The sequence below is a fragment of the Rhinolophus hipposideros genome (genome assembly GCF_964194185.1).
Source record: "Rhinolophus hipposideros genome assembly, contig: HAP1_SCAFFOLD_174, whole genome shotgun sequence".
NCBI lineage: Eukaryota > Metazoa > Chordata > Mammalia > Chiroptera > Rhinolophidae > Rhinolophus > Rhinolophus hipposideros.
The window spans coordinates 1-142,492 of NW_027669086.1; the positions used below are offsets into that span (position 1 = coordinate 1).

Here is a 142,492-nt window from a genome sequence, read left to right on the forward strand (position 1 = left end):
TAGCCCAAGCTCTAGTGGATGTTTGGGCAATATATGTATTTTAAATTATATTCCCAAATATTCTAATTGATTTTTGTCTTCATATTTTAGGGTCGTTTTTGTGGCTTTCCATGATGTCTCAAAGCATGGATGATGATAATCTCAGTAGCTTATATACTAATGGAGCAGAAATTGAACCAGAAAACATGAGAGAAAAACTCTTCAGAAACCTAGCAGTGTTACTGGAAAACAAAAGTAATAATACCAAGATATTTTCTAAAGCAAAGTACTGTCAATTAATAAGGGAAGTGAAAGAGGCTAAAGTTAAGGCAGAAAGGGAATCTGTTGATTACCGTCGCTTGGCTAGATTTGATGTGATGCTTGTAAAATGAAATGAGAAGCTGATTGAGGCTATAAATGGAGAAACACATAAATACGGTATTATTTACATAGTGAGGACTTATTTGACATTCTGCATGATACACATCTTAGCATTGGACATGGTGGACATACCCATATGGAAAAAGAGTTACAAGCAAAATACAAGAACATCACAAAAGAAGTAATAATGACTGACTCTGGGTGGTGAACACACAATGGGATTTATAGATGATGTAATACAGAATTGTACACCTGAAATCTATGTAAATTTACTAACAATTGTCACCCTAATAAATTTAATAAAAAAAAGAAGTAATAATGTTATACTTGACACTCTGCCAACAGAAAAATTCAAAACTCAAGAAAGTTCTAACATCAAAGCCAATTAAAGAAGTTAACTCAAGATGCCAAGTGGATCTTATAGACATGCAATTGAATCCTGATGGGGACTTTAAATTTATAATGCATTATCAAGACCTTTGTACAAAGTTGAATTTTTTGCGATCGTTAAAATCTGAAAGACCTAAGGAAACATGCTCTGTTAACATGCTCTGTTGAACATGCTCTTTTAGATATTTTCACAATTATTGGAGCACCCAGTGTCCTATAGTCTGACAATGGGAGGGAATTTTCAAAACAGATTGTCAGTGAACTTAGTAATATTTGGCCAGAATTGAAAATTGTCCATGGGAAGCCTCAGCCCTGTCAAAGTCAAAGTTCTGTAAATCAAACTAATGAGGATATCCAAAGTAGGATTATGTCCTGGATGCAAACTAACAATTCATCACACTGGGCTGAATTTTTGTGGTTCATTCAGATGACCCGAAATCAACCCTATCACAGAGGCATGCAACAGACTCCATTTGAAGCTACATTTAGCTCTGAAGCTAAACTGGGCCTGTGTCGTTCTCAGTTAACTGAAGAACTTGTTGCTGGCCTGAGCAAAGAAAATGAATTAGAACAGGCCAACAAAGAATTAGAAAACAGTCTACGAGCCCAGTATGAAGAACACACTGAGACCGGAACAGATAGCAGTGATATAGAAGAGAATCTTTCTACTACTCCTACAGTGGCCAAAAAAAACTCTCCTGGAAACAGACTAAAATTTTTATCCTCTGTAGTTTGTGAAAAAGAATGTGCAGGTGCCAGTAGTTGTATATCATGTGATAGAAATGTCCATGCAATCTGTGGAGTGTCCTTTCAACCTGACACTGAGGACTATCATCACAGAATAACATGTAGTCTTTGCTATGAGACCACTACAATGAAAAGGAAGCATGATGAGATTCAAAGTTTAACTGTTCAACCTTCCAAAATGCCAAAGCCATCACAGACACCATTTTCATCAGACAAAGGAGATTGGGTAAGTCTATCTGCTGTAGGTCAACTCAGGGGAAGAGACTTATTAAACTTTACTATGATCATGATGAAGGAGAATTTTGTGAAAAAATTATGCTAAATTTAAATGTTATGCTAAAACACAGTTATGACCAACCTGGTTATAGTTTCTCCAAAGAAAGACCAATTACTTTTAATATCCCTCCACTCCTTCTTTCAAGTTGGAAGTTATAACCTTGAATGCTGCCTTATTTATTGTTCTGGGGTGGTGAACAGTATCTCCTTTACTCTCATCTGATGTTGGGCATTTCTTGGGGAAATGAGAAAGCTAGGATTCAAGGGATAAATGGTGTGTATGATGGTATGTTTCTGCAGAGGGATAAATTTGTGAACAGATGAATTTAATGTTACTTTGTTTTAATTGTGTGTAAGTTTGGGCAGGGAGGTAAGCTAAGAAAGCATATTTCAGATCAAGTAAATATTTTGGAAGAACAGGATGATAAATTTGGTTGGGATATACGGATTTGTGTTGGAAAAGAGTTCAGTTTTCAGATTTAAATGGATAGTATTAGATAAGGTAAAGAGATTTTAAATCAGTAGGTTTTATAAAGTAGAGTTACTGTGTGTAACTGTTCAGGATAGAATTTTTTTTTTAATTTATTGGGAAGACAATTGTTAGCAAAATTACATAGACTTCAGGTGTACAACTCTGCATCACATCATTCATAAATCCCATTGTGTGTTCACCACCCAGAGTCAGTTCTCCTTCCATCACCATATATTTGATCCCCCTTACCCTCATCTCCCTCCCCCCACCACCCCTTACCCTCTGGTAACCACTAAACTATTGTCTGTGTCTATGAGTTTTTGTTTCTCATTTGTTTCTCTTGTTCTTTTGTTGTTTTTGGTTTATTTACCACATATCACTGAAATCATATGGTTCTCTGCTTTTTCTGTCTGACTTATTTCGCTTAGCATCATACTCTCAAGATCCATGCATGTTGTCACAAATGTTCCTATATCATATTTTCTTACCGCCAAATAGTGTTCCATTATGTATATATACCACAACTTCTTTATCCATTCATCTATTGAAGGACATTTTGGTTGTTTCCATGTCTTGGCCACCGGAACAAAACTGCAATGAACATTGGAGCACACATGTCTTTATGTATAAATATTTTCAGATTTTTTGGTTAGATACCCAGGGGAGGGATTGCTGGGTCATATAGTAATTCTTTTTTTTTTTTTTTATGACGATTGTTAGTAAATTTACATGGATTTCAGGTGTACAATTCTGTATTACATCATCTATAAATCCCATTGTGTGTTCACCACCCAGAGTCAGTTTTCCTTCCATCACCATATATTTGATACCCCTTACCCTCATCACCCACCACCCACCCCCTTACCCTCTGGTAACCACTACATTATTGTCTGTGTCTATGAGTTTTTGTTTCTCATTTGTTTGTCTTGTTCTTTTGTTGTTTTTGGTTTATATACCACATATCAGTGAAATCATAGGGTTCTCTGCTTTTTCTGTCTGACTTATTTCACTTAGCATTATACTCTCAAGATCCATCCATGTTGTCACAAATGCTCCTATATCATCTTTCCTTAACGCCAAATAGTATTCCATTGTGTATATATACCACAACTTTTTTATCCATTCATCTATCGAAGGACATTTTGGTTGTTTCCATGTCTTGGCCACCGTAAACAAAGCTGCAATGATCATTGGAGTACACGTGTCTTTATAGAGAAATGTTTTCAGATATTTTGGGTAGATACCCAGGAGAGTGATTGCTGGGTCATATGGTAATTCTATTCGTAATTTCTTGAGGAACCTCCACACTGCCTTCCATAGCAGCTGCACCAGTGTGCATTCCCACCAACAGTGTATGAGGGTTCCTTTTTCTCCACAGCCTCTCCAACACTTGTTATTATTTGTCTTGTTGATGTAAGCCATTCTTTTTTTATTTTTTTATTTTTTTTAGTTTTATTTTATTTTATTTTTACATCCCTCACACCGTGAACCCCCCTCCCCCCATCCACCACCACCCCGACCTCACAACGAGCCATCACATTATACACATAAAATTATAGTTGGCATTCATTAATGTCCAGCCTCTGGTGTACAATGCCAGGACCAGGCATCCACAGCATCCCTGAGGTGGTCTCCCGAACAGGACACATGTCCATCGGATACCCAACAAAATCCCCAAACACTATTGAATAAGTTCCCCAAAGTAATTCTCAGAAAACCCTGAGGCCATCCTGTGGTCACCAGCCGCCCCACAATCCCTTCACCCTTCCCCCCAGCCCCAACCCCCTCCCTCTTGCCCATCTAACAACTCTCGGTTTTTTGTGTCCCCAAAACTGTTTCTGATTAGTTCATGCACATATTCTTTTCTTTAGATTCCGCATATAACTGAGATCATATGGTACTTGTCTTTCTCTTTCTGACTTATTTCACTTAACATAATGTTCTCTAGATCCATCCATGTTGTCGCAAATGATAAGATTTCTTTCTTCTTTATGGCTGCGTAATACTCCATTGTATAAATGTACCACAGCTTCTTAATCCAGTCATCGACCGATGGGCATTTCGGTTGTTTCCATATCTTGGCTATTGTGTAAAGTGCTGCACTAAACATAGGAGTGCATACAGATTTTTGAATTGGAGTTTTGGATTTCTCCGGGTAGATGCCTAGGAGTGGAATTAATGGATCATAGGGTAGTTCTATCTTCAGATTCCTGAGATACCTCCATACTGTTTTCCATAGTGGCTGCACTAATCTGCAATCCCACCAACAGTGCACTAGCGTTCCCTTTTCTCCACATCCGCGCCAGCATTTGTTGTTTGTTGATTTATTGATGATAGCCATTTTGACTGGAGTGAGGTGGTATCTCATTGTGGTTTTTATTTGCATTTCTCTGATGGTTAGTGAGGTTGAGCATTTCTTCATATGTCTTCTTGCCTTCTGTATGTCCTTTTTAGAAAAATGTCTCCTCAAGTCCTCTGCCCATTTTTTAATTGGGTTGTTTGTTTTTTTGGAGTTGAGTTGAGTAAGTTTTTTATAGATTTGTGATATTAATCCCTTATCAGATATATCATTGGCAAATATCTTTTCCCATTCAGTAGGATCCCTTTTTGTTTTATTGATGGTTTCCTTTGCTGTGAAAAACTTTTTAGTTTGATGTAATCCCACATGTTTATTTTTTCTCTTACTTCCCTCGCGCGAGGGGATATATCAGTGAAAATCTTACTCCGGGTAATGTCCATGAAGTTTCTTCCTATATTTTCTTCAAGATATTTTATGGTTTCAGATCTTACATTTAAGTCTTTAAGCCATTTTGAATTTATTTTTGTATATGGTGTGAGGAGGTGGTCTAGCTTCATTTTCTTGCATGTGTCTCTCCAGGTTTCCCAACACCACTTATTGAACAGACTGTCTTTACCCCATCGTGCATTCTTGCTTCCATTGTCGTAGATTAGATGGGCATATAGGCATGGATTTACTTCTGGACTCTCTATTCTGTTCCATTGATCTATGTGTCTATTTTTATGCCAGTACCATGCTGTTTTGATTACTGTAGCCTTGTAGTATAGTTTGAAATCAGGTATCGTTATACCTCCCACTTTGTTCTTATTTCTCAAGATTGCTGAGGCTATCTGGGGTCTTTTATGGTCCCATATAAATTTCAGGATTATATGTTCTATTTCTGTGAAAAACGTCGTTGGTAGTTTGATAGGAATTGCATTGAATATGTATATTGCCTTAGGCAGTATGGACATTTTAACTATATTAATTCTTCCTATCCATGAACATGGAATGTGTTTCCATCTATTTATGTCTTCTTTCATTTCTTTCTTCAGTGTCGTATAATTTTCTGAGTACATATCTTTTACATCTTTGGTTAGATTTATTCCCAGATATTTTATAGTCTTTGGAGCAATTGTAAATGGAATTGTTTTTTAAATTTCTCCTTCTGATATTTTATCATTGGTATATACAAATGCAACTGATTTCCGAATATTAACTTTATATCCTGCTACTTTACTAAATTCATCTATCAGTTCTAATAATTTCTTGGTGGAGTCTTTAGGGTTCTCTATATATAGTATCATATCATCTGCATGTAGTGATAATTTTACTTCCTCCTTACCAATTTGGATGCCTTTTATTTCTTTCTCTTGTCTGATTGCTGTGGCTAGAACTTCCAGCACTATGTTGAATAGAGGTGGAGAAAGTGGGCAACCTTGTCTTGTTCCTGATCTTAGGGGGAATGGTTTTAGCTTTTCCCCATTGAGTATGATGTTAGAGGTGGGTTTGTCATATATGGCCATGATTATGTTAAGATATGATTCCTCTATTCCCACTTTCTTAAGGGTTTTTATCATAAAAGGTTGCTGTATTTTATCAAATGCTTTTTCTGCATCTATTGATATGATCATGTGATTTTTATTTTTCATTTTGTTAATGTGGTGTATCACATTAATTGATTTGCGGATGTTGAACCACCCCTGCATACCAAGGATGAATCCCACTTGATCATGGTGTATGATCTTTTTAATGTATTGCTGAGTTCTGTTCGCTAATATTTTGTTGAGAATTTTTGCATCTATGTTCATTAGAGATATCGGCCTGTAGTTTTCTTTTTTTGTGGTGTCTTTGTCTGCTTTTGGCATCAGGGTGATAGTGGGTTCGTAAAAAGTGTGTGGGAGTCTTCCTTCCTTCTGGATTTCTTGGAAGAGCTTGAGGAGAATAGGTGATAATTCTTTTTTGAACGTTTTGAAAAATTCACCTGTAAAGCCATCTGGTCCAGGGCTTTTGTTGGTTGGGAGATTATTGATTACTGATTCAATTTCCCTGGTGGTAATCAGACTGTTCAGGCTTTCTGTTTCTTCTTGAGTTAGCCTTGGAAGGTTGTGCGCCTCTAGAAAATTGTCCATTTCTTCCAGATTGTCAAATTTGTTGGCATATAGTTGCTCATAGTAATTTCTTAAATTTTTTTGTATTTCTGTGGTGTCTGTTGTCACTTCTCCTCTTTCATTTCTGATTTTATTAATTTGGGTCCTCTCTCTCCTTTTTTTAATGAGTCTGGCTAAAGGTTTGTCAATTTTGTTTATCTTCTCTAAGAACCAACTCTTCGATTCATTGATCTTTTGTATTGTTTTTCTGGTTTCTATTTCATTTATTTCTGCTCTGATCCTTATTATCTCCTTCCTTGTGCTCCCTTTGGGCTTATTTTGCTGTTCTTTTTCCAGATCCCTTAAGTGTGAAGATAAACTGTCAATTAGTGATGTTTGTTGTTTCTTTAGGTAGGCCTGCAGTGCTATGAACTTCCCTCTTAGGACTGCTTTCGCAGCATCCCATAGATTTTGGGTCGTCGTGTTCTCATTCTCATTTGTCTCGAGATATCTTTTGATTTCTTCCTTGATCTCCAGCTTGACCAATTCATTATTTAGTAACATGTTATTCAGCTTCCATGAATTGGTGTGTCTTCCTGGTTTTTTTTCCCTGTAGTTCATTTCTAATTTCATAGCACTGTGGTCAGAGAAGACAATTGGTATGATTTCAATTTTCTTAAATATATCCAGGCTTGTTTTGTGTCCTAACATATGATCTATCTTGGAAAATGTTCCATGCGCACTTGAGAAGAACGTGTATTCTGCAGCATTGGGGTGAAATGCTCTGAAAATATCAATTAAATCCAAGTGGTCCAAAGTATCATTTAAGGCTGTTGTTTCCATATTGATTTTCTGTCTGGAGGACCTGTCCCTTGTTGTCAGAGGTGTGTTGAAGTCCCCTACTATGATAGTGTTGCTGTTGATCTCTGTCTTTATGTCCATCAGTACCTGTTTTATATATTTAGGTGCGCCTATGTTAGGTGCATAGATGTTTACTAGGGTTATGTCCTCTTGTCGAATTGATCCCTTTATTATTATATAGTGCCCATCTTTGTCTTTTAATACGTTCTTCATTTTAAAGTCTATTTTGTCAGATATAAGTATTGCAACTCCAGCTTTTTTCTCACTTCCATTTGCATGAAATATCTTACTCCAACCTTTCACTTTCAGCCTGTGTGTGTCTTTTGATCTGAGATGAGTCTCTTGTATACAGCATATACAAGGGTCTTGCTTCCTTATCCACTCAGCCACCCTATGTCTCTTGATTGGAGCATTTAAACCGTTTACATTTAAAGTGATTATTGATAGGTACATAGTTATTGCCGTTTTTAAATATGTAGTAAATTGTTTTCATCTTTCTTCTATTTACAAAAGTCCTTTTAGTATTTCTTGCAATGCTGGCTTGGTTGTAATAAATTCTTTCAGTTTGTTCTTTTCTGGGAAGCTCTTTATCTCTCCATCAACTTTAAATGATAGCCTTGCTGGATAAAGCAATCTAGGTTGTAGGCCTTTGTGTTCCATCACTTTGAGTATCTCCTGCCACTCCCTCCTGGCCTTCAATGTTTCTGTAGAAAAGTCATTTGATCGCCTTATGGGAGTTCCCTTGTACATAACCTTCTGCCTTTCTCTTGCTGCTTTTAATATTCTCTCTTTGTCTTTAAGCTTTGCCATTTTAACTATAATGTGTCTTGGTCTGGGCCTGTTTGGGTTTATCCTGGTTGGAACTCTCTGCACTTTCTGGGCTTGTATGTTGGTTTCCTTCATCAGGTTAGGGAAGTTTTCAGACATTATTACCTCAAATATGTTCTCAATCCCTTGCTTCCTCTCTTCGCCTTCTGGTATTCCTATGATGCGCATGTTGTTGCGCTTGATGTTATCCCAGAGGTCTCTTAACCCATCTTCATTGTTTTTCATTCTTTTTTCTTTCTGTTGTTCAGTTTGAGTGATCTCTGCTAACTTGTCTTCTAAGTCGCTGATTCGATCCTCTGCTTCATCTAACCTGCTGGTAATTCCTTCAAGTGATTTCTTAATTTCGGTAATTGTGTTCTTTAGTTCTAGCTGGTTCTTCATTAAGATTTCTACATCCTTTTTTAGTTCTAACTGGTTGTTCTTTATGATTTCTATATCCTTCTTTATGTCTTCTCCAAGCTCCTTAAACATTCTTATCACCAGTGTTCTGAACTCTGTCTCTGACAGGTTGGTTACCTCTGCTTCATTTGGTTCCAGTTGTGGAGGTTTCTTCTTTTCTTTTATTTGGGAAATGTTTCTTTGTCTCCCCATTCTGACGGACTCTCTGTGTTTGCTTTGATGTATTAGGAAGATCCCCTAGAGCTCTTAGTTCTTGCTGGGTTATCTTATGTAGTATGTGTCCTTTATATTTGACTTGGACTACTTCGTTCTTCTCCTCTGCATGTGCTCCACAGGTGGTTCGTGTGTTTAGTATATTGTCCTGTTCAAGAAGAACTTTAATTGCTTTTTGGTTGTGAGTAGGTGGGTTTAACTCCTAGGCCGTCTAGTTGTGAAACTTGGCTCTGCCCACCGCAGGGTGTTCTACTGGGTGAGGGTTGGTCACTTAAATGAGGTTTGGCCTCTATGGGCTCTTGTGCCTTCAGAGGATTCCCTCTGGGTGTGTGACTTGTTGGTCAAACCCGGTAGTACTCTGGTTTGGTCCCGAGTTGGCTTCTGGATATGTTGAATCTTGTGCCTCTTAAGCTGGGCCCTGTTAGGGCAGTTTCAGCACAAATCAAGTTACCAAGTATGACAACAACAACAACAAAGAAAACAAATGAAGTACATTCACATGTAAAATACAACCGACAATCCCCACTCAACATAGGCAAAGATATCAAAGAAAAAAAGGCAGAACAAAGCAAATCACAACAAGCAGAAAAAAAAAAACCAAGCAGAGCAAAACAGAAAGCAGCACCAGTCTTGGCTTAAACCCACCAAGTAATCTCCAGGTTGTCCTCCGCTGTGCCAAAGAGTTCCCTGCCTATTGCACAGGCAGCGCTGGTCACCTGGTGCCCAGAGTGAATTTGGAAGTGTAGATTTAAATGCGAGGGGCTGAGGGGTCTGGATGACAGTTTTCAGAGAGTCCGTGCAGTTTCTGTTCTTTCCTGCACAAATGCACGCTGAGAGTAGCTCCACCAGCCTGTGCCCAGTACTCCTGAATCTTAGGGCCCTCCTTCCGTGAGTGTGTGGGAGGAGGCAGGCGGGAGATCTCTAAGCTGCTGAAAGCTGGGAGCTGCGTCTGACTCTTACTGCTGAACTCAGGGAGTGCTTCCGCGGTTGCCCTTGTCCCGCCCTAGGCCAGCCAGAGAGGGTGGGGGCTGTGGATGGAGAGGTCTTCTCTCTCCCAGGCCAGTCACGTCACACTCCTCCCGCAGGCCCGAAAAGGTCGTGGCTGGGGGTGTGAGAGTCTCCTCTCTCCTAGTCCAGCGAAAATCCCCTCCTCCCAGCCTCTTCCAAAGGTCAGAGCTGGCTGCCAATCTTCCCAGCGCCTAAGCACAGATGCCCCTCTGTAATCTGACACTACTCCTCAGTTCAGGGGTCAGTTTAAGTCTCTGGAAGGGCGGGGGGGGGGGGGAGGATTCGAAAAGCGTGGTGAGAGGCCCAGGTGTGGCGTCTGAGTTCTTTGTCTGCCCTAGGGCCCACGAGCTGCCCGCCCCGGCGGGAGCGATCAGCTGTGTGACGCAAGGAAAGAGCCCACCTCCTGGACCCTGCGCTCTCCGCTGCACCCTGGGCTCCCGTGGGACTCTAGAGCCCTGGGTGCTGCCTGACTCTGCTGCTGTGGGCACGCTACAGGGCCGCGGCTCTACCGTGCGAGTGGGGAGAGTGCGGCGCGTTTCCTCTTGCCCTCCTCGTTCCTCCCCTGTTTGCCCAACTAGCGCACCCCAAAGCAAACCTTCCACGAGTCTCCGCTCTGTACTGAGATTCGCGCAGAGGTCGCCGTCTGGCCTGGGCTCTTCCACGAGTCTGCGCTCCGTCCTGGGTGCCGTGGGCGGCGGTCGCCAGCCGGCGTGGGGGGGGGTGTGCTTCCACTTCGCTGTCCTGCCTCCTCCCCTGCTCGCAATCAGCGCTCACCTTCAGGTAATTCCTCCACGAGTCTCCCTGCTGTTCTGCGTGTTTTATATCTCCCTGTGTGTTTATAGCTGCGGTTAACCGCCGCTGCCGCAGCCGCCAACGGCCTGATTCCACCACGAGACCGCGCGTTGCCACTCCGCTCCTTTCCTTCTTCCTCTGCTCACCCAGTTTGCACACCTTCAAGTAATCCTTCCATGAGTCTCTTAGGAGTCTCTTAGCTGTTCTGTGTGATGAGCAGAGTTGTTTGATGGGTTATATGTCCCGTTTGTAATAAGATCCGGAGGAGAACTCAGAAAATGTGCCCCGTTGCCGGATGTAAGCCATTCTGACTGGGGTGAGGTGATATCTCATTGTGGTTTTCATTTGCATTTCTCTGATGATTAGCGATGCTGAGCATTTTTTCATATGTCTATTTGCCATTTGTATATCCTCTTTGGAGAAATATCTCTTCAGGTCCTCTGTCCATTTTTCAATTGGGTTGTTTGTTTTTTTGTTGTTGAGTTTCATGAGTTCCTTGTATATTTTGGATATTAGCCCCTTATCAGAGGCACTGTTTGCAAAAATCTTCTCCCATTCAGTTGGTTGCCTCATTATTTTGTCAATAGTTTCTTTTGCTGTGCAGAAGCTTTTCAGTTTCATATAATCCCATTTGTTTATTTTAGTTTTTACTTCCATTGCCTTTGGAGTCAAATTCATAAAATGCTCTTTGAACCCAAGGTCCATAAGTTTAGTACCTATGTTTTCTTCAATGCAGTTTATTGTGTCAGGTCTTATGCTTAAGTCTTTGATCCATTTTGAATTAATTTTGGTACATGGTGACAGATAGCAGTCCAGTTTCATTCTTTTGCACGTAGCTATCCAATTCTGCCAGCACCATTTATTGAAGAGGCTGTCTTTCCTCCATTGTATGTTTTTAGCTTCTTTGTCAAAAATTATCTGTCCATATTTATGTGGTTTTATTTCTGGGTTCTCAATTCTATTCCATTGGTCTATGTGTCTGTTTTTCCACCAATACCAAGCTGTTTAGATTATTGTAGCCCTGTTGTCCAAGCAAAAATCAGGGAGTGTGATACCTCCAGTATTGTTCTTTTCTTTTTTTTTTTAATATTGCTTTGGCTATTCGGGGTCTTTTGTGGTTCCAAACAAATCTGATGATTTTTTGTTCTATTTCTTTAAAAAATGCAATTGGGAATTTGATGGGGATTGCATTAAATCTGTATATGGCTTTGGGTAATATGGCCATTTTAACTATGTTGATTCTTCCAGTTAATGAACACGGAATGTCTTTTTGTTTCTTTGTGTTTTCTTCAATTTCTTTCAAAAATGTCTTACAGTTTTCAGCATATAAATCCTTCACATCCTTGGTTAAGTTTATTCCTAGGTATTTTATTCTTTTTGCCGCAATTGCAAAAGGAATTTCTTTTTCTATTTCTTTTTCTGCGATTTCATTGTTGGTATATAGGAAAGCAATTGACTTTTGTACGTTGACGTTGTAGCCAGCAACTTTACTGTATTCATTGATTGTTTCTAATAGCTTTTTTGGTGGAGTCTTTAGGGTTTTCAATATATAGCATCATGTCATCTGCAAAGAGTGACAATTTAACTTCTTCATTCCCAATTTGGATGCCTTTTATTTCTTTCTCTTGCCTGATTGGTCTGGCATGGACTTCCAACTCTATGTTGAAAAGCAGATGTGATAGGGGACAGCCCTGTCGTGTTCCTGAACATAGAGCAAAGGGCTTCAGTTTTTCACCATTAATTGTGAGATTAGCTGAGGGCTTGTCATATATGGCCTTTATTATGTTGAGGTATTTACGTTATATACTAATTTTATTAAGTGTTTTAATCATAAATGGATGTTGTATCTTGTTGAATGCTTTTTCTGCATAAATTGATATAATCGTTTGATTTTTTTCTCTTAGTTTGTTTATGTGATGTATTACATTAATGGATTTGCGTATGTTGAACCATCCTTGTGCCCCGGGGATAAACCCCACTTGGTCGTGATGAATAATCTTTTTAATGCATTGTTGTATTCGATTTGCTAGAATTTTGTTTAGGATTTTTGCTTCTGTATTCATCAGAGATATTGGTCTGTAGTTTTCTTTTTTTGTGTTGTCCTTACCAGGTTTTGGTATCAGGATAATGTTGGCCTCATAAAATGAGTTAGGGAGTACTGTCTCTTCTTCAGTTTTTTGGAAGAGTTTGAGCAGGATTGTTATTAGATCCTCTTTGAGGGTTTGGTAGAATTCACTGGTGAAGCCATCTGGTCCAGGACTTTTGCTTTTGGGAAGGTTTGGGATGACTGATTCAATTTCGTTACTGGTGATCGGTCTGTTTACATTTTCCAGTTCTTCATGGCTCAGCCTTGGAAGGCTATATGTTTCTAAGAACTTGTCCATTTCTTCTAGGTTATCGAGTTTGGTGGCATATAGTCCTTCATAGTATTCTTTGATGATCCTTTGTATTTCTGTGGTGTCCGTGATAACTTCCTTTTTTTCATTTCTGGTTTTGTTTATTAGTGTCTTCTCTCTTTTTATCTTAGTGAGTCTAGCCAACGGTTTGTCAATTTTGTTAATATTCTCAAAGTACTAGCTCTTTGTCACATTAGTTTTTTCTATTGTCTTTTTGTTCTCTATTTCATTTAGTTCTGCAGTGTTTTTTGTTATTTCCTTTCTTCTGCTGACCTTGGGTTTCACTGTTCTTCTTTTCCTTGTTCTTTAAGGTGTAACATGAGGTTATCTATTTGGGATTTTTCTTGTTTCTTGAAATAGGCCTGTAGTGATATAAATTTCCCTCTTAAAACTGCTTGGCTACATCCCCAAAATTTTGGTAGGATGTATTTTCATTGTCATTTGTTGCTATGTATCTTTTGATGTCTAATTTCTTCTTTGACCCAGTCGGTCTTTAGAAGTTTGTTGTTTAATCTCCATGTATTTGTGATTTTCCTGCTTTCTTTTTGCAGTTGATATCCAATTTCAAAGCCTTGTGATCAGCGAATATGTTTGGTGTGATTTCAATCTTCTTAAATTTGCTTAGGCTCAATTTATGTCCCAATATATGGTCTATACTTGAGAATGTTCCATCTACACTAGAAAAAAATGTATAGTCTGATGTTTTAGGATGAAGGGCTTTATACATGTCAATTATGTCCATTTCATCTAATGTGTCATTTCGGGCTGCCATTTCGTTATTTATTTTCTGTTTGGATGATCTATCCATAGCTGTCAGTGATGTATTTATTTAAGTCCCGTAGTATAATTGTGTTTTGGTCAATATCTTCCTTTAGTTCTGTTGGTAGTTGCTTGGTATATATCGGTGTTCCTTGATTGGGGGCATAAATATTGATGACTGTTATGTCTTCTTGTTGTATAGTCCCCTTTACTATTATGAAAATGTCCATCTTTGTCTCTTGTTATCTTTTTCACCCTGAAGTCTGTTTCATTTGATATCATTATGGCTACACCTTATTTTCTCTGGGTACCATTTGCTTGGAGTGTCAATTTCCACCCTTTCACTTTGAGTCTATGCTTGTCCTTGTAGCTGAGATGTGTCTCTTGGAGACAGCATATGGTTGGGTTTAGTTTTTGATCCAATCTGCTACTCTGTGCCTTTTTATTGAAGAGTTCAGTCCAGTTACATTTAGTTTGATTATTGATACGTTGTGATTTTCTGTCATTCTATATTTAGTTTTCTGGTAAGTCTGTGTGTCCATTGTTTCTTTGCCTTTTTATTGTTGTCTATTATTTCTGTGTGGTGGTATTCTATGATGTTTCCCTCTGTTTCTTCTTTTATTACAGTATATATTTCAGTTCTGAATTTTTTTTGAGTGGTTACCCTTAAGTTTATGTAAAAGAAAGTTTGATATCTAGAGTATTCTAGTTTCTTCAGCATGCTTACTTTCTCTATTCCCATATTCCAGTTCAGGCCTTTACTCTCCTCCTTTTTATGTTTTGGTTGCCAAAAGTTGTCCCTGTTTTTCGTGGTCTAATAGCCTCCTTTGTATTTCCAGTAGTGCAGGTCGTGTATTAGTTAATTCCCTCAGTTTCTGGATGTCTGGAAATGTCTTTATTCCTCCTTCATATCTAAAGGAGATCTTTGCTGGATATGTTATTCTTGGCTCATAATTTCTCTCTTTCAATAGTTTGAATATTTGGTTCCATTCCCTCCTAGCTTGTAGAGTTTCTTCGAAAAATCTGATGATAATCTAATGGGCTTTCCTTTGTAAGTCACTGTTCTTTTCCCTGGCTGCCTTGAGGATTCTTTCTTTGTCTTTGATTTTAGACAGCTTCAATACAATGTGCCTTGTTGAAGGCCTGTTGGGATTGAGGTAATTAGGTGTTCTATTTGCTTCTTGGATTCAAGGATCCAGTTCTTTCCACACGTTTGGGAAGTTCTCATCGACGATTCGTTTGAATATATTCTCTGTTCCCTTCTCTCTTTCTTCTCCTTCTGGCATGCCCATTATTCTTATATTGCTCTTTCTGATAGAGTCAGAAAGTTCTTGTAGAGTTCTTTCATTTCTTTTAAGTCTCAAGTATATTTCTTCTTCTATCTGTGTAATTTCTAGGTTTCTATCTTCAATGTCACTGATTCTTTCCTCCATCCGGTCAACTCTACTACCTAACCTGGTTATTTCATTCTTGATTTCTTCTATTGAGTTCTTGATATCTTCTACTGATTTCTTAATCTCCAGAAATTCCATTTGGTTCTTTTTTAAAATTTCAATCTCTTTTGTAAAATGCTCATGTTGTTCTTTGAAATCGTTTCTGAGTTCATTAAATTGCCTGTCTGTGTTTTTTTTCACCCTGTTGAGTTTTTTAAGAACTGCAGTCTTGAATTCTCTGTCATTACGTCACATATTTCCATATCTTTAAGTTCATTTTCTGGGAACTTTTCACTTTCTTTCTGAGCTGTCTTGTTTCCTTGGTCATTCATGGCTATTACTGACTTATTTTTTCTCTTCCTAGGCATCTACAGGAGTGGCTTCTGCAACAGGTTGATAGGAAGAGTTCTTTCTTTTGTTTTCCAGTACTTGTTGGTAGAATGTCTTATTTTCTCTCCCACTACAGGCTTTTTTTTCCTCTGACACAGTAGTGCTATGTTTTCTATGCACTATTCATGCTTGTCACACAATGGGGGGATTCCCTGGGAGATGGGCTTCTCCTGTGTTAACAGTTAGCCTGGGTCACAGGGCGCAGAGTCTGTGTGGGTATGAGGAGGGCTTTGAAGTTCCAAACTCTTTCTGCACCATATTCAGAGCCTGTATGTTTCAGCAGTTCTGTTTACTCCTGCAGGGATCCACTCAGATAGGTGTGGCCAGGGGCAGGGTGAGTTGTTAGAGGTGGCCCTGAGCAATGATGGCGACCACAACCACAGCTGGTCCTGCTTCCACAGCTCCCTCCCCTTTGACGGAACTAGTTGGACTGCGAATCTGTGTCTTCAGTCCACAATTCTTAGAACAGCAACTGTTCTGTTCTTGTGATCTGACACTGTTACTGTTCCGCTTCTAGCACTGAGCAGGTAGGGGCAGGGTGAGCTCTGGGAGGGTAGAGAGGGGGTGGCTAGCCTCAGTGCCTAAGGCTTCTGTTCTCCTTTCGGGGTGAGGGCTTCAACCACTATTTTCAGCCTTCTTCCCACAGTCTTTTCTCCGAGGCCTTCTTCCCACAGTCTTTTCTCTGAGGTACCTGCAGTAAGCGTTGGGTTCAGCGTGTTACATGCTGTCCCCTCAGCCCTGTGGGTCATAAACGGAGCCTTAGCAGTCCGAGTTTTTCCCTCTCCTGCAGCAGCAGTAGTTCCAGGATGTAACGAGTTTGGAGCACTGAGCTAGGTCGGCATCCTGCGCCCGTCGGTTTCCGTCTTTGCACTTCTCCCTTCCCTCCTCCCCTGCTCGCGCTATTCTTCCACCTTTAGGTGAATTCAGTAGTGGGCCCCTTCATCTTGCCTGTCTGCTGTGTAGGGAGTCCTTTGTGAAGTTATTGTTGTTCGACTAGTTATAAATTCCAGGGTAGTTTTACAGAGGCTCACCTCTTGCCACCATTTGATGACGTCTCCCAAGAGTCTGAATTTAGAGAAGCCATGGGATTCTGAATGGAAAATGAAAGTACAAATGACTGTGACACTCAGCCCCAGGACCGTCTCTGTGTTGTGGGGGAAAAGGCTCCAGGATGGCAAATACTGGGGATCCCTTTATTCCTGCTTTTAATCCCTTTTATGAAGCCCCATATCAGAAGGTGCATTTTGTTCATATTATTTAATACCTTTAATAGAAATATTTTTGAAGTCCTCATCTGTGAAAGAGATTGACTTACATCTCTCCAAGAATGAACCAGACTTATAACTGTGGTACAGTCAGTGTGTGGTATTTACATGATAGCACACTTGAGCACATTGAGGTTGTGGGTTTTGTCGCGTCCCGTGCAACAAGGGCAGTGAGGATGTGAGGAGGGGCAGTTTGGGTTAAGTTTTTAAGAAAGAAACAAGCAAAGACTTAATGCAGTTAAATCTCTCCGAAGGCCAGGGGTCTCTCAGTGTCAGAGGACTGGAGCCCAGAATAAAGCTTGCTGGAGGCTTTTATTGATAGGTATACAAATACGAGAAAGTAACATTGTTTCTTACATGGTCTATGAGGCTCAGACTTCATAACAGAAAAATGTTTATTCCAATCACCTTTGTCTATAAACAGCGGAAGCACAAGCTCCCAGGATGTTTTTACTTAAAGTATGTATCTTTTCAGAGTCAAGTCTTTCACATTGTAACAACTCCATTGAGAGAAGTGGAAACAAGTGCAAGGGAAAAGCAAGAGCCAGCAACAGACTTCCCATGCAGGGGGAAGGGGAGGCAAGGCCCTTTCCCATATTTGTCTAAGGCAGCTCATTGGGGGTCCCCACTCGGTTCCGCCTGGCTTAGGTTGTATCTCCCGTGAGATATCTTACCTGTCTTTGGCTGCAAACCATCTTTTGGGGACCAGACAGAGAGACATAAGGTGTCAACACAAGGATGGAACAGAGTCCCAGAAAGGCACAATCTCACAAACTCTTCTTTCCTTAAGGAAAGACATGAAGGGACAGTTGGCTAGGCTGTTGTGCGATTACAGGTTTGAGTCTCATTTAGAGCAACTTTACTCTTCAGACCAAAGGGAGTGAAACAGTGCACCCATCTTCAGTGCACATTTTTCCAAATTCATATCTGCTAAAAGTTTTAACATTTACACTGCACTTAGTGACAATGGGTGGCTATTTCTTGGATGCCATTCTCTCATTGCCAACTAGATGGTGGATAATTCAGCTTCAAAGATCTCATCTCAAATGACTTCATAAAAATGGCAGCGTGAGATGAGCATCTTGAAATCTCCTCTGGAATTTACAAGAAACTGAATAACTATAACTCCACAAAGGACTCCCTGCACAGCAGACAGGCAAGACAAAGAGTGCACTACTAAAATCATCTAAAGGTGGGCAAATTGCATGAGCAAGGGAAGAGGAAAGGGAGAAGTGCAGAGAAGGAGCCACGTGGGTGCAGGACCCAGACTGAAGTTGGTGCTCTGAGCTTGCTGCATTCCGGAACTACCACAGCTGCGGGAGAGAGAAGAACTCAGTCTGCTAGGGCTCTGCTTATGGCCCACAGGGCTGAGGGGACACATAAAACGGCTGAAACCCACACTCACGACAGAGACCTCGGAGCAAAGACTGAAAGAAGAAGGCTAAAAATGCTAGTTTAAGCCCTCATTGTGGAGCAGATAACGGAAGCCTTAAGCATTTACCTTGGCTGCCCCCTCCTTACCCTCACAAAGCTCACGCCACCCCCATCTGCCCTGTGCTCAAAGTGGAACAGTAGCAGTGTCAGAACAAAATAGCAGAATATTACCAGTTCTGAGAACTGTGGACCCCAGATTTGCAGCCCAACTAGTTCCAGCAAAGGGGAGGGAGCTGTGGAAGCAGGACCGGCTATGGTTCCGGTTGCCACCATTGCTCTGGGCCACCTCTCACAACCGCCATACCCCTGTCCCCACCTATTTGGGAAAATCCATGCAGGAGTAAACAGAAGTGCTGAAAAACACGGGCTCTGAATCTGGGGCAGGAAGAGCTTTGGAACTTGGAAGCTCTCCACGTCCCCCCTTGGAGGTGGCGCCCTATGACCCAGGCAGACGGTTCACAGAGGAGAAGCACACCTTCCAGGGAATCCCCCCATTGTGTGAGAAGCTGGAACAGTGCAGGTAAAATATAGCAATACAGTGTGAGAGTGAGAAAAAGGCTACAGTCAGAGAGAAAACAAAACATTCTACCAACAACTACTGGAAACCAAAAGAAAGACCTATTTCTATCAACCTGTTGCAGAACCCACTCGTGTAGGTATCTAGGAAGAGAAATAATAAATCATTTATTGCCATGAATAACCAAGGTAACAAGCTAGCTCAGGAAGAAAATGAAAAATCTCCAGAAAATTAACTTAAAGACATGGAAATATGTGACTTAAATGACAGAGAATTCAAGACTGCAGTTCTTAAAAAACTCAACGAGATGCAAGAAAACACATACAGGTAGTTTAATGAACTCAGAAACACAATCAAAGAACAAAATGAATATTTTACCAATGAGATTGAAATTTTTAAAAGTACCAAATAGAATTCTGGAGATTAAGACCTCAATAAAAGAAATGAAGAATGAAATAGCCAGCTTAGGTAGTAGAGTTGATCAGATGGAGGAAAGAATCAGTGACCTCGAAGATAGAAATCTGTAAATGACACGGATGTAAGAAGAAAGAGACTTGACACTTAAAAGACATGAAAGAACTCTATAAGAATATTCTGACTCCATCAAAAAGAGCAATATAAGAATAATGGGCACACTAGAAGGAGAAGGAAGGGAGAAGGGAACAGGGCGTATATTCAAAAAAACAGTCAATGAGAACTTCCCATACTTTGGAAAGACAGGATCCTTGAATCCAAGAAGCAAATAGAACACCTAATTACCTCAACCCCAACAGGCCTTCTCCAAGGCACATTGTATTGAAGCTGTCAAAAATCCACAACAAAGAAAGAATACTCAAGGCATCCAGGGAAAAGAAGCTACAAAGGAAAGCCGATTAGAATAACATCAGAATTTTCAGCAGAAACTCTATAAGCCAGAGGGAGTGGAACCAGATTCTCAACCTATTGAAAGAGAGAAATTATAAGCCAAGAATAATATATCCAGCAAAGACATCTTTTAGATATGAAGGAGGAACAAAGACCTTTCCAGACAATAGAAGCTGAAGGAATTTTCTAACACACAACCTGCACTACAAGAAATACTAAGTAAATGACCACCATCAATAGCGACAATCTGTGGCAACCAAACATAAAAGGGGAAGATTAAAAAAGCCTGAACAGGAATATAGGAATGGAGAAAGTAAGCATGATGAAGAAAATGGAATACTCTAAGTATCAAACTTTCTTTTACATAAACTTAATGGAAACGACTCAAAAAAAAATTCAGAACTGAAATATATAATGCTATAAAAGAAAAAACAGAGGTAAAAATCATAGAATACCACCACACAGAAATAATAGACAAGAACAAAAAGACAAAGAAACAGTGGAAACACAGTCTTACCAGAAAACTGAAGATAGAATGATAGGAAATCCTCACATATCAATAATCACCCTAAATGTAAATGGACTGAACTCACCAATAAAAAGCCATAGAGTAGCAGATTGGATCAAAAAATTAAACTCGATCATATGCTGCCTCCAAGAGACATATCTCAGCTATAAGGACAAACATAGATTCAAAGTGAAAGGGTGGAAATTGACACTCCAAGCAAATGATATCCAGAGAAAATCAGGTGTAGCTATATTGATATCCGATGAAACAGACTTCAGGATAAAAATGAAAAAGAAACAAAGATGGACATTTCGTAATGATAAAGGGGACTATACAACAAGAAGACATAACAGTCATCAATATTTATGCCCCCAATCAGGGAGCACCGAAATATACCAAGCAACTATCAACAGATCTAAAGGGAGAAATTGACCAAAACACAATTATACTTGGGGACCTAAATACATCATTGACAGCTACAGATATATCATCCAAACAGAAAATCAATAAAGAAATGGCAGCCCTAAATGAACATTAGATGAAATGGACATAATTGACATTTATAGAGCACTTCATCCTAGAACATTAGACTATACATTTTTTTCTAGTGTACATGGAACATTCTCAAGGATAGACCATATATTGGAACATAAAATCAGCCTCAGCAAATTTAAGAAGATTGAAATCATACCAAGCATATTCTCTGATCACAAGGCTTTGAAATTGGATATCAACTGCAAAAAGAAAGCAGGAAAAACCACAAATATGTGGAGATTAAACAACAGACTTTTAAAGAACGACCGGGTCAAAGAAGAAATAAGAGGAGAGATCAAAGGGTACTTAGAGAGAAATGAGAATGAAAATACATCCTACCAAAATTTTTGGGATATAGCGAAAGCAGATTTAAGAGGGAAATTTATATCATTACAGGCCTATCTCAAGAAACAAGAAAAATCCCAGATAAATAACCTTACATATGCCTTAAAGAAGTAGAAAAGGAAGAACAAGTGAAACCCAAAGTCAGCAGAAGGAAGGAAATAATAAAAATCAGAGCAGTACTAAATGAAATCAGAACAAAACACAATAGAAAAATTAATGTGACAAAGAGCTGGTTCTTTGAAAAGATTAGTAAAATTGACAAACCCTTGTCTAGACTCACTATGATAAAAAGACTTCTAATAAAATCTAATATAAAATAAAGATTTTATTTTATATAATATAAAATATAGTAAACAAAATCAGAAATGTTAGAGGGGAACTTATGATAGATGCCACAGAAATACAAAGGATCATCCAAGAATACTATGAGGGATTATATGCCACCAAAGTCAATAACCTAGAAGAAACGGACCAGTTCTTCGAAACATATAGCCTTCCTAGGCTGAATTACGAAGAATTGGAAAATCTGAATAGACTAATCACCAGTAAGGAAATTGAATCAGTCATTGGAAAACTTTCCAAAAGTGAAAGTCCGGGACCAGATGCAGTAGTGAATGCTACCAAACCTTCAAAGAGGATGTAATACATTTCCTATTCGAACTCTTCCAAAAAAAATTGAAGAAGAGACAGTATTCCCTAACTCATTTTATGAGGCCAACATTACCCTGATACCAAAACCTGGGAATGACAACACAGAAAAAGAAACCTACAGACCATTCATCTCTGATGAATACAGATGCAAATATCTTAAACAAAATTGTAGCAAATTGAATGTAACAATGTAGTAAAAAGATTACTCATCATGACCAAGTAGGGTTTATATCAGGGACACAATGATGATTCAACATATGCAAATCAATCAATGTGATACACCACATAAGGAAATAAAGGGCAAAAATCATATGATTATATCAATAGATGTAGAAAAAGTGTATGACAAGATACAACATCCATTTATGATTAAAACATTTAATAAAATAGGTATAGAAGGAAAATACCTTAACATAATAAAGGCCATATATAACAGACTCAGCTAACATCATAATTAACAATGAAAAACTTAAGCCCTTTGCTGTATGTTCAGGAACACGACACGGCTGTCGTCTCTCACCTCTGCTTTTCAACATAGTGTTGGAAATCCTCGCCAGGGCAGTCAGGCAATGGAAAGAAATAAAAGGCATCCAATATACAAATGGCAAATAGACATATGAAAAAATGCTCAACATCGCTAATCATCAGAGAAATGCAAATGAAAACCACAATGAGATATCACCTCACCCCAGTCAGAATGGCTTTCATCAACAAAACAAATAGTAACAAGTGTTGGAGAGGCTGTGGAGAAAAAGGAACTCTCATACACTGTTGGTGGGAATGCAGACTGGTGCAGCCGCTATGGAAGGCAGTGTGGAGGTTCCTCAAGAAATTACGAATAGAATTACCATATGACCCAGCAATCGCTCTCCTGGGTATCTACCCCAAAAATATAAAAGCATTTCTCTATAGAGACACGTGTACGCCAATGTTCATTGCAGCTTTGTTTATGGTGGCCAAGACATGGAAACAACCAAAATGTCCTTCGATAGATGAATGGATAAAGAAGTTGTGGTACATATACACAATGGAATACTATTCGGCGTTAAGGAAAGATGATATAGGAGCATTTGTGACAACATGGATGGATCTCGAGAGAATAATGCTAAGTGAAATAAGTCAGACAGAAAAAGCAGAGAACCCTATGATTTCACTGATATGTGGTATATAAACCAAAAAGAACAAGACAAACAAATGAGAAACAAAAACTCATAGACACAGACAATAATTTAGTGGTTACCAGAGGGTAAGGGGGTGGGGGGTGGGTGATGAGGGTAAAGGGGATCAAATATATGGTGATGGAAGGAGAACTGACTCTGGGTGGTGAACACACAATGGGATTTATAGACGATGTAATACAGAATTGTACACCTGAAATATTATGTAAATTTACTAACAATTGTCACCCCAATAAATTTAATAAAAAAAGAAAAAAAAAGAACAAGACAAACAAATGAAGGAACAAAAACTTATAAGAATAGAGACTAGTTTAGTGGTTACCAGAGGGTAAGGCAGGACGGGGGTGTTAGATGTGGGTAAACGGGGTGTAATATATGGTGCTGGAAAGGGAACTGACTCTGGGTGGTGAACACACAAAGTGAAATATAGATAATGTAATACAGAATTGTATGCCTGCAATCTATGTAGCTTTACTAACAATAGTCACCTCAATAATTTTTAATTAAAAAAAGTTTCATCTCAGATGATTGGATAAAGAAGATGTGGTATATATATACAATGGAATACTACTCGGCCATAAGAAAAGATGAAATACTGCCATTTGTGACAACATGGATGGATCTTGAGATTATCATGCTAAGTGAAACAAGTCAGACAGAAAAAAATCAAGAACAACATGACTGCACTCATATGTGGGATATATAATGAAAGCAACAAAGGAACGAGACAAGCAAAAACTCACAGACAGTAGTTTAGTGGTTACCAGAGTGAAAAGGGGGAAGGGGAGTGGTCAATGAGGATAAAGGATGTCACATATATGGTGATAGAAGGAGAACTGATTCTGGGTAGTGAGCACAGAATACAATATATAGAAGATGTACTGTAGGAATGTAGGCTTGAAACCTATGTAATTTTACTAACGTCACCCCAGTAAATTTAATTTAAAAAATTTCATCTTAGCATCTTCTTTCTCAGGTCACTTTTGATACCAACTGTTGTAGGTTGGGGTTCCCTGGAAATATGCTAAAATGGAGATTTACATTCATAAAATTGGGCAGCAATGCAAGTACAAAAAGGCATCAGCCTATCCTTTGGGTGTCTCTGCAGCTGGGATGGGCCCTTCAGAGTTGTCCTAAATTGAGAAGTCAGGTATTGACCTCTATACCTGTCATTGATCAGAAATTAAATACAGGCTGCTCCTGAAAAGGGGAAATGACCTTCACCTGAGGCAATTTCTAAAGTGGAATGACAATTAAGAGCCATCATGTGGCTCCAAGGATCTGGAAGGATAAATCTTTCTGTTCAAGGGGTTCAGGTCATTTGAGCAATACACCATCTGCGATAGAGTGAGAAAGAGGACAGAGGTGAGACACAGGATAGGAATTTAAAACCAACACAGCGATCCCAGGTGCGGGAGAAAACATTTTATTAGAGATAGTGGCATGCTGGTTCTGAAGCTGAGGAATCCAGGGTTAAGAGGGGAAAGCTCATCCTTCAAAGCATGCCCTGCCCAGGGGTCATAATTTGAATGCACTAAAATAAGACAATAAGGAATTTTTGTAGGGTCCATATTAGAGAGCGGCTCTCGGTCTCAATATTATGGAGATTCCCTTCTTTTCTTGTGAGATGATTTCCCCCTCTCACTCTGCCTTAAAGCTCCTACAGGAGGAGGACAGGCCAGTTGGGGAGGTGGGTATCATGAATGAAGACTGATCCAAAACGAGTTGGAAACTGACAATACATGTTTGTCCTATGGGAGGAAAAATGTTACGAAGAGGAACCTAGATCATATGGCTCTGATCCCCAGCTATTTCTGCACCTTTAGGTTGGAGAGAGGAAAGGGGAGTCAGGATGTCTAAGAACATTCTTCTTCAGGATATTGTGACAGACTGAACCTTTCTCATGGATGGATGATTTTCCTTTGATGGATATGAATTATTAAGTTTGTAACAAAGGCCTGAAGATTTAGGGTTTTTATTCTTTTGTTCTTCACCCACATACTCTTGCAAGGTGAAAGAACAGTAGCCTTCCGAATACAAATCTACTTAGTAGAGAGTGGGAATTTCACCAGTATAGAGGCGATTTAGTCAAGGGGAGACCATTTAGAGAGTACAGTGAAAAGATAGAGTTTTTTGAACAGGTCTTCAGGTGAGAAGCAGGATGGCTTTTGCTCCCAACTTGACATTCCTATTTAGTTTCAAACTGCTTCAGGTACACCAGGATGTCTGACTTGATTGTGCTGACTGGAGCCCAGTGGAGCCAGCGCATGACAGGAACTCCATCAGGTCCCACCAGCAACTTTTCAAAATTCCAGCGAATGTCATGAACCTTTATGGGCTCCCAGGAGATATGTTTAAAAGAGCCCAAAAGCTCAGAGGGGTGAGGACAGGAGTGCTGAAGCAAAGAGATGGAAAAGAGAAATGACAACATCATCATCTGCTCCTGGATGATCCAGGCTATTTTCACCCAGAGGTAACCCATTCCCCTTCTTATATCTAGATATTTTAATTTCATGTGATTCTTAATAAAGTCTGTGAATTACCACTATGCCAAGTACCAAGAATGTTGTAGATGTGATAGCAAGTGTGTTCCCTCTTTGTGTTTTTCCCCACGACCCCATCACAAAATCATACTGCTGGGTAAGACATATCACCTCTCTGGCTTTTGGGTTCCTTTTCTGCTAATAGCTTGGATTAGAATGTGGTTTCCCAGGTCTTGGGGCTCCATGGGCCAGTAGCATTTCAAAAATGTCTTTTGGGACCAACGTAGAGTCACCAGCATTTTCTTTTGTCAAATAAGACATTAAAAAATAATCATCACTTCATCATTTGATTTAATAAAACAAGATTATTTTAAGAATAAATTGCATATAGGCCATAACCTTAGAATAAAGGGCAGCCCTATATGTCATTTGAGTTTATAAAACTTTCCTTATACTGTTCTATTTTTTTCCATTTATTGAGGATTTATAAAAATCTCCTCCTGGCTAACTTTGGCCCACAGTCCAGCATTTAGGAACAATTAACTCTGGTGATCTTTGGGGTCCCTTTCAGCTCTCGCATTCTCTATATTTAAAAGTTGTTTCATAAAAGGCTCTCACTAAATTGTGTTATACCTATTGATTTTTATGCCTCCCTCTCTAGAATGAGATCATCAAGCGGTAGGGACTGTGTCTTATTAATCTTTATATCCTTAGTATTTAGCAAACTGACTTATAGATAACAAGCACTCAATAAATGTACCTTGAATGGATGAATGAATATCAAAGAGCACACAAAGCCAGAGCCCATAGCTGCTAACAAATTAATGCCAGTCTCTATGCTCATGTAGAGATTTCCTTCAAAGAGTGCAATCCCACCTCCAGGCATGAGCCCTTGGGTCCATTTCTACCACACCAACACTGTGCTAGAAGTATCAGGGAAGAAGAGGTTATGTCAGTAATTCACTCACCTTCAAAAAGGTGAAGACTTTCTGTTCTTCTTCACCATTCACATCTCCTTTCTCAAAAAGTTGGAAATTAGGCACATATCCTCCCCCTGGACGGACATACCTGTAATAAACCATAATGTTCCTAAGAAGCTCCAGAATATAAGAAAATTATGATGAGATACTAAAATTTGAGGTCATGGGAAAGAGAAGAAAGAGGTAGAGATACAGTAGCCAGGGCTGGGAAAGAAAAATAAGGCTTTTTTTTTTTTTTACTTTGGCTTCCCTGACTAAATTTTTCTTTATTCTACTACTAAAACTGTCTTGTCCTCCATACTGCTTCTGTACCAGCTGTTTTAGTGCTCCTTCTCCTCCATAGTCCATCTAGGGATGGGGAGAGTGTTTCTGGGTACAACCAGACTCACATCAGGGAAGGCCAAAGTTAAAAACAGTTCGCATATGCCACTGAGCCTGTGAATCCAGCACCCATGCAGTAAGTCCCTTAAATGGAAGGGCCTCTGGTGACTCAAGAAAGATAGACCGAGGTCTCCTATAGGGTTTTAAGCAGGCACTTACTTCAGCCCTGGAAGGATCTCTGAGTTTTCTCCTGGTTCTTGCTTTCCAAATTGGTTGCAGGGAAAGCCCAGTACAACTAAGCCAAAGGGCTTCAGCTCCTCCTGAAGTGTGTTCAGTTCTGTGGTAGAAAAGGGACAATATGGCAGCCTGGCTAGAGACTTTGCCTTTTGTAGAGAAAGATCCCATTTAGCAAAGGGGGAAACAGAGGCCCAGGGAAGAAAAAAAAACAATCTCTAGGTTTGCAAGACTGTTAGTGGCAAAACTAAAGTTAGATTCAAATTTCCAGACACACAGTCCAAGTCCTTTATCAAAGTACAGTATTTTCCATGTGTGCAACACATCAGAATCAGCTGCAGGCCATTCCTTAAAGATAGGGATGCCTAACCCCATTCCAGAGAATTCTCTGATTCCATTCCACTTCTGAGATGGTTCCCAGTCATCTTTATTATCCAAAAGCTCATCAAGTCACCGTTGGCGGCATTGTGAAACGGTGCAAGAAAGTTTAAAGATGGTCAAATACGTGGTGGCAGAAGGAGAACTGACTCTGGGTGGTGAACACAAACACAATATATAGATGATGTATTATCGAATTGTACACTTGAAACCTATATACTTTTATTAACCAATGTCATCTAAATAAAATTAATTTTAAAAAGTTTAAAATAGAACTACCACAGGTGTGGCCAGATGACTCAGTTGGTTAGAGCAAGGTTGCCGGTTCAATTTCTGCATGGGATGGTGGGCTGTGTCCCCTGCAACTAAAGATTGAAAATGGTGACTGGACTTGGAGCTGAGCTGTGCCCTCCACAACTGGATTAAAGGACGACTTGGAGCTGATGGACCCTGGAGAAACACACTGTTCCCCAATATTCCCCAATAAAATTTATAAAAAATAAAAAAACAAGATAGAACTACTACCACAGATTCAGCAATCCCACTTTTGGGTATATATGCAAATAATTGAAAGCAGGGTCTCAAAGAGATATTTGTATACCCATGTTCATAGCAGCACTATTTGTAACAGTTAAAAGGTGAAAACAACCTAAATGTTCATTGATGGATAAATGGATAAACAAAATGTGGTGTGTACATACAACGGAATATTATTCAGCTTTAGAAATGAAGGAAATTCTGTCACATGCTACAACATGGATGAACCTTGAAGATCTTTTGCTAAGTAAAATAAACTAGCCATAAAAAGACAAATATTGTATGATTTTACTTACATGAGGTATATAAACTAGTCAAATTTATAGAAACAGAATTAGAATGGTGGTTTCTAAGACCTGAGTGGAAGAGGGGAGGGACAAGGAGAGTTGTTTAATAGGTACAGAGTTTCAGTTTTGCAAGATGAAAGGTTCTGGAGATTTGTTTTACAACGTGAATGTTCTTAACACTACTGAACTGTATACTTAAAAATGGTTAACATGGCAAATTTTATAATGTCTTTCTTTATCATGATTAAAGAAACAAAAAGCTCACCAGGTAATTTTTAAACAAAGCCAGGTTTAAATATCACTGTTCATCAGTTTGCCTTCTCTGGTTGGTTAATTAATAGAATCTTTTTGAAAGGAAAATACATGGAAAATGAGAATGGGCTTCTCTCCTCTGTACAGGCTGGTCCACCCTGGGTGAAGTGTGGGTAAACCTGACAGGGGCAAAGAAAACCAGAGAAACTCCAAGTCGATCTTCCTAGTGTTCTGCAACAATCTTCAGGATTTTAAACATGCATTCTACCAAAAACCCTCATTGATGTGCCAAAACATATGCTTCCAACTGCCTTCCTCCGACTGCCAGGAATCTTGCCAGCTTGTCTGTTCAGACTTTCATAATCCTCTTCTTTGTTAACCCTTTCTGGACTAGGTGCATTCAGTCCCCTGACAAACACCAACCATACCCACTCAGATTCAGCTCAACCAGCTGGTATCTTCTTTTAGTGGTTTTGTTTTGTTTTGTTTTTCATAGAGACTGCTGTCTGTTTCCACGGGGTTCCTCAGTACCTCTCCCCCCATCCTTCCCTCTTGTCTTTAGTCACTATAGATAATCACTTCTTCTAGGAAACAGACGATAAATCAGGAAGCCTGTCTTCCAGTCGTTCAGCATATATTCCTGTTTCCTCATCTGTTACATACAGAGTGGGAATGGAATAAATTGATTTTTAAAGTTCCTTTAAACTGGTAAAATGAATTATGGTTCAACAGAATATTATTCAGTCTTAAAAAAGAATGAGTAGTTCTACTTTTAATTTTTTGAGGAACCTCCATACTGTTTTCCATAGTGGCTGCACCAATTATAGTCCCATCAACAGTGCACAGGGTTCCCTTTTCTCCTCCTCGCCAGAACTTGTTTGTTAATTTATTGATGATGGGCATTCTGACAGGTGTGAGGGAGTATCTCATTGTGGTTTTTATTTGCATTTTTCTGATTATTAGTGACGTTGAACATCTTTTCATATCTCTATTGGCCATCTGAATGTCCTCTTTGGAGAAATGTCTCTTCATGTCCTCTGCCCATTTTTTAATTGGATTGTTTTTTTCGGTCATAAAAAAGACTGAAATCTTACCATTTGCAACAACATGGATGGACCTGGAAGGTATTATGCTAAGTGAAATAAATCAAACAGAGAAAGACAAATACCATATGATCTCACTTATATGTGAAATCTAAAAACAGAATAAATGAGCAAACAAAACAGAAACAGACACATACATACAGAGAACAAACTGATGGTTGCTAGATGGGAGGGGGGTTGGGTGAAAAAGGTGACGGAATTAAGAAGTACATATTGGTATTTGCAAAATAGTCTTGGGGATATAAAGTACGGCATAGAGAATATAGTCAATAATGTTGTAACAACTATGTATAGTGCCAGGTGGGTACTAGGCTACTGGGGGGTGGAAATCACTGCTTAAATTATATAGATGTCTAACCATTATGGTGTACACCTGAAACTAATATAAAAAATACTTAATGTCAACTGTAACTGAAATAAATAAATAAACAAATAAATAAATAAATAAATAAATAAAATTTTAAAATGAGAAAAAGGCATGAACTCCAAAACACTTTATTAATTTTAAAAAGCAAAATGGCAAATAGTGTTTATAGTATGTTATCAACTGGGGAAAAAGCAGAAAAAGAATCTATCTGTATGTTCTTTAAACATGATATTATTCATCTGGAGGGAGAGGAAGGAGGTAGAAAAAATTTTTTTTTAATTAATTTTATTGGGGTGACAATTGTTAGTAAATTTACATAGATTTCAGGTGTATAATTCTGTATTACATCATCTATAAATCCCATTGTGTGTTCACCACCCAGAGTCAGTTCTCCTTCCATCACCATATATTTGATCCCCTTTACCCTCATCACCCACCACCCACCCCCTTACCTTCTGGTAACCACTAAATTATTGTCTGTGTCTATGAGTTTTTGTTTCTCATTTGTTTGTCTTGTTCTTTTTGGTTTATATACCACATATCAGTGAAATCATAGGGTTCTCTGCTTTTTCTGTCTGACTTATTTCACTTAGCATTATTCTCTCGAGATCCATCCATGTTGTCACAAATGCTCCTATATCATCTTTCCTTAACGCCGAATAGTATTCCATTGTGTATATGTACCACAACTTCTTTATCCATTCATCTATCGAAGGACATTTTGGTTGTTTCCATGTCTTGGCCACCGTAAACAAAGCTGCAATGAACATTGGCGTACACGTGTCTCTATAGAGAAATGCTTTTATATTTTTGGGGTAGATACCCAGGAGAGCGATTGCTGGGTCATATGGTAATTCTATTCGTAATTTCTTGAGGAACCTCCACACTGCCTTCCATAGCGGCTGCACCAGTCTGCATTCCCACCAACAGTGTATGAGAGTTCCTTTTTCTCCACAGCCTCTCCAACACTTGTTACTATTTGTTTTGTTGATGAAAGCCATTCTGACTGGGGTGAGGTGATATCTCATTGTGGTTTTCATTTGCATTTCTCTGATGATTAGCGATGTTGAGCATTTTTTCATATGTCTATTTGCCATTTGTATGTCCTCTTTGGAGAAATGTCTCTTCAGGTCCTCTGTCCATTTTTCAATTGGGTTGTTTGTTTTTTTGTTGTTGAGTTTCATGAGTTCCTTGTATATTTTGGATATTAGCCCCTTATCAGAGGAACTGTTTGCGAAAATCTTCTCCCATTCAGTTGGTTGCCTCATTATTTTGTCAATAGTTTCTTTTGCTGTGCAGAAGCTTTTCAGTTTCATATAATCCCATTTGTTTATTTTAGTTTTTACTTCCATTGCCTTTGGAGTCAAATTCATAAAATGCTCTTTGAACCCAAGGTCCATAAGTTTAGTACCTATGTTTTCTTCAATGCAGTTTATTGTGTCAGGTCTTATGCTTAAGTCTTTGATCCATTTTGAATTAATTTTGGTACATGGTGACAGATAGCAGTCCAGTTTCATTCTTTTGCACGTAGCTATCCAATTCTGCCAGCACCATTTATTGAAGAGGCTGTCTTTCCTCCATTGTATGTTTTTTTCTTCTTTGTCAAAAATTATCTGTCCATATTTATGTGGTTTTATTTCTGGGTTCTCAATTCTATTCCATTGGTCTATGTGTCTGTTTTTCCGCCAATACCAAGCTGTTTTGATTATTGTAGTACAAGGAAAAATCAGGGAGTGTGATACCTCCAGTATTGTTCTTTTTTTTTAATATTGCTTTGGCTATTCGGGGTCTTTTGTGGTTCCAAACAAATCTGATGATTTTTTGTTCTATTTCTTTAAAAAATGCCATTGGGATTTTAATGGGGATTGCATTAAATCTGTATATGGCTTTGGGTAATATGGCCATTTTAACTATGTTGATTCTTCCAATCCATGAGCACGGAATGTCTTTCCATTTCTTTGTGTCTTCTTCAATTTCTTTCAAAAATGTCTTATAGTTTTCAGCATATAAATCCTTCACATCCTTGGTTAAGTTTATTCCTAGGTATTTTATTCTTTTTGCTGCAATTGCAAAAGGAATTGTTTTTTCTATCTCTTTTTCTGAGATTTCATTGTTGGTATATAGGAAAGCAATGGACTTTTGTACGTTGATTTTGTAGCCAGCAACTTTACTATATTCATTGATTGTTTCTAATAGCTTTTTGGTGGAGTCTTTAGGGTTTTCTATATATAGCATCATGTCATCTGCAAAGAGTGACAATTTAACTTCTTCATTCCCAATTTGGATGCCTTTTATTTCTTTCTCTTGCCTGATAGCTCTGGCGAGGACTTCCAACACTATGTTGAAAAGCAGAGGTGATAGGGGACAACCTTGTCGTGTTCCTGAACGTAGAGCAAAGGGCTTCAGCTTTTTACTATTAATTATGAGGAAAAATTTTTTACTCTAAACTTTTTTATTCCTTTTGAACTGTGAATCTTTTGAATATATTGCTCATTTAAAACATAATTAAAAACAAAAAAATGAATTTCAAATATAAGAAATGCATCTATTTCTGGTATAGTCCATGAAATTTATTGTTTATTGGCTTTTAAACCACGTGGTCTAAAGTATGAGAAAGATACAGTTCTTTCCTGCATAATGCACACAGGGCCAGAGAGAAAACTGCATGTAAAGGAGGTGTTCTGGTTGGAGAGTGAGTATTTGCCTCTATAATTGTTTCCTCTACCAGCCTTCACTCCAGTCAAATGCAACTTCAGGTATAAAATACCTTTCTTCCTTTTCCTTGGTTTGTAAGCTACTTTTAATCCCTGAAAATGTTTCAAAAAACATCAGTCTTCTCTCTTGCATTTATCAAGAAGATTTTTGAATCTTTGGAGAGGCTTCCAGTCCTCACATGTATATTGATTCTCCTGGAAATCTCAGGAGTAAAGCAGAGGCAAGAAATAGGGAAGGAATCAACAAATTTCTCTGTGAAAGTCTGGTAGTAAATATTTCAGACTTTACAAGCCAGATGGTCTCCGTCACCAATACTCAAACAACCACTCAACTCTGCTTTACAGTGTAAGATCAACCTCAGACAACATTTAAATGAATGGGCATAGCTGTCTTCCAATAAATCTTTGTTTACAAAAGCAGGCTGGCAAGATTTGGCCTGTGGGCCATAGTTTGCTGACTCCTGACATTGGGGAATGAAGTCATTTGATCACGAGTATTTATTTTGACATAAAATTAAAACATAATTCTGATTATGATTTAGAATATAATGAGCTGGAAAATTTAATTCCAAGGGGATTTGGTTATAAATTCTTACCAGGGTATTGAACTGTTAGACCACAATAGGTGGCCACATTGACGAAAAGGATGTGCTTGCCCATGTACTGCTTGAACATAATGCGTTCCTTTCCATTAAGAGTGAAGGCGTCATATTCATAGATGGTCCCTTTCACATCTTTGTAGCAATCCATCTGAAATATTTTTTTAAAATGATAATATTAATAACAACACCTGTGCAATCGTTCAAAGCACTCAAAGTATACTACATGTATTAACTGAAACCAAGAAAACAAACAAGAGTTGTATAAGGTGTCAATGACAAGACTGAAAGATCTTGTGACTTGAAAGCCAAAGTGTGGTTTTTTTTTGAGCAATAAACATTCAAGTCTCTCTTCCTGTTATCATGGAAAAGGCTGGATACCAGGAGATGCTGTGATGAATGGAAAAAAGCAGTAATACATGAGCTGGGATGGGAGGAACTGGATGTATGTGGGGCCAAATAGAAAAGCACACTGACTTCCACGCTTCTATGGAAATAAGGTTACGCTTGGGCTCTGCATTGAAAATATCCTGCCTGGATTCTCTCAATGTAGAGAAGGTTTTAAATTGCCTAAGTATTTCACAATGGTCTAGTTAGTTACTTCTTTAACTTTCCGTAGGTCTTCTGACTTCTTGCTACATTCACTGGCATGGTGGAGTGCAAAGAGCTCTGGCTCTTTGATTTCTGGAATCAGAAGCCAGCTCTATTGTTAAATTCCTTTGTGAACCTGAGCAGTTCTCATCCTTGGCCCTCAGCTTCCCCACTGGCCAAATGAAAGCACTCATGTAGATTCCTATCAGATTTTCAAGGGACCTTTCAGGTTTAACATTCTAGAATCTAATATGATCTCTACCTTGAATAATTTTCTCTCTCATGTCACTCTCTGACTCATATTGTGACCTTACAATCCAGTGCTATGAAACTCCAACTTTTCGTATCTTCCTAGAAAGTCCAGCTGCAAGTACGTCACTAACGTCAGTCTGGCAGCATCCATCCTATCATATCCTCAGCTCCTTACTTCATTGTGCTCTAGGTATCTAACTCTTGCCTTCATCATCAGCTCCATCTATCCTATTTCTTCTCAAATCTCCTGCACATACCAGAGTTCTACATAACAGAAATAAGTGCCGCATAATAGAAATAAGTTCTACATGAAATTCTCATTACCTGTTCTTAGGCTAAACTCTGACAAGGCAGATCTCATTTTATTCCTCCTCTGTCTCTATCCATGCAAGGCCTATGCAGTACCCAAAATGTACTGACTCCGATATATTCTGCCCCCTTTCTCTATACTGGGAAAGTTGCTACAAATTGCTCATGGGATAAAGGGAGTATAAAATAGGAAGTATGAAAAGGAAGCTACCAAGCCACGTGGTGAAAAAAGGCAGAAGAGAAACTGATTAAAGAAAGGAGAGAAAGACATAATCTGATAAGGGAGGTCCAGACTTAAATTAGGATTAAATTAGACTCCCTGGAAATGCAACGGACTAGAAAGTGTTTTAGCTAACACCACTTTCCCCATCTAAAGAAGGAATGATGCAGCACCCACACACACACACACACACACACAAAACAAACAAAATACCTTTCCCAACCGCTGATTCCATCCCCAGCACACTAGGTTGTAATGACTCAGTTCCTACTCTTGGGGAAAAAGATGTTTTCTATATGCAAACCTTTGCACCTTTCCCTAAATGTATACATACATACATGCACCAGCAAAACTGAGACGTGTATGAAGAATATATGATATGAAAACATCGATTTCTAGTTCCATGACGCCTGGTTCCAAGCTAAACATTTTTAAGATTTGCCTGTTTTTTCTTTGCAACTGCAGTGAAAATTACTGAAAATCATGTTGTGTATGAGGATGTAGGGACATAGAGAGACTCTGGATTTGAAAACTCTTTTTAGTTCAGATATTCATTACTGTTCCAAATTTATGTAAGTCTTTATGATATTTCTTAAATACCCCCAGACTCAACTTTTATTAAGCAAATCCTACAGCCCAGTGTCTCCATACCCAATTAGGCAGCACTCGGTAACATAAAAATGTATCAATTCTCAAAAATAGGAAGTCAACTAGGAGGTTCTCCAGTCAATTTCAAAGAAAGAGAAAGATCTTCTAGAGATGCTATTTATAGGACACATATAAATAACAATTATTGCTCACCCACCCATGAGGTAGATACTATTACCCCCAAATTTAAAATGAGGAAGCAGAGGCTACCAGAGGTGAAGTGACATGTCCAAGGCGAAAAGTGGTAACCCACTAGGTGAATGAGAATTCAGTTACCCCTAACTTAATAATTCCTTCTTTCTCGAAGTCATCTAATTCATTGCTGTCCTTCCCTGAACCACCCCCACCAGCTCCATCCACACGTTTTATCAATTAGGCAACTGAGCCATGAATTGGGAATAGAACTGAGGTCAGAATCCACGACTCCTGATTCCAAATTCTGTTGTTTTAGGCCTCCTATTATTCTTTCCCTGTGTTTTATGTTTCTCTGATAACTCTCGGACTTTATCCATTCCTAAAAACTTCCACATTCGTTTTTTCCTCCTCTTTATGGGTTTCCTCATTAGTGTGTGCAAGATGCAGTTCAGCCTCTCCTCCAAACCATGGTCCCCGCACTCTAATGTCCACTGCTCTCCCGTGCCTCAGACCAGCTTTGATGCAAAGGGATATCCTTCTGCTGAGGCTAGAGGGGTATTCAGGTGACCTCTACCTGGAGGAAGAAGGGGGAAAGGACCACAGTAAGGAGACTCTTTTTACCTGCCCATTTATAGGACAGAAGATTCAGGAAGAGAAGCTTAGGGGAAACCACAAAGAGGAAGAAAGCAGAGGTTAAAGTCTTATGAGAAGGACTGGAGAGTGGGATCTCAGAGAGCAGAACAGAAGAAGAACTTCACATTTGAACCCTGCCCGGCTTTCTCTGGAAGTCACTCACCTTCACCTTCTCCAGCTTGGCATCTGTCTGCACAAAGCCAGCAAGGAGAAGGGAGAAAAGATAGGAGGTCGTTAACTGTGCAGTCATTACTGGTGTTTGTAGGTCACCAGGCTGAGAGTCTGAGGTCTTTATGCACCTCTGCAGCCTTTGACACCCTTGCAGGGACTAGCCTAAACTTGCACAGGCCAATAGCTGGGTGGCAAGGATTTCTGGGGTGTGCGTGGGACACAGGATGCAGAATTTAGACCACATCCTCACCTACACACACCCCCATGAGCACTCAGTGTTCAACAGCATGATGGGGATCTGGAACTCATACAAATTCTGGCAGAATTATGAAAAGGTGACGGCAAGCACTTCATGGTCCTTGCAGAGTATCGCCTGTTTTTACTGAATGGATTGGAGTGTCTAGGTGCAGACAGAGCCTTCCAGACATTGCAGTAAAGTCAATGCAAAAGGGATGATATTGACATTCCAAATACTATTCCTAATATTATTTGAGATTACAAAAATCAAAGGATGGAACACCCAGGATATCTCTAAGACATTTGGAAGGAAACTGGCCTTGAGTGAGAAAAAATATTTACAATATATGCGAAGGAAGCACAGTAATGCGTTCATTTTGCAAATGCTTTCAAGTGCTTATAAATACCAGTAAGAAAAAACAACCAGCCCAACAGAAAAATGGGTGCCAGACAGTAAACCAAATAGCATCTGCAGTAGGATACAATGTTGTCTCTCACCAATAATCAAAGAGGTATAAATAAGAAAAGATGCATTTTGCATTTATCAGATTGGCCAAAGTTAAAAGGAATGGTGGCACCATGCTGTGTGTCAGTCTGGTGTAGGAAGCTCTTACACTAGGCGTGGGAGGCGGGACTACTAAGGGCTGATAACTTTCTGGAGGATAATCTGCCATTCTGAATGCTGTACTTTTAAAATGTGTTCCTAATCTCTTGACCGAATAAAAAAATGCTTTGCCTCTCAACCAGCAACCATTCTTACAATCATCCATTCAGCAGCAGTTTCCAACAATTGCTCAATAATTTCAGCTAAAATTTTGGAATCTATGTGTTAATGATGCTGACCTGGAGCCCTAGGAATTGCTGGGTTTCTTTTTTTACAATTTTTCTTATTAATTTAATTTTAATTAAATTTATTGGGGTGACAATGGTTAGTAAAATTACATAGGTTTCAAGTGTACAATTCTGTAATACATAATCTACATATCACATTGTGTGTTCACTACCCAAAGTCAGTTCTTTTTACATCACCTTATATTTGATCCCCTGCTTACCCTTCCCTGCTTACCCTCTGGTAACCACTAAACTGTTGTCTGTGTCTATGAGTTTTTGTTTCTTTATTTGTTTGTCTTGGTCCTTTGTTGCTTTCACTTTTAATGAGTGAAGTCATATTCTTGATTTTGTCTGTCTGACTTATTTTGCTTAGCATAATAATCTCAAGATCCATACATCTTGTCACAAATGGCAGCATTTCATCTTTTCTTATGGCAGAGTAGTATTCCATTGTTTGTATATACCACAACTTCTTTACCCAACCATCTATCGAAAGACATTTTGGTTGTTTCCATGTCTTGGACACTATAAATAAAACTGCAATGAACATTGGAGCACATATGTATTTACAAATAAACGTTTTCAGACATTTTTGGGTAGATACCCAGGAGAGGGATTGCTGAGTCATATAGTAATTCTATTCTTAATTTTTTGAGGAACCTCCACACTGCCTTCCATAGCGGCTGCACCAGTCTGCATTCCCACCAACAGTGTATGAGGGTTCCTTTTTCTCCACAGCCTCTCCAACACTTGTTACTATTTGTCTTGTTGATGATAGCCATTCTAACTGGTGTGAGTTGGTATTTCATTGTGGTTTTGATTTGCATTTCTCTGTTGATTAGTGATGTTAAACATTTTTTCATATGTCTATTGGCCATTTGTATATCCTCTTTGGAGAAATGTCTCTTCAGGTCCTCTGCCCATTTTTAAATTGGATTGTTTGATTTTTTGTTGTTGAGTTGTATGAGTTCCTTACATATTTTGGATATTATCCCCTTATCAGTGGTGTTGTTTGCAAAAATCACCTTATGTCTTTTGATTGGAACGTTTAATCCTTTTAACATTTAAAGTAATTGTTGATAGATATATACTTATTGCCATTTTATTACTCATATTTTTTATCCTTTTTTTTCTTCTTCTTCTTCTTAAAGAAGTAACTTTAACTTTTCTTGTAATGCTGGTTTGGTGATGATGAATTCCTTTAACTTTTACTTGTCTGCAAAGCTCTTTATCCTTTGATTCTAAATGATTGCTTTTCTGGGTAAAGTAGTCTTGGTTATAAGTCCTTGCTTTTCATCACTTTGAATATTTTTTGCCTATCTCTTCTGGTCTGCAAAGTTTCTGTTGAAAAATCAACTAACAGTCTTATGTGAAGTCCCTTATGCATAACTAACTGGTTTTTTTTATTGCTATTTTTAAGATTCTATCTTTGTCTTTAACCTTTGGCATTTTAATTATGATCTGTCTTGTGTAGACCTCTTCGGGTTTATCTTGTTTGGGACTTTCTGCATTTCCTGGACTTGTATGTCTATTTGTTTCACCAAGTTAAGGGAACTTTCTGTCATTTCTTCAAATAGGTTTTCAGTTCCTTGCTTTCATCTTCAGCTACTAGTACTCCTATGAGGTGAATGTTGGTATGCTCAATGTTGTCCCAGAGGCCCCTTAAATTATCCTCATTTAAAAGAAATTTTTTTTTTTGCTGTTCTGATTAGGTGGTTTCTACTACCTTGTTTTCCAAATCACAGACTCAGTCCTCTGCTTCATCTAATCCTTTGTTGATTCTCTCTAATGCATTCTTCATTTCAGTTGTATTCTTTATTTCTGACTGATTATTTTTTATGTGTTATATCTCCATTTTTATGTTTCCTATCTCTTTGTTAAAGTTCTCACTGAGTTTGTATGCTTTTCCCCTAAGTTCACTGAGAATTCTTACAACAAGTGTTTTGAATTCTGCATTTGGTAGATTGATTGTCTCCATTTTGTCTAGTTCTTTTTCTGGAGTTTTGTTCTGTTCTTTCATTTGAGACATGTTTCTTTGTTTCCCCATTTTGGTTGCTGTGTTTGTTTCTATGTATTAGGTAGACCTGCTATGTCTCCTGGTCTTGGTAGAGTGGCCTTACTTAGTAGGTGTCCTGTAGGGCCCAGTGGCACAGTCTCCCTGGTCACCTGAGCTGAGTACTCCCTGTGTGGGTTGTGTGTGCCCTCTTATTGTAGTTGAGCCTTGATTGCTGTTAGCATGTCAATGGGAGGAATTGTTCCTCAGGTTGATTGGCTGTGAAATGGCCATGAATACAGCAGAAGAGCTGTTTTGTAGAGGCCGACCCCATGGTATAGGATTTGCTTTAGCTAGGGTCTGGTGCCTGCCTACTCTGACCTTTGGGTGTGTCACTTGTGGAGGTTGTTGGGTGGTGCTCTGATGTGGTCTGAAGTCAATCACTGGGTGTGTTAGTTCTGAGGCCTCTTGGGAGGGGCTCTCGTGTAGGCCAAGGTCGGCCACTGCCTGTCGCCTGCCAAGGGTTACCTGTTATGAGCTGAAAGTGATATGTAGATGGTTGCCACTATTGCCAGCCTTGGGACTGCCTAGCAAGTGGTACGGGATACACCGAGGCCAGTTATTGCTTGTTTGGCATTAGTGAATCTTTGAGAGGTTTTAGCAAAGTCTGCAGTAAGAGACAAGACTGGCCATTTATGTGGAAAATCTGGAAGCAGTTTTAGTGGGCGGGCAAGTTGAGTGGAGCAGTGTCTCAGGGAATCATCAGGGTGGGGCATTAGTCAGGATCATGGAGACTCAGACTTGGTACCCACCTGCATCTGCAGGCTATGTGGGGGGAAGGATCAACAAAGAAACAATGGCATCTCCCAGCACTTCTGTCTGGAAGAAAGCGGCCCTGCCAACCCTTGCCATGAAGCCAGATAATTCAGTTCCTCTCCATATGTCCCTAGTGCTTCGAAGCTGCTGTCCCAGCACTGGAACTCAGCATGAATGAGTCCATAAGTAAATCCATGCGTGAGGCCTTTAATAGGAATGCCTGGGACTCTAAGAGTCCTTCATCTCACTCAACCACAATTGCCGCTTGTTTCCAAAGCCAGAAGTTATGGGGACTACTCTTCCTGGCACTGGAACCCAGGGTTAGGGAACCCAGTGTAGGGTTGGGACCCCTAGCTCCTTAGGGAGGGCCCTCTGCAACTGGGATATCCCTTTCATTTCTTAATCACCACACATGAGTGGGGAACCAGGCCATTCTGTATCTCTGCCCCTTTCACCAGTCTTGACATAGCTCCTTCTATATATCTTTGGTTAGGACTTCTGTTCCTCTAGTTTTCAGGTGGTTCTCAATGATGGTTGTTCTGTAGTTTAGTTGTACTTCTGATGTGGTTGTGAGAGGTGGCTAGCACAGCATTTACCTACTTTGCCATCTTGACTGGAAGTATCTGTTAGTCTTTGATGTTTAAAAAGTACTCATTCTCCCCCTATTTGGATTTCAGACTCAAAGGTTTGAGTTAATCAAACTCTTAAATTTATGGCACTGTATCATCATTAGGCTATGTAATAGTTTTCTTATTGTATTAATTTTTAATTTTTTGTTCCCAATCCACTCTCGTTTTCCTACCCCTCAGAGAAGAAGAATGGCAAGGAAACAAGTTATTACAGAGTGGAAGTTGGCAGCTTTTGTTATGTTACATCAAAACATCTGGTAAAACTGTTGCCTGATGACTTAGAAGGCAAAATAACTAAAACAAGAATGAATGTTGGTAAGGGGCTAATATCCAAAATATACAAGGAACTCATGAAACTCAACAACAAAAAAACAAACAACCCAATTGAAAAATGGACAGAGGACCTGAAGAGACATTTCTCCAAAGAGGATATACAAATGGCAAATAGACATATGAAAAAATGTTCAACATCGCTAATCATCAGAGAAATGCAAATGAAAACCACAATGAGATATCACCTCACCCCAGTCAGAATGGCTTTCATCAACAAAACAAATAGTAACAAGTGTTGGAGAGGCTGTGGAGAAAAAGGAACTCTCATACACTTTTGGTGGGAATGCAGACTGGTGCAGCCGCTATGGAAGGCAGTGTGGAGGTTCCTCAAGAAATTACGAATAGAATTACCATATGACCCAACAATCGCTCTCCTGGGTATCTACCCCAAAAATATAAAAGCATTTCTCTATAGAGACACGTGTACGCCAATGTTCATTGCAGCTTTGTTTATGGTGGCCAAGACATGGAAACAACCAAAATGTCCTTCGATAGATGAATGGATAAAGAAGTTGTGGTACATATACACAATGGAATACTATTCGGCGTTAAGGAAAGATGATATAGGAGCATTTGTGACAACATGGATGGATCTCGAGAGAATAATGCTAAGTGAAATAAGTCAGACAGAAAAAGCAGAGAACCCTATGATTTCACTGATATGTGGTATATAAACCAAAAAGAACAAGACAAACAAATGAGAAACAAAAACTCATAGACACAGACAGTAATTTAGTGGTTACCAGAGGGTAAGGGGGTGGGTGGTGGGTGATGAGGGTAAAGGGGATCAAATATATGGTGATGGAAGGAGAACTGACTCTGGGTGGTGAACACACAATGGGATTTATAGACGATGTAATACAGAATTGTACACCTGAAATCTATGTAAATTTACTAACAATTGTCACCCCAATAAAATTAATTTAAAAAAAAAAAAAAAAGAATGAATGTTGGTGTAGGTTGCCTGTTCCTAATTCTTTGGAATGTTAAACAAAATTACATCCATGGCTGGAAGCTTTTCTGAAAGGATTTATTGAGCCATGTCCTAGCCAGAGAAGGACCAAATCCTGGGACATGAAATCTAAACCACCAACAGCAGAGTTAGGTGGAAAAGGCAACATACCCACCATCCTGGAGTTGGTGGACTTTTTAAAAATACATCAAGTAGAGGGAAGATAGATGTAAGTTGTTTTGAAACATTACCTATAGATAAAGTGGGTGGGAGAAGGTGAAGTGGGGCTAGTTTTGGGATAGATGCAGAGTTCGTAAGGAAGAAATGTGTGATCCTTTGAATTGGTGGTGGGCAACAGTCCAGAAAATTCATGTGCAAACAGGAAGCAGAGACTCCTGGGGGTCAGTGATGCCTGGTTATTCTCTTTATATAATCAAGAAAATAGCCAGCTGGAAGTTAAAGTTCCAACATACATTTAGGAATGTAAGCAGTCTTTTGTTGGCTTTGGCCTGCAGTTGTTAACTAATTAATCTCTTGTATCTGTTCCTCCCACTCTCTGGCTTGCTGTAATTTAATTTAGAGCATCTCAGAATTTTCTCTTGTCAGGAAGTACAAGAAAGGAATGAGTTTAGTAACTAACTGGGCTCTAATGAGATAATTAACAAAGACGTGCTGAAAAAATATTTGTATTAGTTGAAAAGGATTGGGTTTGTTCCCTTTTACTACTCTTGCTATGCTCCTCACCCTGCTTCCATAGGATTTGCACTGCCAGTTCAAGTTCAATAACTCTTATATAAGTTTATTGAAATAAATTATTCCTCTCCAGTTCTATGTGCTTTTTCAACCAGCCTCCTCCACCAGCTCTGCCTCTTCCAGGCTTACACAAGAAGCTGACTCTACCTCCTTAAAAGTGAGTCTCAGTAGGGTTGAATAATTCTTGCTCTGGTGGAGTCTGGCATTCATGAGCTCTCTTGGAAAACAGAAGCTTTTTGTTATCCCATATTTCTGATCTCTTGTCAATAACCTTTAATCTAGAAGGAGGAATTCAAAACAATGGCATGTGGCCCAGCCACAAAGTTCCCAAAGCCCTTTAGGACAAATCCTGCTTTGTGCTCCCCCTTTAGGACAGCTGCTCCTTCCTTCCTATAGATGCTGATTCTCCTGCCCTTGTCATCTCTATTGATAGGGTAGTTAGATAGATAGAAATGATCAGGAGAAGGAGAAATTTAGCGCCGGTTAGAAAGCCCCTTGGTGCAGCTCCTACTTGGGTCAAGACACCTTGCAGCTGCCCACCAGGATTATAGGCTTACACATACTTCTAAATCAAAGAAGTACATTGTTAAGAAAAGAAGACATCCTGCTTATCAGGGAAAACATCCTATTTGTCAGGACCACCAATACCTTACTATCCCAACAGGATTTCAGGTTTTCACATAACCTAAAGGGATGTGTTTACACATACCCCCAAACCAAGGAGATGTGTTACACATGTCCCTAAATCAAAGAAATGCATTGCCGAATGCCAGAGGACTAGGCATCTCAGGAGAAGAAAGAGATAAAAGAAGGGAGAGGGTGAGGCAATTCTACCCATAGAAATAAAAGCCTTCATGAAATGTAAGGCGAGGCTTCTTCCCTCTCTTGGGTCAGCTCGTTCCATGTCTCCAGGTGTACTCTTTTACTAATAAATTTCTTGCTGTCTTACTGCTGCACAAAATTCTGTCTCTCAATTGAATTCATTTCTTCAAGAAGACGAGGTTCAATGTCATTTCCCAGGAACATTATCACAGTTAAAAAAATTGTGAAGATTAACATATAAAGCCTAAAAAATAATTTACTTTAATTTCTTCATTCTTCCCAAGCTGTGTGACTTTGAGCAAGCTACCTTCTGTGCTCTGGTCCTCATTTGTAAAATTGGGAGAATAATATGAATGTCATAGGGTTAATTTAAAAAATAAAGAAGATAATTCACTTAAACTCTTAGCACTGGACCTGGCCCAAGGTAAACACCCATTTTTAATTCAACAGATGAAGAAACTGATGTTCAAATAGAAAAACCGATTTAGTTTTATATCCCACAGAACAAGATAAACAAATAGAAAAACAAAAACTCATAGACACAGACAACAGTATAGTGGTTACCAGAGGGTAAGGGGGTCAGGGGTGGTAGATGAGGGTAAACGGGGTCAAATATATGGTGATGGAAGGAGAACTGACTCTGGGTGGTGAACACTCAATGTGATATATAGATGATGTATTACAGAATTGTACACTTGAAACCTATGTAATTTTACTAACCATTGTCACCCCAATACATTTTAATAAAAAGAAAAACTGATTTACCCAAAGTCATGTGTAATTATATACTGCTCCTCCCTTGCTGTTATAAATTCTTTGTTTTCTTAGTCAGATTATCTCTGCTTATCACACTAAAGTAGAAATTTTCATTATAAATTCTACCTCAATGGCTAGATCAATTGGTCTAAGATCTCTGCCTGCCCAAGTTTCTGTGTCCCACTGTTTTCATTTTCTTGGAGGAAAGAATTCTGTCCATGAGAAAAGAAGGTTCAGGAGCTCAGGCTCAGCAGGGGGTCACACTGGGGGTGGGGGGCTGGGGGGGAAACACACTTCCTGTCATGGTCCACCTGACTATCACTGTAACTGCTGCCTCCTCTTCACACCTTCCAGCAGAGCCATATATCAAATTCTTGTCATTTTCTTTCTAGAATGTTGAAATAATCTCTTGTCTTTTCTCTTCCAGGCTCTTCCCCTTCAATGCTTCTCTTTCCTTCATCCCTCTTCCACTGCAACTGCTAAACACCTGTCTGGTGATATCCCTCCACTGATAAAGAGGCAATAAGGCTAATCAATTTATTATAGCATCAAATGCAGAATCTTAGGGTAGCAAAAATTAATATGTCTCAACCACTCCCTATTTTTCCCAGTCAGACTCCAATTTTTCCTTGAGGTAGGATTCTTATGAGGATAATTTGTTGCCCAAGGTCACACAGCTAGTGAGTGGCAGTTTAAAAACTGAAACAAAGCCTTACAGGTTCCCTGTCCTGGGCTTTATTAATGACTTTATTCGACCTGAAAGTCAACACCAGTTTCTATGTTTAGTTCCTTTGATCATAAAGAAAGCAGGTTCAAGTTTTGCCGAGGTGCCTTCCACCACTTCATCCCAGCTTCAACCACAGCCTCTGCAACCACCCAAATTTTGGTTCACTATTTAGTTTTACTTGAATATTTTCCCTGAATTAGATAATCTCCATTGTCAATTGGAATCCCCATTCAAGTGCCAATTGATGGTCTTTGATGTCAATTCAATGCCAACAGGAATCCGCAATTTGGGGTGCTTGGAAGAAGGAAATTTTATTTAGTGCAAACAGCTCAATGATAATACAGCAGGGCTGTGGAAGAGCTCAATAGTGTTATGAGACAGCACAGCTGTGAGGTGGCCCTGGGCTGAGATGGCCCTGCTCTCCTCTTTTCTGCTCTGGCCTGGTCCTGTGAGACAGCTTTGGTGTCCCAGTTCCAGCTGGAACTCAGTCTTCAGTCTCCAGTGGAAAGGGAAAGGGTACTCTCTGAGCCAGAAGGGAATTGACTTATAGAGGCAGAAGTCCCCACCCCTGCTCCCTGATTTGTCCATCCTCATACAAATGAAGACTCCAAAATCCTCACAGTTTGGTGCAAAAGGCACTGTCCTGACTGGTCAGAATGCAGCCTATCTGATTTGTCAATGAAGTTGCTGATCGGGATATAGCTGTGCAGCTCTAATTTGCTGGGGAAAGCCTCAGTCCTGTTGGTTGAAAAAGAATTCCAGGATCCCCTTCATAAGGGTTGACTCAGACGGCAGGAACAGTGCAGGTGAGCAGTTCAGTGCCTGAGGCAGGTATTTCAGTGCAGGCTTCTCTCTGAAATTAATTCTGCATGAGAGGCCCCTGTGTAGAAATGGCTGCTAGGCTCTGCTATTATATTTCAGCCCAGTTAGCCACCTGGAGCCCTTCTTGGTAGGTATCTTCTTTCTCAGGGTCTACATAGTTCTCCAGAATTTTCCTTACTGTGGGTTGCAAGTGTGAAGCATAGGATCTATCCTAAGTCTGCCATTTAAAGTAACATCACTTATGTTTATGTAGAATTTGTAGTTCACAAATCTCCTTCACGTCAATGATTTCATTTAGCCTTCACAATCAGCTAGTTACATAGGTAGGGCAAGTATTATTTGCTCTAATTTGCAATGGAAAAATGAGGCTTAGATGATGTATTACAGAATTGTATACCTGAAATTTACTAACAATGGTCACCCCAATAAACTAATTTTTTAAAAAGTGAGGTTTAGAAAAATAAGTGACTTTGGAAAACTCTCAATCATGTAGACCTAGACCATAAACTTGAGTTTTTATTTCAAAACCACTTGTCTTTCCACTGTAGGCTCAATTCCCCATAATATATATGTTTGTAAATGGAGGAAAGTTCGTCGGGAGATTGTTCCTTTGTATATAATTTCCATTCTCATGTATTCTCAAACTTCTGACCTTCTTCCCCAAACATGATGAGGTTTGGGACTCACCTCTGGTCTAGCTGACTGTGGCCCTGAGGCTTCACTGAGGTAGCTAGATGGCCTGACACACAGACTTTCTGAAGGGTCTGTTACTAATGCCAAGTTTTCCTCCCCCAACCTTTTTCAGGAAGTTTCTTGTTCTTGGAGGTTGTGGTGGGGAGGCAGTGAGTGGAAGGATGTGTACTCCCCTAGGCAGTGTTCTTGTCTATTACTTTTGCCTTAATGGGCTGGGGGAGGGCAGGAGAGAGAGGGCTCTATGTCCATGCACACAGGAATTTGAGTAACCCACACCATTCACAACCAAATGCCCTCCCACCTATAAAATTTTCAGTCTATGACACAGGCCCTTGTTGCCCCCAGAGAAAGAATAAATATGTTCCATGTCATGAACACATACTGCAAGCCATCACCAACAATTCAATAGAACTGTGGGACATTGGGAAAATATGTCTGCAGGCCTCAGTTTACCCATTTAAAAAAATCAGCTGTTGGATCAAAAAATCACCAAAGTCTCTCAAAGGCTGACATTCTTAGTTTATTTTCTCAGCTTTTGAGAAGATTCTGATCACCTCTGAAACCTTAGATGGTTGGAAAACAAGAGTAAGAATCATAAAATTTTATAAATTTTAAACTTTAATGTGTCTTATAGGTCATATTTTCCAAACCACAACTGTATGCATGAGAAGCATATGCTCAGTAAATTGGAGAGATTACCTCATCCAAGGCATAAGGGCAGGGATAGACACATTGCTTGTATGCAGCCCAAAACTTACACTATCATAGTTTTATCATTCAGCTCAAAGTAGTTTCTAGAGTATAGGAGCAAGTAGTGGAGGAGAAATGAACATGGGAGAGGAAGAAAGCAACAAATTATCTGAAGGAAACTGAAGACAAATTGAAAAGCTGTTAGCTTTGGAGGCTTCTGCTCAATGAGGCAAAAATCATGAAAAAAAAAAGTACTAGTTGGATGGACCAACTGATGTGAAATATATTTTTAAAGCATAAAACTTTTTCTTCTGAGAAAAAGGTATTTTGTATTTTCCATTCTGATGTCTTATAAACATGGGATACTTAGTAGTATAGTGCTTGGTTTCCAAGCATATAGAAACGTTCTAGTTATTTTTTTAACTGAATGGATGGCTTAATTGCATGATGGTCAGATTATATGTTCTGTAGTATTACATCAGTCATTTGAAATTTATAGATACTTGGTTTATAGCCAAATATATGGTCAATTTTTGTAAATGTTCCATGTGCGTTGTAAAACAATTGGAATTCTGCAGTGTTGGATGTTTTATACTCTATGTTTATTAAGTCTAATTTGATAATCATGCCGATCATATATCATACAGACACACCTCATTTTATTGCACTTCACTTTATTGTACTTTGTAGATATTGCCTTTTTTTTTTTTTTTTTTTTACAAATTGAAGCTAAGATCCTCCAACAGCAAAAAAATTACTATTCACTGAAGGCTCAGATAAATGATGGTTAGCGTTTTTTAGCTAACCAAAAAATTAACTATTTTTCAATTAAAGTTTGTACTTTTTTAGAAGACATAATGCTATAGCACACTTAATAGCCTATAGTACAATGTAAACATACTTTTATATGCATTGGAAAACCAAAAAAATGTGTGTCTTCCTTTATTGCCTTCCTTTATTGTATTTGGTTCGTTGAGGTCATCTGAAACCACACCAGTAATATCTCCAAAGTATGCCTGTATAATATTGTTGATATTTTTCTTGCTTTTTCTATTACTGAAAGAGGTATGTTAAAGTCTTCCACTAGGATTTGTATATTTGTCTATTTCTCTTTATATTTCAGTCAATTTTTAATGTATATATTATTAGCTATGTTATTAGGTGCTTACAAGTTTAGAGTAATTATATCTTCCTAATGAATAATATGTTTAATCATTCTGAAGAATTTCTCTAAGTTTTTAGTTATTCTTTTTGCCTTAAAGTCTATCTTGTCTGAAGTCAATATAGTCAACTTTATTCTGACATATTTATGCTTAGTAACTTTTTCCATCTTTTTTATAATACTTTCAACCTTTCTTTTTCAGATGTATATTTTCTATATCCCTTATTCTCCTTTTCTAGTCTTCTTGTGTGAACTGTTTGGTATGTTTATTCCCCCTTCTCCACTCCCATGGGGTTGGTGGTTTTATCGTTCTTTGAAATCACAAAATGCATCCCTGACATATCAAGTTCTAGTCATAAATAACCAATTTGCCTCTTTTTACCCTTTTTCTAGGCAATGTAAAGACCTTCGAATTTTATAACACTATGTCCACTCTCTTGAATTATATAATTTTACGTTATATTACTGGCATGATTAAACATAGAAAGATAACTTATCAAAATATAAAAGAGAAAGATGTAGTCTACATGTCAGTCTTCATAATATATTTACTGTAATGGTTAATTTTATGTGTCAACTTGATTGGGCCATGGGGCATACATATATTTAGTTAAACATTATTACTAAGTCTAGGCCTATGGCTAGGGCTAGGGCAAGGGCTAGGCCGAGGGCTAGGGCTATGTATAGGACTAGGGCAAGGAATAAGGCTAGGCCTAGGGCTAAGTCTATGCCTAGGGCTAGGGCTAGGGCTAGGGCTAGAGCTAGGGTTAGGGCTAGGGCTAAGTCTAAGGCTAGAACTAGTCCAAGGCTAGGTCTAGGCCTCGGATTAGGGTAGGCCTAGGGCTGGGTCTACATCTAGGGCTAGAACTAGGGCTAGGGCTAGGCCTAGGGCTAGGGCTAGGCTTAGGCCTAGGGCTAGGCCTAGAGCTAGGGCGATGTCTAAGACTAGGGCAAGGCATAGGGCTAGGCCTAGGGCTAAGTCTATGCCTAGGGCTAGGGCTAGGTCTAAGGCTAGAACTAGGCCAAGCCTAGGTCTAGGCCTCGGATTAGGGTAGGCCTAGGGCTGGGGCTATGCCTAGGACTAGGGCTAGGGCTAGGGCTAGGCCTAGGGCTAGGGCGATGTCTAAGACTAGGGCAAGGCATAGGGCTAGGCCTAGGGCTAAGTCTATGCCTAGGGCTAAGGCTAGGGCTAGGGCTAGGGCTATGGTTAAGGCTAGGGCTAGGCCTAGGGATAGGTCTAGGGCTAGGTCTAGGGCTCGGCCTAGGCCTAGGGCTAGGGCTAGGGCTAGGGCTAAGCCTAAAGCTAGGTCTAGGGCTAGGTAGTGCCAGGCCTATGGCTAGGGCTAGGGCTAGGGCTAGTTATAGGGCTAGGCCTAGGCCTAGGGCTAGGGCTAGGTATTGGGATAGGGCGAGGCCTAAGTCTAGGGCTAGAGCTAGGCCTAGGGCTTGGGCTTAAGCTATGGCTATGCCTAGGGTTAGGGCTAGGCCTAGGGTTATGGCTAGGGCTAGATATACGGCTAGGGGAAGGCCTAGGGCTAGGGCTAAGGCTAGGCTAGGGCTAGGGATACTGCTAGGGCTATGTCTAGGGTTAGTGCTATGTCTTAGCTTTTGGCTAGGGCTAGGGCTAGGGCTAGGTTTACAGCTAAGGCTAGGGCTAGTCCTACGTCTAGGGATAGGTCTAGGGCAAGGCCTAACGCTAGGGTTAGGGCTTGGTCTAGGACTAGGATAGGGCTATTGCTAGCCCTAGGGCTAGGGATAGGCCTAAGTTTAGGGCTAGGTCTAGGGCTAGGGCTAGGTCTTGGTCTATGCCTAGGGCTTGGGTTAGTACTAGGGCTAGGGCTAGGGCTAGGGCTAGGACTAGGGCTAGCGCTAGGGCTAGGGCTAGGGCTAGGGCTCAGGTTAGGGTTAGGTTTAGGGTTAGGGTTAGGGTTAGGGTTAAGTTTAGGGATAGGTATAGGGTTAGGGTTAGGGTTAGGGTTATGGGTTAGGGTTAGGTCTAGGGATAGGCTTAGGCCTAACGGACGGGCTAGGGCTAGGGCTATGGCTAAAGCCATGCCTAGGGCTTGGCCTAGGTGTAAGGCTAGTGCTAGGGCCAGGCTAGGGTAGGTCTTGGGCTACAGCTAGTACTAGTGCTAGGGCTAGAGCTAGGCCTAGTCATACGGCTAGGGTTATGACTATGGCAAGGTCTAGGGCTAATGTAGGACTGGGGCTAGGGTTAGGCCTAGGGCTAAGGCTAGGGTTAGGGCTAGGGCTAGGCCTAGGGCTAGGGTTAGGTCCAGGGCTAGGGGTATATTTTGGACTACAGATAGGGCTAATGCTAGAGCTAGGGCTAGGCCAAGGGCTAGTGGTAGGGCCAGGGCTAAGGGTACGTTTTGGGTTACGGCTGGGGCTAAGGCTAGGACTAGGGCTAGGCCTAGGCATAGAGCTAGGGCTACGAATAGGGATAGGTCTAGGGCTAAGGTAGGGATAGGACTAGGTCTAGGCCTATGGCTAGGGCTAGGTGTGGGCTAGGTGTAGGCCTATGTCTAGGTGTAGGGCCAGGACTAGGGGTACGTTTTGGGCTACAGCTAGGGCTAAGACTAGGGCTTGGGCTAGGCATAGGGCTAGGGCTACGTTAAGGCTAGGGCTAGGACTAATGTTTGGCTAGGACTAGGTCTTGGCCTATGTCTAGGGCTAGGGCTATGGATAAGGCTAGGAAGGTAGGGTTAGGGCTAGGGCTAGGTATAGGGCTAGGGCTAGGGCAAGGGCTAGGCCTGGGGCTAGGGCTAGGGCTAGGACTAGGGCTAAGCCTAGGTCTAGGGATAGGGCTAGGGTTAGGCCTTGGGCTAGGCTTAGGACTAGGGCTGGGCCTACATCTAGGGCTAATACTTGGGCTATGGCTAGGTCTAGGTCTAGGGCTAAGTCTATGGCTATGGCTAGGGTTGGGGCTATGCCTAGGGCTAGGGCTACAGCTAGGGCTAAACCTATGGCTAGGGCTAGGCCTAGGTATAGGGCTAGGGCTATGACTAGGGCTAGGTCTAGGTCTAAGGTAGGGCTTGAACTAGGTCTAGGCTTATGGCTAGGGCTAGGGCTAGGGCTAGGGCTATGAATAGTGGTAGGCCTAGGCTTAGGGTTACGTATAGCGTAGGGCTAAAGCTAAGCCTAGGCCTAGCGCTAGGGCTAGGGCTAAAGCTAGGCCTAGGCCTAGGGCGAGGGCTAGGGCTAGGACTAGGATTAGGGCTAGGCCTAGTTATAGGGCAAAGGCTAGGCCTATGGCCTGGGCTAGGCCTAGGGCTAGGGCTAGGCCTAGGGCAAGGGCTAGGCATAGGGCGCTGCCAAGGTCTAGGGCTAGGGCTAGAACTAGGGCTAGGGCTAGGCCTAGGGCTAGGGCTAGGGCTAGGCTTAGGCCTAGGGCTAGGGCTATGTCTAGGACTAGGGCAAGGAAAGGGCTAGGCCTAGGGCTAAGTCTATGCCTAGGGCTAAGGCTAGGGTTAGGTCTAGGGCTAGGCATATGCCTAAGGCTATGGCTACAGCTTGGGCTAGGGCTGGGGCTAGGGCTAAGGCTAGGCCTAGGACTAGGGCAAGTGCTACGGCTAGGGCTAAATCTAGGGCTAGTGATAGGGCTAAAGCTAGGCCTAAGTCTAGGGATAGGTATAGGGCTAGGGCAAGGGCTATAGTTAAGGCTAGGGCTAGGCCTAGGGATAGGGCTAGGCCTAGGGATAGGGCTAGGTCTAATGCCAGGCCTACGGCCAGGGCTAGGGCTAGGGCTTGGGCTAAAGCTATGGCTCTGCCTAGGGTTAGGGCTAGTCCTAGGGTTATGGCTATGGCTAGATATAGGGCTAGGGGAAGGCCTAGGGCTAAGGCTAGGGTTAGGGTTAGGGCTTTGGCTAGAGCTAGGCCTAGGGCTAGGGCTAGGCCTAGGACTAGGGTTAGGTCCAGGGCTAGGGGTATGTTTTGGACTATGGCTAGGCCTAATGCTAGGGCTAGGGCTAGGCCTAGGCATAGGGCTTGGCCAAGGGCTAGTGGTAGGGCCAGGGCTAAGAGTACGTTTTGGGCTATGGCTGGGGCTAAGGCTAGGGCTAGGACTAGGCCTAGGGATAGGGTTAGGTCTAGGTCTAGGGCTAGGTCTAGGGCTAGGACTAGGGCTATGGCTAGGCCTAGAGCTAGGTCTAGGGCTAGGTCTAATGCCAGGCTTATGTCTAGGGCTAGGGCTAGGCTAGTCTTAGGCCTAGGGCTAGACCTAGGGTTAGGACTAGGCCTATGGCTGGGCTAGGCCTCAGGCTAGGGCTATAGCTAGAGCTAGGCCTACGGCTAGGGCTAGTGTTAATTTTAGAGCTACAGCAGGGTTAGCGCTAGGACAAGGGCTAGGGCTAAGGCTATGTCTAGGCCTTTGTCTATGTGTAGGCCTATGGCTAGGGCTAGGTCTAGGGCTGGGGTTAGGCCTAGGACTCGGGCAAGGGCTAGGGCTAGGGTTGAGGTTAAGCCTAGGTCTAGGCCTATTGCTAGGGATAGGGCTAGACCTAGGCCTGGGCTAGGGCTAGGTCTTGGGACAGGGCGAGGCCAGGGCTAGGGCTAGAGCTAGTCCTAGGGCTTCAGCTAAAACTCTGGCTAGGCCTAGGGCTAGGGCTAACCCTAGGGTTATGGCTAGGGCTAGATATAGGGCTAGGGGAAGGCCTAGGGCTAGGGTTAAGGCGAGGGCTAGGGTTAGGCCTAGGGCTAGGGATAGGGCAGGGGCTATGTCTAGGGTTAGGGCTACGTCTAGGACTAGGGCTAGGGCTAGGTCTAGGGCTAGGTTTACAGCTAAGCTTAGGGCTAGTCCTAAGGCTAGGGATAGGGCTAGGGCAAGGGCTAAGGCTAGGGTTAGGGCTTGGGCTAGGGATAGGACTATGGCTAGTGTTAGTGCTAGGCTTTGGCCTATGCCTAGGTCTAGATCTAGGGCTACGGTTAGGGCTAGTGCTATGTCTAAGGCTAGAACTAGGCCAAGCCTAGGTTTAGGCCTCCAATTAGGGTAGGTGTAGCGCTGGGGCTACGCCTTGGGCTAGAACTAGGGCTAGGGCTAGGCTTAGGGCTAGGGCTAGGCTTAGGCCTAGGGCTAGGCCTAGGGCTCTGGTTATGTCTAGGACTAGGGCAAGGAATAGGGCTAGGCCTAGAGCTAAGTCTATGCCTAGGGATAGGGCTAGGGTTAGTTCTAGGGCTAAGCCTATGCCGAAGGCTAGGGCTACAGCTTGGGTTAGGGCTAGGGCTAGGGCTAGGCCTAAGTCTAGGGATAGGGATAGAGCTAGGGCAAGGGCTACAGTTAAGGTTAGGCCTAGGGCTAGGGCTAGGGCTAGGGCTAGGGCTAGGGCTAGGGCTAGGGCTAGGCCTAGAGCTAGGTCTAGGGCTAGGGCTAGTGCCAGACCTATAACTACGGCTAGGGCTAGGGCTAGGGCTAGGCCTAGGCCTAGGGCTAGGGCTAGGGCTAGGGCTAGGGCCAGGTATTGGGACAGGGTCAGGCCCAGGTCTAGGGCTAGAGCTAGGCCTAGGGCTTTGGCTAACGCTATGGCTATGCCTAGGGTTAGGGCTAGGCCTAGGGTTATGGCTAGTGCTAGATATAGGGCTTGGGGAAGACCTCCGGTTAGGGCTAAGGCTAGGGTTAGGGCTAGGGCTAGGGCTAGGTTTACAGCTAAGTCTAGGGGTAGTTCTAGGGCTAGGGCTAGGGCTAGGGCAAAAGCTAGGGTTAGGGCTTGGGCTAGGGCTAGACCTAGGGCTAGGCTTAGGTCTAGGTTTAGGGCTAGGTGTAGGACTATGGATTGGTTTAGGGCTATGCCTAGGGCTTGGGCTTGAACTAGGGCTAGGGTTAGGGCTAGGACTAGGTCTATGGTTAGTTTTAGGGTTAGGGTTAGTGTTTGGTTTAGGGATAGGTTTAGGGTTAGGGTTATGTTTAGGGTTAGGGTTACGGATTAGGGTTAGTGTTAGATTTAGGGTTTGGGTTATGGTTATGGTTAGGGTTATGGGTTAGTGTTAGGATTTAGAGATAGGATTTGTGTTAGGGTTAGGGTTAGGGCTAGGGCTATGCCTATGGTTAGGCCTATGGCTAGTTCTAGGGATAGGGGTAGGGCTATGGCTAGGCCTAGGGCTAGGGTGAGGTCTCGGACTAGGGATAGGCCTAGGACTAGGCTTAGTCCTAAAAGAAGGGTTAGGGCTAGGGCTAGGGCTAAATCCAGGCCTAGGGCTAGGTCTAGGTCTAAGGCTAGTGCTAGGGCCAGGGCTAGTGTAGGTCTTCGGCTACAGCTCGTGGTAGGGCTAGGTCTAGGGCTAGGCCTAGGCATACGGCTAGGGCTATGACTAGGGCTAGGGCTAGGGCCAAGGTAGGCCTGGGGCTAGGGCTAGGCCTAGGGCTAAGGCTAGGGCTAGGTCTCGGGCTAAGGTAGGTCTAGGCCTATGGCTAGGACTAGTTGTAGGGCTAGGGTTAGGCTTAGGTCTAGGGATAGGGCCAGAGCTAGGGGTACATTTTGGGCTACGGCTAGGGTTAAGGCTAGGGCTAGGGCTTGGCCTAGGCATAGGGCTAGGCCAAGGGCTAGTGGTAGGGCCAGGGCTAAGGGTACGTTTTGGCCTATGGCTAGGGCTAAGGCTAGGGCTAGGACTAGGCCTAGGCATAGGGCAAGGGCTACGGTTAGGGCTAGGTCTAGGGATAGGACTAGGTCTAGGACTATGGCTAGGGCTAGGGCTAAGACTAGGAATATAGCTTGCCCTGGAGCTAAGGCTAGGTCTAGGATTAGGGTTAGGGCTAGGGTTAGGGCTAAGGCTAGGGCTAGGCCAAGGGTTGTGTCTAGGCCTAGGGTTAGGGGTACGCCTAGGGCTGTGTCTAGGCTTAGGGCTAGGGCTAGGCCTAGGGCTATGGTTAGGGCTAGGGTTATGGCTAGGGTTACCTGGAGCAGATGTAAAATATGTTCATTTTCCTCCAGTCCATGACAACCACCACCTGTACCTAGAAGAATCATAAGTAGGGTCAAATCCTAGCATGTTCCTGGGTGGCATGTATATATTATGATGCAGTAAGACATTGCTTACACATCAAAAGAATTATAAGATAGACCACATTTTGTTCATCCATTCATTTGTTGATGGACATTTGGGTTGCTTCCACATTTTGACTATTGATAATAGTGCTGTTATGAACATTCATATACAAGTGTTTGAGTTTCTGTTTTTATTTCTTTTTGATATACACCTCTCCAAATTTCTGGGTCACATAGTAATTTCAAGTGATTTTTAAATCCATTATTTTGACTGTATATATCCAGTGAGATAGTCTAAGGGGAAAAAGAACTGCAAATAAACCTTAAACTTTACTTAGTTTTATTATAATTAATCATATTGTTACTGCAAGTTGAAATGACTATGTATATACTTTGATAAACCAAGTCAGTAAATATGTTTATCTTAATAAAACTAATATTTTAAAGTAAGTAGAAAGATACAAATATATCAAAGATGTTAAGAAAAATCCTCTAATGTCAATTTGATTTAGAAGTATCAGTAATTAACTCCTAATTTAAAAAACATAGATATAAGTACTTCTAGATCTGTCCATTGTAGGAACCAAGAAATAGAAAGCCCAGTTGCAAAGAACATCTTTTGCACCCAGACTTTGGTTGCACTATTCCCCACTACAAACAAAGCTCCATAGGCTTATTCTAGGTCTAGTATAGAAAACAGGGGCCAAGATGTCTTCTTTGCCAAAAAAAAACACAAAAAACGGAAGCACTCAAAAGAGTAATAGGAGCATATTAATAGAACACAGGAATCAACTTGAAAAAATTCCAAGTGGCCAAATCTAGGACAATATAAGCATAAAGTTATACTGAATGTAACTCATCAAATAAAGTAAAATCCATGAGTCGATAAAGATGCTGTAAAGATAGACTGACTCACTTTCTCTACTAGACGTGATGATTACAACAATTCTTTCTTCTGAATGTTTATAATTAAGAGGAAAGAATTATTACTTGCCTTATCTCTTTTGGAAGAACTGTAATTGATTTCTACTTAATAAGGAAAGACTGTTTTGTTGTTGTTTTTTAACAGAAGCCAACAAATGTAAATGAAATGTTTGATTCAGGCAAGGATAATCAATGGATTCTGAGAGTATCAGCTGAAAGGTGATTGGGGCAGATGACATTTGACTTCTGGTCAAGATGGCGGAGTAGGGAAATGCTGTGCTCACCTCCCCCCATGACCACATCAGAATTACAACTCAATTACAGAACAGCCACCCTGGAGAACCACCTGTAGACTAACTGAACAGAACTCTTACAACAAAGGAGATAAAGAAGCAGCCACCCCGAGGCTGGTCAGAGGGAAAGAGATTTGAAACGGGCTGGGCCCACACCCACATGTGGTGCTTAAGAATCAGCAGGGATATCTTAGGTATAGAGGTCCAATCGAAGAAGCGGGAGGTCCCAGGCCCACACTGGGCTCCCCAGCCCAGAGCAATAGAGCTAAGAAAAGGAGTTCCTGATGAGACAAGTAAAGAGTCAACAGGAGCGAGCTTGTGAGCTGAAAGGAATGAGCTTAAACATTAACAACTTGACTCTGAATTCCCTGGCTAGCACTGTACCTGCAAGCTGACAAGCACCTTACATCCATCATAGGTGAAGTTCCCAATCACAACGACAACACCCTGCACACTAACAAACACCCATCATAGATGGGAACAGAACAGTTCCCAATCGCGACAGCAACCCCCTGCAAGCTGACATCCATCATAGATGGAAACAGGACAGTTCCCAGAAGTCAATTGTAATGGCAGCCCCACACCCCCCCACACAAGCTGACAAGCACCCTACATCCTGCATGGAAAAATATAAAATATAAAACCCCAGCTAAACAGAAACCCACTGCAGCTCTCTCTATCAGACTGCCCTGGCAAACATCTTTTGCCAGTATTTCTCTTCCAAACAGATCTCTCTCTCTCTCTCTCTCTCTCTCTCTCTCTCTCTCTCTCTCTCTCTCTCTCTCTCTCTCTCACACACACACACACACACACACACACACACATTCAATAAACCGTTTCTTGCTCTCCTATTTTGTAGAATCTCGTGAATTCTTTCACGTTTTGTGAATGACCAGGGTTTAATTCTATGCCAATACAGTTCCCACAACATATGGCTGTGAAAATCAGAGGGGATTCTGTCTGGGTGAGATGGAGGGCTGCTGGAAACCCAGGATTCCTCGTAAAAGGCACATGCACTGACTCACTTGTTGATGGATGCACTCACTCTGAGCTCCAGCACTGGACAGCAGCTTGAAAGGAACTGAACTGTCTGGCAGCTCTTGCCAACATTTTATTCCTTTCCTGAGCCCAATCTTAACCCAGCCTGCAGGTGCATGTAGGCACCAAATATGAATCTCCATCAAACTCACCCCACTCTGGTGATTCCCTGAAAACCCACCCACCCAATTTGTGCACAGACCCAAACCTTTTTCAGTGGCTGATACTCACAATTGGCTGGTCTCAGCCTGCACCACAGACTTTCCTAAAATCTCTGAAAGGTCCACAAACCCCAAACAAGCAGCAGCTGGCCTCATGTGCCCTGTACCTCTTGCTAGGTGCCCCCCAGCCCAGCACTAGTGGTACTCTGCCTCGTTTCACAGCACTGCCTCTCCCAGGTGCCTCCAAGGCCAGCACAGGCAGCAAACAACTGCAGATGGCTTTTTAGCTCTTACCAGGGGACCCTGGTTTGGGCACAGGCATAGGCTGGCCTGAGTCTGCATAGGAGCCCCTCCCAAAAGGTCCAAGAATCAACACACTGGGTAGCCAGCTTCAGATCACAACAGAGCACCATCTGATTAGCTCTACAAATGGCACACCCAAAGGGTGGACTCAGGAGGCACCAGAGCACGGCTGGAGCGATTCGCTCTTAGTAGGGTCAGCCCCCACACAATAGCTCAGCTGGGCTGGTTGCTTTCATCCATGTCATCTGTCATGCAGGGTGTCATGCAGGGTCTCTGGTCCTGCTCCCCACATAGGAACACAGGATATGGTGAAGCCAAAAAGGAACACCCACGGAGCTGTAGGGGAGTCATACCACTATGGTCTCGCTGGTGGCTGGGTTGAAGACACAGGAAACAGGAGCCACACTATCTGCAACCTGCCGTCCACTTTCTCTGCCAACCAACCTCACTCGCTAACTGCAATCCACCATGCTAATTGCAATCCGCTCTTGCTAGCTCTCATTATATTCCAATGTCACCCTTATCCCAAAGGAGGAAACTGGCTCAGTCACCTGTGCAAGTTAGGAAGTGGAAGAGCAGGACAGAACCCACTTCTGCCTTAGTCCTGGCTGTGTGCTTTCTGTCCTCCAGAACCTTCAGGCTCATAGATTCTCCAGGACAATCTAAACAGCAGGAAATGCTTTCCATTTATTGTTCTGTTTACCAAATTATGGAATTTAATGTTCTGTCCACCTTGGTGAGATGGCTAATATGAAATGTTTGTGTTAAACTCTGTGAGAAATGCTAAAATAATCTAGCAGGTTATTTTGTAATTGTGTCCTTAAGAATTCTTATTGACAGCAGTTCCAATAAAGTAATTAACAGTGTGACAAGCATGATTTTTTAGGAGACTTATTTTATCTTAATTTATTTTGAATAAGTAATTCTTGCACACAGTACAAAATTCAAAAGGAAAAACAACACAAATCAAACAGTAAAAAAATCTTGTTCATTCTTCTTTCTCCCCATCCTCCCAATAGTCTCTCCCAAGACAACTATCGTTACCAGCTTGTGATCCCTTTCAGAGATAATCTTGCATATAACGCATGTATGATTAAGAATGCCTCTTGTTCAGGCAGATTTATATTTTATCCAATACAAAGGCTATAAGTGATATGGGCCAAGTGAGCAGCTCCCCACCCTCCAAAAAACTTTTAAGTTTTCTTTCCTATAGGGATTTTAAATTTCCCTTTCTCCCATTTCTTAGGTCTCTAGTTCCTGATCTTAGTCACCTTTCAAATCAGCTTTTTCCAAGCCTGAAGCATAGGAAGTCCCTTGGAGCAGGGGCTCCAGACTATTCCAGGCCCAGCTCCTGGCTGAACACCATCACCTGAATGACCAGATTAACCAGAGGAAAAGACCATAGGCACCTCGGAGCTAAACAGACACACAGCCACCTTGCATTGATAGGTTTGGGTCCTGCTTCTTGAGGACCCAACTTTTAACTTTGTTTAACCAAAAATCTGTTTTCCTCATGTAGGGGCTTTGGGGATACAGATGATACCCAGCAAGATTACCAGTCTCAACCAAAGCCAATATGGTCTTCCAGGTGGATCTGGAGACCCCTTCCTCTCATCTGAGATCAGATAGGATGAGAGTTCTGTGAATCCCCAATAGGTAGGGACAGCTCTATGCCCCTGCCCAGCAGGAAGCAGATACAGAAGGAAAGACCCCCTATCCCTCAACTTCCCATAGAGACTTTATAGGGAATCATGTCCCTCAAGGGGAAAACAAGGCAGGCAGTTAGAGATAGGCATCGGGTCTCTGCATTCCTACACAACCCACAGAATGTGACTGCCTAAAAGACCTCCCCTCTCTCCCCAAAATGTCCCCATTTTATTGTAATTATCTATCCCAATGAGGAACAAATGGGCACAAAATACCCTACTGGATTAGACCAGTCACTTAACCTGTTCAGTAAAGGCCACAACGACCTTCATTTCACCTGGGCCTCTTTATACCATCATTATAGTATCGTACATATGCCCGGAAGTACATTAATATCATAATAGACTGAATTCTGGGAAGGAACATGCGCAGTTTAAAAAAATGAGGTCACTGGCAATCACAGGTGTCAATCAAGTGGTCCCATGCCCAGAAAGGAACAGCCCATTCTAGAGAAAAATGGGTAAAACTCCAAGCCCTCGCCAGTCAGCGCCTCTTCAGCTTTGCCTTTGTTCGGGGCCTGCCCCAAACCCTCTGGAGTGTACTTTCTCTTCTAGTAATGGCCCTTGAGCCACTGTGTTCTGCTCGGGCCCACCTCTATCTCTTTAAAGTGTACTTTTTCTTCTAATAAACTGCTCTTTCACTACTTTAACTAGGTGTCTTGTTCAATTCTTTGCTCGAGATGCCAAGAACCTGGACACCGTGCCGAGAAGGGCCCACTCTCTGGTAACAAGGATTGGAAGTTTCTTGCCAAGTATTGTTTAAGGAAGAGGCACCAGGCTTCAGTGTAAATCTTTACATGTCTTATTGCCTCATTATTCACTCTCAGCAGTACTTCACCATCCTGGTGAGTCTCATTGATAAAAATTAGCTTCGGTTTTACTTTCATGCATGGCTACCAATACAGAGGCCTACATTTTACTTAGTTAACAATCAAACAGATGTTTGAATCTTGTATTTCAATTGTTTACCCTCTTTGATTGTTGTACAATAACCAGCCTGAGGTTCTTTTTACCCCTTTCCTGTACTGGATCCCCTATTTCCTGTGTGTCTTTTTTCTCGGTTTACTCCTTTGCTTTAATAGAGCATATTTTCCAAGGGCTTCCTGAGAAAGGGTGCATATATGGGAGGTAAATTATTGGAACCATTCTATGTCTGAAAATGCTTTTTTTTTGCTTTAAATTTGATGGACTATTTGACTGAGTATAGATCCTAGGTTGAAAATTATTTTTCAGAGAAAAAAACAGTTTAGAGTTTGGTGGCTTTGTTCATTTCTATTCTACCTCCCAGTGTTGCTAAGAAACATGAAGACAGTATTATCCCTAACTCATTCAACATGATCTATATCTCTCTGGAAGCTTGTGGTATTTTCTCTTTGTCCCCAGTGTTCTAAACTTCAAAATTATATTTCTTAGTGTGAGTCTGTTTCCAATCATTGCTCTGAGTATTTGGTGCGTCCTTTTAATCTGGAAATGTCTCTCTCAGTACTGGGAAATTTTCCTGAATCATTTCATTGATGACCCCTCACCTCATCCCTACTGTTGCCATTCTTTTTGGAAACACTTTTATTTTTTTGGACTAGTCCTCAAATTTTGTGCTCTACTTTCTGGGAGATTTCCTCAATTTTACTTTCAATTCTTCAGTGGACGTATTCCTTACCTTGTTTTTCATATTAAATAGGTTTTATTCCCTCAAAATATTTTTTTCATAGTATCTAGTTTTTGTTTCATGACTACAGAAATTTCTCTTAGTTCTCTGAAGATATTGATAGGGCTTTTAATGTTTTCTTTCCCTGCATATTCTGTTTCCTCCCAGTTGCTCTAAAGAGTTTGTTTTGATCTTTAGCTTCCACATTGCAGGTGTTCCTCGAATATTTTAATCTTGGTCAAATGTTTATGATTAGGAATCAGGAGCTTAAAAAAAAGCTGGTTCAGAGCTCTAACAGGGTTGGAATGTGCTGTCAGTTGTGAGCCTCATTGTATGGTGATCTGGCTGAACCATTTATTTGTTGGGGAATCCCCAGTAACATCTTTATATCTTTTCTCTGGGGCAAGTCAAGTTCCCCAGAGAAAGGTCTTCTAGTCCCCTGCCCTCTTGGTAGGAGGTAAGTGAGGAAAGGGGATTGGGAAGCCTCAACTGTTAGTTCATATACAATTGCTTAATTTTCTGTTTTCAGCATAATACCACGTCTTCAACGAGAGACTAAAGATACTAAAGGCTCTTTTCACTCTTTACAAGGAAAAAATTTTCAGATTGATGAGGGACAGTTGCCCGGCAGCAGAGACTAGAAACAGACCTATTTAACTGCTCCTGAAACACCTTGACACATTTTAGCCATTCCTTTACCCATTTCAGGAGGTGCTGAGATTTCCAGTTCTGGAGCCTTTGGAGAATTCTGTTGTGTAAAGATTGTTTCTCAGTTTTCTCTACTGTCAGTTTAAGGTTTGGTGATCTGCTAAGTCACTTACCACTTGTCCATGTGATTTCCAGCTTCCAGATTTTTGTTGCATCGTGTCCTCTCCTGTTCCAAGATTAAGGATTTACCTGTTTGTTGTTAATCCCTACCTTCCAGTTTCAGTAGGAAGGGAGCAAAAATAGATGTAAATATTCAACCCACCAACCCATTCAGAAATCTAGCCTGACTTTTAGTTTTGATTTTGTATATTGAAAAATATTATTAGGATGTATGTATTATATTTATAACTTGCCTTTTCCCACAAAGGATTTGTAGTGGAAGTATTTGTCATAATGTTATTTTGGTCAGTGTTTAAATTTCTTTCCTAAAAAATGTTTCCCCATTATTGTATATTATTAGTGAACTTAAGACTCATCAGAGGCATTTGTATAGTTCTTTTTTTCCCCGTTCTTCTGCCTGCTGCCACCTCCCACTCCAGTTCAAGCCATTGTTTCTCAGTCTAGTTGTGTAGGACACAGCTCCCTGGCCCATGATGGTATTGAGCCGTGCGCTCCCCCCCCCCCCCCCCCCCGGCTGAGGCAATCAGACACTGGTCGTCGGTTGGCCGCTCACAGCAGCTCAGGCAGCTATTGCCGGCTGCCAGCTGCTCACAATGGCTGCCGGCCACTCACGGCAGCACATAGCAGCCCACGGCGGCTCACACAGACCCCTGGCTGCTCATGGCAGCTCAGCTCCAGGGAGAGATTTTGTTCACAATCTTAGCTGTAGAGGGCATAGCTCACTGACAAATATGGGAATCGAACCACTGACCTCGGCTTTAGGAGCAAGGAGCTCCAATAACCTGAGTAACTGAGCCAGCCCTATGTAGTTCTTTTTCTCCAAAAGTTGAACTTCAGAGCATGCTGAAAAGTACCAAGTCATTTTTGTGTACAGAGAAATAAAACAACAATGTAAAACACAATAGCTTGTTCAAAGTATTAGCATTTCTTTTTTTAGTATTGGGGTGACAATTGTTAGTAAAATTACATAGATTTCAGGTAAACAAATCTGTATTACATCATCTATAAATCCCATTGTGTGTTCACCACCTAGAGTCAATTCTCCTTCCATCACCATATATTTGATCCCCTTACCCTCATCTCCCACTCCCCAACCCCCTTACCCTCTGGTAACCACTAAACTATTGTCTGTGTCTATGAGTTTTGTTTCTCATTTGTTTGTCTTGCTCTTTTGTTGTTTTTGGTTTACATACCAAATATCAGTGAAATCATATGGTTCTCTGCTTTTTCTGTCTTATTTCGCTTAGCATCATACTTTCAAGATCCATTCATGTTGTCACAAATGTTCCTATACCAGCTTTTCTTAACGCCAAATAGTATTCCATTGTGTACATATACCACAACTTCTTTATCCATTCAGCTATCGAAAGACATTTTGGTTGTTTCCATGTCTTGGCCACTGTAAACAAAGCTGCAATGACATTGGAACACACGTGTCTTTATGTATAGATGTTTTCAGATTTTTTGGGTAGATACCCAGGAGAGGGATTGCTGGGTCATAGGGTAATTCTATTCCTAATTTTTTGAAAAAGCTCCACACTGCCTTCCGTAGTGGCTGCACCAGTCTGCATTCTTACCAACAGTGTATGAGGGTTCCTTTTTCTCCACAGCGTATCCAACGCTTGTTACTATTTGTCTTGCTGATGACAGCCATTCTGACTGGGGTGAGGTGATATCTCATTGTGGTTTTTATTTGCATTTCTCTGATGATTAGTGATGTTGAGCATTTTTTCATATGTCTATTTGCCATTTGTATATCCTCTTTGGAGAAATGTCTCTTCAGGTCCTTTGCCCATTTTTCAATTGGGTTGTTTGTTTTTTTGTTGTTGAGTTTCATGAGTTCCTTATATATTTTGAATATTAGCGCCTTATCGGAGGCACTGTTTGCAAAGATCTTCTCCCATTCAGTTGGTTGCCTCTTTATTTAGTTGATGGTTTCTTTTGCTGTGCAGAAGCTTTTAAGTTTCATAAAGTCCCATTCATTTATTTTAGCTTTTACTTCCATTGCCTTTGGAGTCAAATTCATAAAATGCTCTTTGAACCCAAGGTCCATAAGTTTAGTACCTATGTTTTCTTCAATGCAGTTTATTGTGTCAGGTCTTATGCTTAAGTCTTTGATACATTTTGAATTTGATACATGGTGACAGATAGCAGTCCAGTTTCATTGTTTTGCAGGTAGCTATCAAATTCTGCCAGCAACATTTATTGAAGAGGCTGTCTTTTCTCCATTGTATGTTTTTTTCTTCTTTGTCAAAAATTATCTGTCCATATTTATGTGGTTTTATTTCTGGGTTCTCAATTCTATTCCATCGGTCTATGTGTCTGTTTTTCTGCCAATACCATGCTGTTTTGATTATTGTAGCCCTGTAGTACAAGCTAAAGTCAGTCAGTGTGATACCTCCAGTATTGTTCATTTTTTATTAAGTATGCTTAGGCTATTTGCGGTCTTTTGTGGTTCCAAACCAATCTGACAATTTTTTGTTCTACTTCTTTAAAAAAAATGCCATTGGGATTTTGATAGGGATTGCATTAAATCTGCATATTGCTTTGGGTACTATGGTCATTTTAACTATGTTGATTCTTCCAATCCATGAGCACAGAATGTCTTTCCATTTCTTTGTGTCTTCTTCCATTTCTTTTAAAAATGTCTTGTAGTTTTTAGCATATAGGTCTTTCACATCCTTGGTTAAGTTTATTCCTAGGTATGTTATGCTTTTTGGTGCAACTGCAAAAGGAATTGTTTTTTGTATTTCTTTTTCTGAGATTTTGGACTTTTGTACGTTGATTTTGTAGCAGGCAACTTTACAAAACCGTTGATTTTGTATTCGTTGATTGTTTCTAATAGCTTTTTGGTGGAGTCTTATAGTTTTCTATATATAGCATCATGTCATCTGCAAAGAGTGACAATTTAACTCTTCATTCCAATTTGAATGCCTTTTATTTCTTTCTCTTGCCTGATTGCTCTCACAAGGACTTCCAACACTATGTTGAAAGGCAGAGGTGATAGGGGACAGCCATGTCGTGTTTCTGAACGTAGAACAAAGAGCTTCAGCATTTTACCATTAATTATGAGATTACCTGAGAGCTTGTCATAGATGGCCTTTATTACGTTAAGGTATTTTCCTTGTATACCTATTTTATTAAGTATTTAAATCATAAATGGGATGAAAAATGGTGGTGTGAGGGGAGCCTCTGTAAAGCTCCCCTGGAATTTACAACTAATGGGACAACAACAACTCCACAAAGGACTCCCTGCACAGCAGACAGTCAAGACGAAGAGGCACACTACTGAATTCACCTCCAAGTGGGCGAATCACGCAAGTGGGGGAGGAGGGAAGGGAGAAGTGTGAGGAGGGAGCCGGGCGGGAGCAGGATGCAGACCCACCTCAGTGCTCCGAGCTCGCTGCATCCCGGAACTATCGCAGCTGCAGGAGAGGGAAGAACTTGGACTGCTAAGGCTCCGCTTATGGCCAACAGGGCTGAGGGGGCAGCATATAACACGGCTGAACCCAACGCTCACAGCAGAGACCTCGGAGAAAAGACTGAGGGAAGAAGGCTGAGAATGGTGGTTTAAGCCCTCACTACCGAGCGGAGAATGGAGGCCTTAGGCACTGAAACTAGCCGCCCCCTACCTAACCTCCCAGAGCTTGCCCCGCCCCCACCCGATCAGTGCTAGAAGTGATAAAGTAGCAGTGTCTGATCAAAAGGACAGAATATTTGCTGTTTTGAGAACTGTGGACAGCAGACACAGATTCGCAGCCCAACTAGTTCCGGCAAAGGGGAGGGATCCGTGGAAGCAGGACCACCTGTGGTGGTAGTGGCCGCCATTGCTCTGGGCCACCTCTCACAACTCAGCCCGCCCCTGGCCCCACCTATCTAGGCGGATCCCTGCAGGAGTAAACAGAACTGCTGAAACATACTGGCTCTGAATCGGTTGCAGAAAGAGCTTTGGAACTTCAAAAGCTCTCTGCACCCCCACAGGGATGTGGCGCCCTATGACACAGGTGAACTGTTAACAGAGGAGAGGCCCATCTCCCAGGGAATCCCCCCATTGTGTGAGAAGCTGGAATAGTGCAGAGAAAACATAGCACTACTGTGTAAGAGAAAAAAAAATAAGGCTGCAGTTGGAGAGAAAATAAAACATTCTACCAACAAGCACTGGAAAACAAAAGAAAGACCTCTTCCTATCAACCTGTTGCAGAAGCCACTCCAGTAGATGTCTAGGAAGAGAAATAATAAATCAGTAATTGCCATAAATAACCAAGGCAACAAGACAGCTCAGAAAGAAAGTGAAAAGTCTCCAGAAAAAGAACCTAAAGATATGGAAATATGTGACTTCAATGATAGAGAATTCATGACTGCAGTCCTGAAAAAACTCAACGAGATGCAAGACAACACAGAAAGGCAATTTAATGAACTCAGAAACGCAATGAAAGAACAACATGAGCATTTTACGGAAGAGATTGAAATTTTAAAAAAGAACCAAATGGTATTTCTGGATATTAAGAATTCAATAGAAGGGGCTGCACGGTCTGTGTGTTGTGTTGCGTTTCCATCCTCTTTCACTCCACGCTCCCCGCGGCGGCTGTGGTCTGAGGAGTGTCCTAGTGGCCTGCTCTCTTCCGTGAGCGCCCGCCTCCCTTGGCCGGTCAGCCCCGCATCCTCAGTCAATCGGCAGCCCGCTAGCGCTCAGCCCCCGCGCTCGCCGCGCCCAGGCCCAGCGACCGGAGCTAGCGTCCCGCATGAGAACTACCTCGCTCTGGCAGCACAAGCACTGGGAGCGGAGCGTTGCAGCGGCTGGAGAGCAAGCGAGCGAGCAAGTCCAAGGGGTGGCTGGGCAGGAGGTAGCGTCGCGAAGATGGTCGCCAAGCTTTGGATCCGTATGGCCAACGAGAAGCACAGCAAGAACATCATCCAGCGCGGCAATGTCTCCAAGACCTCAAGATATGCTCCCGAAGAGAAGGCGTCTGTAGGAACCTGGTTATTGGCTCTCTTCATTTTTGTTGTTTGTGGTTCTGCAATTTTCCAGATTATTCAAAGTATCAGGATGGGCATGTGAAGTGACTGACCTTAAGATGTTTTCATTCACCTGTGAATTTTAACTTGAACTCATTCCTGATGGTTGATACCCTGGTTAAAAACAATTCAGTAATGCATCCTGCCTCAGAATTACTTTTCATAGCATCCTTCATGTGTCATTCCAAGGTTTCTAGTCCATACCACGGTGCCTTGCAAAAGACACATGAATAAAGCAATAAAATTTGATTCTTATGCTAAAAAAAAAAACTCAATAGAAGAAATTTAGATTGAAATAACCAGCTTAGGTAGTAGAGTTGACCAGATGGATGAAAGAATCAGTGACATCAAAGATAGAAACCTGGAAATTACATAGATGGAAGAAGGAAGAGACTTGAGACTTAAAAGAAATGAAAGAACTCTACAAGAACTTTCTGACTCTATCAGAAAGAGCAATTTAAGAATAATGGGCATACCAGAAGGAGAAGAAAGAGAGAAGGGAACAGAGAATATATTCAAAAAATTGTTGATGAGAACTTCCCAAATTTGTGGACAGAACTGGATCCTCGAATCCAAGAAGCAAATAGAACACCTAATTACCTCAATCCCAACAGGCCCTCTCGAAGGCACATTGTATTGAAGCTGTCTAAAATTAACACCAAAGAAAGAATCCTCAAGGCAGCCAGGGAAATGAAGACGGTAACCTACAAAGGAAAGCCCATTAGATTCTCATCAGATTTTTCAGCAGAAACTCTACAAGCCAGGAGGGAGTAGAACCAAATATTCAAACTATTGAAGGACAGAAATCATGAGCCAAGAATAATATATCCAGCAAAGATATCCTTTAGATATGAAGGAGGAATAAAGACCTTTCCAGACATACAGAAGCTGAGGGAATTTTCTAATACACGACCTGCACTACAAGAAATACTAAAGGAGGCTATACGACCACCATCAACAGGGACAATTTGTGGCAACCGAAACATAAAAAGGGGGAGAGTGAAGGCCTGAACCAGAATATGGGAATGGAGAAAGTAAGCGTGCTGAAGAAACTGGAATACTCTAAATATCAAACTTTCTTTTACATAAACTTAAGGGTAACCACTCAAAAAAAAAATCCAGAACTGAAATATATACTGTAATAAAACAAGAAACAGAGGGAAACATCATAGAATACCACCACACAGAAATAATAGACAACAACAAAAAGGCAAAGAAACAATGCAGACACAGCCTTACCAGAAAACTAAAGACAGAATGACAGGAAATGCTCACGTATCAATAATCACCCTAAATGTAAATGGACTAAACTCACCAACAAAAAGGCAGAGAGTAACAGATTGGATCAAAAAACTAAACCCAACCATATGCTGTCTCCAAGAGACACATCTCAGCTACAAGGACAAGCGTAGACTCAAAGTGAAAGAATGGAAATTGACACTCCAAGCAAATGGTACCCAAAGAAAATCAGGTGTAGCCATAATTATATCAGATGAAACAGACTTCAGGGTGAAAAAGATAACAAGAGACAAAGACGGACATTTCATAATGGTAAAGGGGACTATACAACAAGAAGACATAACAGTCATCAATATTTATGCCCCCAATCAGGGAGCACCAAAATATACCAAGCAACTACTAACAGAACTAAAGGGAGAAATTGACAAAAACACACTTATACTACGGGACTTAAATACATCCTTGACAGCTATCCAAACAGAAAATAAATAACGAAATCGCAGCACTAAATGACACATTAGATGAAATGGACATCATTGACATATATAGAGCACTTCATCCTAAAACATCAGACTATACATTCTTTTCGAGTGTACATGGAACATTCTCAAGGATAGACCATATATTGGGGCATAAAAGCAGCCTCAGCAAATTTAAGAAGATTGAAATCATACCAAGCATATTCTCTGATCACAAGGCTTTGAAATTGGATATCAACTGCAAAAAGAAAGCAGGAATAAAGACAAATACATGGAGATTAAACAACATACTTTTAAAGAACGACTGGGTCAAAGAAGAAATTAGAGGAGAGCTCAAAAGATACATAGAAACAAATTACAATGAAAATACATCCTACCAAAATTTTTGGGATGCCGCGAAAGCAGTTTTAAGAGGGAAATTTATATCATTACAGGCCTATCTCAAGAAACAAGAAAAATCCCAAATAAATAACCTCATGTTACACCTTAAAAAACTAGAAAAAGAAGAACAAGCGAAACCCAAGTTCAGCAGAAGAAAGGAAATAACAAAAATCAGAGCAGAATTAATGAAATAGAGAACAAAAAGACAGTAGAAAAAATCTATGTGACAAAAAGCTGGTTCTTTGAAAAGATTAACAAAATCGACAAACCCCTGGCTAGACTCACTAAGATAAAAAGAGAGAAGACACTAATTAACAAAATCAGAAATAAAAAAGGGGAAGTTATCACGGACACCACAGAAATACAAAGGATTATCCAAGAATACTATGAAGGACTATATGCCACCAAATTTAATAACTTAGAAGAAATGGACAAGTTCTTAGAAACATATAGCCTTCCAAGGCTGAATCATGAAGAACTGGAAAATCTTAACAGGCCAATCACCAGTAACGAAATTGAATCAGTCATCCAAAACCTTCCCAAAATCAAAAGTCCTGGACCAGATGGCTTCACCAGTGAATTCTACCAAACCTTCAAAGAGGATCTAATACCAATCCTGCTCAAACTCTTCCAAAAAATTGAAGAAGAGTCAGTACTCCCTAACTCATTTTATGAGGCCAACATTACCCTGATACCAAAACCTGGTAAGGACAACACAAAAAAAGAAAACTACAGACCTATATCTCTGATGAATACAGATGCCAACATCCTAAACGAAATTCTAGGAAATCGAATACAACAATGCATTAAAAAGATTATTCATCACGACCAAGTGGGGTTCATCCCCAAGGCACAAGGATGGTTCAACATTCGCAAATCCATCAATGTGATACATCACATAAACAAAATAAAGGACAAAAATCATATGATTCTATCAATTGATGCAGAAAAAGCATTTGATAAGATACAACATCCATTTATGATTAAAACACTTACTAAAATTGGTATAGAAGGAAAATACCTCAACATAATAAAGGCCATATACGACAAGCACTCAGCTAATCTCATAATTAATGGTGAAAAGCCGAAGCCCTTTGCCCTACGTTCAGGAACACGACAAGGTTGTCCCCTATCACCTCTGCTTTTCAACATAGTGTTGGAAGTCCTCGCCAGAGCTATCGGGCAAGAGAAAGAAATAAAAGGCATCCAAATTGGGAATGAAGAATTTAAATTGTCACTCTTTGCAGATGACATGATGCTATATATAGAAAACCCTAAAGACTACACCAAAAAGCTATTAGAAACAATCAATGAATACAGTAAAGTTGCTGGCTACAAAATCAACGTACAAAATTCCATTGCTTTCCTATATACCAACAATGAAATCTCAGAAAAAGAGATAGAAAAAACAATTCCTTTTGCAATTGAAGCAAAAAGAATAAAATACCTAGGAATAAACTTAACCAAGGATGTGAAGGATTTATATGCTGAAAACTATAAGACATTTTTGAAAGAAATTGAAGACGACACAAAGAAATGGAAAGACACTCCGTGCTCATGGATTGGAAGAATCAACATAGTTAAAATGGCCATATTACCCAAAGCCATATACAGATTTACTGCAATCCCCATTAAAATCCCAATGGCATTTTTTAAAGAAATAGAACAAAAAATGATCAGATTTATTTAAAACCACAAAAGACCCTGAATAGCCAAAGCAATATTAAAAAAAAAGAACAATACTGGAGGTATCACACTTCCTGATTTTTGCTTGTACTACAGGGCTACAATAATCAAAACAGTTTGGTATTGGCGGAAAAACAGAAACATAGACCAATGGAATAGAATTGAGAACCCAGAAATAAAACCACATTAAATATGGACAGATAATTTTTGACAAAGAAGCTAAAAACATACAATGGAGGAAAGACAGCCTCTTCAATAAATGGTGCTGGCAGAATTGGATAGCTACGTGCAAAAGAATGTAACTGGACTGCTATCTGTCACCATGTACCAAAATTAATTCAAAATGGATCAAAGACTTAAGCATAAGACCTGACACAATAAACTGCATTGAAGAAAACATAGGTACTAAACTTATGGACCTTGGGTTCAAAGAGCATTTTATGAATTTGACTCCAAAGGCAATGGAAGTAAAAACTAAAATAAACAAATGGGATTATATGAAACTGAAAAGCTTCTGCACAGCAAAAGAAACTATTGACAAAATAATGAGGCAACCAACTGAATGGGAGAAGATTTTCGCAAACAGTTCCCCTGATAAGGGGCTAATATCCAAAATATACAAGGAACTCATGAAACTCAACAACAAAAAAACAAACAACCCAATTGAAAAATGGGCAGAGGACCTGAAGAGACATTTCTCCAAAGAGGATATACAAATGGCAAATAGACATATGAAAAAATGCTCAACATCGCTAATCATCAGAGAAATGCAAATAAAAACCACAATGAGATATCACCTCACCCCAGTCAGAATGGCTTTCATCAACAAAACAAATAGTAACAAGTGTTGGAGAGGCTGTGGAGAAAAAGGAACTCTCATACACTGTTGGTGGGAATGCAGACTGGTGCAGCCGCTATGGAAGGCAGTGTGGAGGTTCCTCAAGAAATTACGAATAGAATTACCATATGACCCAGCAATCGCTCTCCTGGGTATCTACCCCAAAAATATAAAAGCATTTCTCTATAGAGACACGTGTACTCCAATGTTCATTGCAGCTTTGTTTACGGTGGCCAAGACATGGAAACAACCAAAATGTCCTTCGATAGATGAATGGATAAAGAAGTTGTGGTACATATACACAATGGAATACTATTCGGCGTTAAGGAAAGATGATATAGGAGCATTTGTGACAACATGGATGGATCTCGAGAGAATAATGCTAAGTGAAATAAGTCAGACAGAAAAAGCAGAGAACCCTATAATTTCACTGATATGTGGTATATAAACCAAAAAGAACAAGACAAACAAATGAGAAACAAAAACTCATAGACACAGACAATAATTTAGTGGTTACCAGAGGGTAAGGGGGTGGGGGTGGGTGATGAGGGTAAAGGGGATCAAATATATGGTGATGGAAGGAGAACTGACTCTGGGTGGTGAACACACAATGGGATTTATAGACGATGTAACACAGAATTGTACACCTGAAATCTATGTATATTTACTAACAATTGTCACCCCAATAAATTTAATTAAAAAAAAACAACTAATGTGACAAAAAGCTGGTTCTTTGAAAAGATTAACAAAATCTCCAAACCCTTGGCTAGACTCACTAAGATAAAAAGAGAGAAGACACTAATTAACAAAATCAGAAATGAGAAAGGGGAAGTTATCACGGACACCACACAAATACAAAGGATCATTCAAGAATACTATGAAGGACTATATGCCACCAAATTCAATAACCTAGAAGAAATGGACAAGTTCTTAGAAACATATAGCCTTCCAAGGCTGAGCCATGAAGAACTGGAAAATCTAAACAGGCCAATCACCAATAAAGAAATTGAATCAATCATCCAAAACCTTCCCAAAAGCAAAAGTCCGGGACCAGATGGCTTCACTAGTGAATTCTACCAAACCTTCAAAGAGGATCTAATACCAATCCTGCTCAAACTCTTCCAAAAAATTGAAGAAGAGTCAGTACTCCCTAACTCATTTTATGAGGCCAACATTACTCTGATACCAAAACCTGGTAAGGACAACACAAAAAAAGAAAACTACAGACCAATATCTCTGATGAATACTGATGCAAAAATCCTAAACAAAATTTTAGCAAATCGAATACAACAATGCATTAAAAAGATTATTCATCACGACCAAGTGGGGTTCATACCTGGGGCACAAAGATGGTTCAACATCCGCAAATCCATCAATGTGATACAGCACATAAACAAAATAAAGGACAAAAATCATATGATTATATCAATTGATGCAGAAAAAGCATTTGGCAAGATACAACATCCATTTATGATTAAAACACTCAATGGAATAGGTATAGAAGGAAAATACCTTAACATAATAAACGCCATCTATGACAAGCCCTCAGCTAATCTCATAATTAATGGTGAAAAACTGAAGCCCTTTGCTCTACGTTCAGGAACACGAGAGGGCTGTCCCCTATAAGCAGAGGCTGTCACCTCTGCTTTTCAACATGGTGTTAGAAGTGCTTGCTAGAGCCATCAGGAAAGAGAAAGAAATAAAAGGCATCCAAATTGGGAATGAAGAAGTTAAATTGTAACTCTTTGCAGATGACATGATGCTATGTATAGAAAACCCTAAAGACTCCACCAAAAAGCTATTAGAAACAATCAATGAATACAGTAAAGTTGCTGGCTACAAAATCAACGTACAAAAGTCCATTGCATTCTTATATACTAACAATGAAATCTCAGAAAAAGAAATACAAAAAACAATTCCCTTTGCTATTGCAGCAAAAATAATAAAATACCTAGGAATAAACTTAACCAAGGATGTGAAGGATTTATATGCTGAAAACTATAAGACATTTTTGAAAGAAATTGAAGAAGACACAAAGAAATGGAAAGACACTCCGTGCTCATGGATTGGAAGAATCAACATAGTTAAAATGGCCATATTACCCAAAGCAATATACAGATTTAATGCAATCCCCATCAAAATCCCAATGGCATTTTTTAAAGAAATAGAACAAAAAATCATCAGATTTGTTTGGAACCACAAAAGACCCCGAATAGCCAAAGCAATCTTAAGAAAAAAGAACAATGCTGGAGGTATCACACTGCCTGACTTTAGCTTGTACTACAGGGCTACAATAATCAAAACAGCATGGTTTTGGCAGAAAAACAGACACATAGACCAATGGAATAGAATTGAGAACCCAGAAATAAAACCACATAAATATGGACAGATAATTTTTGACAAAGAAGCTAAAAACATACAATGGAGGAAAGAAAGCCTCTTCAATAAATGGTGCTGGGAGAATTGGACAGCCACGTGCAAAAGAATGAAACTGGACTGTTTTCTGTCACCATGTACCAAAATTAATTCAAAATGGATCAAAGACTTAAGCATAAGACCTGAAACAATAAACTGCATTGAAGAAAACATAGGTACTAAATTATGGACCTTGGGTTCAAAGAGCATTTTATGAATTTGACTCCAAAGGCAATGGAAGTAAAAGCTAAAATAAACAAATGGGACTATATGAAACTTAAAAGTTTCTGCACAGCAAAAGAAACCATCGACAAAATAAAGAAGTAACCAAATGAATGGGAGAAGATTTTTGCAAACAGTTCCTGTGATAAGGATTTAATATCCAAAATATATAAGGAACTCATGAAATTCAACAACAAAAAAACAAACAACCCATTTGAAAAATGGGCAGAGGACCTGAAGAGACATTTCTCCAAAGAGGATATATAAATGGCAAATAGACATATGAAAAAAATGCTCAACATCGCTAATCATCAGAGAAATGCAAATAAAAACCACAATGAGATATCACCTCACCCCAGTCAGAATGGCTTTCATCAACAAAACAAATAGTAACAAGTGTTGGAGAGGCTGTGGAGAAAAAGGAACCCTCATACACTGTTGGTGGGAATGCAGACTGGTGCAGCCGCTATGGAAGGCAGTGTGGAGGTTCCTCAAGAAATTACGAATAGAATTACCATATGACCCAGCAATCCCTCTCCTGGGTATCTACCCAAAAAATTTGAAATCATTTATACATAAAGACACGTGTGCTCCAATGTTCATTGCAGCTTTGTTTACGGTGGCCAAGACATGAAACAACCAAAATGTCCTTCGATAGATGAATGGATAAGATATTGTGGTATATATACACAATGGAATACTATTCGGCGTTAAGGAAAGATGATATAGGAACATTTGTGACAACATGGATGGATCTTGAGAGTATAATGTTAAGTGAAATAAGTCAGACAGAAAAAGTGGAGAACCCTATGATTTCACTGATATGTGGTATGTCTTGGTAACAAAAGAACAAGACAAACAAATGAGAAAGAAAATCATAGACACAGACAATAGTTTAGTGGTTACCAGAGGTTAAGGGCGGTGGCTGGAGGGAGATGAAGGTAAGGGGGATCAAATATATGGTGATAGAAGGAGAACTGACTCTGGGTGGTGAACACACAATGGGATTTATAGATGATGTAATACAGAATTGTACACCCAAAATTATGTAATTTCATTAACAATTGTCACCCCAATAAACCAAAAAAAGAAAGCAGTATCTTGTTTAGCAAACAAAATTACAATATCTATTATTCTCAGGTTTCCTTAGACTTTGTAATCAGAGCTGGGTTCAAATCCTGTCTTTACACTTCTGTGTTTGTGATCTTAGATAATGCATTTAATTCTCTGGGCTTCCATTCCCCTTCTGTATAGTGGGATACTTAACCCCACTTTGCTAAGATGGCTGTGAACATGAAATTAGGTGGCATAGAGCAGGGGTTTGGTCACCATGGGCATTCTGTTTATGGACTTTGGCCACTTTTGACAAGACAACCATAAACTGTTGGGAACAGGTGTAGCTACCTGCAAGAAGTGGCATTACTGCCAGCTGAATGGAGAAGAAGCCCTGCTTCCAGTGGCCCGCCATCTTGGGATCAGTTTCCTCTTCCGCTCGAGATTTCTCCCTTCTCTTCTGGCTTTTCATTTTCCCCTCTGATTCTTTCTGTTTAACTGTGAATCAAAAGAAGGAAATAAGTGTTAAGAGGAGCTTATATCCAAGCTGCCATATGTGAATGTACACGTGCTACAGAGATTTGGGAATGTTCTGGAAGCTCCTTGAAGGTGGAAGTTGTTCTTTGTGCTGCTGCCCCTTCCTAACAACCAGAAGAGGTACCTATCTAAAAGTGGATAGCTGAACAGTAACTAGTTATGTGCAGGGAGAAATTGAGGGGTGTCCTGATCCCCCACCTGCTACTACCAAGAATGTGGGCAGAAGGGAGCTAAGTTTGCCATGATGACAATAGCACCACAACATAAGTTTTCCTTCAAGTCAGCTCTTCACCAAACAATAGGATTGAGGTTTGGGCTTTGGAGTTGAACCACCAAAGTTCCAGAACCAGCTCTACCCCTCCCGCAGTGTAGTGCTGGAAAAATACCTTCCCCATTCAGAGCCTCAATTACCTCATCTGTCGAATGAGGGCAACAGCACCTCTTTCTGAGAAGAGTAAGTGAGCACCTCTTGCCATATGCAAAATGAATTGCAGACTAAAGGTAGGAAACAAAAACTTCAAAATTATTAGAAGAACACATAGGAGAATGTGCTGACATCTGAATAAGGAAGGATTTCTTAAACATTATCAAAAGTACAAAGTACAAAGGAATTGTTAAACAACTGGTGTACAAAAGACACTGTACATACAGCGAAAGGATAAATAACAGATCTCAGTCTGTGATGTTTAGAATGCATGTAACTGACAATGCATAATCATTCAGAAGATGTGAAAAATAAAGCTTATGAATCGATAAGAAAAAATTTGGAACCCAATGGAAAAATAAGCAAAGAAATAAGAATAGGCAAATCATATATGAGTGTGACCAAATAAGCATATGAGATGCTCTCAACCCCATTAGGAATCAGGAATTAAGCCCCTGACTGTGCCAAGCATGGGTGATAATGTGGAGAAACAAGAATTCTTGTTGTGTGCTATCAGGAGGGTGACCCAGAGAGTAAACTGGCAGCATCTCCTGAGGAGAAAAATGGGGGACTGCATGGGTGACAACTTAATGTCTCTCAGTGGGGGACTGCATGGGTGAAGGATGCTACATCTATCTAATGGGATACTCTCCAGAAGTTGTAATAAAGGAGCTGGACTTACATATATTGACACGAATAAATCTCAGGAATAAAGTTGAGTGCAAGGAGAAAGTTGCAGGAAGGTATTTGTGGTATGAAATTGTGGATAGCAAAGGGGCCACATGTTAAACCTGACAAGCTCAGGAGAATGAAAATAACAACATAGGATGGTGTGAACATAAAAATTCCTAAGGTGGGCCACGGCAGGAAGTCACATCCTTGGCCTACAGTTTCCTTGACAAAGGTCAATGTTTACCTTAAGTGACTCTATCTGTTGTCTTCTTGCATCTAAGATAACATGCCCTTGGAATGTCTACAGTAATCCCTTTTTTTGGACCTCCCAGGGGACACAACCCACCACACCAGAGCAGGAAACTACAAAATCTCTTATTGTTATCTTGTTCCTAGAATACCATCTCTATGTGCTATAAAATGCTATTAACTATCCTGTACCCACCAATGTCAGAGAAGTTTATCCAATTCCAGAGATTTCCCTGCTTTGCTTTCTCTGACCCCCTTAATCTACAATAAATGGATTTCATGTAACCTTCCTCCTTTGATTCTAATGTATAAAATACATTGCAAAACAGCTATTTGCTGGAGCATTTTTTCAATCCATTGAGACTTTGCTTCCTGGCAATAGTCGTCAGTTTGGCTCAAATAAACTCTTATAAGCTTTCTCTTAGGCTGGATGTATTTTTCGTTGACATTACTTGGCGTAGGCGGCAGGATTCCAAAGAAGCCCACCCAGGACCACACTGTGGACCCAGATTCGGTGCTTGGTACCAGCAGGGCCCATTTTGCCCCCAAAGACTCCACGCTTCGCATCGGGTGAACTTGGGTGAGTTATCTCTTGTAAATCTAGGACCTTCCCCTCACTTATGGTAGAGAGTATGACTTTATTTGAGCTGTTCTTAGAAAATCCTCAAGATGATATTAAAGGATAGGAGTTGAGATGGGTGGCTGGTTTTAATTTTGGTTTTTCAATTGGAATTGCTTACTGCAAGTCTGAACAAACCTTTGCTGGATAAATGAGAGCCTGAACTTGTTCAGCATCAAAGACAAGGGGCATTTACTCCCTCCAGCCTGAATTTCAGTATTCAGGTGACAAAGAATTTTGTGGAAGTGTATGAGGGTACTCCTCAAAATGTGCAGTGGCCCCATAGGGAATTCCAACACAACTGTAATTAATTGACTCATTTGGGGACACTCACATAAAGGCTGGTTACCTAGTACTCCGAGTCCTCATGGATGTACTAGACAGCCGGGGAGAGAAACCGAGGCACGTTAAGAGGGTTGAAGCGACTCGGGAGGTGACAGCCCCTCAGTGCTCAACTCATAAACAGCACACTTCAAACTGCTACACAATATCCCTACAAGTGTGTTCAGACTCTGCAGAAATCGAAGGAAAACTAAAACTAACATGGGAAATCGTGCCTCTAAGGTCGGTAAACCCCAGGAACCACAGATTCCCATTAATACTCCTGCAAGAACCAAGAACTATGTATAATTCATACAGAATTTCAACTTACAAGTACCTACAGAAATGGAAACTTTTAACAAAAAATGATATCAGCTTGAAATGGCCAAAATGGGGAAGTTTTGAGAAACCCAAATTGAGTTTTTTTGCGTGCTCAATTGGAAAAATCTGGCTCTAAAATTAAACTAAAGGAAAGGGAAGCTTGATTGGAAATTAGAAGCTTCTAGGCGGAGCACAGATAAACTCCTTTCTCTACAGGAAGTTAATAAGAAAATTTTAGAAACTGTCTCTGAACGAAAAGCTTCTGAAGTCGGTAAATGCCAACACCCCATTCCCCCCACCCCTTCTCTAACTGCTCCACTATATCCCTTGCTTTCTGAGCTCCTTTGTCCAGACATACCCCTCCCTTCTCTTCCTCCTCCTCCTCCTCTTCTGTCTCCTCTATACCCCCTTCACTGCCACTCTCTACAGACCCAGGGGAAATAGAGAATAGAAATTCAGACCAAGATAAAGCAGAAAAAAACAAAAATTCTGGCAGCTCCCTTCAGGGAGAAGCTGGTCTCAGGCAGAGGGGAACCAGTGACTGTATATGTTCCTTGGACTAGAACAGAATTAAGGAATTTAACTAAAGATTTCCCTGACCCTCTCCAGGACGCTGATGGGTTTGCAAAAGAATCTGATTTAACTGTTAGAACATATGATCCTGGCTGTTCTGACCTATTCCGATTGATACACCTACAGGTTTCTGAGAGCAAAGCAACAGAATGGCTGAATAAGGTTCCCTGGGAAGCTCCTGTAGATGACTTCTTAAAACAAAGAAAGACAGACTGGGGAAAATGCAGGGAATTAGCCCGCCGGCTTTATCAAGCCATACCTGAGATTTTCCCCCAGAAAATAGACTGGACCAAGGTCCAGCAATGTAAAAGAAGGCCTGATGAACCAGTACTTGATTTCTTTGAATGTTTTATAAAAACTTTCAAAAAATACTCAGGTCTGTCTCCAGTTTTAAGGATCATCAGAATGATCCTTTACTAAATTCGGCATTTTTGGAAGGACTGGATGAAGAACTTGTAATGCTGATTAAACAGCAAAAATGAAATTGGCGAACTACATGTACTAATGAACTGGCAATTGTGGCTGATCGACCACCTAAAACTATTGAAAAGAGAGAAAGAGATAAAGCTGCCAAAATCATGAACTTACAGCTTCAGCAATTAAGCCGTCAGGTCAGGCCTCCCAGAGGTCACTCAGACAAGGGGAGAGAGGAGTCTGCTTTTATTGTCGAAAGTCAGGTCACCTGAAGGATTGTAGAAAACTGAAATGGGATTTAGAAAAAGAAAAGAATAGAAGCAAGCACAGGTTTGCTGAGGACTATGAGAGGATATTTCCCCTTGTCCTTACAAATACTTTAGGAGAAGTCGAAATTATCACAAAAGGGGAAATTACCAAGGACCTTGTAGATACTGGGGCTACTTTGTCTGTTCTTAATGCTACACAACTAAGTTGCCCTCTCCCCTGGAGGAAAGCTTCTCTACAAATGGTAGGGATATTAATCAACCAATGGCTGTTTTTAAATCAGAACTTGTTCCCTTCCAACTAGGAAATGTTACTAATTAAATGTTAAAACGTTACTATATTACTAGTTAAGATGTTACTAGTTATTTTTACTAAATCTGCTCCAATTCACCTGACAGAAAGCGATTTTCTTTCTTTTCTTTTCTTTTCTTTTTTTAATTTATTGGGGTGACATTTGTTAGTAAAATTACATATATTTCAGGTGTACAATTCTGTATTACATCATCTATAAATCCCATTGTGTGTTCACCACCCAGACTCAGCTCTCCTTCCATCACCATATATTTGATCCCCCTTACCCTCATTTCCCACCACCCACCCCCCTTACCCTCTGGTAACCACTAAACTATTGTCTGTGTCTATGAGTTTTTGTTTCTCATTTGTTTGTCTTGTTCTTTTGTTGTTTTTGGTTTATACACCACATATCAGTGAAATCATATCGTTCTCTGCTTCTTCTGTCTGACTTATTTCGCTTAGCATTATACTCTCAAGATCCATCCATGTTGTCACAAATGTTCCTATATCATCTTTTCTTACCGCCGAATAGTATTCCATTGTGTATATATACCACAACTTCTTTATCCATTCATCTATCGAAGGACATTTTGGTTGTTTCCATGTCTTGGCCACCGTAAACAAAGCTGCAATGAACATTGGAGCACATGTGTCTTTATGGATAAATGTTTTCAGATTTTTTGGGTAGATACTTTTTTCTTGAAACCCATGATGTCCACATATCCTTTTCCCAGAAGAGTGACATGTATTTAGAACTAAATGATTCAGATACTGAACCAATTGGGAAAGTAATGATTGTAAAGGAAACTCCACAGAGGAAACGAACCTTGAGACTGAACAATTATTGCAGGACGTCCCAGTGCAACTTTGGGCCCTTTCCAGTACAGATATTGGCGAGATGAAGTCAGCCTCTCCTACTAAAATAACTATAGACTACACTGCCTCTACCTAATATTCACCAATATCCTTTGAGACCTGATGCACTAGCTGGAATTAAACCCATTATACAAGATTATTTAAATAGGGGGCTTATAATTCCTTGTATGGGCCCCTGTAATTCTGCTATTCTTCCAGTAAAGAAGCCAAATGGAAAAGGATGGAGATTTGTACAGGATCTCAGAGCAATAAATAAAACAGTCATTCTGAGACATGCTGGGTTCCAAATCCACATACCCTATTATCAGCCTTTCCTGTGGACTGCCAATATTTTCCAGTAATAGATTTATGTAGTCCCTTTTTCAGCATTCCTATTAAAAAGGACATTCAATATCTCTTTGCTTTTACCTGGGAAGATCGCCAATTTACTTGGACTGTGATACCCCAGGGGTATACGGAGAGTCCACCTATTTCTCCCAGATATTAAAGGCTGATTTGAATGATGCTGATTTTCCCAGAGATTCCACACTAATTCAATATATGGATGACTTCCTTTTATGCTCTAGGACACCACTAGACCCCCAAAAGCACACAATTTACCTGTTACAACAGCTAGCTCTAAAGGGACAGAAGGTCTCAAAGGAAAACTTCAATTTTGTTTGCCCCAAGTAGAATACATTGGCCATCTCATATCCAAAGATGGGTGACTGATTAACCCTGAAAGACTCAAAGGAATGTTATCCTTTCCCCTTCCAAAAATGAAAAAACAGCTTAGAGGATTCCTGGGTCTAAGTGGATACTGTTGCAATTGGATCCCAAATTTTTCATGTATGGCCCAGCCTCTATATGCTTTATTAAAATCAGATCAATCTGATCCACTTCAATAGAACCCAGAAGGGAAACAAGCTGTAAAGATGCTAAAGGAAAAAGTATCTAAAGCTCTGGCTCTGGGACACCGTAATTATAAGCTTCCTTTTTCCCTTTTCATACATGAAAACAAAGGAAATGCTTTGGGAGTTCTAACTCAGAAACGTGGAGACCATCAAAGACCTATAGGATATTACAGTCAGCAATTGGACTCAGTAGCAAAGGGGTTTCCTCCTTGCATGAGGGCCATTTATGCTACAACCATAATATGCAAACAAACAGAAGAAGTAGTTATGGGTGCTCCTTTAACTATTTATGCTCCTCATTCTGTTGAATCCTTACTGAACTCTCACCACACTCAACACTTTTCTGTCAGTCGACTGGCTCCTTATGGAAGTACTCTTGCTTTCTGTACCTAGTATTACTTTAACTCGATGCAACAGTCTCAATCCAGCAACTTTATTACCCTCTTTACAGGAAGAAGGCACCCACAATTGTGTTTTGCTTAGTGACCACCTTCTTGTTCCCAGAAATGATTTACAGGAATCCCTTATTGGTGACGCTTACTTAATTTGGTTCACAGATGGATTTTATCTCAAAGATGAACAGGGACATCACCAAGCTGGATATGCAGTAACTCCCATGGTGGACATAACTGAAAGTTCTTATTTACCTGAAATAAAATCTGCCTAGCAAGCTGAATTAATGGCTCTAACTCGGGATTGTCAATTGGCCAAAGATCAAGTAGCCAATATGTACACTAATAATTACTATGCCTTTGATGTAGCTCATGACTTTGGAATGTTGTGGAAGCAGCAAGGCTTCTTAACTTCCTCCGAGCAATCCATAAAGAATGGAAAATAGGTTTCAGAATTACTAGAGGCCATACAACAACTGAGACAATTGGCAATTATCAAAATTTCAGGACTTTCTAAAGCTGCCACCATGGAAGCAAAAGGAAATCATTTAGCTGACTCGGCAGCTAAACAGGCAGCACTGAATAGTGAGAATATCCAGATCCGAGAATGCCCCTCGCTTCCTATTCAATCAATAAGACTTTCTTTTACAGTTCCAAAGGACAGCTACAGAAGAGAAGAGGATATGGCAACAAAAAGGGGGAACCTTTGACCCAGTCAAAGAGGTAAGTCTTCGACCCAATCAAAAACCAGTCTTACCTACAGGGGCTCAACTACCTATACTTCAATATGTGCTATGAGCTCACACATTGGGGTCCTGAAAACATGTTATGGAGTAAACAATATTACTGGAAACGTTCTCCCACTGTAGCTCATAAAGTGTGTGGCAGATGTTCTATCTGTCCGAAATACAACCCAAGAAAACCATCCCATGGGTCCCAAGGACATTTCCCACTTCCTTTAGGCCCATTTGAGGTATGGCAATTGGATTTTATCCAAATGCCACCATCTCAAGGATACAAATATATATTAGTTATGGTTTGTACGTTTTCTCACTGGGTTGAGGCATTCACTTACAGGAGAGCAACAGCCTTAACAGTAGGTAAAATGCTTTTGGAAAAAATAATTCCCAACTGGGGAATTCCCTCCAAGTCACTTAGTGACTAAGGGACTCATTTGACTGGACAAATAATGTAGTCCATCTGTAACATTTGGCCCATTCTACAGCATTTTCATTGTGCTTGTCACGCCCTGTCCTCTGGATTGGTGGAACATACCAATGGTACAATCAAAGTTCAACTAGTCATAATTTCAGAAGCTTTTAATCTTCCATGGCCTACGGCTCTCCCTGTTGTGCTCATCAACCTGAGATCTATTCCTTTCGGTAACATAGGCTTTCTCCTCATGAAATAGTCACTGGTTGCCCTATGCATCTGGATGAAGGGACATATGAACCAACCTTACTAAAAGGAGATAGCTTAAAGGGATTAATAAATTAGTAATTGATTCAGTTCAGAGTGCGCTCCTGGGAGACGAAGACTTAAAAGACCATGGTTTACACCAGATTTTGTCTACTGGAAAAGACATCAAATAAAAGATTCTCTCCAGCCTCGTTCTAAGGGACCTTATCAGATGTTACTAACTAATCCATGTGCAGCCAAACTTAAAGGAGTTAACTCGTGGATTCACATTTCTCATTTAAAAAAGGCACCTAACAGTGAATGGACATCTATTCCTATACTGACACTCACCTCTGTCTACAGCGGACATCGAAGACTCAAGGATGAGAAGCTGCTGACATCAAAGGCAGAGAGCTATCCCAAGACATCAATAAGGCCTATATACCCACAAATTGATGCTGGACCCAAAGACACTTATTTAATTATTTTCCCCCTTAACTAATAGTTAAATTTGCTCCTTAAATTTCCCTCAAACCTTACTCTTATATCACCTAATTCTTGAGATATATCAAATGGTTTTTATTGTTGTTATCCTTCTTGTGGTTTCCTAATGGAAACAGTGTCTGTTTCCCCAGACCCCATCCCTTACTGGATATGAAAAACTTGGGTACCTCTAATCTTTCCCATTTACTAGACAATGATGTTCTCATGATCAGTTATGATAATGAGGCTAACACCTTGTTAGCCACGCATTGGTCCTCTCCTACTATTAACTTTGGTAATTTTTTTCTGGGTGTATATATTATAAAGAACCCATCCTGAGCAAGTACTTTCAAGAACACTTCTCTGGTAATTTCCTTGGTAGAATTATATATGGAACTAATTTAGATGAGTATTGTATACCTACAGGAATGGATGATAACAAATTAAGGGAAAAGGCTGTAGCATCCTGCCCTGTCCAGCCATGTTCCTGTGGCTGGATGCCCGTGAAACAGGAAAAAATAAATGGGTCCCCATTTCAGAAATTGGAATTACTTGGTGGGTAATTCCAATTTCTTGGTGGGTATGTCTGTTAAGTACCCCTCCCTCTTTGCATCCTGGACACTTATGGGAAGCCTTATGGAATACTCAAACTCTAGCTCATTTAGGGGTTACCTCTACTCATTTAATTATGGTATGGGAGACTCAACATTTTTGGGTCCATTCAGTGTACCCCAATTGGCCCTGGGCCATAGGCACCCAAGGAAGCAACATTCCTGGTGGGTCCAACAACACTGGCCGTCTCTAAGAAGAGGGAGATACTTGGAGGATTAGGGGCTGGCCTTGGCGTTCTGGGGCAAGCTGAATTAGCAGCTAATGAAGAACGTCATTCGTTAGAAAAGGACTCTTTATCTAAAATAGAGGGAATGTTATTTCAAGAGGAAGGAAAAGGATGGGAAGCAGCATGGAAAAACAATGAGGCCCTAGCTAAATGGATAGAACAGACAATCTAGTTTCATGCACAAACCCAGCAATGGGAATGTGCCTTTATCCTGACTCAACAAGGCCTACTATCTATGCTAATACAAATGGAATCTGAAGTAGCTATGAAACACTGGCTAACTATAATGGACACCCAGCCAGACACATGTGAGACTCTTATGGTTCCCTGGACTTTGGAAAATTTTGGATGGCACATGTGATCTAAGATGTTGTATCTTAAAAACACAAGCGCCTCGGTTAAATCCTAAGCTAAGATTTTCAGTAGTTCCAACTGGCTGGCATAGGGACCATCCTTAATAATACTAGACTACTCCCAATGGGAAGTAGATGGGCCATATTAAATAATAATAAAAATAGGGAACCCATCTCATTATCTGATTATGAAAATCGAAAAGGTGAATGGTTATGTCTCCAATCAATATGGAATTCTGAATTTACCTAACCCTGGCCTATTGTATCCATCCCAACAAATAACAATATGTGGTATATGGGAAAGGGAAGTTTTTGCTGGGAAGGGTTAGAAAATTCTTCTGTCATACTAACTGACTTCTATTGTAATACACCAGGTTTGCAGTAAATGCTACAGAAATATGGTGTAATACTAAAATCATAGGCAAATTATTTTGCCTGAGGTTAATGAAACCTATAATATTATAGATGCTGAAAATACAGTTTACTGGGAAATTGAATTAAATCCTCCCCATGAAGTCATTTCTATGGAAACTAATTGGCCAGAAGATAAATTAGAACTTCTAGATGATGAAATAACAGAGAATCTTCATTCACCTGGCCAAACTTATCGTAAGGTACAAACAGCAGTAGACGAGGGAGGAAAACATATTATTAGCTTAATAAAAAATTATGATAAAGCATGTAAAGCGTTCTTTGGATGGCTAGGATGCTTATTCTCCTCTGACTCATACTTATTTAATATTGGACATTTTCTGCTTCTCATCGGTGTTACTGGTTTAATACTATTGCTCTTTGCCCTAGTTTGTAAATGTTACACTAGATGCAAAAAAAAACCACAAAACATAAGATTAACAGAAAAGAAAAAACAACGGATCATGATAGCTCAAAGATTAGAAATGATCTAGAATATATTTCATGAAGACATATAGAATCTGACTGCCTCCCATTTGCTCACATTTTCTTTTAAATAGAATAATAAGGCCTTGACTGCCATCTAAGGTTACGGTCTTGCCCCACCCCCAATAGTCCAACATTCAACATGATAAATGCTGACACTAAGACTTCCTAGGAATGAGCCTTCCTAGCACTGTGGGACCACACTATCCAACCAAAGGTTGGTGTGGGAAACCATGCTGAAGTGCTAGCAAATGTTATTTTGTGAAATGTTGAACCTTTGACTTCCTTGAGTGGTTTGTGCTCCCAGCAAGGCAAAACTTGCTACTTTGAGAACACAGAACCAGACAAGGTCAGGAAGTGTGGAGCTGGCCAAAAAACAAGCCTTTGTGTATCCCAACATTGTAACTATTAGATTGCAGACAGTTCTGTTACTTTTTTGAGGCCCAGAGTATATTAGCTGCAAAAATAAACTTGGGCTGAGGCATTCTACTTAGAACTGAGGCATTCTACTTAGAACTGCATCAGTCTACTTAGAATTGCCTGCCCTCCCGATCCCATCTTTGTCTCTCTTTTTTCTCAATCCTCACTCCCCACTTCAGGGACTGTTCATCTCGTCGGCAGGCACCGATAGGTTGGTCATCAGTGTATCCTTTGGATTAATTTATGACCAAAATGGGGAACTGTGGATGGAAAAGGGGCCACATGTTAAATCTGACAAGCTCAGGAGACTGGAAATAACCATAGGATGGCATGAACATAAAAATTCATAACTAAGGTGGGCCATGGGGGGAAGTCACATCCTTGCCAGTAGCTTCCTTGACAGAGGTCAATCTTTACCTAAGTGAAGATTGTCTTTTTGCATCTAAGTAACATACCCTTGGAATGTGAAGAGTAATCCCTTTTTCTGGACCTCCTAGGGGACACAACCCACCACACCAGAGCAGGAAACTACAGAATCCCTCATTGTTATCTTGTTCCCGGAATATCATCTCTATGTGCTATAAAATGCTATTAACTATCCTGTACCCACCAATGTCAAAAGAAGTGTGTGTCTCTCCATTTTACTTTTTATCCAATCCCAGAGATTTCCCTGCTTTGCTTTCTTCCACCCCCTTAATCTACAACCAATGGATTTCATGTAAACTTCCTTTGATTCTAACGTATAAAATAAATTGCAAAACAGCCATTTTCTGGAGCATTTTCTCAATCCATTGAGACTTGCTTCCTGCCAATTGTCATCAGTTTGGCTAAAATAAACTCTTAAAAGCTTTCTCTAAGATTGGATGTATTTTTTGTTGACAAAATCATTTCTGAAACTCATAAAATCACAAATCAATACCATGTTGTATGAAAGTGCAAGAAAGAATGGGGTAGCAGGAAGGATTACACCAGTTTCTATCTCAGTATAGGGTATGCTTCTTAAAAGCACAGCATGCAAAGGGCACTGAAACTGTATCTGTAAACTTTTATTTCTAAAAAAAAAAAAAAGAAGAAGAGCAAGAAATGAAGGACACTTATAACAAAATAATAAAACCTACCGTATTTTGCTGTGTATAAAGCACACTTTTTTGCCCAAATTTGTGAGGGAAAACTAAGGATGCGCATTATTCATGGGTAGTACTAATTCTGTATCTACATAAATGTTTTTAATTCTTTTATTTATGCTTATGAGTTAAAAGTATAACTCTAAAAATCAATAATGATGTCCATATGCAAAATGATACCAAGGAATACAATATCGGTTTTGTTGAACTTATGATGAACTTGCAAAAATGAAGAGTTCTTGGCCTTTTATGATGCGTAAATACAAATTTGTTACCCGTACATAAAATTTCTTGTACCTTGTATCTGTTCTTGTGTTTTGTAATTATTTGTTACATAAAATTTCTTGTAGTATGTTACAAAAAAAAATGCTAAAATTCCTTTATAATAACAAAAAACAAGTACCTAAATGTAAACAAACATTTGAATTAAAAAATTAAAATAAAAGATATTTTTCCCTGAAAGTTTGAGCCAAAAATGTGGGTGTACATTATACACGGGAGCACATTATACATGGCAAAATATGGTAAATAGTGGGTACATTGTTGTTGTCGTTTTGTGTACTTTTCTCTCTTTATATAAAGATAAAAAGAATGGTTTGAAAACCTCATTAAAATGCTCAAAGAACATAAAAAAGGAGTGAGGTTGTTTATCTGGAAAAGAGAAAACTCAGGAGCTGAGAGGTGTTCAGATATGAAAGTGTGGACTAGTCTTTCAGGGCCTTAAAAATAGGAATCAATATTATTCACTGTGTTTCCAACACCTAGTAGACAGCCTGACTCAAGCCATCATTTCTCTCTGCAACTTCAATGTTGAACTAGAACCAGGAAAAGCAGACAACCTGAATGAGAATGAAAGAAATGACTTGTAACATTTACAGCTGAATGAATGGGAAATGGCCATCCCAGGAGACAGCATGTGTATTGGCTCTAGAATTTTCTGCCTCATACTGGAAACCCAACTGCTTGCTGAAAAACTGACGAGGAGATCTAGGCCAAGAATGAGGCAGATTTACTGGGTAGATTTCTGAGGATCTTTGCTTCTTCACAGTCTGTCACTAAGATTTCATGTTTCTGCATGAGTAGTTCCTGCAACCTGGGATACTATTTCCCTCATTCCACTATAAGAAGCAAATAGCTTCCTATCTTCCAAGGAGAGTCTTTCCATATCCCCCACTCTTCTGTGCTTCCTCAACATACCACACACCTACCCCTACCATAGCATCTCTCACATAGAATTGTTACTTGTTTGAAAGTCTCCAGTAGACATTAGAGATTTTCATGTTTCCCTTATTCACAACACCATGGATCAGGAGCACAAAAATATTGGAAGAGTTGGAAGGGATGTGACAGAGGGCGTAGATGGATGGGATAATGAGGGTAAGTGAATGGGATGAAATGGGATTGGGTGGATAGATGGATGGACAGACAGATGTTAGGGATGGAAGGATGAGGTGAGATAGAAGGGATAAGTTGAAAGTATATGTAGTATTCTTTCATTTTGAGAAATATTTGGTCAGATATTACAGAATCTTATTGAAATATTTGGAATTTGAAATGTTTCATAATTCTTCCAAGTCTAGTTATAAAATTCCAAAACTCCATCCTTACTTTGAAATGTTTGCTTTTCTAATATGTTTGTTAAACTACTAAAAGATGGTCTCTCAATGAATTTCTTCATCTCCATTACAGTTGCCCCTCCCAAAGAAATACTCGGTAGTCTTGAAATATTCCATCTAGAAAATTCACAAAGAGAAAAATAAAGGTGAAAAATAATCAGATAGATCTAAGAATCTATTTATTGGATTAAATGTAAGCAGATTAAACAAAAATAACATTGCATTTCTTTAACCCAATGCTTCTAAAATTTCAACATGCATATGAATCACCTAGGAATGCTGTTAAATAAAATGTAGATTCTGGTTCAGTAAGCATAGAGTGAGCCTGAGACTCCACATTTCTAACAAGCTCCCAGTAATAGTGATGCGTTGGTCTGCAGACCACACTTGTACTACCAATTTCTCGAAAATATAATGGAAAATAATATATTTTTTAATAAAAGCAACTGAAATTCTAAAATATCCAGGAATTCATTTACGGGAATTATCCACAACATCTACAGGAAGAAAAAGTTAACTCTATCAATAATGCCACCAAGGACTTGCTGAACTAGTGAAAATACACATGATAACGGATGGGAGAACTGCACGATGTAAAAATGTTAATTTGTTTCCAAATTAATCTATAAATTCAATGCAAAAGCAATTTTTTTTAAATTGACTCTTTTTCAATGACATTTTCTCTTGGTTGTCCCCATGCTATTCTCCCACATAACCAGCTGGGCCTCCATTCTACTCCTAGTTTCCACAGCATCCAAGGGAACTCCTTCTCCAGACCCTTCTTAGGCTCCATGAGGCTCCAAGAGCAACTGCCCTCCCAGAAGGGCGGGCTATGGACTGGTAACCTAAAGATATGGGTTGGGGTCCTGGCTTTACCAACACTCCCAAGATTCCCAAGAACTTTGTGCAAATCACTTAACTAGTCATCTTGTGGAGAACATAGAAATAGTAATACCACCTCACAGAATAATCATTATGAGGATTACATGAGACAAAGTAATGCATGACAAAGCGCAGTGCCTGACATATAACATGTGCTCACAAACAAGCATTTCATCCTCTGTTCCTTTCATTTCACCTGGATTGCATGAGCTCCAACATAACTGAAGTTACTAAAAGTCTACACCACTCATGGTGGAAGTCTATAGGGCTAGTATAAGAGAGGGATGCACTCCCACTCCCCAAAATGACCTGGGTCCATTCTCCCCCAACTGTGGTGAGATCTTCCGTTCTGAGTAGCTTTTCATCTTCTTCAGTGTTCTTGGAAAGAGTTTCAGGCTCTGCTACACGAGAACCTGACAATCAGCAAAGGTCTCCAAACTTCTTGTTCCATACTAGTTCACTAAGAAATGAGGCTTCTTGACACCTTTTGTAATACCAGCCCCAAACAGCAGGCCTGGTATGTGGTGAGCATTTAGTAAAAAAAGTTAACAATAAATGAGTACATGAGTGAATATACAGACTAATTATGATTATTTGGACAAATGGAGGCAAGAGGCCTGAGGCCTCCAGTTCTTTATATGATACCCCACAAATAAAAAAAGAAGAAAAGCCTATTAATTTCAGTTGTCCACCTTAGCACTGTTTACATAGAACATACTCAAAACACTCCCAGCTTCCTAAGTTCCCACCTATAGGGAATGATTAAGCAAATTACAGTATTACCAGCAGATGAAATATTATTTAGTCACCACAAATGAAGTTTATGGCAAGTTTTGAAGGAAATAGGAAAGTGCATGTAATGACATGTTACTCTCAGAATACAGAATCAAGTACCCAAGATAACCTCATCTATGAAAAAAAAAGAATCTTAGAAGAAAAGGAATTTAATATGATAACCAAAATATTACCATGCTTGTTCCTAGTGATGGAATTATATTTTCCCTGTCTTTTACTTTTCTATATTCATTAAATTTTCTAAAAAACACATATAACTTCTACAGTCAGAAAAGTTCTTTTGTAAGCCACAAAATAAAGAAAAATAATCAACAACAAAAAGTGAGTCATGCAGAGAAAGCAGTGCTTGCATTGGCAGCATGAACCAACATTAGTAGAAGCAGCTGGTACACATGAAGGACACTAGTAAACACACACTACACCAGTAACACCAATCACTTTCCCTGCCATAGTTTGCACTTAGCTTGTCCACAAAGATCATCTCCACTCACCATGCAAAGACTTTAAGTGTTCTCCTGCTTTTTCTGGTTTTCCTGGTGCATACTTCTGGTCCCACTCCTCTTTGACATGAATGCCCCGTTCAAACAGTTTTTTCTGATTTAAAACCAAATGCCGTACTTCCTCTAGAATGCATGAGAAAAAAGAATAATTGACTCGATCAACCAGAAATACTTTTTGAAAACCTACTAGTATATGACAATCCCTTTTCTGGTGTTTGAGATAGAGCAATGGATTAGAGAGGAAAGGCCCCTGACCTCTGTGAGTTGTTGCCTAAGGGGCTGCGGCTTTGAAATACCAGGAAATTTAAACCTCAACTGACAATGTCTTCTTCCAAATAAGACCATTAAGTACTCAATATATGTTGTTTCATTTAATCATTACACTTCACTTTAAGGAAGGCATTACCACTTCTCCATTTCACAGATGAGGATCTGACACTTAAGTAACTTTCCTGTGGTCAGAGAGCTGGCATTAGCAAAGCCAGGACTATGCCCAGAGCTTCTTGTGCCCAGCTATAGAGATGATCCCTCGATGTCTTTCATTTCTGTCAATACAGGTCTTTGCATGCACATGACAGCAACGAACATGTGTGGAATAATGAATGAGCAGAGGGAACGAGTGGATGAAGAGAGATAATGGAAGGTGCAAGAAAGACGTGGAGGGAAAAGGTGAAGTTGGGTTCTTTGCTAAAGGATGGATAACAATTTTGGAGAAAGAGATGAGGCTAAGAGCCCCCTAGGTATGGCCAAATGCCTGAAGACAGATCCCACAATGAGGAAAAGCCTAATGTCTTCAGGGACCAGGGGATGGACCAGGTCTGGAGGTGGGAATGGCAACAAGAAAGGAGTCTTAGGGAACAGATTATATGACGCCTTTAAGGCTGGACTCAGAAGTCAGAACTTGGTTCCCTAAGGCACTGGGCAGTGATGAAAAGCTGCAGAGCAATGAAATACCAGGGTAGAGGGTGATACAGAAAGGTCATGGAACTGCTGAACCACCTCCATTCTTGTCTTCTTGAAGGAAAGACTTCAATCAAGAAATGGAATTTGTGCAACATGAACAGCAGAAATGTATTAGTAAAAGTACACTCTCAGACAGGGAGGGCCTGACCTTACATTGTGTGAAGGCTTTTATTTCTATGGGTAGAATTACCTCCCCTTCCCCTTTTATCTCTTTCTTTTCCTGAGGTGCCTAGTCCTCTGGCATTTAGCAATGCTTTTCTTTGATTTAGGAGCATCAGTAAACACATCCTCTTAATTTAGGGGGATATGTAAACACATGCCTTAGGGGTATGTGAAAACCTGGAATCCTGTTGGGCTGGTAAGTTGTCATGATCCTGACAAACAGGATGTCCCCATCCCCCCCATGACTTCTAACTACAATCTCTTTGATTTAGAGGTAAGTGTGAGCCTAGAGTCCTGCTGGGCAGCTGCCAGGGGGCTTGACCCAAGTAGGAGCTGCAGCGAGGGGCTTTATAATTAGGGCAATGACTCTCATCCCTGACTGAGCTGGGCCACAGGCAGCTGTTTGCGTGTGGGGGGCAGCCGGGTGTGCACACACATTCTCACATGCCACACACACAAAGAAAGAAATCGTGAGAGCTATAAAAACTTTTGAAACACCAAAGCAATTATTAGGTAGAAATATTTAAATAGAAAGTCATATAATTGGTCTTATTAGGTCAGTATGATAGGGCAGGCAGACAGACAGAAATGAGCAGGAGAAGGAGAAATTTAGCCCTGGTTAGAAAGCCCCTTGCTGCAGCTCCTACTTGGGTCAAGATCCCTGGCAGCTGCCCAGCAGGACTCCAGGCTCTAAATGAAACACATACCTCTAAATTAAAGAGATATGTTGTTAGAAGTCAGAGAGGGGGGTGGGGGACGCATCCTGTTTGTCAGGCTCATGGATACTTTACTAGCACAAGATTCCAGGTTTTCACACACCCCAAATGAATGTGTTTACACAGGCCCCTAAATCAAAGAAATGCATTGCTAAATGCCAGAGGACTAGGCACCTCAGAGGGAGAAAAAGAGAGAAGAGAAGGGAGAGGGGAGGCAATTCTACCATACAGATAACAGCTTTCACACAATATATGGTGGGGCTGCTTCCCTCCCTTTAGTCAGCCCGCTTCACATCTCCAGTCTCCACAGCTCGGAGTATACTTTCTTTTAGTAATAAATAAACTTCTGCTGTTCATGCTGCACAAATTTCATCTCTTGATTGAAGTCTTGCCTTCAAGAAGAGGAAGAACTGAGGTTCAACATAATTTTTCTGGTAACAACCACAGATTCTCATTTGGTAGGTCTGGGGTGGGGCCCAAGATCCTGCATTTCTAGCAAGTTTCAGGAGAAGGGAGAACACTTTGCGTATTGGGTATTATATACAAGGCTAAACACACACCTTTACTCCTGAATCCAGGAACACTTTGACCACCACTGGGAATACCACCATATCTACAATTTTAGGCTCTCCATCATCTGGTAGAAGGAAATACTCAATGTGGTAGAAAGGGCGAACCTTTGCAACAGGTTTGTCCATTTTAGGGTTTCTTCTATATTTTTCGATCAAACTTGTATATTTCCCTTTATGACCTAGAAGATACAGATTTAATGAGTCTCGTTTTAACCTCGCATGGGAAAGCACATCCATCCCCGCAGTTCCTGGGAACCAAGAAAGGGCCCAATGCTGTGGGCGGCCACCTCCCACCAAGCTGCTTGCCTCGACCTCCTAGCTAGCAGAGTAGCAGGCTACTGTGGACTAGGACTAGGCACCAGGGTGCAAAATTTCAGTGCATGACTCTGAGAGTGAGTGTCTCCTTGTGTTTTTTTCACCTCGGGCACTTCACCTGCCTCATCCTAGTCTCTGCAGTAAAAAGCAAGTAAAACAAACAAACAAAAAAATCACAGCACAGTGTGATTTGTGGAATACCAGCAGCATGAACAATGCTCTGAAGAACATCAGAGGAGGCAGCGGTAAACTCTGCCTGGGGGTGGTGGGGGAAGCCCCCAGGGGACCTCAGCAGAGTCTTTGTAGAAGCAAAACTGGTAGTTATTCCAGGCACAATGTGGGTAGATGGGATAAAAGGATGCAGAACGTTAAGTCTGGGCTTCAGCCAGAGCCCAGGGTCTCCACTGCCCTTGACCTTAAAGTGAACCCTCCAAGCTAGGACTTTGCACACCATAAGAAGATGCTTCAGGAGCTCCATAAATACTTAATTCAAATTTCATTCTATAAAAATATTATCACTACTATATTTAAAGCTGTAGTTTTAAATTTTGAAATTTTTAACAACCAGGATTCTGTATTAATTTTGTGCCACCAGAAGAATTAGCTTTTGTGAGAAGCTTGGAATAAAGGTCTCCAGCCAGTCCCTGCTAGACATTAAGATTTCTTGTAAAGGTGAAACTGATCAGAAAGCATTTTATAGGTCTGTGTTCTGATTCAATCTAAGGTAAGCGAGCAAGTGGACAGTCATACAGACCCTCTCACTTCCTGTCAATAGGAGAGAAAATTGCTACAACCCTTTTGGTGGGCAATTCAACAATATCTATAAGAAAATGTAAATGCATACAGTAAGTCCTCACTTTATGTCATTGATAGGTCCTGGATTTTAATGAAACAACATACAATGAAACCAAATTTTACCATAGGCTAAATTGATATAAACAAAAGTTCCTAGAGCATCTCATAAATGTTTCAATGAAATGACGTTGAATGAAACAACATTAGTCAAAGACCTCCTGTACCTTTAACCCAGCAATTCCACTTGTTGAAATCCAGGCTACAGAAGTGCCCACCCACAGACACACACATATGTGCATACAAGGAGGGCTATTGCAGAAATGTAACAGAAAAAGTTTGGAAACAAGTTAAATGTCACCAATAAGGGGTAGAATAAATTAGAAACACACAACAGAATATTACATAGGTGTTTAAAAGACAACAACAAAGTAAAAACAAATATGCTCATTTCCTCTCAGACACTTAAGATACATTGCCAAATTTTAAAAAGCAAGTTGTAGAACAGAATGTTTAGGATCTCATTTCTCTTAAACAATTTATTTAAATAAACATTTATAAACAAATCCAAAAATACTCAGATATTGAAAGAAGAAAAACACTGAACCTAGAATTTTATATCCAGCCAGATATGTCCTTTAAAGGTATTGACATGATAAAAAGACTCTAAAAAACAAAGTAAACAAACAAAACAGAAATAAACTCATAGATACAGAACAAATTAATGGTCACCAGATCGGTGGGTTTAAGGAGGTGGATGAAAAAAGTGAACGGAATTAAGAAGTACCTATTGCCAGTTACAAAAATAGTCAAGGGGATATAAAGTACAGCATAGGGAATATAGTCAACAATATTGTAATAACTACGTATGGTGTCAGATGGGTTCTAGACTTATCAGGGTGATCACTTTGTAAGGTATATAAATGTCTAATCACTATGTTGTACACCTGAAACTGATATAATATTGTACATCAACTGTAATTGGAAAATAATAAAAAGGATTCTCAGGCATGCAAGGCCTCATAAATTTTTGCTGCACAGAGATCTATATTGTAAATACCTTTGGAAGAAGCCCAAAATAAGAAAAACAAGTCTAGAAGATGCTGCAAGAAAGGCAAAGGTTAAAGTGGTCAAGTAAACACCAACTTTCTTTTGGTTGGTTTTTGACAGAAGTCTTTTTCCGTGTTCTTTTGCATGATATCAATAGACCCAAGAAAAAAAGCATCATTATGAGTAGAGGAGGTCACCACATAAGGACAAAAAGTTATATTCACCAAGAAAATTGATCAATTGTAAACATGATTGTTGCAACCTGTACAACACAAGCTGGGGGGAAGGCTGCAGGGGACAGACGGCTAGGCTGTTGAGTTACCACACATGGTATACACCTAACCGCATAACCTCTAAAATATCTGAAGCAACAGTTGACAGCTACAAGGAGAAGCTGAAATTAATCATTGTGGGCAGAACAGTTTAAGTAGACAGAAAAATAAAAGGTAGATCATAAAGTGGAGTGATGAGGCAGAAAAGAGTTAATAAAAGTGACCCTAAAGGGGGGTTGCACAGGCCTGCATCCCCTCCCCAGGAACCGCCTAGGCTCACCCCCTAGAAATAATCTAAGACGTCTATTCTCTCATAAAAAGAGGAGATAAGACCCAACTGGTATTAACTGGTTCTTCACACATGTGCAAACTGCCAAAACCTGCCCATTAGTTGACCTCTAGCCTAATTATAATACAATTTAAATGGAATGAACATTATTAGGCTTAGCCCCTCCATGGGTTTTTCTGTGTGCATTCTGGGTAAGAGTATGCGCAGAAAGAAACTAGTTATATAACCAACATATGCCAATCAAATGACCTCAGTCTATATCTCACATCTCCTGCTGTATGGACATTTACCTACCCTTTCCTATATAAGAAAAAGCTAACCTAAAGTTACGTGCAGGGCCGGCCTGGTGGCTCAGGCGGTTAGAGCTCCATGCTCCTAACTCCAAAGGCTGCCAGTTGGATTCCCACATGGGCCAGTGGGCTCTCAACCATAAGGTTGCTAGTCCGATTAAAAAAAAAAAAAATTGCCTTAAAAAAAAAATAAATAAATAAATAAAGTTACGTGCAGTGGTCTGCCCCGGGGAACTTCAATGCTGGCATCTTGAATGAATTTACTTCCTTGCTCTCCTCCTTTCAGGGTGACTCTGAATTCTTTTCACCTTTTGAGAATGACCAGGGGTTAATTCCAATGACACAACATGGAGTACTTTTCTTTGCCCCTAATATTGGGGTTTAACCACGTGACTTGCTTTGGCCAATAAAAATTAGCAGGTGGGAGGTGCCCAAAGACCTGAAGAGTGCTTGCGTAACTGGGCTTGCCTTCTGTTGTCTCTCTGCCTTTTGCTAATATGAATGTGTCTGGGCTAGCTCCTAGGTTGGGGGCGGTGACGAGAGATACCTGGAGGAGAGCAGCGCGCCAGTGCAGGGAGCCCAGGCTCGCTCTGCTTACCTGCTCATCCAGGACAACAGGGATTCCTTTGTGAAGCCACTGACCTGGGGAGCTTGTTTGGATTTGTTACACAGCATTGTTGCGGTAACAGCTAATTGATCTAATTTTACACTCAGAGATTCAATACATCTGAAAATCTGTATTTTAAGTAAGGAATGGGTGATGTACAACCCGCTTATGGGAATGAAGGCCTCTCTCTGTCATTTCTTAATCTCCAAAATGGAGAAATAGCATCACCTACTTCTTAGGGTTATTGAGAGGATTAAAAGTGTGAAGACCACAGAGTCCATAGTGGATCCCCTAAAATTGCAGTTTCTTTCCTGACCTCTGTTCCTAGAGTCTACCACCCTACTGGGGAAAGCTGGTGGAGGGAGTATGTGTGCCCTAAACTCCTGGGAGAAGGTCCTCAGCCCACCCCTTTTTTCAGAGTTGGAATTCTGCTCTAGTACTTACCAATATTCACCGGGAAGGCCAATGAGATGATGAAGTTGCAGGGAACGACCCGGGGCTCGTCGGAGTTGGAAATGCTGGCAGGCCCATCTGAGGATGCGACGCTGCTGCACCGGGGCTCAGAACCCGAGTCCCGGGCCCGGGCTCCAGCGTTCAGGTACTCCACATCACCCTGCCTCATGAGCCGGGAAAGGCCGCTTAGGGAGGGCCTGGGCCGCAGGCTTGCCTTGTCCTCATCCTTGCACTCCCAGGCATGCAGTGACATGCTCCAGTGTCCACCCGCCCAGGACTCCTAACTGGAAGAAAATTGAGGCACTTCTGTCACCACCTTCTGTTCTCACAGGGGAAGCCCTACCTCTTTCAGGAACACCGTTCTCGTGCCTCATTTCCCTTGTCATTTTCTGTGTTGAATGTACCACAGAGAAGGGTGGCTGGCAGTAATCATGAAATTGAACAACCCGTTTCTCTGACTTGAGCCTCTGTTCTCCCCCAGCCCCAGCCGCTCCTCCGTTCCTGAATCAGAAGTCAATTATCTGGCTCTCCTGCAATACCTATCTTAGGAGAGTACAGTTCCTCCGGAACCACAAGGGGTGGGGGAGAATTCCCCGTGCTTCCACTCAGGGAGGCCTTGGGGTAAGCTGCTCCAAAGCACAAAATGCATTTGCCATTTGGGGACTGTAAAACCCGGCAGGAGACCGCATGTGCAAAATCCTGATGAGGTCAAGGAGGGCGAGGGAGAACCTCGCGGTCTGATGCAAATGGTCACTTAGCGCCCAAGGCGCAAGGAGGCGGAACCCCGGCTAATGCCAAGAAAATGAGGCCCGGCAGCAGCGAGGGGGGGGAGTGGAGGCGCGGGGGGGGGGGGGCGGTGAGGACACACGGTCCCCTCAAGGCGCCGACGTACCTGCCAGCAGATGCGCTAGGTAGCAGCCGGGGCTCAGACCGCGGCGGCCGTTGGCTCGCATACCCGCCGCGCAGCCGCTGTGCTAGGAGATTGCCGGAGGACACGCTCCGCCCCCAACCCGGCGCGCAACTGTGTTGGACAGTTGCTAGGAGACAGGCGAGGACAAGGCCCTGGGGCGGGGCTTTCCTGGGGGCGGGACTTCCTCCCTCAGCCGGAAGTCTCAGACCCGCTGTGTAGATAAAGTCTGGCAAATAGTGTATCTAAATTCCGAAACCAGCTGCATTCATTCATCCGTCCACTCATTTAATCTTGAAGGAATTCCTGCTCCAAACATGAGCACCCGTAATACTCCTGACCCTTACTTAGAGTACGGGTATAGGCAAAGGAAGCAAAGGGCTCTGCAAACTCGGATCCTCTCACCCCACCCCAAACCTCTCTCATACAGACTTTTTGCTTCTGTTACTGGTGTCCTTAAAATATCATCAAAATTCTGTTAGTGATTGTGAGCCCCAACTCAGACGAGGAAACTGAGGCTTAGAGAGGGGCAGCGATTTGCCTGAGGTCACACAGCGAATGTGTGGCAGCATTGGATTGAAGGCCAGATTATCTGACTTGGGCTCAGCTGTAAAATCCCTCCTACCCCTACCCCTGTCTTTCCGCTGACAGAGCCCTGGCTGCTGCTTCCATTGTAGAAGTCCACAGAACACCAAAGGGGATGGGCAAGGAGACACATGGCAGAGGTGACTGGCAGGAGGGGTCAGAGGCATGCTTCATAAAGGAGACAAAAGCCAAACTTTGCGGTTTGCCAGGCAGTGAAACAAAGACATGGCATTCCAAGCTGAGGGAACAGCATATGCAAAGGCCCAAATGGGTGAAAGCACATGGTAAGGGATAATGAGACTGGAGGGTTGGGCAGGGCCTCTAGTACATAGTGGTGGAGGGCAGGCAGGGCACTAAGACAGTGGGAAATAGGGAGTCACATTAAGTTTTTTGGCCAGAGAGAGTAGCACAACTCAATAGCAGTTTGTTCAAGAGAATGGGAGCTCAGGTTCTGTAGGAGCCGGCCGACGAGATGAACGGTCCTGAAGTGGGGAGCGAGGATTGAGAAAAAAGAAGACAAGAGACAAAGATGGGATCGGGAGGGCAAGCAGTTCTCATTAGACTGCCGCACCTACTTTATTTTACAGTTCTCTTTTATGCTCACAAAGACAGTAAGATTACAGCAGAAGGCTGACACAGCAAATACAAAGTAACCTTGTTGTATTTTGATGTTTGGCCCTGACTGCACTCCCACCTTTAGATAAATCCTTCTCCCCGGAACAGATGTTTTTTATCTGTTTCTTCTGTTTAGATAAGCTCCCTTTGGGATTTACTACTGCCAAGTTGTGCTTGTCTCATTTAGTTTAACTCTTTATGAGTCAGCTCCCCACAAGGTTCTACACACAATTGTTGGGGAAGCTGAGGCTTTGAGCTGAGATATGACTACTACCCCTCGTCAATGAGCAAAACTGTGGCAGAGCTATAACTGGAACCCTGGTACCTTGCTCCTCAGTGCCCTGCCTTCCTAGACCAACCCCAGGGGCTGGAAACATTCCCTTCCAGAATATTGCCCATTGACGGGCCTTCCAATATTCCTCAGGTTCAATCAATTAATTAAAAAAACAAAACTGGGCCTCAAACTCTTAGCACTGAATGTTACATCACCCTGTCATACTGTACCACCAGCAGCCTGTGGACTACCATCTCTAAACCAGGAAGTGCTAAACAGATGCAGAACGTTGGAGGAAAAAAAGCCGACTAGGATACAGCTGCTCCCAAAAGGCCCCAATAAATAATGGCAAGTCAATGATACCTTGGACAGCAGGCCTTCTGCGTCTCAGGTCCCACCTGCTGGCCTGAGTCTGGTTTCCCTCCAAAAGGTCCTCGATCACATTATCACCTAGGGCAGCAATCTCTCTAGCATCTCCTATGGGGACAGCCCTGAGCTCAGGATTGAAAGGCCACAGGTCTCAGACAAAGAGCCAATGCCAAGTCCTGGCTATGCATCAGAGTCACCTAGGAACACGTCCAAACTTCACTTCTGAGGCTTCTCTCCAGACCTAAGGAATTGATTCTCCAGGGGTGGAGCTTGGGAACTGGTAACAGATTGTATTTTCCAAAGACAACCACCTCAATAGAGTCCCTCCCAGGTCAACATGCCTTCCATTGGTGGTAGGTCTAGTCTTCTCCCCTTGAACTCAAACAGACTTTGTAACTACCTCAGCCAATAGAAGATGGTGGAAGTGACACTATGTAATTTCAGAAACCAGGTCATCCAACTATGACGATGTAAGTCCTCACTTAACATCGTCAATAATTTTTGTGGCTTAAAGTGAAACAACATACAGTGGTACCTTGTTTTTTTAATGTAATCCATTCCGGAGGACTTTTTGAGTTCTGAAACGTTTGAAAACAGCCGACAGCTAGGCCTCAGGATCTTGCACTCTGTGTAAGCTGCGAGAAATGTTTGACTTCCTGTTGGTGCCTGCCAACGAGAGGAACAGTCCCTGAAGTGGGGAGTGAGGATTGAGAACAAAGAAGAGAAACAAAGATGGGATCGGCAGGGCAGGCAATTCTAAGTAGACTGATGCAGTTCTAAGTAGAATGCCTCAGTTCTAAGTAGAATGCCTCAGCCCAAGTTTATTTTTGCAACTTATATACTCTGGGCATCAAAAAGTAACAGAACTGTCTGCAATCTAGTAGTTACAATGAAGGTAATACACAAGGGCTTGTTTTTTGGCCAACTCCACACTTCCTGACCTTGTCAGTTTCTGTGTTCTCAAAGTAGCAAGTTTTTGCCTTGCTGGGAGCACAAACCATTCAAGGAAGTCAAAGGTTCAACATTTCACAAAACAACATCTGCTAGCACTTCAGCACGCTTTCCCACAGTGATAGAAGGAGAACTGACTGTGGGTGGTGAGCACACAACGTGATATGTGGATGATGTCTCCCTGCTCTCATCATGGATATCCAACCTCTGATATTTTCAACTATAAAATACTTTTCACTGGTCACTGTAAATCATTTCCTGACCCAAATGAGGTATTGATGTAAGTAATGCCATGAGGTTCCTGCATATTTCTTTTAGAAACATGCAGGGTATAAGTCAGTAGGGTGTGGGTGACAGCTATTAGTATCCACACTCACAGATAAGAAATGTAAAACTCAGAGTCTGAATGACTCAGCGAAGGTCACACAGCCAATAAGGAACAGAAATGAGTCTAGAATTATCTGACTGTTTGTTCTGTGTTGTACTAGTCACTGCACCCTCTACCTTCCTGTATGTTTTCTATGATGTGTATCTGTAGCGTAATTTATAACAAATATGTTATTCATACACTAACATAGAATTAGAGTAGGAAATAATTTAAACATATAATTCTATAGTTTGTTTTTACCCTCCTGTGTACATATTTTAAATACCTGAACAAAAGATCTAGGGCTTCTCTAGGGCTTCTCCAAGCAACAAGGTTTTTCTTACAATATTGAAAAAAAGGAAACAACCTTTAATTCAAATTGGCAGGTATTTTTCTTTTGGGTGTACAATGATGAAAGTAGCATTTTATGCTAAGACGCTTGAGATTGTAAACAAAATAAGAATCATGTGCTTCAACCAAAAATTATGAACTTTGGATGCAAAATGTTTTAGCGTAGACCTAAAAGCCATTTAAAAGATTGATAATGATAAGTTTTCACTAGCTTTTCAGTTCCTTCCTAGCAGGAAATTGATGAGTCCATTAGAGCCATAATCTATGTTTGCAGAGTGAGTTCGGGCAGGATCCTGCCCAACAAACTGTGGCTGATGCCTGGGAAGCAAAAGGTGGGTCCTTGAACTAGAGAAGCAGAAGAACTTGATACGTGTAATTTATACACCACCCAGTGATCCTAGAAAATCGATTTTTCAAAAGCTCAGAGTCATCTGAGGTGCATTATAAGTGCATCTACAATGATTTATTTTTTTAATCGCTGTGGTATGTTATGGGATGTCACAAAGTTAATTTGACAGAGACCAACCATCCCCTCGAATTCACTGACATTTCTGTACCAGATTCCCGTGCAGCTGTAGGGAAAAAGAGGTGAAAATCTCTCTTTTCTGCCTACTAATTATCTCTCAAATTTAAGGGCATTCTACTAAGTAATGTCAGGGTGACCATCATTGTCACGTGGGGTAGACTGCGGGGTTTCTGCTCTCGCTCCCCACATAAAAACCCCACATAAGTGTAGAGGGCGGGTGCCTGTAAGGCACCATCACATGACTGAGAAGCATGAGATAGAGGAAGTTACTTGGGTCTTTAGATAACACCCACATTCTGTAGGGTATGTCCAGATGGCTTAAGACCGCTAGCCTGCGGCAACCCTGCTTATGTTAATGCCCCTCCACCTAGCAAAAAAATGTATATAACCCATGATTGAGCTGCAATAAAGAGAGACTTGATCAGAACTCCTGTCTTGTCTCCGGTCTTTGTGTCTCCCATTTTCCTCCCTTCTAGGTGCTTCGGGGTCCCTCGTGTAGTGTCCCGCAGGTCGGGACATTGCTGGACTTACATATATGCCACCGGTCAGATAGAAGATATTAGTAAGATATACAATCAGGCTGAACAGCTCGGTAATTTTGCAACGTAACGTCGAGCAAGTCATTCCGTCTTGCGTGCGGTAAAAGACACTTTCCCTCCCATGACGTGGTAGCTTTGTTTGTATATTGCCTCTCATACTACTCCACCCATGTCTTTTCAATCAACTTGTCAACTTTGTCTCTTCCAGACTAGTACAGTTGCACTTGAAAATGAGAGTCGTCCAGGAATTCCCACCTGTTCGACTGGAAATCGAAGACTCAGATTTATGCCCATCTCCTGTCGACACTGTCACTAGCAGCTTTCACCTCCCACCTGCCAACAGTACGGGACAACACCTCCTTCCTTCTGACAGATAGCAAGAGAATGAGACCCTGACTACGACATCACCCCGTTTCAGCAGGAAGTAGATAAGGAAGAGACTCGTCGCCCCCGTTCCTGAAAGATTTAAGGGTCTCAAATTCTTGAGGGGTGAATGATAGGATAGGTAGATAAATAGAAATGCGCAGAAGGAGAGACCCAGCCCCAGTTAGAGTCTTGTTGCAACTCCTACTTAGTTTGTCACCCCTTCCAGGTGCCCTCACTTAGTGCACCGATGCCTTACCAGCCCAGCAGGATTCCAGGCTCACACATGCTCCTAAATCAAAGGGAAGCATCGTTACAGTTGAGAGACACAACCCATCCTGCTTATCTGAATGTACATCATACTTCTCACGGCCATTTTAATGAGCTCCGACAACTTGGGGAGCACGAAGGGAATATGACGCATACCAACTGGGAAAATAGTATGTGCTGGAGAGAGGGAGAGTACAATTTTATGCATACAAATATACACACACAGTGTAAGGAGAGGCTGCTTCCCTCTCTTGGGTCAGCCCACTCAATGTCTGGGAGAATACTTGCTCGTAGTAATAAACATCTTGTGATTCTGTGCTATACGAACTCTGTCTCAGGACTGAATTCTTTCAAGGAGAGGAAGAACGGAGCTAATAAAACACCACTCCTGGTAACAAGATGCACTCTAGAAAGATGTGTTGGGTTACTGAGTGTGGTAGGAAACACCTGCAGCCTGGAAGTCAGACGTGGGCTGGAATTCTGTTTCCACTGTGGGCCAGCTCCACTTCTCTGGGCGAGTTGCTTCACCTTGCTGAGCAGCCACTTCCCAAACTAAGGTCACATATCCAGTTGGTAGGTCCTCCACTATGGATTAGAACCCAGGTCTGCCATATCTCAGGGCTGAGTTTTCACCTGACTGGGGACAGGTGGCTGGGGACACGACTCAGGCACACAACATGCTGAGCACATGCCATGACCATGACCTGGGATCCTACCTATGTCAGTTCAACGCCTTTGCAGCCAGGCTTCCCTGGGTTCACACCCCAGCACTGCCACCTTTCAGTTGCATGGTCTTGGCAAGATCTTATTTTTTTAAGTAAAATATGTTTTGTTTTGTTTTTTAAATATATGTGAATATGGGAATACACACACGCACACTAATCCCCCCAACACACAAACACACACACTTACAGGCCCCTCAACATTTTCCTTGTGAATATTTTCATTTTCAAATAAAATAATGATCATGTGTAGTCCAGCACTTGCTCATATACCTAACGATTAAAGATTCTGAGTAAGTGATAAAAATCTCAGTGATTCTCTAAATCTCTCCAAGGTTTTTAGAAGAGGGAAGTTCTATGGCACTAAATGGGGCCTAAATGTCCATCGAGAGGTTTCATTCATCTATTATTCCTGTTTGTTATCGCCAGAATGAAACAATACCTACAAATCCTGAATAGATGAACACATTTTTTCAACACAGACAAATCAAAAGTGCTGTACACGAAAGAAAAAAAAAGTGCTGTTTAAGATCCTCCTCCAGAATAATTTAAAGCCATGGGCAGATCAGGCAACATGTGAATATTCTCTGAAAACCACGCCATTGCAAGTAAAACAGCAAGACGCACAATTAAACCAGAAGGTCTCAGGATCTCCTCTTGCACATAACGTAAACTTAGCTGAGCTCTTGACCCGGGGAGAGTTGGCGTACTCTTCTGTGAGCTGACTACAACTAGAACACCTACTTCCTGGGTTTGGTAACAAGGACTAGGTGAGGTAAACCTTTAACACTGGTCTGACATACCCCATGTGCTCAAGAAGCAGTAGCTCTTACTGTATACTCATCAACATTGACTACGCTCCTATTATTACACGCCAGAGCGAGTTGCCTGTTCTCTATGTGAGACAGAAGGTAAGATGATGCTTAATAGAGAGCTAGTGAAAGTCCCAGTACTAAAATAGGGGCCACTGGAATGGCTTGCACGGGGCCTTTTTCCAGTAGGGAACGTTGAGTTCCAGAGAGGGAACATGATGTACCAGAAGTAACACAGTAAGTCGGTGGCAGCGCCCTAGATACACCCCAGACCTAAGCAGGTCCTCCAGGGGAAACACAGAAATGGGAACATGATAACTGAATCCTCTTCCCTTTAAAGGTCCTTTGTGGAGGCACAAGTGTCGTGAGCACACATTGGGCTCAGACAAGGCTTGGAATCCTGGCTCCGTCATTGAATGGCTGGTGGTGTGGGGACAGGCGGGGGTGCGGTGGGGGCGGACAGTAGGTAAGTTCCTTTACATGTCCAGCCTCACATTTCATGTATGAAAAATGGAGATGGTTTTCCTTTCTTCCTTGGCTGTGGTGGAGCTTGAAGGAGAACTCTAACGTCAGCTGTTCCTGGAATCAGAATAGCGATGATGTTGATGTCATCCTTTAACCCACATAAACCTCAATAGTCCTGCTTTCCAGGCTCCCCTCCCCCATTAACTGGAGGGATAGGTAACATTCATAAAGCACTCACTATGTACCCAGATGTGCGCTAAGTGCTTTCCATGATTTTTTCCTGCTCAATGGAACAGCAGCCATATGAGGTTAATGTGCCTACTGTCCCCATTTTATTCTTGTCACACAGCAGGGGAGGAGCTGGGGTAGATGATAGCAAAGACAGTCCAACCTTGGGCAGCAAGTGTGAGTTGAACACTACGCTCTCCTGCTCCCTTTTGAGGGGGTGGAAGGTGGAGAGGCATACAGGCTTTTCCCTACGGCATTGTCACAAATTTGTGATTTTGGGAGCCACGGCTCTCCCAGGCGCCTCTGCGTGACTGAAGCTCTAGCCAGACCGTGTACCAGGGAGCATGTTCAGGACAGGGACAGCTGAGTCTTGTGTCCCCACAGCAGCTATGGAGGCCTGTGTCCTGCATGGACTGCGGTGGCCAGCGGGCGGATGGCTTTCTGAGCAGCAACAAGACCACAGGTCTCTTCATGAGGGTGGGCAACAGCTTCTAGCTGGCCAAGGACCCGAACCACAATGTCCATGACCTGGAAAAGCTGGTCGAGAGCGTGTGAGGTCAGAGCACAGTTCCCCAGAGGACAGTCCATGGCCCTCCCTGCGTTCTTCAAGAGCCTCTGCCCCCTGAACTCTCTCCATTCTCCTTTCTGTTTTTCGGACCCGCCAGACCCTTTTCCACCCCATTGATTTACACACGCTGTACACATACCCAGTTCACACCACTCGTTTTCCATGGCTGGTTCTTTGTGGTCATTTAGGCCTTTCCCTAGCTGAGGGTTAATTTAATCCTCACCGTATTTCTCTTTCCTATGATCCTTCTTGTTTTCAAATTGTTATCATCACCTGTAATTACTCATTCTTTTTTTTTTAATGTTTCCTTGATTGTTGTCACTTTCCTGTTCTTGTCTCTGAACTTCATAAGGACAGGTGACAACATGTATGTTATTCTCCATGATGTCCCGAGTGTCTGAGAGAGCCTAGCACCCGGTAAATGCCAAAGAAACAGTCACCTGGATAAGTCCCTCCTATGAGCCCATCCCCGCCCTACGTGTAGGAAGACCAAGTTTCATAGAACCACATGGGCGGCCAGATAAAACTCACATGGAGGCCATCTCTCAAGTTGGCTTCAGTCTCTGGACAACTGTACGTGTGGCAGGGAGGCTCGTGGCCTGAGTATGTGTTCACATGAGCACCTACCGCCAGAAGCACTCCCGGAGTCCCGACTCCACAGCCAAACTCCTGGTCCAGAACCTGGTCACAGAGTGCAGGTGTTAATAGAATTCAAGTTTAGTTGTTGCTTGTGGCTGAAAGAGGACACTTGTATGACAGATTCTGGATCTGTGATGAGATTTCTTGGGAGAGAGGGCAGAGACTGAGGCAGGGACTTGCATGCCATGTGTTTGCCATTTCTACCATGGGTGACCATCCACTTCACTGGGTGAGAACCAGCCCTTTCCTTGACTTTCAAACCCGGGCTGCCCAGGGCTGTGCGACAGAACTGCTTAATGAGCAAGGGTTTGGATTTGGGATTGCCAGTATGCGTTTGCTATCTGACTCCTCAGCCACCCTGGTCTGCAGGTACCCTCCAGTCCATCTGATAATTCCTACAAGTCACTGATAATGGCTTAAATGGAGCGATTTCCACAGGTCTTCCATTATATTGGGAATAACTTCTTTTTAAAAAAATTATTGGGGTGACAATTGTTAGCAAAATTACATAGATTTCAGGTGTACAATTCTGTCTTACATCATCAAAAATCCCATTGTGTGTTCACCACCCAGAGTCAGTTCTCCCTCCATCACCATATATTTGATCCCCCTTACCCTCATCTCCCACCCCCCACCCTCCTTACCCTCTGGTAACCACTAAACTATTGTCTGTGTCCATGAGTTTTTGTTTCTCATTTGATTGTCTTGTTCTTTTGTTGTTTTGGTTTATATACCACAATCAGTGAAATCATATGGTTCTCTGCTTTTTCTGTCTGACTTATTTCGCTTAGCATTATACTCTCAAGATCCATCCATGTTGTCACAAATGGTCCTATATCATCTTTTCTTACCACCGAATAGTATTCCATTGTGTATATATATACCACAACTTCTTTATCCATTCATCTATCGAAGGACATTTTGGTTGTTTCCATGTCTTGGCCACCGTAAACAAAGCTGCAATGAACATTGGAGCACACGTGACTTTATGTATAAATGATTTCAAATTCTTTGGGTAGATACCCAGGAGAGGGATTGCTGGGTCATATGGTAATTCTATTTGTAATTTTTTGAGGAACCTCCACACTGTCTTCCATAACGGCTGCACCAGTCTGCATTCCCACCAACAGTGTATGAGGGTTCCTTTTTCTCCACAGCCTCTCCAACACTTGTTACTATTTGTCTTGTTGATGATAGCCATTCTGACTGGGGTTGAGGTGATTTCTCATTGTGGTTTTTATTTGCATTTCTCTGATGATTAGCAATGTTGAGCATTTTTCTATATGTCTGCTTGCCATTTGTATGTCCTCTTTGGAGAAATGTCTCTTCAGATCCTCTGCCCATTTTTCAATTGGGTTGTTTGTTTTTTTGTTGTTGAGCTTCATGAATTCCTTGTATGTTTTGGATATTACCCCTTATCGGAGGCACTATTTGCAAAAACCTTCTCCCTTTAAGTTGGTTGCCTCTTTATTTTGTCAATGGTTTCTTTTGCTGTGCAGAAGCTTTTAAGTTTCATATAGTTCCAGTTGTTTATTTTAGCTTTTACTTCCATTGCCTTTGGAGTCAAATTCATAAAATGCTCTTTGAACCCAGGGTGATAAGTTTAGTACCTATGTTTTCTTCTACGCAGTTTTTTGTGTCAGGTCTTATGCTTAAGTCTTTGATCCACTTTGAATTAATTTCGGTACATGGTTACAGATAGCAGTCCAGTTTCATTCTTTTGCTCGTGGCTATCCAGTTCTCGCAGCACCATTTACTGAAGAGTCTGTCTTTTCTCCATTGTATGTTTTTTGCTTCTTTGTCAAAAATTATCTGTCCATGTTTATATGGGTATATTTCTGTGTTCTCAATTCTATTCCATTGGTCTGTGTGTTTTTCTGCAAATACCATGCTGTTTTGATTATTGTAGCCCTGTAGTACAAGCTAAAGACAGGGAGTGTGATACCTCCAGCATTGTTCTTTTTTCTTAAGATTGCTTTGGCTATTCGGGGTCTTTTGGGGTTCCAAACAAATCTGATTATTTTTTTGTTCTATTTCTTTAAAAAATGTCATTGGGATTTTGATGGGGATTGCATTAAATCTGCATATTGCTTTGATTAATATGGTCATTTTAACTATTTTGATTCTTCCAATCCATGAGCACAGAATATCTCTCCATTTCTTTGTGTCTTCTTCAATGTCTTTCAAAAATGTCTTATAGTTTTCAGCATATAGTTGCTTCACATACTCGGTTAAGTTTATTCCTAGGTATTTTATTCTTTTTGCTGCAATGGCAAAGGGAATTTTTTTTTGTATTTCTTTTTCTGAGATTTCATTGTTAGCATATAGGAATGCAATGGACTTTGTATGTTGATTTTGTAGCCAGCAACTTTACTGTGCTCGTTGATTGTTTCTAATAACATTTTGGTGAAATCTTGAGTGTTTTCTATATATAGCATTATGTCATTTGCAAAGAGTGATAATTTTACTTCTTTATTCCCAATTTGGATGCCTTTTATTTCTCTCTCTTGACTGATGGCTCTGGCAAGGACTTCCAACACTATGTTGAAAAGCAGAGCGGATGGCGAACAGCCCTGTCGTGTTACTGAACGTAGAGCAAAGGGCTTCAGTTTTTCACCATTAATTATGAGATTAGCTGAGGGCTTGTCATGTATGGCCTTTATTATGTTAAGGTATTTTCCTTCTATACCTATTTTATTAAGCATTTTAGTCATAATTAGATGTTTTATCTTGTCTAATGCTTTTTCTGCATCAATTGACATAATCATATGATTTTTGTCCTTTATTTTGTTTATGTGATGCATCACATTGATGGATTTGTGGATGTTGAACCATCCTTGTGCCCCGGGGATGAACCCCACTTGGTCGTGGTGAATAATTTTTTAATGCATCGTTGTATTCGATTTGCTAGAATTTTGTTTAGGATTTTTGCATATGTATTCATCAGAGATATTGGTCTGAAGTTTTTTGGTTTTTTTTGAGTTGTCCTCATCAGGATAATGTTGGCCACTGAGTTAGAGAGTACTGTCTCTTCTTCCATTATTTGGAAGTGTTTGAGCAGGATTGGTAATAGATCCTCTTTGAAAGTTTGGTAGAATTCACTAGTGAAGCCATCTGGTCCCAGACTTTTCTTTTTGGGAAGGTTTTGGATGACTGATTCAATTTCTCTACTGGTGATCAGTCTGTTTAGATTTTCCAGTTCTTCATGGTTCAGCCTTGGAAGGCTATATGTTTCTAAGAACTTTTCCATTTCTTCTAGGTTATTGAATTTGGTGGCATTAGTCCTTCATAGTATTCTTGGATGATCCTTTGCATTTCTGTGGTGTCCGTGATTACTTCCTCTTTTTCATTTCTGATTTTGTTAATTAGTGTCTTCTCTCTTTCTATCTTGAGTGAGTCTATCCAAAGGTTTGTAAACTTTGTTAATCTTTTCAAAGAACCACCTCTTTGACACACTATTTTTTTCTATTGCCTATTTGTTCTCTATTTCATTTACTTCTGGTGTGATTGTGTTATTTCATTTCTTGTGCTGACCTTGGGTTTCACTTGTTCTTCTTTTTCTAGTTCTTTCAGTTGTAACATGAGGTTATTTGGGACCTTGAAGCAGGCCTGTAATGATATAAATTTCCCTCTTTAAACTGCTTTCGCTGCATCCCAAAAATTTTGGTAGGATTTATTTTCATTGTCATTTGTTTCTATGTATCTTTTGATCTGTCCTCTAATTTCTTCTTTGAACCAGTCGTTCTTTAAAAGTATGTGGTTTAATCTCCATGTATTTGAGTTATTTCCAGCTTTCTTTTTGCAGTTGATATCCAATTTCAAAGCCTTGTGATCAGAGAATATGCTTGTTATGATTTCAAATTCTTAAATTTGCTGAGGCTGACTTTATCTCCCAATATATGGTCTAACCTTGAGAATGTTCCATGTACACTCGAAAAGAATGTGTAGTCTGATGTTTTATGTTGAAGTGCTCTAAATATGTCAATGATGTCCATTTCATCTAAAGTGTCATTTAAAGCTATTCGTTCTTTATTTTCTGTTTGGATGATATATCCATAGCTGTCAATGATGTATTTAAGTCCCCTAGTATAATTGTGTTTTGGTCAGTTTCTCACTTTAATTTTGTTAGTAGTTGCTTGGTATATTTGGGTGCTCCCTGATTGGGGGCATAAATATTGATGACTGTTATGTCTTCTTGTTGTATAGACCCCTTTACCATTATGAAATGTCCATCTTTGTCTCTTGTTATCTTTTTCACCCTGAAGCCTGTTTCATCTGATATAATTATGGCTACACCTGATTTTCTCTGAATACCATGTGCTTGGAGTGTCAATATCCACCCTTTCACTTTGAGTCTATGCTTGTCCTTCTAACTGAGATGCATCTCTTGGAGACAGTGTATGGTTGGGTTACCTTTTCTGATCCAACCTAGTACTCTGTGCCTTTTTTTGTTGTTGCTTAATTCAGTACATTTACATTTAGGGTGATTATTGATACGTGAGGATATCCTGTCATTCTATCTGTATTTTCTAGTAAGGCTGTGTCTCTATTGTTTCCTTGCCTTTTTATCGTTGTCTATTATTTCTGTGCGGTGGAATTCTATGATGTTTTTCACTGTTTCTTCTTTTATTACAGTACATATTTCAGTTCTGGATTTTCTTTGAGTGGTTACCCTTAAGTTTATGTAAAAGAAAGTTTGATAGTTAGTGTATTCCATTTTCTTCAGCACTCTTACTTTCTCCATTCCCATATTCCGGTTCAAGCCCTCACTCGCCCCTTTTTTATGTTTTGGTTGTCACATATTGTCCCGTTAATGGTATGCCCTTCGCCGCGCCCCCTACGCCGCCCCCAAAGCCCAAGCCCGGGGGCTGCCTGCCGGCGCCGGCCTCCCACCGGCCTCGGCGGCATTCTCCAGCCAAGGCAGTGCCGGTCCTTGGCACCTCGGGGCCGAGCACAGGGGTGACCATCGCTCTGCCTGCACCCGGGCCCCGAGACAGAGGCTCCGGGTGTCCCCGGACCGCGGGCCTAGGGGACGCCCAGCCGCCCCACCCCACCGGAGGCCTCCTTCTCCGCTGACAGGCACCGCGGCCCCTCCCCCTAGCGAATTCCTTCTCCCACGAGAGCCCTGCGCCCTCGGTTCCCGCCAGCCCGCCGCGGCGGCCCCTCCATCCCCCGCCCCCCCTCCCCCCCCGCCCCCCCCCCCCCCCCCCCCCCCCCCCCCGGCACAGCCACAAAAGAGCCCGGACAAAGCAGCGGAGGTAGGGAGCGCCACACCTGCGCGCGCGCGCGGCCCTCTCCCCGGGCCTCCAGGAGAGACCACCACAGGGGAAATGCAGGCAGGCAGGCAGGCACAAAACCCACAGGAGGAGGGTGCCTGGGCCAGAGCCTCTCCCCCGCGTGCGGGACCCCGGGCGGGGCTCGGACCCCACCGTCACTCCGCAGACCCTGGAGGCCTGCCCCGGGGTCCCACGGTGACTGCCCACCCCCCGGGCACTGCCTCCTTAACAAAGACCAACGCCGGGCGCGACCGCACTCCGGTGGAGGAGCGGCCACTTCAACACAGCCTCCGTGCGTCTGTCGCAGTCCGTGACCCAGCCTGTGCGTCCCTCCTTCCTGCCCCCCAACTCCCAACCCCTGTCTCGCTGGCTTCTGTCACCGCCAGGGAAGTGGCAGAGGCCCCGTGGAGCCACGGGTGGCGAGAAGGGGCCTCGCGGCGGGCAAGGAGTAACCCGCTGCCCAGGCCCGCGGCGTCCTGTGGAGGCGGGGAGCAGGCGGGAGGCGCGGCGCCACTGTTGCCGGCCAGCGGGGAGAGGCTCGCCGCCGGCGCGGCCCAACAACCTGGCGCGCGCTCACCACGCAGGCCGGGCGGCTGCTCTTGGGGCGCCGGGAGCCCGGTCCCAGCGTCTACGGCCATACCACGCTGAACGCGCCCGATCTCGTCTGATCTCGGAAGCTAAGCAGGGTCGGGCCTGGTTAGTACTTGGATGGGAGACCGCCTGGGGATACCGGGTGCTGTAGGCTTTTGCCCGCCACTCCTTTTGCGGCCGCCACGCCGCTGGACCCTCTGCAGCCGCCAACCCCGGCGCAGGACCCCTGGTCAGCGGGGCTGGGCGGGGTCGGGGGTGGGGTGGTGGGTAGTGGGCGGGTGGGGTCGGGGCCGCCGCCCGGGCATAAAGCCTCGCACCCCGGCCTCACGCCAGGCGCCTCGGCCGGTCTGTCCCCCACAGCCCCTTCTTAGTCCTCTTCCCTCCCGCGAGCGCAAGCGGTCAACCGGCAGCCCTTCGCCGCGCCCCCTACGCCGCCCGCAAAGCCCAAGCCCGGGGCTGCCCGCCGGCGCCGGCCTCCCACCGGCCTCGGCGGCTTTCTCCAGCCAAGGCAGTGCCGGTCCTTGGCACCTCGGGGCCGAGCACAGGGGTGACCATCGCTCTCCCTGCACCCGGCCCCGAGACAGAGGCTCCGGGTGTCCCCGGACCGCGGGCCGAGGGGACGCCCAGCCGCCCCACCCCACCGGAGGCCTCCGTCTCCCCTGGCAGGCACCGCGGCCCCTCTCCCACGCCCCGCGGCGGCCCCTCCATCCCCCGCCCCCCCCCCCTCCTCGCACAGCCACAAAAGAGCCCGGACAAAGCAGCGGAGGTAGGGAGCGCCACACCTGCGCGCGCGCGAGGCCCTCTCCCCGGGCCTCCAGGAGAGACCACCACAGGGGAAATGCAGGCAGGCAGGCAGGCACAAAACCCACAGGAGGAGGGTGCCTGGGCCTGAGCCTCTCCTCCCGCGTGCGGGACCCCGGGCGGGGCTCGGACCCCACCGTCACTCCGCAGACCCTGGAGGCCTGTCCCGGGGTCCCACGGTGACTGCCCACTCCCCGGGCACTGCCTCCTTAACGGAGCCCAGCCCCGGGCGCGACCGCACTCCGGTGGAGGAGCGGCCACTTCAACACAGCCTCCGTGCGTCTGTCGCAGTCCGTGACCCAGCCTGTGCGTCCCTCCTTCCTGCCCCCCAACTCCCAACCCCTGTCTCGCTGGCTTCTGTCACCGCCAGGGAAGTGGCAGAGGCCCCGTGGAGCCACGGGTGGCGAGAAGGGGCCTCGCGGCGGGCAAGGAGTAACCCGCTGCCCACGCCCGCGGCGTCCTGAGGAGGCGGGGAGCAGGCGGGAGGCGCGGCGCCACTGTTGCCGGCCAGCGGGGAGAGGCTCGCCGCCGGCGCGGCCCAACAACCTGGCGCGCGCTCACCACGCAGGCCGGGCGGCTGCTCTTGGGGCGCCGGGAGCCCGGTCCCAGCGTCTACGGCCATACCACCCTGAACTCGCCCGATCTCGTCTGATCTCGGAAGCTAAGCAGGGTCGGGCCTGGTTAGTACTTGGATGGGAGACCGCCTGGGAATACCGGGTGCTGTAGGCTTTTGCCCGCCACTCCTTTTGCGGCCGCCACGCCCCTGGACCCTCTGCAGCCGCCAACCCCGGCGCAGGACCCCTGGCCAGCGGGGCTGGGCGGGGTCGGGGGTGGGGGGGTGGGTAGTGGGCGGGTGGGGTCGGGGCCGCCGCCCGGGCATAAAGCCTCGCACCCCGGCCTCACGCCAGGCGCCTCGGCCGGTCTGTCCCCCACAGCCCCTTCTTAGTCCTCTTCCCTCCCGCGAGCGCAAGCGGTCAACCGGCAGCCCTTCGCCGCGCCCCCTACGCCGCCCCCAAAGCCCAAGCCCGGGGCTGCCCGCCGGCGCCGGCCTCCCACCGGCCTCGGCGGCTTTCTCCAGCCAAGGCAGTGCCGGTCCTTGGCACCTCGGGGCCAAGCACAGGGGTGACCATCGCTCTCCCTGCACCCGGCCCCGAGACAGAGGCTCCGGGTGTCCCCGGACCGCGGGCCGAGGGGACGCCCAGCCGCCCCACCCCACCGGAGGCCTCCGTCTCCCCTGGCAGGCACCGCGGCCCCTCTCCCACGACCCGCGGCGGCCCCTCCATCCCCCGTCCCCCCTCCCCCCCTCCTCGCACAGCCACAAAAGAGCCCGGACAAAGCAGCGGAGGTAGGGAGCGCCACACCTGCGCGCGCGCGCGGCCCTCTCCCCGAACCTCCAGGAGAGACCACCACAGGGGAAATGCAGGCAGGCAGGCAGGCACAAAACCCACAGGAGGAGGGTGCCTGGGCCAGAGCCTCTCCCCCGCGTGCGGGACCCCGGGCGGGGCTCGGACCCCACCGTCACTCCGCAGACCCTGGAGGCCTGCCCCGGGGTCCCACGGTGACTGCCCACCCCCCGGGCACTGCCTCCTTAACAAAGACCAACGCCGGGCGCGACCGCACTCCGGTGGAGGAGCGGCCACTTCAACACAGCCTCCGTGCGTCTGTCGCAGTCCGTGACCCAGCCTGTGCGTCCCTCCTTCCTGCCCCCCAACTCCCAACCCCTGTCTCGCTGGCTTCTGTCACCGCCAGGGAAGTGGCAGAGGCCCCGTGGAGCCACGGGTGGCGAGAAGGGGCCTCGCGGCGGGCAAGGAGTAACCCGCTGCCCAGGTCCGCGGCGTCCTGTGGAGGCGGGGAGCAGGCGGGAGGCGCGGCGCCACTGTTGCCGGCCAGCGGGGAGAGGCTCGCCGCCGGCGCGGCCCAACAACCTGGCGCGCGCTCACCACGCAGGCCGGGCGGCTGCTCTTGGGGCGCCGGGAGCCCGGTCGCAGCGTCTACGGCCATACCACGCTGAACGCGCCCGATCTCGTCTGATCTCGGAAGCTAAGCAGGGTCGGGCCTGGTTAGTACTTGGATGGGAGACCGCCTGGGGATACCGGGTGCTGTAGGCTTTTGCCCGCCACGCCCCTGGACCCACTGCAGCCGCCAACCCCGGCGCAGGACCCCTGGCCAGCGGGGCTGGGCGGGGTCGGGGGTGGGGTGGTGGGTAGTGGGCGGGTGGGGTCGGGGCCGCCGCCCGGGCATAAAGCCTCGCACCCCGGCCTCACGCCAGGCGCCTCGGCCCGGTCTGTCCCCCACAGCCCCTTCTTAGTCCTCTTCCCTCCCGCGAGCGCAAGCGGTCAACCGGCAGCCCTTCGCCGCGCCCCCTACGCCGCCCCCAAAGCCCAAGCCCGGGGCTGCCCGCCGGCGCCGGCCTCCCACCGGCCTCGGCGGCTTTCTCCAGCCAAGGCAGTGCCGGTCCTTGGCACCTCGGGGCCAAGCACAGGGGTGACCATCGCTCTCCCTGCACCCGGCCCCGAGACAGAGGCTCCGGGTGTCCCCGGACCGCGGGCCGAGGGCACGCCCAGCCACCCCACCCCACCGGAGGCCTCCGTCTCCCCTGGCAGGCACCGCGGCCCCTCTCCCACGCCCCGCGGCGGCCCCTCCATCACCCGCCCCCCCTCCCCCCCCTCCCCCCCCCTCCCCCCCCGCACAGCCACAAAAGAGCCCGGACAAAGCAGCGGAGGTAGGGAGCGCCACACCTGCGCGCGCGCGCGGCCCTCTCCCCGGGCCTCCAGGAGAGACCACCACAGGGGAAATGCAGGCAGGCAGGCAGGCACAAAACCCACAGGAGGAGGGTGCCTGGGCCTGAGCCTCTCCTCCCGCGTGCGGGACCCCGGGCGGGGCTCGGACCCCACCGTCACTCCGCAGACCCTGGAGGCCTGCCCCGGGGTCCCACGGTGACTGCCCACTCCCCGGGCACTGCCTCCTTAACGGAGCCCAGCCCCGGGCGCGACCGCACTCCGGTGGAGGAGCGGCCACTTCAACACAGCCTCCGTGCGTCTGTCGCAGTCCGTGACCCAGCCTGTGCGTCCCTCCTTCCTGCCCCCCAACTCCCAACCCCTGTCTCGCTGGCTTCTGTCACCGCCAGGGAAGTGGCAGAGGCCCCGTGGAGCCACGGGTGGCGAGAAGGGGCCTCGCGGCGGGCAAGGAGTAACCCGCTGCCCAGGCCCGCGGCGTCCTGTGGAGGCGGGGAGCAGGCGGGAGGCGCGGCGCCACTGTTGCCGGCCAGCGGGGAGAGGCTCGCCCCCGGCGCGGCCCAACAACCTGGCGCGCGCTCACCACGCAGGCCGGGCGGCTGCTCTTGGGGCGCCGGGAGCCCGGTCCCAGCGTCTACGGCCATACCACCCTGAACTCGCCCGATCTCGTCTGATCTCGGAAGCTAAGCAGGGTCGGGCCTGGTTAGTACTTGGATGGGAGACCGCCTGGGAATACCGGGTGCTCTAGGCTTTTGCCCGCCACTCCTTTTGCGGCCGCCACGCCCCTGGACCCTCTGCAGCCGCCAACCCCGGCGCAGGACCCCTGGCCAGCGGGGCTGGGCGGGGTCGGGGGTGGGGGGGTGGGTAGTGGGAGGGTGGGGTCGGGGCCGCCGCCCGGGCATAAAGCCTAGCAGCCCCGGCCTCACGCCAGGCGCCTCGGCCCGGTCTGTCCCCCACAGCCCCTTCTTAGTCCTCTTCCCTCCCGCGAGCGCAAGCGGTCAACCGGCAGCCCTTCGCCGCGCCCCCTACGCCGCCCGCAAAGCCCAAGCCCGGGGCTGCCCGCCGGCGCCGGCCTCCCACCGGCCTCGGCGGCTTTCTCCAGCCAAGGCAGTGCCGGTCCTTGGCACCTCGGGGCCAAGCACAGGGGTGACCATCGCTCTCCCTGCACCCGGCCCCGAGACAGAGGCTCCGGGTGTCCCCGGACCGCGGGCCGAGGGGACGCCCAGCCGCCCCACCCCACCGGAGGCCTCCGTCTCCCCTGGCAGGCACCGCGGCCCCTCTCCCACGCCCCGCGGCGGCCCCTCCATCCCCCGCCCCCTCCTCCCCCCCTCCTCGCACAGCCACAAAAGAGCCCGGACAAAGCAGCGGAGGTAGGGAGTGCCACACCTGCGCGCGCGCGGCCCTCTCCCCGGGCCTCCAGGAGAGACCACCACAGGGGAAATGCAGGCAGGCAGGCAGGCACAAAACCCACAGGAGGAGGGTGCCTGGGCCTGAGCCTCTCCTCCCGCGTGCGGGACCCCGGGCGGGGCTCGGACCCCACCGTCACTCCGCAGACCCTGGAGGCCTGTCCCGGGGTCCCACGGTGACTGCCCACCCCCCGGGCACTGCCTCCTTAACGGAGCCCAGCCCCGGGCGCGACCGCACTCCGGTGGAGGAGCGGCCACTTCAACACAGCCTCCGTGCGTCTGTCGCAGTCCGTGACCCAGCCTGTGCGTCCCTCCTTCCTGCCCCCCAACTCCCAACCCCTGTCTCGCTGGCTTCTGTCACCGCCAGGGAAGTGGCAGAGGCCCCGTGGAGCCACGGGTGGCGAGAAGGGGCCTCGCGGCGGGCAAGGAGTAACCCGCTGCCCAGGCCCGCGGCGTCCTGTGGAGGCGGGGAGCAGGCGGGAGGCGCGGCGCCACTGTTGCCGGCCAGCGGGGAGAGGCTCGCCGCCGGCGCGGCCCAACAACCTGGCGCGCGCTCACCACGCAGGCCGGGCGGCTGCTCTTGGGGCGCCGGGAGCCCGGTCCCAGCGTCTACGGCCATACCACCCTGAACGCGCCCGATCTCGTCTGATCTCGGAAGCTAAGCAGGGTCGGGCCTGGTTAGTACTTGGATGGGAGACCGCCTGGGAATACCGGGTGCTGTAGGCTTTTGCCCGCCACTCCTTTTGCGGCCGCCACGCCCCTGGACCCTCTGCAGCCGCCAACCCCGGCGCAGGACCCCTGGCCAGCGGGGCTGGGCGGGGTCGGGGGTGGGGGGGTGGGTAGTGGGAGGGTGGGGTCGGGGCCGCCGCCCGGGCATAAAGCCTAGCAGCCCCGGCCTCACGCCAGGCGCCTCGGCCCGGTCTGTCCCCCACAGCCCCTTCTTAGTCCTCTTCCCTCCCGCGAGCGCAAGCGGTCAACCGGCAGCCCTTCGCCGCGCCCCCTACGCCGCCCGCAAAGCCCAAGCCCGGGGCTGCCCGCCGGCGCCGGCCTCCCACCGGCCTCGGCGGCTTTCTCCAGCCAAGGCAGTGCCGGTCCTTGGCACCTCGGGGCCAAGCACAGGGGTGACCATCGCTCTCCCTGCACCCGGCCCCGAGACAGAGGCTCCGGGTGTCCCCGGACCGCGGGCCGAGGGGACGCCCAGCCGCCCCACCCCACCGGAGGCCTCCGTCTCCCCTGGCAGGCACCGCGGCCCCTCTCCCACGCCCCGCGGCGGCCCCTCCATCCCCCGCCCCCCCCTCCCCCCCTCCTCGCACAGCCACAAAAGAGCCCGGACAAAGCAGCGGAGGTAGGGAGCGCCACACCTGCGCGCGCGCGGCCCTCTCCCCGGGCCTCCAGGAGAGACCACCACAGGGGAAATGCAGGCAGGCAGGCAGGCACAAAACCCACAGGAGGAGGGTGCCTGGGCCTGAGCCTCTCCTCCCGCGTGCGGGACCCCGGGCGGGGCTCGGACCCCACCGTCACTCCGCAGACCCTGGAGGCCTGTCCCGGGGTCCCACGGTGACTGCCCACCCCCCGGGCACTGCCTCCTTAACGGAGCCCAGCCCCGGGCGCGACCGCACTCCGGTGGAGGAGCGGCCACTTCAACACAGCCTCCGTGCGTCTGTCGCAGTCCGTGACCCAGCCTGTGCGTCCCTCCTTCCTGCCCCCCAACTCCCAACCCCTGTCTCGCTGGCTTCTGTCACCGCCAGGGAAGTGGCAGAGGCCCCGTGGAGCCACGGGTGGCGAGAAGGGGCCTCGCGGCGGGCAAGGAGTAACCCGCTGCCCAGGTCCGCGGCGTCCTGTGGAGGCGGGGAGCAGGCGGGAGGCGCGGCGCCACTGTTGCCGGCCAGCGGGGAGAGGCTCGCCGCCGGCGCGGCCCAACAACCTGCCGCGCGCTCACCACGCAGGCCGGGCGGCTGCTCTTGGGGCGCCGGGAGCCCGGTCCCAGCGTCTACGGCCATACCACCCTGCACGCGCCCGATCTCGTCTGATCTCGGAAGCTAAGCAGGGTCGGGCCTGGTTAGTACTTGGATGGGAGACCGCCTGGGAATACCGGGTGCTGTAGGCTTTTGCCCGCCACTCCTTTTGCGGCCGCCACGCCCCTGGACCCTCTGCAGCCGCCAACCCCGGCGCAGGACCCCTGGCCAGCGGGGCTGGGCGGGGTCGGGGGTGGGGGGGTGGGTAGTGGGAGGGTGGGGTCGGGGCCGCCGCCCGGGCATAAAGCCTAGCAGCCCCGGCCTCACGCCAGGCGCCTCGGCCCGGTCTGTCCCCCACAGCCCCTTCTTAGTCCTCTTACCTCCCGCGAGCGCAAGCGGTCAACCGGCAGCCCTTCGCCGCGCCCCCTACGCCGCCCCCAAAGCCCAAGTCCAGGGTTGCCTGCAGGCGCCAGCCTCCCACCGGCCTCGGCGGCTTTCTCCAGCCAAGGCAGTGCCGGTCCTTGGCACCTCGGGGCCAAGCACAGGGGTGACCATCGCTCTCCCTGCACCCGGCCCCGAGACAGAGGCTCCGGGTGTCCCTGGACCGCGGGCGTAGGGGACGCCCAGCCGCCCCACCCCACCGGAGGCCTCCGTCTCCCCTGGCAGGCACCGCGGCCCCTCTCCCACGCCCCGCGGCGGCCCCTCCATCCCCCGCCCCCCCTCCCCCCCCCCCCCGCACAGCCACAAAAGAGCCCGGACAAAGCAGCGGAGGTAGGGAGCGCCACACCTGCGCGCGCGCGCGGCCCTCTCCCCGAACCTCCAGGAGAGACCACCACAGGGGAAATGCAGGCAGGCAGGCAGGCACAAAACCCACAGGAGGAGGGTGCCTGGGCCAGAGCCTCTCCCCCGCGTGCGGGACCCCGGGCGGGGCTCGGACCCCACCGTCACTCCGCAGACCCCGGAGGCCTGCCCCGGGCTCCCACGGTGACTGCCCACCCCCCGGGCACTGCCTCCTTAACAAAGACCAACGCCGGGCGCGACCGCACTCCGGTGGAGGAGCGGCCACTTCAACACAGCCTCCGTGCGTCTGTCGCAGTCCGTGACCCAGCCTGTGCGTCCCTCCTTCCTGCCCCCCAACTCCCAACCCCTGTCTCGCTGGCTTCTGTCACCGCCAGGGAAGTGGCAGAGGCCCCGTGGAGCCACGGGTGGCGAGAAGGGGCCTCGCGGCGGGCAAGGAGTAACCCGCTGCCCAGGTCCGCGGCGTCCTGTGGAGGCGGGGAGCAGGCGGGAGGCGCGGCGCCACTGTTGCCGGCCAGCGGGGAGAGGCTCCCGCCGGCGCGGCCCAACAACCTGGCGCGCGCTCACCACGCAGGCCGGGCGGCTGCTCTTGGGGCGCCGGGAGCCCGGTCGCAGCGTCTACGGCCATACCACGCTGAACGCGCCCGATCTCGTCTGATCTCGGAAGCTAAGCAGGGTCGGGCCTGGTTAGTACTTGGATGGGAGACCGCCTGGGGATACCGGGTGCTGTAGGCTTTTGCCCGCCACGCCCCTGGACCCTCTGCAGCCGCCAACCCCGGCGCAGGACCCCTGGCCAGCGGGGCTGGGCGGGGTCGGGGGTGGGGTGGTGGGTAGTGGGCGGGTGGGGTCGGGGCCGCCGCCCGGGCATAAAGCCTCGCACCCCGGCCTCACGCCAGGCGCCTCGGCCCGGTCTGTCCCCCCACAGCCCCTTCTTAGTCCTCTTCCCTCCCGCGAGCGCAAGCGGTCAACCGGCAGCCCTTCGCCGCGCCCCCTACGCCGCCCCCAAAGCCCAAGCCCGGGGCTGCCCGCCGGCGCCGGCCTCCCACCGGCCTCGGCGGCTTTCTCCAGCCAAGGCAGTGCCGGTCCTTGGCACCTCGGGGCCAAGCACAGGGGTGACCATCGCTCTCCCTGCACCCGGCCCCGAGACAGAGGCTCCGGGTGTCCCCGGACCGCGGGCCGAGGGGACGCCCAGCCGCCCCACCCCACCGGAGGCCTCCGTCTCCCCTGGCAGGCACCGCGGCCCCTCTCCCACGCCCCGCGGCGGCCCCTCCATCCCCCGCCCCCCCTCCTCCGCCTCCCCCCCCCTCCCCCCCCCGCACAGCCACAAAAGAGCCCGGACAAAGCAGCGGAGGTAGGGAGCGCCACACCTGCGCGCGCGCGCGGCCCTCTCCCCGGGCCTCCAGGAGAGACCACCACAGGGGAAATGCAGGCAGGCAGGCAGGCACAAAACCCACAGGAGGAGGGTGCCTGGGCCTGAGCCTCTCCTCCCGCGTGCGGGACCCCGGGCGGGGCTCGGACCCCACCGTCACTCCGCAGACCCTGGAGGCCTGTCCCGGGGTCCCACGGTGACTGCCCACCCCCCGGGCACTGCCTCCTTAACGGAGCCCAGCCCCGGGCGCGACCGCACTCCGGTGGAGGAGCGGCCACTTCAACACAGCCTCCGTGCGTCTGTCGCAGTCCGTGACCCAGCCTGTGCGTCCCTCCTTCCTGCCCCCCAACTCCCAACCCCTGTCTCGCTGGCTTCTGTCACCGCCAGGGAAGTGGCAGAGGCCCCGTGGAGCCACGGGTGGCGAGAAGGGGCCTCGCGGCGGGCAAGGAGTAACCCGCTGCCCAGGTCCGCGGCGTCATGTGGAGGCGGGGAGCAGGCGGGAGGCGCGGCGCCACTGTTGCCGGCCAGCGGGGAGAGGCTCGCCGCCGGCGCGGCCCAACAACCTGGCGCGCGCTCACCACGCAGGCCGGGCGGCTGCTCTTGGGGCGCCGGGAGCCCGGTCCCAGCGTCTACGGCCATACCACCCTGAACTCGCCCGATCTCGTCTGATCTCGGAAGCTAAGCAGGGTCGGGCCTGCTTAGTACTTGGATGGGAGACCGCCTGGGGATACCGGGTGCTGTAGGCTTTTGCCCGCCACTCCTTTTGCGGCCGCCACGCCGCTGGACCCTCTGCAGCCGCCAACCCCGGCGCAGGACCCATGGCAAGCGGGGCTGGGCGGGGTCGGGGGTGGGGTGGTGGGTAGTGGGCGGGTGGTGTCGGGGCCGCCGCCCGGGCATAAAGCCTCGCACCCCGGCCTCACGCCAGGCGCCTCGGCCCGGTCTGTCCCCCACAGCCCCTTCTTAGTCCTCTTCCCTCCCGCGAGCGCAAGCGGTCAACCGGCAGCCCTTCGCCGCGCCCCCTACGCCGCCCCCAAAGCCCAAGCCCGGGGCTGCCCGCCGGCGCCGGCCTCCCACCGGCCTCGGCGGCTTTCTCCAGCCAAGGCAGTGCCGGTCCTTGGCACCTCGGGGCCAAGCACAGGGGTGACCATCGCTCTCCCTGCACCCGGCCCCGAGACAGAGGCTCCGGGTGTCCCCGGACCGCGGGCCGAGGGGACGCCCAGCCGACCCACCCCACCGGAGGCCTCCGTCTCCCCTGGCAGGCACCGCGGCCCCTCTCCCACGCCCCGCGGCGGCCCCTCCATCCCCCGCCCCCCCCCCCCTCCTCGCACAGCCACAAAAGAGCCCGGACAAAGCAGCGGAGGTAGGGAGCGCCACACCTGCGCGCGCGCGGCCCTCTCCCCGAACCTCCAGGAGAGACCACCACAGGGGAAATGCAGGCAGGCAGGCAGGCACAAAACCCACAGGAGGAGGGTGCCTGGGCCAGAGCCTCTCCCCCGCGTGCGGGACCCCGGGCGGGGCTCGGACCCCACCGTCACTCCGCAGACCCTGGAGGCCTGCCCCGGGGTCCCACGGTGACTGCCCACCCCCCGGGCACTGCCTCCTTAACAAAGACCAACGCCGGGCGCGACCGCACTCCGGTGGAGGAGCGGCCACTTCAACACAGCCTCCGTGCGTCTGTCGCAGTCCGTGACCCAGCCTGTGCGTCCCTCCTTCCTGCCCCCCAACTCCCAACCCCTGTCTCGCTGGCTTCTGTCACCGCCAGGGAAGTGGCAGAGGCCCCGTGGAGCCACGGGTGGCGAGAAGGGGCCTCGCGGCGGGCAAGGAGTAACCCGCTGCCCAGGTCCGCGGCGTCCTGTGGAGGCGGGGAGCAGGCGGGAGGCGCGGCGCCACTGTTGCCGGCCAGCGGGGAGAGGCTCGCCGCCGGCGCGGCCCAACAACCTGGCGCGCGCTCACCACGCAGGCCGGGCGACTGCTCTTGGGGCGCCGGGAGCCCGGTCCCAGCGTCTACGGCCATACCACCCTGAACGCGCCCGATCTCGTCTGATCTCGGAAGCTAAGCAGGGTCGGGCCTGGTTAGTACTTGGATGGGAGACCGCCTGGGAATACCGGGTGCTGTAGGCTTTTGCCCGCCACTCCTTTTGCGGCCGCCACGCCCCTGGACCCTCTGCAGCCGCCAACCCCGGCGCAGGACCCCTGGCCAGCGGGGCTGGGCGGGGTCGGGGGTGGGGGGGTGGGTAGTGGGAGGGTGGGGTCGGGGCCGCCGCCCGGGCATAAAGCCTAGCAGCCCCGGCCTCACGCCAGGCGCCTCGGCCCGGTCTGTCCCCCACAGCCCCTTCTTAGTCCTCTTCCCTCCCGCGAGCGCAAGCGGTCAACCGGAAGCCCTTCGCCGCGCCCCCTACGCCGCCCCCAAAGCCCAAGCCCAGGGTTGCCTGCAGGCGCCAGCCTCCAACCGGCCTTGGGCGGCTTTCTCCAGCCAAGGCAGTGCCGGTCCTTGGCACCTCAAAGCCGAGCACAGGGGTGACCATCCCTCTCCCTGCACCCGGGCCCCGAGACAGAGGCTCCGGGTGTCCCTGGACCGCGGGCGTAGGGGACGCCCAGCCGCCCCACCCCACCGGAGGCCTCCGTCTCCCCTGGCAGGCACCGCGGCCCCTCTCCCACGCCCCGCGGCGGCCCCTCCATCCCCCGCCCCCCCTCCCCCCCCTCCCCCCCCCCCCCCCCCCCCGGCAAGCCACAAAAGAGCCCGGACAAAGCAGCGGAGGTAGGGAGCGCCACACCTGCGCGCGCGCGCGGCCCTCTCCCCGAACCTCCAGGAGAGACCACCACAGGGGAAATGCAGGCAGGCAGGCAGGCCCAAAACCCACAGGAGGAGGGTGCCTGGGCCAGAGCCTCTCCCCCGCGTGCGGGACCCCGGGCGGGGCTCGGACCCCACCGTCACTCCGCAGACCCTGGAGGCCTGCCCCGGGGTCCCACGGTGACTGCCCACCCCCCGGGCACTGCCTCCTTAACAAAGACCAACGCCGGGCGCGACCGCACTCCGGTGGAGGAGCGGCCACTTCAACACAGCCTCCGTGCGTCTGTCGCAGTCCGTGACCCAGCCTGTGCGTCCCTCCTTCCTGCCCCCCAACTCCCAACCCCTGTCTCGCTGGCTTCTGTCACCGCCAGGGAAGTGGCAGAGGCCCCGTGGAGCCACGGGTGGCGAGAAGGGGCCTCGCGGCGGGCAAGGAGTAACCCGCTGCCCAGGTCCGCGGCGTCCTGTGGAGGCGGGGAGCAGGCGGGAGGCGCGGCGCCACTGTTGCCGGCCAGCGGGGAGAGGCTCGCCGCCGGCGCGGCCCAACAACCTGGCGCGCTCACCACGCAGGCCGGGCGGCTGCTCTTGGGGCGCCGGGAGCCCGGTCGCAGCGTCTACGGCCATACCACGCTGAACGCGCCCGATCTCGTCTGATCTCGGAAGCTAAGCAGGGTCGGGCCTGGTTAGTACTTGGATGGGAGACCGCCTGGGGATACCGGGTGCTGTAGGCTTTTGCCCGCCACTCCTTTTGCGGCCGCCACGCCCCTGGACCCTCTGCAGCCGCCAACCCCGGCGCAGGACCCCTGGCCAGCGGGGCTGGGCGGGGTCGGGGGTGGGGGGGTGGGTAGTGGGCGGGTGGGGTCGGGGCCGCCGCCCGGGCATAAAGCCTAGCAGCCCCGGCCTCACGCCAGGCGCCTCGGCCCGGTCTGTCCCCCACAGCCCCTTCTTAGTCCTCTTCCCTCCCGCGAGCGCAAGCGGTCAACCGGCAGCCCTTCGCCGCGCCCCCTATGCCGCCCCCAAAGCCCAAGCCCGGGGCTGCCCGCCGGCGCCGGCCTCCCACCGGCCTCGGCGGCTTTCTCCAGCCAAGGCAGTGCCGGTCCTTGGCACCTCGGGGCCAAGCACAGGGGTGACCATCGCTCTCCCTGCACCCGGCCCCGAGACAGAGGCTCCGGGTGTCCCCGGACCGCGGGCCGAGGGGACGCCCAGCCGACCCACCCCACCGGAGGCCTCCGTCTCCCCTGGCAGGCACCGCGGCCCCTCTCCCACGCCCCGCGGCGGCCCCTCCATCCCCCGCCCCCCCCCCCTCCTCGCACAGCCACAAAAGAGCCCGGACAAAGCAGCGGAGGTAGGGAGCGCCACACCTGCGCGCGCGCGGCCCTCTCCCCGGGCCTCCAGGAGAGACCACCACAGGGGAAATGCAGGCAGGCAGGCAGGCACAAAACCCACAGGAGGAGGGTGCCTGGGCCTGAGCCTCTCCTCCCGCGTGCGGGACCCCGGGCGGGGCTCGGACCCCACCGTCACTCCGCAGACCCTGGAGGCCTGTCCCGGGGTCCCACGGTGACTGCCCACCCCCCGGGCACTGCCTCCTTAACAAAGACCAACGCCGGGGGCGACCGCACTCCGGTGGAGGAGCGGCCACTTCAACACAGCCTCCGTGCGTCTGTCGCAGTCCGTGACCCAGCCTGTGCGTCCCTCCTTCCTGCCCCCCAACTCCCAACCCCTGTCTCGCTGGCTTCTGTCACCGCCAGGGAAGTGGCAGAGGCCCCGTGGAGCCACGGGTGGCGAGAAGGGGCCTCGCGGCGGGCAAGGAGTAACCCGCTGCCCAGGTCCGCGGCGTCCTGTGGAGGCGGGGAGCAGGCGGGAGGCGCGGCGCCACTGTTGCCGGCCAGCGGGGAGAGGCTCGCCGCCGGCGCGGCCCAACAACCTGGCGCGCGCTCACCACGCAGGCCGGGCGGCTGCTCTTGGGGCGCCGGGAGCCCGGTCGCAGCGTCTACGGCCATACCACGCTGAACGCGCCCGATCTCGTCTGATCTCGGAAGCTAAGCAGGGTCGGGCCTGGTTAGTACTTGGATGGGAGACCGCCTGGGGATACCGGGTGCTGTAGGCTTTTGCCCGCCACGCCCCTGGACCCTCTGCAGCCGCCAACCCCGGCGCAGGACCCCTGGCCAGCGGGGCTGGGCGGGGTCGGGGGTGGGGTGGTGGGTAGTGGGCGGGTGGGGTCGGGGCCGCCGCCCGGGCATAAAGCCTCGCACCCCGGCCTCACGCCAGGCGCCTCGGCCCGGTCTGTCCCCCACAGCCCCTTCTTAGTCCTCTTCCCTCCCGCGAGCGCAAGCGGTCAACCGGCAGCCCTTCGCCGCGCCCCTACGCCGCCCCCAAAGCCCAAGCCCGGGGCTGCCCGCCGGCGCCGGCCTCCCACCGGCCTCGGCGGCTTTCTCCAGCCAAGGCAGTGCCCGGTCCTTGGCACCTCGGGGCCAAGCACAGGGGTGACCATCGCTCTCCCTGCACCCGGCCCCGAGACAGAGGCTCCGGGTGTCCCCGGACCGCGGGCCGAGGGCACGCCCAGCCACCCCACCCCACCGGAGGCCTCCGTCTCCCCTGGCAGGCACCGCGGCCCCTCTCCCACGCCCCGCGGCGGCCCCTCCATCCCCCGCCCCCCCTCCTCCGCCTCCCCCCCCTCCCCCCCCCCGCACAGCCACAAAAGAGCCCGGACAAAGCAGCGGAGGTAGGGAGCGCCACACCTGCGCGCGCGCGCGGCCCTCTCCCCGGGCCTCCAGGAGAGACCACCACAGGGGAAATGCAGGCAGGCAGGCAGGCACAAAACCCACAGGAGGAGGGTGCCTGGGCCTGAGCCTCTCCTCCCGCGTGCGGGACCCCGGGCGGGGCTCGGACCCCACCGTCACTCCGCAGACCCTGGAGGCCTGTCCCGGGGTCCCACGGTGACTGCCCACCCCCCGGGCACTGCCTCCTTAACGGAGCCCAGCCCCGGGCGCGACCGCACTCCGGTGGAGGAGCGGCCACTTCAACACAGCCTCCGTGCGTCTGTCGCAGTCCGTGACCCAGCCTGTGCGTCCCTCCTTCCTGCCCCCCAACTCCCAACCCCTGTCTCGCTGGCTTCTGTCACCGCCAGGGAAGTGGCAGAGGCCCCGTGGAGCCACGGGTGGCGAGAAGGGGCCTCGCGGCGGGCAAGGAGTAACCCGCTGCCCAGGTCCGCGGCGTCATGTGGAGGCGGGGAGCAGGCGGGAGGCGCGGCGCCACTGTTGCCGGCCAGCGGGGAGAGGCTCGCCGCCGGCGCGGCCCAACAACCTGGCGCGCGCTCACCACGCAGGCCGGGCGGCTGCTCTTGGGGCGCCGGGAGCCCGGTCCCAGCGTCTACGGCCATACCACGCTGAACGCGCCCGATCTCGTCTGATCTCGGAAGCTAAGCAGGGTCGGGCCTGCTTAGTACTTGGATGGGAGACCGCCTGGGGATACCGGGTGCTGTAGGCTTTTGCCCGCCACTCCTTTTGCGGCCGCCACGCCGCTGGACCCTCTGCAGCCGCCAACCCCGGCGCAGGACCCATGGCAAGCGGGGCTGGGCGGGGTCGGGGGTGGGGTGGTGGGTAGTGGGCGGGTGGTGTCGGGGCCGCCGCCCGGGCATAAAGCCTCGCACCCCGGCCTCACGCCAGGCGCCTCGGCCCGGTCTGTCCCCCACAGCCCCTTCTTAGTCCTCTTCCCTCCCGCGAGCGCAAGCGGTCAACCGGCAGCCCTTCGCCGCGCCCCCTACGCCGCCCCCAAAGCCCAAGCCCGGGGCTGCCCGCCGGCGCCGGCCTCCCACCGGCCTCGGCGGCTTTCTCCAGCCAAGGCAGTGCCGGTCCTTGGCACCTCGGGGCCAAGCACAGGGGTGACCATCGCTCTCCCTGCACCCGGCCCCGAGACAGAGGCTCCGGGTGTCCCCGGACCGCGGGCCGAGGGGACGCCCAGCCGACCCACCCCACCGGAGGCCTCCGTCTCCCCTGGCAGGCACCGCGGCCCCTCTCCCACGCCCCGCGGCGGCCCCTCCATCCCCCGCCCCCCCCCCCTCCTCGCACAGCCACAAAAGAGCCCGGACAAAGCAGCGGAGGTAGGGAGCGCCACACCTGCGCGCGCGCGGCCCTCTCCCCGGGCCTCCAGGAGAGACCACCACAGGGGAAATGCAGGCAGGCAGGCAGGCACAAAACCCACAGGAGGAGGGTGCCTGGGCCTGAGCCTCTCCTCCCGCGTGCGGGACCCCGGGCGGGGCTCGGACCCCACCGTCACTCCGCAGACCCTGGAGGCCTGTCCCGGGGTCCCACGGTGACTGCCCACCCCCCGGGCACTGCCTCCTTAACAAAGACCAACGCCGGGGGCGACCGCACTCCGGTGGAGGAGCGGCCACTTCAACACAGCCTCCGTGCGTCTGTCGCAGTCCGTGACCCAGCCTGTGCGTCCCTCCTTCCTGCCCCCCAACTCCCAACCCCTGTCTCGCTGGCTTCTGTCACCGCCAGGGAAGTGGCAGAGGCCCCGTGGAGCCACGGGTGGCGAGAAGGGGCCTCGCGGCGGGCAAGGAGTAACCCGCTGCCCAGGCCCGCGGCGTCCTGTGGAGGCGGGGAGCAGGCGGGAGGCGCGGCGCCACTGTTGCCGGCCAGCGGGGAGAGGCTCGCCGCCGGCGCGGCCCAACAACCTGGCGCGCGCTCACCACGCAGGCCGGGCGGCTGCTCTTGGGGCGCCGGGAGCCCGGTCGCAGCGTCTACGGCCATACCACGCTGAACGCGCCCGATCTCGTCTGATCTCGGAAGCTAAGCAGGGTCGGGCCTGGTTAGTACTTGGATGGGAGACCGCCTGGGGATACCGGGTGCTGTAGGCTTTTGCCCGCCACGCCCCTGGACCCTCTGCAGCCGCCAACCCCGGCGCAGGACCCCTGGCCAGCGGGGCTGGGCGGGGTCGGGGGTGGGGTGGTGGGTAGTGGGCGGGTGGGGTCGGGGCCGCCGCCCGGGCATAAAGCCTCGCACCCCGGCCTCACGCCAGGCGCCTCGGCCCGGTCTGTCCCCCACAGCCCCTTCTTAGTCCTCTTCCCTCCCGCGAGCGCAAGCGGTCAACCGGCAGCCCTTCGCCGCGCCCCCTACGCCGCCCCCAAAGCCCAAGCCCGGGGCTGCCCGCCGGCGCCGGCCTCCCACCGGCCTCGGCGGCTTTCTCCAGCCAAGGCAGTGCCGGTCCTTGGCACCTCGGGGCCAAGCACAGGGGTGACCATCGCTCTCCCTGCACCCGGCCCCGAGACAGAGGCTCCGGGTGTCCCCGGACCGCGGGCCGAGGGCACGCCCAGCCACCCCACCCCACCGGAGGCCTCCGTCTCCCCTGGCAGGCACCGCGGCCCCTCTCCCACGCCCCGCGGCGGCCCCTCCATCCCCCGCCCCCCCTCCTCCGCCTCCCCCCCCCTCCCCCCCCCGCACAGCCACAAAAGAGCCCGGACAAAGCAGCGGAGGTAGGGAGCGCCACACCTGCGCGCGCGCGCGGCCCTCTCCCCGGGCCTCCAGGAGAGACCACCACAGGGGAAATGCAGGCAGGCAGGCAGGCACAAAACCCACAGGAGGAGGGTGCCTGGGCCTGAGCCTCTCCTCCCGCGTGCGGGACCCCGGGCGGGGCTCGGACCCCACCGTCACTCCGCAGACCCTGGAGGCCTGTCCCGGGGTCCCACGGTGACTGCCCACCCCCCGGGCACTGCCTCCTTAACGGAGCCCAGCCCCGGGCGCGACCGCACTCCGGTGGAGGAGCGGCCACTTCAACACAGCCTCCGTGCGTCTGTCGCAGTCCGTGACCCAGCCTGTGCGTCCCTCCTTCCTGCCCCCCAACTCCCAACCCCTGTCTCGCTGGCTTCTGTCACCGCCAGGGAAGTGGCAGAGGCCCCGTGGAGCCACGGGTGGCGAGAAGGGGCCTCGCGGCGGGCAAGGAGTAACCCGCTGCCCAGGTCCGCGGCGTCATGTGGAGGCGGGGAGCAGGCGGGAGGCGCGGCGCCACTGTTGCCGGCCAGCGGGGAGAGGCTCGCCGCCGGCGCGGCCCAACAACCTGGCGCGCGCTCACCACGCAGGCCGGGCGGCTGCTCTTGGGGCGCCGGGAGCCCGGTCCCAGCGTCTACGGCCATACCACGCTGAACGCGCCCGATCTCGTCTGATCTCGGAAGCTAAGCAGGGTCGGGCCTGCTTAGTACTTGGATGGGAGACCGCCTGGGGATACCGGGTGCTGTAGGCTTTTGCCCGCCACTCCTTTTGCGGCCGCCACGCCGCTGGACCCTCTGCAGCCGCCAACCCCGGCGCAGGACCCATGGCAAGCGGGGCTGGGCGGGGTCGGGGGTGGGGTGGTGGGTAGTGGGCGGGTGGTGTCGGGGCCGCCGCCCGGGCATAAAGCCTCGCACCCCGGCCTCACGCCAGGCGCCTCGGCCCGGTCTGTCCCCCACAGCCCCTTCTTAGTCCTCTTCCCTCCCGCGAGCGCAAGCGGTCAACCGGCAGCCCTTCGCCGCGCCCCCTACGCCGCCCCCAAAGCCCAAGCCCGGGGCTGCCCGCCGGCGCCGGCCTCCCACCGGCCTCGGCGGCTTTCTCCAGCCAAGGCAGTGCCGGTCCTTGGCACCTCGGGGCCAAGCACAGGGGTGACCATCGCTCTCCCTGCACCCGGCCCCGAGACAGAGGCTCCGGGTGTCCCCGGACCGCGGGCCGAGGGGACGCCCAGCCGACCCACCCCACCGGAGGCCTCCGTCTCCCCTGGCAGGCACCGCGGCCCCTCTCCCACGCCCCGCGGCGGCCCCTCCATCCCCCGCCCCCCCCCCTCCTCGCACAGCCACAAAAGAGCCCGGACAAAGCAGCGGAGGTAGGGAGCGCCACACCTGCGCGCGCGCGGCCCTCTCCCCGGACCTCCAGGAGAGACCACCACAGGGGAAATGCAGGCAGGCAGGCAGGCACAAAACCCACAGGAGGAGGGTGCCTGGGCCTGAGCCTTTCCTCCCGCGTGCGGGACCCCGGGCGGGGCTCGGACCCCACCGTCACTCCGCAGACCCTGGAGGCCTGTCCCGGGGTCCCACGGTGACTGCCCACCCCCCGGGCACTGCCTCCTTAACGGAGCCCAGCCCCGGGCGCGACCGCACTCCGGTGGAGGAGCGGCCACTTCAACACAGCCTCCGTGCGTCTGTCGCAGTCCGTGACCCAGCCTGTGCGTCCCTCCTTCCTGCCCCCCAACTCCCAACCCCTGTCTCGCTGGCTTCTGTCACCGCCAGGGAAGTGGCAGAGGCCCCGTGGAGCCACGGGTGGCGAGAAGGGGCCTCTCGGCGGGCAAGGAGTAACCCGCTGCCCAGGCCCGCGGCGTCCTGTGGAGGCGGGGAGCAGGCGGGAGGCGCGGCGCCACTGTTGCCGGCCAGCGGGGAGAGGCTCGCCGCCGGCGCGGCCCAACAACCTGGCGCGCGCTCACCACGCAGGCCGGGCGACTGCTCTTGGGGCGCCGGGAGCCCGGTCCCAGCGTCTACGGCCATACCACCCTGAACGCGCCCGATCTCGTCTGATCTCGGAAGCTAAGCAGGGTCGGGCCTGGTTAGTACTTGGATGGGAGACCGCCTGGGAATACCGGGTGCTGTAGGCTTTTGCCCGCCACTCCTTTTGCGGCCGCCACGCCCCTGGACCCTCTGCAGCCGCCAACCCCGGCGCAGGACCCCTGGCCAGCGGGGCTGGGCGGGGTCGGGGGTGGGGGGGTGGGTAGTGGGAGGGTGGGGTCGGGGCCGCCGCCCGGGCATAAAGCCTAGCAGCCCCGGCCTCACGCCAGGCGCCTCGGCCCGGTCTGTCCCCCACAGCCCCTTCTTAGTCCTCTTACCTCCCGCGAGCGCAAGCGGTCAACCGGCAGCCCTTCGCCGCGCCCCCTACGCCGCCCCCAAAGCCCAAGCCCAGGGTTGCCTGCAGGCGCCAGCCTCCAACCGGCCTTGGGCGGCTTTCTCCAGCCAAGGCAGTGCCGGTCCTTGGCACCTCAAAGCCGAGCACAGGGGTGACCATCCCTCTCCCTGCACCCGGGCCCCGAGACAGAGGCTCCGGGTGTCCCTGGACCGCGGGCGTAGGGGACGCCCAGCCGCCCCACCCCACCGGAGGCCTCCGTCTCCCCTGGCAGGCACCGCGGCCCCTCTCCCACGCCCCGCGGCTGCCCCTCCATCCCCCGCCCCCCCTCCCCCCCCTCCCCCCCCCCCCCCCCCCCCCCGGCAAGCCACAAAAGAGCCCGGACAAAGCAGCGGAGGTAGGGAGCGCCACACCTGCGCGCGCGCGCGGCCCTCTCCCCGAACCTCCAGGAGAGACCACCACAGGGGAAATGCAGGCAGGCAGGCAGGCCCAAAACCCACAGGAGGAGGGTGCCTGGGCCAGAGCCTCTCCCCCGCGTGCGGGACCCCGGGCGGGGCTCGGACCCCACCGTCACTCCGCAGACCCTGGAGGCCTGCCCCGGGGTCCCACGGTGACTGCCCACCCCCCGGGCACTGCCTCCTTAACAAAGACCAACGCCGGGCGCGACCGCACTCCGGTGGAGGAGCGGCCACTTCAACACAGCCTCCGTGCGTCTGTCGCAGTCCGTGACCCAGCCTGTGCGTCCCTCCTTCCTGCCCCCCAACTCCCAACCCCTGTCTCGCTGGCTTCTGTCACCGCCAGGGAAGTGGCAGAGGCCCCGTGGAGCCACGGGTGGCGAGAAGGGGCCTCGCGGCGGGCAAGGAGTAACCCGCTGCCCAGGTCCGCGGCGTCCTGTGGAGGCGGGGAGCAGGCGGGAGGCGCGGCGCCACTGTTGCCGGCCAGCGGGGAGAGGCTCGCCGCCGGCGCGGCCCAACAACCTGGCGCGCTCACCACGCAGGCCGGGCGGCTGCTCTTGGGGCGCCGGGAGCCCGGTCGCAGCGTCTACGGCCATACCACGCTGAACGCGCCCGATCTCGTCTGATCTCGGAAGCTAAGCAGGGTCGGGCCTGGTTAGTACTTGGATGGGAGACCGCCTGGGGATACCGGGTGCTGTAGGCTTTTGCCCGCCACTCCTTTTGCGGCCGCCACGCCCCTGGACCCTCTGCAGCCGCCAACCCCGGCGCAGGACCCCTGGCCAGCGGGGCTGGGCGGGGTCGGGGGTGGGGGGGTGGGTAGTGGGCGGGTGGGGTCGGGGCCGCCGCCCGGGCATAAAGCCTAGCAGCCCCGGCCTCACGCCAGGCGCCTCGGCCCGGTCTGTCCCCCACAGCCCCTTCTTAGTCCTCTTCCCTCCCGCGAGCGCAAGCGGTCAACCGGCAGCCCTTCGCCGCGCCCCCTACGCCGCCCCCAAAGCCCAAGCCCGGGGCTGCCCGCCGGCGCCGGCCTCCCACCGGCCTCGGCGGCTTTCTCCAGCCAAGGCAGTGCCGGTCCTTGGCACCTCGGGGCCAAGCACAGGGGTGACCATCGCTCTCCCTGCACCCGGCCCCGAGACAGAGGCTCCGGGTGTCCCCGGACCGCGGGCCGAGGGGACGCCCAGCCGCCCCACCCCACCGGAGGCCTCCGTCTCCCCTGGCAGGCACCGCGGCCCCTCTCCCACGCCCCGCGGCGGCCCCTCCATCCCCCGCCCCCCCTCCCCCCCCTCCCCCCCCCCCCCCCCCCCGGCACAGCCACAAAAGAGCCCGGACAAAGCAGCGGAGGTAGGGAGCGCCACACCTGCGCGCGCGCGGCCCTCTCCCCGGGCCTCCAGGAGAGACCACCACAGGGGAAATGCAGGCAGGCAGGCAGGCACAAAACCCACAGGAGGAGGGTGCCTGGGCCTGAGCCTCTCCTCCCGCGTGCGGGACCCCGGGCGGGGCTCGGACCCCACCGTCACTCCGCAGACCCTGGAGGCCTGTCCCGGGGTCCCACGGTGACTGCCCACCCCCCGGGCACTGCCTCCTTAACGGAGCCCAGCCCCGGGCGCGACCGCACTCCGGTGGAGGAGCGGCCACTTCAACACAGCCTCCGTGCGTCTGTCGCAGTCCGTGACCCAGCCTGTGCGTCCCTCCTTCCTGCCCCCCAACTCCCAACCCCTGTCTCGCTGGCTTCTGTCACCGCCAGGGAAGTGGCAGAGGCCCCGTGGAGCCACGGGTGGCGAGAAGGGGCCTCGCGGCGGGCAAGGAGTAACCCGCTGCCCAGGCCCGCGGCGTCCTGTGGAGGCGGGGAGCAGGCGGGAGGCGCGGCGCCACTGTTGCCGGCCAGCGGGGAGAGGCTCGCCGCCGGCGCGGCCCAACAACCTGGCGCGCGCTCACCACGCAGGCCGGGCGGCTGCTCTTGGGGCGCCGGGAGCCCGGTCCCAGCGTCTACGGCCATACAACCCTGAACGCGCCCGATCTCGTCTGATCTCGGAAGCTAAGCAGGGTCGGGCCTGGTTAGTACTTGGATGGGAGACCGCCTGGGAATACCGGGTGCTGTAGGCTTTTGCCCGCCACTCCTTTTGCGGCCGCCACGCCCCTGGACCCTCTGCAGCCGCCAACCCCGGCGCAGGACCCCTGGCCAGCGGGGCTGGGCGGGGTCGGGGGTGGGGGGGTGGGTAGTGGGAGGGTGGGGTCGGGGCCGCCGCCCGGGCATAAAGCCTAGCAGCCCCGGCCTCACGCCAGGCGCCTCGGCCCGGTCTGTCCCCCACAGCCCCTTCTTAGTCCTCTTCCCTCCCGCGAGCGCAAGCGGTCAACCGGCAGCCCTTCGCCGCGCCCCCTACGCCGCCCGCAAAGCCCAAGCCCGGGGCTGCCCGCCGGCGCCGGCCTCCCACCGGCCTCGGCGGCTTTCTCCAGCCAAGGCAGTGCCGGTCCTTGGCACCTCGGGGCCAAGCACAGGGGTGACCATCGCTCTCCCTGCACCCGGCCCCGAGACAGAGGCTCCGGGTGTCCCCGGACCGCGGGCCGAGGGGACGCCCAGCCGCCCCACCCCACCGGAGGCCTCCGTCTCCCCTGGCAGGCACCGCGGCCCCTCTCCCACGCCCCGCGGCGGCCCCTCCATCCCCCGCCCCCCCTCCCCCCCTCCTCGCACAGCCACAAAAGAGCCCGGACAAAGCAGCGGAGGTAGGGAGCGCCACACCTGCGCGCGCGCGGCCCTCTCCCCGGGCCTCCAGGAGAGACCACCACAGGGGAAATGCAGGCAGGCAGGCAGGCACAAAACCCACAGGAGGAGGGTGCCTGGGCCTGAGCCTCTCCTCCCGCGTGCGGGACCCCGGGCGGGGCTCGGACCCCACCGTCACTCCGCAGACCCTGGAGGCCTGTCCCGGGGTCCCACGGTGACTGCCCACCCCCCGGGCACTGCCTCCTTAACGGAGCCCAGCCCCGGGCGCGACCGCACTCCGGTGGAGGAGCGGCCACTTCAACACAGCCTCCGTGCGTCTGTCGCAGTCCGTGACCCAGCCTGTGCGTCCCTCCTTCCTGCCCCCCAACTCCCAACCCCTGTCTCGCTGGCTTCTGTCACCGCCAGGGAAGTGGCAGAGGCCCCGTGGAGCCACGGGTGGCGAGAAGGGGCCTCGCGGCGGGCAAGGAGTAACCCGCTGCCCAGGTCCGCGGCGTCCTGTGGAGGCGGGGAGCAGGCGGGAGGCGCGGCGCCACTGTTGCCGGCCAGCGGGGAGAGGCTCGCCGCCGGCGCGGCCCAACAACCTGGCGCGCGCTCACCACGCAGGCCGGGCGGCTGCTCTTGGGGCGCCGGGAGCCCGGTCCCAGCGTCTACGGCCATACCACCCTGCACGCGCCCGATCTCGTCTGATCTCGGAAGCTAAGCAGGGTCGGGCCTGGTTAGTACTTGGATGGGAGACCGCCTGGGAATACCGGGTGCTGTAGGCTTTTGCCCGCCACTCCTTTTGCGGCCGCCACGCCCCTGGACCCTCTGCAGCCGCCAACCCCGGCGCAGGACCCCTGGCCAGCGGGGCTGGGCGGGGTCGGGGGTGGGGGGGTGGGTAGTGGGAGGGTGGGGTCGGGGCCGCCGCCCGGGCATAAAGCCTAGCAGCCCCGGCCTCACGCCAGGCGCCTCGGCCCGGTCTGTCCCCCACAGCCCCTTCTTAGTCCTCTTACCTCCCGCGAGCGCAAGCGGTCAACCGGCAGCCCTTCGCCGCGCCCCCTACGCCGCCCCCAAAGCCCAAGCCCAGGGTTGCCTGCAGGCGCCAGCCTCCCACCGGCCTCGGCGGCTTTCTCCAGCCAAGGCAGTGCCGGTCCTTGGCACCTCGGGGCCAAGCACAGGGGTGACCATCGCTCTCCCTGCACCCGGCCCCGAGACAGAGGCTCCGGGTGTCCCTGGACCGCGGGCGTAGGGGACGCCCAGCCGCCCCACCCCACCGGAGGCCTCCGTCTCCCCTGGCAGGCACCGCGGCCCCTCTCCCACGCCCCGCGGCGGCCCCTCCATCCCCCGCCCCCCCTCCCCCCCCCCCTTCCCCGCACAGCCACAAAAGAGCCCGGACAAAGCAGCGGAGGTAGGGAGCGCCACACCTGCGCGCGCGCGCGGCCCTCTCCCCGAACCTCCAGGAGAGACCACCACAGGGGAAATGCAGGCAGGCAGGCAGGCCCAAAACCCACAGGAGGAGGGTGCCTGGGCCAGAGCCTCTCCCCCGCGTGCGGGACCCCGGGCGGGGCTCGGACCCCACCGTCACTCCGCAGACCCTGGAGGCCTGCCCCGGGGTCCCACGGTGACTGCCCACCCCCCGGGCACTGCCTCCTTAACAAAGACCAACGCCGGGCACGACCGCACTCCGGTGGAGGAGCGGCCACTTCAACACAGCCTCCGTGCGTCTGTCGCAGTCCGTGACCCAGCCTGTGCGTCCCTCCTTCCTGCCCCCCAACTCCCAACCCCTGTCTCGCTGGCTTCTGTCACCGCCAGGGAAGTGGCAGAGGCCCCGTGGAGCCACGGGTGGCGAGAAGGGGCCTCGCGGCGGGCAAGGAGTAACCCGCTGCCCAGGTCCGCGGCGTCCTGTGGAGGCGGGGAGCAGGCGGGAGGCGCGGCGCCACTGTTGCCGGCCAGCGGGGAGAGGCTCGCCGCCGGCGCGGCCCAACAACCTGGCGCGCTCACCACGCAGGCCGGGCGGCTGCTCTTGGGGCGCCGGGAGCCCGGTCCCAGCGTCTACGGCCATACCACGCTGAACGCGCCCGATCTCGTCTGATCTCGGAAGCTAAGCAGGGTCGGGCCTGGTTAGTACTTGGATGGGAGACCGCCTGGGGATACCGGGTGCTGTAGGCTTTTGCCCGCCACTCCTTTTGCGGCCGCCACGCCCCTGGACCCTCTGCAGCCGCCAACCCCGGCGCAGGACCCCTGGCCAGCGGGGCTGGGCGGGGTCGGGGGTGGGGGGGTGGGTAGTGGGCGGGTGGGGTCGGGGCCGCCGCCCGGGCATAAAGCCTCGCACCCCGGCCTCACGCCAGGCGCCTCGGCCCGGTCTGTCCCCCACAGCCCCTTCTTAGTCCTCTTCCCTCCCGCGAGCGCAAGCGGTCAACCGGCAGCCCTTCGCCGCGCCCCCTACGCCGCCCCCAAAGCCCAAGCCCGGGGCTGCCCGCCGGCGCCGGCCTCCCACCGGCCTCGGCGGCTTTCTCCAGCCAAGGCAGTGCCGGTCCTTGGCACCTCGGGGCCAAGCACAGGGGTGACCATCGCTCTCCCTGCACCCGGCCCCGAGACAGAGGCTCCGGGTGTCCCCGGACCGCGGGCCGAGGGGACGCCCAGCCGCCCCACCCCACCGGAGGCCTCCGTCTCCCCTGGCAGGCACCGCGGCCCCTCTCCCACGCCCCGCGGCGGCCCCTCCATCCCCCGCCCCCCCTCCTCCGCCTCCCCCCCCCTCCCCCCCCCGCACAGCCACAAAAGAGCCCGGACAAAGCAGCGGAGGTAGGGAGCGCCACACCTGCGCGCGCGCGCGGCCCTCTCCCCGGGCCTCCAGGAGAGACCACCACAGGGGAAATGCAGGCAGGCAGGCAGGCACAAAACCCACAGGAGGAGGGTGCCTGGGCCTGAGCCTCTCCTCCCGCGTGCGGGACCCCGGGCGGGGCTCGGACCCCACCGTCACTCCGCAGACCCTGGAGGCCTGTCCCGGGGTCCCACGGTGACTGCCCACCCCCCGGGCACTGCCTCCTTAACGGAGCCCAGCCCCGGGCGCGACCGCACTCCGGTGGAGGAGCGGCCACTTCAACACAGCCTCCGTGCGTCTGTCGCAGTCCGTGACCCAGCCTGTGCGTCCCTCCTTCCTGCCCCCCAACTCCCAACCCCTGTCTCGCTGGCTTCTGTCACCGCCAGGGAAGTGGCAGAGGCCCCGTGGAGCACGGGTGGCGAGAAGGGGCCTCGCGGCGGGCAAGGAGTAACCCGCTGCCCAGGTCCGCGGCGTCCTGTGGAGGCGGGGAGCAGGCGGAGGCGCGGCGCCACTGTTGCCGGCCAGCGGGGAGAGGCTCGCCGCCGGCGCGGCCCAACAACCTGGCGCGCGCTCACCACGCAGGCCGGGCGGCTGCTCTTGGGGCGCCGCGGGAGCCCGGTCCCAGCGTCTACGGCCATACCACGCTGAACGCGCCCGATCTCGTCTGATCTCGGAAGCTAAGCAGGGTCGGGCCTGCTTAGTACTTGGATGGGAGACCGCCTGGGGATACCGGGTGCTGTAGGCTTTTGCCCGCCACTCCTTTTGCGGCCGCCACGCCGCTGGACCCTCTGCAGCCGCCAACCCCGGCGCAGGACCCATGGCAAGCGGGGCTGGGCGGGGTCGGGGGTGGGGTGGTGGGTAGTGGGCGGGTGGTGTCGGGGCCGCCGCCCGGGCATAAAGCCTCGCACCCCGGCCTCACGCCAGGCGCCTCGGCCCGGTCTGTCCCCCACAGCCCCTTCTTAGTCCTCTTCCCTCCCGCGAGCGCAAGCGGTCAACCGGCAGCCCTTCGCCGCGCCCCCTACGCCGCCCCCAAAGCCCAAGCCCGGGGCTGCCCGCCGGCGCCGGCCTCCCACCGGCCTCGGCGGCTTTCTCCAGCCAAGGCAGTGCCGGTCCTTGGCACCTCGGGGCCAAGCACAGGGGTGACCATCGCTCTCCCTGCACCCGGCCCCGAGACAGAGGCTCCGGGTGTCCCCGGACCGCGGGCCGAGGGGACGCCCAGCCGACCCACCCCACCGGAGGCCTCCGTCTCCCCTGGCAGGCACCGCGGCCCCTCTCCCACGCCCCGCGGCGGCCCCTCCATCCCCCGCCCCCCCCCCTCCTCGCACAGCCACAAAAGAGCCCGGACAAAGCAGCGGAGGTAGGGAGCGCCACACCTGCGCGCGCGCGGCCCTCTCCCCGGGCCTCCAGGAGAGACCACCACAGGGGAAATGCAGGCAGGCAGGCAGGCACAAAACCCACAGGAGGAGGGTGCCTGGGCCTGAGCCTTTCCTCCCGCGTGCGGGACCCCGGGCGGGGCTCGGACCCCACCGTCACTCTGCAGACCCTGGAGGCCTGTCCCGGGGTCCCACGGTGACTGCCCACCCCCCGGGCACTGCCTCCTTAACGGAGCCCAGCCCCGGGCGCGACCGCACTCCGGTGGAGGAGCGGCCACTTCAACACAGCCTCCGTGCGTCTGTCGCAGTCCGTGACCCAGCCTGTGCGTCCCTCCTTCCTGCCCCCCAACTCCCAACCCCTGTCTCGCTGGCTTCTGTCACCGCCAGGGAAGTGGCAGAGGCCCCGTGGAGCCACGGGTGGCGAGAAGGGGCCTCTCGGCGGGCAAGGAGTAACCCGCTGCCCAGGCCCGCGGCGTCCTGTGGAGGCGGGGAGCAGGCGGGAGGCGCGGCGCCACTGTTGCCGGCCAGCGGGGAGAGGCTCGCCGCCGGCGCGGCCCAACAACCTGGCGCGCGCTCACCACGCAGGCCGGGCGACTGCTCTTGGGGCGCCGGAGCCCGGTCCCAGCGTCTACGGCCATACCACCCTGAACGCGCCCGATCTCGTCTGATCTCGGAAGCTAAGCAGGGTCGGGCCTGGTTAGTACTTGGATGGGAGACCGCCTGGGAATACCGGGTGCTGTAGGCTTTTGCCCGCCACTCCTTTTGCGGCCGCCACGCCCCTGGACCCTCTGCAGCCGCCAACCCCGGCGCAGGACCCCTGGCCAGCGGGGCTGGGCGGGGTCGGGGGTGGGGGGGTGGGTAGTGGGAGGGTGGGGTCGGGGCCGCCGCCCGGGCATAAAGCCTAGCAGCCCCGGCCTCACGCCAGGCGCCTCGGCCCGGTCTGTCCCCCACAGCCCCTTCTTAGTCCTCTTACCTCCCGCGAGCGCAAGCGGTCAACCGGCAGCCCTTCGCCGCGCCCCCTACGCCGCCCCCAAAGCCCAAGCCAGGGTTGCCTGCAGGCGCCAGCCTCCAACCGGCCTTGGGCGGCTTTCTCCAGCCAAGGCAGTGCCGGTCCTTGGCACCTCAAAGCCGAGCACAGGGGTGACCATCCCTCTCCCTGCACCCGGGCCCCGAGACAGAGGCTCCGGGTGTCCCTGGACCGCGGGCGTAGGGGACGCCCAGCCGCCCCACCCCACCGGAGGCCTCCGTCTCCCCTGGCAGGCACCGCGGCCCCTCTCCCACGCCCCGCGGCTGCCCCTCCATCCCCCGCCCCCCCTCCCCCCCCTCCCCCCCCCCCCCCCCCCCCCCGGCAAGCCACAAAAGAGCCCGGACAAAGCAGCGGAGGTAGGGAGCGCCACACCTGCGCGCGCGCGCGGCCCTCTCCCCGAACCTCCAGGAGAGACCACCACAGGGGAAATGCAGGCAGGCAGGCAGGCCCAAAACCCACAGGAGGAGGGTGCCTGGGCCAGAGCCTCTCCCCCGCGTGCGGGACCCCGGGCGGGGCTCGGACCCCACCGTCACTCCGCAGACCCTGGAGGCCTGCCCCGGGGTCCCACGGTGACTGCCCACCCCCCGGGCACTGCCTCCTTAACAAAGACCAACGCCGGGCGCGACCGCACTCCGGTGGAGGAGCGGCCACTTCAACACAGCCTCCGTGCGTCTGTCGCAGTCCGTGACCCAGCCTGTGCGTCCCTCCTTCCTGCCCCCCAACTCCCAACCCCT

The 142,492-nt window shown here is 47.8% G+C and overlaps 2 protein-coding genes and 1 long non-coding RNA gene across 11 annotated transcripts; 2 read left to right on the top strand and 1 right to left on the bottom strand.

The window, feature by feature from the left end:
• Nucleotides 1-95: 95 nt before the first annotated feature.
• On the top strand, nucleotides 96-41,240 carry LOC308495696. The gene is made up of 3 exons (XR_013993028.1): nucleotides 96-1,723; nucleotides 25,185-25,461; nucleotides 40,889-41,240. It is a non-coding gene; the product is annotated as an uncharacterized lncRNA (long non-coding RNA).
• GPX5 (glutathione peroxidase 5) lies at nucleotides 23,861-99,273 on the bottom strand. Of its 9 annotated transcripts, XM_081080682.1 has the most exons (11): nucleotides 99,154-99,207; nucleotides 98,253-98,421; nucleotides 94,182-94,372; nucleotides 91,772-91,903; nucleotides 89,596-89,720; nucleotides 75,974-76,120; nucleotides 55,306-55,364; nucleotides 33,241-33,394; nucleotides 26,992-27,109; nucleotides 26,440-26,539; nucleotides 23,861-25,383 (listed from the first exon to the last, which is right to left on the bottom strand). In XM_081080682.1, exons 5-11 carry the CDS (start codon nucleotides 89,669-89,671, stop codon nucleotides 25,177-25,179), a joined length of 861 nt encoding a protein of 286 aa, XP_080936808.1. In that variant the 5' UTR covers nucleotides 89,672-89,720; nucleotides 91,772-91,903; nucleotides 94,182-94,372; nucleotides 98,253-98,421; nucleotides 99,154-99,207; the 3' UTR covers nucleotides 23,861-25,176. The 9 variants fall into 9 exon arrangements, with proteins under 9 accessions (XP_080936808.1, XP_080936809.1, XP_080936804.1 ...); XM_081080683.1 differs by lacking the exon at nucleotides 94,182-94,372 and having other exon boundaries at nucleotides 91,772-91,901; XM_081080678.1 differs by lacking the exons at nucleotides 89,596-89,720; nucleotides 94,182-94,372 and having other exon boundaries at nucleotides 98,253-98,545; nucleotides 99,154-99,273.
• LOC308495695 (uncharacterized protein) lies at nucleotides 66,686-68,007 on the top strand. The gene has a single exon (XM_081080687.1). The coding sequence runs from the start codon at nucleotides 66,723-66,725 to the stop codon at nucleotides 67,350-67,352; it is 630 nt and encodes a 209-aa protein (XP_080936813.1). The 5' UTR covers nucleotides 66,686-66,722; the 3' UTR covers nucleotides 67,353-68,007.
• Nucleotides 99,274-142,492: the final 43,219 nt, after the last annotated feature.

Bases quoted from the DNA above. Each gene is read 5' to 3' on its own strand.
- LOC308495695 (XM_081080687.1), top strand. From the start codon at position 66,723: ATGAAAGAACAACATGAGCATTTTACGGAAGAGATTGAAATTTTAAAA.
- GPX5 (XM_081080678.1), bottom strand. From the start codon at position 98,514: ATGTCACTGCATGCCTGGGAGTGCAAGGATGAGGACAAGGCAAGCCTG. The intron at 26,540-26,991 runs GTAAGTGCCTGC...GGTTTATTACAG, and splicing joins GAGATCCTTCCAGGGCTGAA to GTATGTCCGTCCAGGGGGAG. The intron at 25,384-26,439 runs GTGAGTGAATTA...TCTTTGCTTCAG, and splicing joins AAGTCTTCACCTTTTTGAAG to CACTCCTGTCCTCACCCCTC.